This window comes from Galeopterus variegatus, unplaced genomic scaffold (genome assembly GCF_000696425.1).
Source record: "Galeopterus variegatus unplaced genomic scaffold, G_variegatus-3.0.2 Scaffold20, whole genome shotgun sequence".
NCBI classification, from domain to species: Eukaryota; Metazoa; Chordata; class Mammalia; order Dermoptera; family Cynocephalidae; genus Galeopterus; species Galeopterus variegatus.
In genome coordinates, this window is record NW_007726131.1 from 528822 (window position 1) to 673000 (window position 144179).

The 144179-nt window shown below is 45.3% G+C and overlaps 1 protein-coding gene and 1 pseudogene across 1 annotated transcript; both read right to left on the reverse strand.

Moving 5' to 3' along the window:
* Positions 1-4292: 4292 nt before the first annotated feature.
* Positions 4293-5763, reverse strand: LOC103586722 (annotated as a pseudogene).
* Positions 5764-53387: 47624 nt separating this feature from the next.
* CDHR3 (cadherin-related family member 3) lies at positions 53388-116028 on the reverse strand. Its single transcript, XM_008567900.1, is given in 20 exon segments — positions 53388-54001; positions 55483-55531; positions 57339-57370; positions 58682-58695; positions 61004-61185; positions 63000-63250; positions 64746-64917; positions 67107-67333; positions 69444-69542; positions 70413-70515; positions 71946-72117; positions 78047-78236; positions 82115-82168; positions 82171-82262; positions 86946-87050; positions 87822-87916; positions 99373-99470; positions 102637-102802; positions 107264-107466; positions 115943-116028. Coding segments are annotated over 20 exon segments (2691 nt in total). The 5' UTR covers positions 116025-116028; the 3' UTR covers positions 53388-53696.
* Positions 116029-144179: the final 28151 nt, after the last annotated feature.

A 144179-nucleotide genomic window follows, 5' to 3' on the forward strand; every position in this document is an offset into this window, starting at 1 on the left:
AGTTTTGGGTTTTAAATTTAGAGCTGTGGGTCTATTTTGAGTTAAACTTTTATATATGGTTCAAGATATTGATCAAAGTTTTTTTGTTTTTGTTTTTGTTTTTATTTTGACATATTGATAGCCAATCGTTCCAGCACCATTTGTTGAAAAGCTATCCTTTCTCCACTAAATTGCCTCTGTACTTTTGTCTTTATATATGGACAAAAAAATCAGTTGTCCATATGTATGTGGGTTGATTTTTGCACTCTAATTCTATTCCACTGACCTGTTTATCTTATGTGGCTGCCAGTACCACACTATCTTGATACTGTTGCTTTATAGTAAGTCTAAAGTTAGGTAATGTTAGCCCTGCAACTTTATTCTTTTCAAGTTGTTTTGGCTACTAGAGGTGATTTGCATTTCCATACGAATTTTGGAATCAGTTTGTCAATTTCTACAAAAAAAAGCCTACTGGGATTTTGATTGGAATTGTGCCAAATCTATAGATCAGTTTGTGAAGAACTGACATCCTAATATTGAGTCTTCCAACTCATGAACACGGTACAACTCTCTTATATAGGTCTTTAACTTCTCTCAGCAATGTTTTATAGTTTTGAGTGTAAAGGTTCTGTACATATTTTGTCATTTATCCCTAAGTAGTTAATATTTTTGATGCAATTGTGAGCAGTATTTTTATTTCAATTTCCATTGATCTTGTATACTGCAACCTTGCTAAATCTAGTAAAAATGAACTATCTCATATGTTTCCATTACACAGTATAGTTTGATTCCCTGTCACAACCTGATGGTTTAATTGGGTATTCACCATACCCCATTAGCCATGGTCATTATTCCAGGAGATGGAAATGACAAATTCAGCATGGGTCCTGCTGAATGTTCACTCCCTAGGTGGGAAGATCACATCTAAATGGGCCATGCTTTTAAGGATCACCTTTTTAAAGAGAAAAATACTTAATCTGGTTCATCTACTGACTAGCAGCCATCAGCATCACTTTGAACCAGCAGAGATGCAGGGCCTATTTCAGACCTACTGAACTAGAATCTTCATTTTAACAATTTCTCCAGGTGATTTACATGCACATTAAAAGTCCGACTAGCATTGGTTCCTATTGACAAAAAGTATCATGTAGATCCTTTAGTTCTGGACACCTTAAAAACTAGCTTTGTCTACAACTTACAGAAAGGAGTCTCAAGCCATTATCCCATATGAGGAATATAAAGACTATTCTGACCATTGCTAGATTGTTTCATGAAATAAATTGTCTTAACATCAGTTTAAGTCTTTACAGCATTTGTTGATCTATTGTCAGAACTGAGAGAGAGGCTATGTGACTCTATTAGAGATCTCAGATAGTGATTAGGGTCTTAATCACAATATCATTCTCTAGCACCTGAGGAACACTCTGCTTTTCCTCATCTCCACTGCACTTTATTCACCTACCTCTGTAACTACACCTCTTTACCTAATTGCCTCTCCTCTGAATTCCTTTTGACTACAACCAGCCCTCTTTTCAGTCCTCATTCTGATAATTCCCACCACATCTGTTCTTTGATCTTATCAAGATTGCTGGTTAATTTCTTTACTCTGGGTCTCCTCTGGTCTCCCTCTTTCACTTTCTTCTGTACCTTGATACTACAGTCTCATGCAAATAGTCTACTTACTTGTCTAGCAAAAGTCCAACTGCAGATCGTCTGTTAGATTTCTCTGTTCCTATGTTAAAGCAGTTGAATATTGCTGGGAAAAAATCATTCAGCTGTGCCAATTGATACTCCTACAAATGTCTGGGATTTTGCTGGGTCTCCTTAGCAATATTTTTTTTAGACAGCTGTCTCACCTATCTTTTATCATTTGTATGAGTTTCCTGAAACTGTTATAACAAATTAATACAAACTTGGTGGCTTAAAATGACAAAAAATGTATTCTCTCACAGTTCTGCAGGCCTGAAGTTCAAAATCTGTTTTCTTCTGCAAAATAAAGATTTCAGCAGGTCCATGCTTCCTCCAGAGGTTCTAGGGGAGAACCCATACCTTTCCTCCCTGTTTCGCTTCTGGTGGTTGCTGCCTTCCTTGGCTTATGGCCAAACCACTCCAGTCTCACATTGCTTTCTTATTTGTCTGTGTAACATCTCCCTCTCCCTCTCTAAAGGACAATTGCAACTGCATTTAGGGCCCACTGATAATCCAGAGTAATTTCCTCACCTCAAAATGCTTAATCACATCCGCAAAGACCCTTTTGCCAAATATAAGGTAATGTTTACAAATTCTAAGGATTAGGATTTGATATTTCTGGGTGGCCATTATTCAACCTACAGTACCAGTCAAAAATAATACTATTTTGAAATATAACATATATACAAAAGCATTTGAAAATGTACATGTACAGTTCTCAGACCAAGAAACAATATTATCAATGCTCCTCAAAGTCCCCTCACTACCTTTCCCTGATTGGATCCTGAGTTCTACTTATTGTGCTAATCTCTTCCTTCTCTTTATAGCTTTTACTATTTTAAATAATACATGGTTTTGATTGTTAACTTTTGAAATTTATAAAAATAAAATCATGGTTTCTTTGCTTATTTTTCTCACTCGACTTTTTTTTATTCTTTTGAAATTTGTCCGTGTTGATGGATTTAAAAGTAGTTGATTACACAGATGTAGTTTCATTGTATAAATAACATCATAATTTGTGCATGTGTTTTGTTGATTGACATTTGGATTGTTATGAAGCAATACAGTGGAATTGTTGGGTTATAGAATATATATGTGTATTCAACTTTGGTAACACCAAACCATTTCTCAAAATGGTTATATCAGTTTACACTCCTTTCAGTAGTGGATGAGGGAGACCATTGTTTCAGTGTTATCAACACTTAGCTTTGTTTCACTATTTAACTTTTGCCAATTGAGTGATTGTGAAATATTTCATACAAATTTTAATTTTTCTGATTATGAATGATCTTAAACATTTCTTAATGTTCATATTCTTCTTTATGTTACCATTTTTGTCATTTTTCTGCTTTTCCTCAATAATTTGTTGTAGTTCCATAATATTCTAGATACTGTTCCTTTGGTTATGTGTGTCACAGATATGTTCTCCCAGGCCCATACACTGAGTCAAGGTCACCCTTATTCTATAATCTGAAATAATGTGTATAAGATTGGAATTATTCGTTTCTTGAATATTTGATAGAACTCACCAGTAATACCATTAGGCCCTAGAATTCTCTTTATGGGAAGATTATTTTTAAGTTACTGATTCAGTCTTGTTTGTGATTATAGGAGTGTTCAGGTTTTCTGTTCTTCTTGAGTTAGTTACAGTGTTTCAGGAATTTTTCCATTTCATCTAAGTTTTCAAATTTATTAGCATGACATTCATAGTAGCCTATTAATTATATTTCTAATGTCGGCATCTGGAGTTATGTTTCTTCTTTCATTCCTATTATGTTTGTGCCTTTCATTTTTTGATCCACATTGCCAGAGGTTTGTCAATTTCATCCATCTTTTCAAAGGATCGTTTGACTTTATTGATGCTTTCTATTTTATGTTTGTTTTCTGTCTTTAATTTCTACTCTTATCTTCATTAGCTCTTTTCTACTTTCTTTGGGTTTGATTTGCTGTTTGCTTTTTAACTTGAGATGATACTTTGCTCATTAAATTTTCAACCTTTTACATTGTTGGGTGGGAGGGGGAGAGGGAGGAGGGAGGGAGGTTTTGGTAATGAGCCACAATAATCAACCACATTGTACATCGACAAAATAAAATTAAAAAATAAAAATAAATAAATTTTCAAACTTTCTTTTCCTCTAATGTAAACATTTGAGATTTTAAATTTTCTACTAACTGCTACTTTAGCTTTATCCCACAAGTGTTTGATATGCAGTATTTTTATCATAGTTCTAAATAGATCCAAATTTCCCATCATAATTCTTCTTTGATCCACTGGTTATTTCCAAACATATGAGTAGGGGAATATCTAATTCTTTTTTCTTATTGGCTACTACGGTAACCACATTGTGGTCTCTGCAATAATCAACCCCTTGATATTTGCTGAGACTTGCCCTTTGGCTTAGTTTATGGTCAGAATTTTTGTTTGTTTGTTTTTGTTTGAAAGTATTTATTGTTTAATAACTCTTTCTCCACCCAGCCCCATCCAGCCATTCTCTTCTTCTGCTTTTCTGATCATCTTAAAAGTTGACTACAGTCTCCTCTGTGGAGGATGAGAAGCAACACTAAAGCCAGTACCCTTGAGGCCTCCATCAGGCACTATGTCCCTGTCAGTGGAGTGCTGGTTTTTACCAAGTGAGGTTTTTGTAGGGCTCCACAAGGTAGTCCTTTCTCAAGGTCACCGGGACACTCACGGAGTTAAAATGCAACTGCTGGGCCGGCCCGGTGGCACACTGGAGAGTGCGCCGCTTGGGAGCGCGGCGGCGCTCCCGCCAAGGGTTCGGATCCCATGTGGAGACCGGTTCCTGCTCACTGGCTGAGCGCGGTGCGGGCGCAACACCGAGGGTTGCGAGTCTGTTGCCAGTCCCCAGTAAGGGCGCGACACCGAGGGTTGCGATCCCGTTACCGGTCAGTAAAAAAGACAAAAAGGAAAAAAAATAAAAATAAAAAAATAAAATGCAACTGCCCATCTAAATACATCATGGACTCTCCATATGTCCTGGGGAAAACCAAGGGCACTTCTTTTTCCAACATGAATGTAAAACGAAAGACATTGGTGGTTATATGCTCTTCATTCTGAAGAGAGGCCACTTCACTGTGTACTCTGACTTAAATGTAATTGTTCTGAGTAAAGCATACCCAGGAAGAAAGAAAGAGCAATGAGCCAGGCTCAACTGGTTTCTGAAGCGACGTCATCCACTGCTACCAGGAACGGTTGGGAACCCCGGGAGCTGCAAGCAGTAGCCCAAGCAGGTTCGTATGCTTTCCTCATAAGGAAACCGCCAAAGAGCCTACTGAAAATGATCTGCTCCTCCGGGTGGCAACTTTCTAAGCTCTTCAGTTTCAGATTCTCCATCCACCCTGCATTAGGGGGCAAAACTCGCCTCTGAAAACTTATAGTCTTTGGATGCAGTGTGCTGATAAACATGTCACATACGGTGGCCCTCTCCTCAGCCCTGGGAGCCCTTTTCAAAGGTAACATTGTGAAGCTGGAGGCAGTTCTTCTCGCCTTGTTCGATTCCTCTTGTCTAGAGAGCTTTTCTTCCTCTGGGCTTTCAAGGATGAGTGGATTTACAAATACTGGCCCTTTATTTTGAGAATCCCGAGCCCCCATTACAGACATTGCATCCGAGACAGGATAGAGCTCATCCCCGTGCAACTGGGACGTCTATGTCTTCACTCCCGTAGATGTTTTTCCACCCCAGCTCACATAGCCACTGAACTTAATTCCTGTTCTGGAATTAAGCTTTTCTTACACCTATCAGTCCTGTCCACTGGGGTTGTAACTGTCCGTAAAGGAGACATCGGCTGTTTGAATTTTGGTGTGCATGTAGCAAATAGCTCTTAAGCTTTCAAATCCTCAAAAACCCTGCCAAAACTTACGGTGTTTTGAACAGTCAAATAATTCTCTCAGAATTCAGGTTCGCTGCCCAAAGGCAAGAGAACTTCGAGGTAACCGTCCTCGGTTCTCCTAGGTGGCAGTTCTTCCTGTGACTTAGCCAAAAATGATGAAGTAACTTTCTTTCCTCCATTGCTTTCTCACGGCCTCTCCCGATCGTGGATTCTCCTACTGTCTCCCACAACACCTCGAACTTCATGAACGTGGGAGACGCTCGGCTGCCGTGCACGTGGTCGGAGAACCGGCCACACGGGCTGGCTGGAGGGACACTGAGGGGTGGCCGAGCGCGAGCGCGTCCCCAGTCTCGCTGCCCGCACCCACGCCCTCGTGGCGAATGACACCACCCATCTATCCAAATCTGCTGTGTGTTAACTGAAGCATACGTGACATAAGGGTGCAGTGAGCTGAAAATAAAACGATGGGGGGGTATCAGGTGAAACAGGCTCACCTGTTTAGGGTCTGCTCAGCTTCTTGAATCTGCAAGTTTACACCTTTTGTCAACTTTGGGGAATTGTCAGCCATTATTTTTTCCAGTACTTTCTCAGCCCCGCCCTCTTTTTCCTCTCCTAGGACTCTAATGACATGAATGTTCAAGTTTCTTGTTAGAGTCCCACAGGTCTTAAGACCTGATTTGTTTGTTCCTTTGCTTTGACAGTCCGTTTTCTCTCTAGAAATTGGGTAATTTCTATTCTGTCTTCCAATTCACTGATTTCTTTCCTGTGTCTTCTGTCCTGCGGTTGAGTCCATCCATGGAGTTTGGGGTTATTTTTCACTTCTAAAATTTTCATTTGGTTCTTTTTTTATTTACTGAGACTTTCTATTTCTTTGCTGAGACTCTGTTTTTTTCATTTGCATCAAGCATGCTTCTAATTGCTTGTGGAAGCATTTTTCATATGACTGCTTCACAAGCTTTGTCAGATAATTCTAACATCTGTCATCTCAAGAGTGTCATCTATTGTCTTTCCCTTCGATTGGAGATCTAACTGGTTCTCGGTATGAGGATTGATTTTCTATTGAGACTTGAACATTTTGAGTATTACGTTATGAGGCTCTGGATCTTAACCATGCCTTCTGTTTTAACAGGCTTCCCTTGACACCACTTCAGCAGAGGGGGAAGGGCCCCCTCCTTTCAGTTTCCATGGGTGGAGGTGTTGGTTGTTTATTTGGCCTTTGCTGGTGTGGGTGGGGCCACCGTTTTTTTCCTGTGGTATTTGGCTAGAGCAGAGCAGTTATTGTCCAAAAGTTTTCTGTCTTTCTAGGCTGCCCTTTTCCTTATCTTTTGGCTAGAGAGAGCCAGCTTTTATTGGGTTTCTCTCTCTCTCTCTCTCTCTCTCTCTCTCATATCTATCTATCTATCTGTTGCCGTTTCCAGGTTGCCAGTTTCTTCAGCTCCAAGTCTGGGATTTATGAAGTAAAAAGAAAGTCCAGATAACTCACCACCATCTTGTTCCTAGGGTATGAAGTCTCCTAGCAGATCTTCCTTCATGTCTTCACCTTTCAGGCTTTTCATGTTTGTTTTATATATAATGTGTCATGTTTTTATTTGTATTTAGTGGGAGATATAAGGAAAAGTACACTTACTCCAACTTTTGGGAAGCAGAAAACCTCCCTTTTATTTTTTTAATTGCCAAACTACATTTTTAGTCAGTGAGGTGGAGGGAAGACTTAGTAGAGAAAAGAGTAATGTTATCTCTATCTCAGTCACTGTTTTCCTCCTGCTTAGCACAATGACCGCATATTTTTCCTTTTCCAGGAATTTATGCCAAAATATTCAATGTATAGTTTCATTTTAAATTGGTGGTATGTTCATGCTCCAGATTTTACCTATGACCTGAGAAGAGATAAGTGTATATTTCAAAAATTATGGAACATCAGCATTAGAGATACAGCTCACTTTATAAATAGGATCTGAAGTGTGTAAGCTTGGGAGTGGGAGTAACATTCACTCTAGTGGGTAACTCCACTAGGGGAAGTACATCTGGATTCCCAACTCAGTTTTTCCCCGCACTGTATCATGTTGCTTCTAATAAGTTTCTTTGGTCGGGATTTTTATGTTTGTTTGTTTTTTTCCTTTTTGTCTTTTTTACTGACCGGTAACGGGATCACAACCCTCGGTGTCGCACCCGTACTGGGGATCGGCAACGGGATCGCAACCCTCGGTGTTGTGCCCGCAGTGCGCTCAGCCAGTGAGAGGGCACCGGTCTCCACATGGGATCCAAACCCTCGGCAGGAGCACCGCCACACTCCCAAGCGGCGCACTCTCCAGTGCACCACCGGGCCGGCCCTTTGGTCGGGATTTTTAAAGACTCTATAAACTTATAAATCAGCAAGGAATGCATTTGGTTGCAAATAACAAAAATCTTTTAATGGCTTAGATAGAGATTTATCTGTAATATACAGTCAGATGCTTTACCTATTTGAAAAAAATAAATAAGTATACCCCATGTATTTACACTCCCTACACACGTGCGTGTGCACACACACATGCACAATCAACTGTCAGTCGCTGCGGAGAGAGTAAGATAAGGAGTGAGAACCAACCATTGCATTGACAAGGTGGAGGTTCTTGTCCTTGATGAGGGCTATTTCAGTAGAATTCTGGGAACAACAGCTTATTTAGAGTAGTCCAACAGAGAATAATTCGAGGTGACAAGGTGAAAACTAGCAATTATGGATGATTCTTTTGAGGTGTTTTGCTATAAAGGGGAGTAGAGGATTGGAATAGCTGAAGGAAGATGTGGGATCAAGAGAGGCTTTTTTGTGTGCTTAATATTTAAGTATTTTTTTAAGCTGAGAGGGTTGATTCACTAGAGTAGAAAAAATTCCTAATGCAAGAAGGAGAGGAGGGATGATTGCAGAGCCAAGTCATTGAGAAGGTGAGAGAGGAAGGGATTTGGTGTGGAATAGGAAAGGTTGATCTTGGTGGGAGCAAGTACAGTTCATTCGTTGCAGTAGAGCATTTTAAAAGAAGATTTGTTTGTTGAATTGATAGTAATGAGATTAAGGAAGTTATCTTTGATTGCACCTGTTTTCTCAGTGAAACAAGCAAGGTCATCACCTGAGAATGAGTAGCAAGGCAGGGTAGAGGTTTGGGTGGAAAGGAAACCATATGAAATGGAATGCGTAAAAATGAAATAAATTCTATTGGGTATCCTAGCCGACACAATAGGACAAGAACAAAAATAAATATTAGAAAGCTAATATTAGAAACCAAACTGTTAATATTAACCTGTAATATGTGTCCATATAGAAAACCCAAAATGATCTGCTAACAAACCACTACAATTAGTTTAGTAAGATAGCTGGATATAACATCAATATACAAAAACTGTTTAAAAAAACTTTTTATACAAGAACAACAGTTATAAAACATAATTAAAGAAAATATATTATCTAAATAAAAAAAGATCAGGAAGCTAGAGAGAGACACTACAAAATATTCAAGATTGTTACTAAGAAAATTATAAAACTCTTCTGTCTGGTCTACAGATTCAATTGAATTTCAATCAGTATTCCAAAGTTTTTGGAAAATCTTGAAAAGCTGATTCTAAAATTGTTATGGAAGATCAAAAGCCTGCAAATAGCCAAGACTCTTGTAGGGAAGAAGGTGGTGGAGGGATTTGCCCTACTAAATAGTGACACTATAAAGCTATTGTAATTAATATAGTATGATGTTGTGAAGGAGAGACAAATTACCGATGGGAAAAGAAAAATTCAAGGAATAAACTTATGTGTACATGTAAATTTGATATATGGCATACCTTATATTGCAAATTCAATGCCTAGAAAGTGCCTAGCACATAGTAAGTGGTCAGTATGTATTTTTTGAACTAATATTTGAATAAGTGAATGCATGGGGGAAAAGTATGGGCTCTTTACTAATTGGTGCAGGGACAATTCGCTATCCATACTTAAAAAAAAAATTATATCCCTTCTTCAAGCTATAATTAAAATCAATTTCAGATAAAAACCTAAATGTGAAAAGTAAAACTTTAAAAATTTTAAAACAGACCATGGAACAATATCTTCTTGACCTTGAGTGGGGAAAGATTTCTTAGACACAAAAAGTATTCAGTGTAAGTGAGATAATTGATATGTTCAACTATATTAAAACTAGGAACTTCACTGTAGTGAAAATAAATAAATTGCATTTATATACAATACGGATATATCTCAGACAATGTTTAGTGAAAAGAGCAAATTACAGAAGACTAAATACAACGTAATACTATTCTTATTAAGCTCAAAAGAAGCAAGAGCAAGCTACATATTGTGTAGGTATACATTCATATTTGGATTTAAAAAAATTTTTTAAAGCAAGAGAATAAGAAACATAAAATACAAAACATTCTTACCTTGGGTTGGAGAAGAGGGAAGATTAGGATCTAGGAGGAGTATATGGGGCTTCAAAACTGCTGGTAATGTTCTAGTTCATGCATTGGGTGGTGGGTTTGTATGTGTTTTATTTAATATTGTACTTCATAATGAAAAATGTTGCATAAAGTCTTTAGTATGTATCAAATATTATATGATAAAAACTTTAAAGGGAAAAAATAAAAATGTATAAGGAGTCTTCAAAAAGATCATAGAAAATGTGTATTATGGAAATATTATCTATGTATTTCAAAACTTTTTTGCACCAATATAAACTCGTACTGATGTTATAACATGTCTGAACAGGACCTAATTTGAGGCACTAAGAAGGATAAGACATCAGTTTGAAAAGAGCCCCTATCAGAGCAACATGAATTCTTCTAAAATTGAAGCAAGACCAAACATTAAATTTATGGTGAAGCTTAGGTGGAAGAATGCTGAAATCACTGATGCTTTAAAAAAAATATTATGGGGGAATGCCCCAAAGAAATTGGCAGTTTAGGGCCGGCCTGGTGGCGCACTGGAGAGTGCGCCGCGTGGGAGCGCGGCGGCGCTCCCACCGAGGTTTCGGATCCCAAGTGGAGACCAGTTCCCACTCACTGGCTGAGCACGGTGCAGGCGCAACACCGAGGGTTGCAATCCCGTTGCCGGTCAGTAAAAAAAGACAAAAAGGAAAAAAAAAGAAGAAATTGGCAGTTTATGAACAGATAACTAGTTTTAAGAAGGGGCAAGTTGTTGAAGATGAAACCTGCAGCAGCAGCCTGTCTAATCAACTTGCAAGGAAAAAATTAATCTCATTTGTACCCTGATTGAAGAGGACCAATGACTAACAGCAGAAACGATAGCCAATAGCATACACATCTCAGTTGGTTCAGCTTACACAATTCTGACTGAAAGATTACAGTTGAGCAAACTTTCCACTCAATGGGAGCCAAAACTGTTGCACTCAGATCAGCTCCAGACTAGAGTAGTGCTTTCTTTTTTTTTTTTTAAAAAAAAGATGACCGGTAAGGGGATCTTAACCCTTGACTTGGTGTTGTCAGCACCATGCTCACCCAGTGACCTAACCAGCCATCCCTATATAGGGATCCGAACCCATAGCCTTGGTGTTATCAGCACCACACTCTCCCGAGTGAGCCACGGGCTGGCCCACAAGATTAGAGCTTTCAATGGAAATTTTAAACAGTAGGATCAAGATCTTGAAGCATTATTTGAAGAATTGTAACAGGAGATAAAACACGGCTTTCCCAGTACGATCCTGAAGACAAAGCACAATCAAAATAATGGCTACAAAGAGGTAGAACTGGTCCAGTCAAAACAAGACCAAACCAGTCAAGAGCAAAGGTCATGGGAACAGTTTCTTTGGATGCTCAAGGCATTTTGCTTGTTGATTTTTGGGAGGGCCAAAGAATGATAACATCTGCTTATTATGAGAGTGTTTTGAGAAAGTTAACCAAAGCTTCAGCAGAAAAATGCCCAGAAAGCTTCACCAGAGAGTACTTCTCCACCATGACAATGTTCCTATTCATTCCCTTCATCAAACAAGGGCAATTTTGCAAAAGTTTTCATGGGAAATCGTGAGGGATCCACCTTACATTCCTGATCTGGCTTCTTCTGACTTCTTTTTGTTTCCTAATCTTAAAAAAATCTTTAAAAGGCACCCATCTTTCTTCAGTTAATAATGCAAAAAAAAAAAAAAAAAAAAAAGCATTGAAGTGGTTACATTCTCCAGGACCCTCAGTTCTTCAGGGATGGAAGAATGGGATGGACTAAATGGCTTATACCATTGTTTACAAAAGTGTCAAAAAAAGTGTCAAAAAGCTTACAGTGTTGAACTTGATGAAGCCTATGTTGAGAAGTAGAGTATATATACATATACATATACATGTGTATATATATATGTATGTATATGTGTGTGTGTGTGTGTGTGTGTGTGTGTGTGTGTGTGTGTGTATATATATATATTTTGGCAGCTGGCTAGTACCAGGATCCAAACCCTTGACCTTGGCACTATCAGCTCCATGCCCTACTGAGTAAACTAACTGGCCAGCTCCTATATTTTTAGTTTTTATCTTTCAGTTCCATTTTTCCACAAACTTTTTGAAGTCCTCTTGTATGATAGCACATGTCAAATATAATTCGTAGATAACTGCTGTGAATGGAGGCAGTGCCCACCTATGACTCTTCTCAGTTTAACTCATTGTTTACCACCTAATTAATGCTGTTCAGCTTATCATGCATGCATGCTATTCTTCTCCCTTTCTATGCTTCAAGGTGGGGTACCAGCTGTGTTCCACTACCTTCCTGCCTCTATTGTCTCCATCTCCATCTCAATCTCCCCATTACTACCAAACCACTTTTGTCCCTGGCATTCGGGTTGGGTTACACTGTTATTCTCTGGCTGCCCTAGAGGTAGCAGAAACTTATTTCTGCCTTCCTCCCCTTTAAATATACAAATATTATTCCCTTCTCTACAGGTTGAATTCTGTCATTAGGAGTGAAGCATCACAATCACTCCTGCCCCCTTCCCCCAACCCCCCAAAAAACACACACTGTAATTTACTTGGTTGAAAAAAGGAATAGCTCTTACTTATATACATGGGTGAGGTTTTGGCCCTGGCACGTATCCAGGAGGAAGAAAACTAAAGCAGTTAACTATGCTACCTGGCTGGGAAGTTTAGATGCTGTGGCGGCGGAAAGGTATGATACTTTTCCTCACTCATCATAAGGGTCATGGCCCATAGTCCTATAACAAAAGATAGGTTAACAAGAGAAAAGCATAATACATTTATTTAATCCAAGGTTTATATGACACAGGAGCCTTTGGAAATGAAGACCCAAAGAAAACTTTGTTTTTATGCTTAGGTTCAATGAAGCATGCACAGCTGTGTAGAAATGTGATCAAACAAAAGGGTGTGATTTAACTGTAATAGAGTGAGGGGGGGACCCAGCAAGGCCTGTCTGTCCAGATTCTTCTTGGCCTCTCTGTGTAGCATGCCTTCCTCCTGGTATAGAGCAGGACCTCTCAGGAATGAGGGTATTCAAGGGAGAAGGGAGAGAGTGACATTTCTAGGTTTTGTGGCTGGCTTTGGAGGAGAAGGGTTCTGTTTTCTTTCTTTCTTTTGTTTGGCTGACCACCTGCACTCTATTTATTAGTGGGGACACTCTGGTCTGACACAGGGGAGGTTGAGATGGACAGGACCAGTGCCCATCTCAGAGGATTTTCCCGGACATCAAGAGTTCCTCCATTCAGGTTTAGAGAAAATGCCGTCCTGGGTGAAACCTCCAGGCCGTGGCACTGCATCAGCCGGGGAGGAGGGACAGCAGGGCTTTGATGTAGGGCTCGATGTCGCTGTAGGAACGCAGTGGCTGTACCTACGCACAGGTGCGCCATCAGAGCCCATGAGGAACTTCTCAATGTTCCAGGCAACGTCGTCGCAGCACACCCAAGACCAGGCATTGAGCTGCACATGCCTGGCTCAGGACTCAGAGAAGACAAAGGAGATCTGGCACAGCAGGAGGTGCTGGGAGCCTGGCACTGCCCCACATCACCAAAGTGAGCCAGCAGGTCAACGACAACACGCATGAGCCACAGCAGCGTCTGGCACCCTCCATGACTTTCACAGCATACTGGCTGCTGTTTCACTGCTGCTTTCCAAACCTCACACCAGGTTCTCCTGAGGCCATTGCCAAGAGCGAGAGATGGGAATTCTGGGAACTGTAGTTCAAGGTTAACTATGTTGACACACCTTAAAATCACAATTGGGAACAGCAAGGAGGCCAGTGTGGCCAGACTGAGGTAAGCATGGAGAAAGAAGTAAGGGATGAGGACTGAAAAAGTGTATTTTGAAAATATATTACATGGGCATTAACTCATTTGATTCCCTCTACATTTGTCTGGAAACAACCGACCAAGTATAGTGTCTTAGCTTCCTAGGCTGGGGAAATACCTTCAAAGTACATACAAGGAAGTAGGGGTGGTGGGGTAACAAATGGCACTGTTAATTAGAACTGGTTATAACTTCAGATTTTTGTTCTGCTGTGAAAATCTTCATGTCCGTGGTCCTGGCAATTCCACTTTGGGTATCTAACTTAAAAAGAAATGATTGGTGACATGGTTTCTACTCTTCCTTCCCTGACAAGTCGGGAGTCTTGGCTTTGGCCCAGAATGGAGCTCTGAGAACAGGAAGGAGAGAGGTTCAAACTGCAGGTTAAGGAGGTTCCCTTGCAGCTTTTTGTAATGTTATCTTCTGTTTTTGTAATTTCATGGAAAGACCTAAGATGTTTTTACATATTGCAAGATATCCACATGATACTAGCCTAATTGTCCATCCTGGTTTCTGGACAACAACCACAATGTATGGCAGAGCCTACCTCCTCGTTGCCAAGCAAGCATCATTCGTCCCTTCTGTCTCAAATACATAGAATTCCATTTGCCCATTTCCACCCAGCTAAGAGACTATATTTCCCAGCCCCCGCTTGAAGCTATGTGTGGCTTTGTGGCTAAGTTCTGGCTAGTAGAATGAAAACAATGTTGTGTGGGACTCCAAAAGTCTCATTAAATCCAATCTTTAATAAAATCTCTACAACAAAAATCATACTAAGGTGGGAAACATTGGAAGCTTTTCTTTGAAAATCATGACCAAAGTAAAGATGCCTGTCCTCATTATTTCTAGTCAAGTTTGTAGAGATCCTGTGCAGCACAAAAAGTGAAAAAAAGGAAATTAAACATAAGAATTGAAAAGAAGGAAATAAAATTGTCATTATTTGTGGGTGATATGATTGTCTACATAGAAATCCTCAAAGAATTTAAAAATAAATTATTAACCATAAGAGGAGATTTTGATAATATTAATATAAAAATTTAATTTCATTTCCATATATAAGACAAAATTTTAAAACAATTTATTTTTAAAAATAAAGTCAGTATTATTGACTTAGACTATCACAAAACTATAAAAGTTCTAAGGAAAAAATCTAACAAAAGATGTGCAAAGTTTAAACATAAAAAATGTATAAATTTTAGCAAAAAGCATTAAAGAATATCTAAATGGAGAAATATCCCATCTACATGAATAGGAAGTCTTTATTATAAACATCAATTTTCTCCAAATCAATCTACAGATTTAATGAATTAGTCAAAATTCCCAAAAGGTTTTTCATAAAACATGAGAAGTTGATTTTAACATATATGGAGGAGCAAAAGGCTAAGGATAGCCAAGATATTTCTGAAAAAGAAAAATAAAAAGAGGGGAATTATCCCAGAAGATATAATGATTTTTTTTTTCCTTTTTGTCTTTTTTCGTGACCGGCAATGGATTGCAACCCTCAGTGTCGCGCCCGCACCGGACCGGGACCGGCAACGGGATCGCAACCCTCGGTGTTGCACCCGCACCTCGCTCAGCCAGTGAGCGGGAACCGGTCTGTATGTGGGATCCGAATCCTCGGCAGGAGCGCCGCCGCGCTCCCAAGCGGCGCACTGTAGCAGTGCGCCACCGGGCCGGCCCCCTATAATGATTTTTTAATAAAGCTATAGTAATTAAGATAGTGTAGTACTGGTGCAGGAATAAATTAACTGACCAATACATAGAATAAAAAGCCCAGAATCAGACACATACACATTTGAAATTTTAAGATAAGCTAGAAGTAGAGAACTGGAGAAAAGGAAAAATGAATAGCAAATAGGACTGAAAAATTGGTTATTCATGTAGAAAAATGTAATCAGATCTTACTTCACACATATACAAAAATTATACCGAGAAGGATAAGAGCTTAAATGTCAAACACAAACTAACTTTTAGAGAAAAATATAAGTGAATATCTTTCTGATCTTAGACTAGGAAAGGATTTTCTGAACAAGTCATAAAAATATGCAACGATAAGAGACAATATTCACGGGCCGGCCCGGTGGCGCACTGAATAGTGCGCCGCTTGGGAAGCGTGGCGGCGCTCCCGCCCGAGGGTTCGGATCCCACATGCAGACCGGTTCCCGCTCGCTGGCTGAGCGAGGCGCGGGAGCGGCGCCGAGGGTTGTGGTCCCGTTGCCGGTTGCCGGTCCCCGGTCTGGTACGGGGGCGACACTGAGGGTTGCGATCCGTTGCCGGACACGGAAAAAGACAAAAAGACAAAAAAAAAAAAAAGAGACAATATTCACAAATTCAGATACATTAGAATCAGTCATCAAAATGTATCATCAGTAAACTCTTAAAGGAAAATTTTTTAAAAAATTACAACTGGGAGAAGTTATTATAGCACAAAAGATTAGCATGTAGAATATATAAGGATTCCTACAAACAAATAAGAAAAAGAAAACCAACCTAGTAGAAAACTGCAAAAGATTCACATGGGCATTTTGCAGAAGAGGAAATGCATACAGCTAATGAACATGAAGCACTGCTCACCCTCATTATCAGGCAAATGCAAATCAAAACCATGCAGAGATACTGCTTTACAGCTGTTGATATAAATTAAGTCTGACTATCAAATTTGAAGAGAAAATGAATCAATGTGATCACATTGCTGGTAGGAGTGGAAATTAATATAACCACTTTGGAAAATAATTGGTCATCATCTTGTAAAGCTGTTCATGCCTTAAGACTCAGTAACTCCGCATCTAGGTATATACCCAAGAGAAACCTTAGCACCTGTGTAATATGAAAAAGAAGAATGTTCAGAGCAGAAAAGTTTGTCTTAGAAAAAGAAATAACCCAGTAATCTATTGGCAGTGGAAAATCTAGATAAATTTTAGTAGAGTCGCACGATAGATGAAATGAAACGAGATGAAAATTAATGAACTACAGCTTTACCGACCACATGGATGTCTCAGAAACAACGCTGAGTGAAACGAACAGGCTACAGAAGATTGAATACAATGTGATACTACTTTTATTAACTGAGAAAACCCAGTTATAAATTATTTATGTGTTCAAGCATATTTGATAAAATTCATTTTTAAAAAGCAAAGAGATGACAAATACCAAATTTAAGAGAAGGGTAATTTATGTGAGAAAGGCAGGGAGCAAGGATAGAGTGGGAACCCTTGCCTTTTCCCTGGATCAAGGTCAAGTAGTAGCAATATTCTAGCTCTTGGTTGGGCATTGGTTTCACCAGGTATTAACTATTAAATAACATGAACAAAAAGTGAAATAAGGCCATGTGTGGGCCTGTGATGAGAATGTGCCAGGAATCAAGAATTTTTTTTTTTTTTTTTTTTTTTTTTTTTTTTTTTCCGTGCCCCGCAACGGAGCCCACCCCCCAGTGCCCCCCCCGCGCCGGCGCGGGGGGGGCACTGGGGGGTGGGCTCCGTTGCGGGGCACGGAAAAAAAAAAAAAAAAAGAAAAAAAGGCCCTGTGTGGGCCTTGTGTGAAAATTGGCCCGGAAAAAAAAATTTTTTTTTCCCGGCCCATTTTCTCCAAAGGCCCCCAAAAGGCCTTTTTTTCTTTTTTTTTTTTTTTTTGTCTTTTTTCCGTGTCCGGCAACGGATCGCAACCCTCAGTGTCGTCCCCGTATCGGACCGGGACCGGCAACGGGATCGCAACCCTCGGCGTTGCTCCCGCGCCTCGCTCAGCCAGTGAGCGGGAACCGGGCTGGATGTGGGATCCGAACCCTCGGCGGGAGCGCCGCCGCACTTCCCAAGCGGCGCACTAGCGCAGTGCGCCACCGGGCCGGCCCCGGAATCAAGAATTTTTAATTGCATTCTGTGCATTTGAAATCCATTCTTTGAAAAGCAACAAAACTGTGAGAACTGTAAAGGAAATTTTCCTTAAAATTTTCCTTACCCAAATGCAGCAAGTGACTCTTAAAAGTCTCAGTTAATGACCTGGAACATGCTTTTACGGCTTTCCAGTGACATGTGAAGTGTTGCCAGTCTTGTCAACCAAATGTCAAGTGAGCATTGTACCACTTCCAGCAGTTCTAAGGTCAGAAAAGGTTTTGAAAACTTGGCTGGGAACTATAGGAAAGAAGCAAAAGAGGTGTCAGCTAAGGTTCCTTAGGGACAGTATTCATTTGTTTATTTTTAAAATCTGGTTCCAAAAGGCTCATTTAAATTCTAGAGAAAAAAACAAATAAGAGTGCTGCAAAGTAAATGTTTATTCAAAGTGTCAGTGTTTGTTTAGGTCACATTTATATTCTAATGTATCTTACGCTTTTCTTCTGTGTGATTCCTTATTAAAGTTTTCTTTATATCTTTGGTATAGCCCTCAGTTTCCACACAGCAACATAGAAAGGCATTTTGATTTAGAAATAGCAGAAAAAAGTAGTTTGGGAGGCTGGAATATATGTCCATTTAAAGCATCACCCCTTAGATGCCAGACAAGCATCTAAGCTTTTATGAAGCCTCAGGCATGGCTTCATAGGTGGACACTATGGTACTGTGGAAAGTGACTGGACTTAAGGGTTGAAAGAAAACCCATTATGTAAGTCTCTGCTGTGCTTACAACTAGCTGTGACTCATGAACCTCCATTTTCTCGTCTGTTGAACTCAGGGACCAAGAACTGCCTTCCCTACCTCAGGTTTAATGTAATGATATAGTGTCAACAGTCAGAAGTCAAGCAGGACGGTCAGGGGTGTAACAGGAGACCACTAGGATGCAAACAGTATTTTATGCTCACTCTTTAGCTTGGAGCATGGCTTTACTATTTGTAATGACCGCAGAGTTTAGAGTTATTTTATTTTTGCGTTTCTGACAGAAATCGTCAAATCATATCTGATGTGTCTGATGTCAAGTCCCTAATCAGGAGCTTAACTCCAAATTTATAACCTCGATCTCATGATAAAAGATATAATCCATTTTACAGAAACCTGTTTTATGATCATCCAGTTCATGTGGTAGTTTCTAGAAAAATTTTACAGTAACAACTGAGGACTGCCAGTCACTGAAATATTAATTATGTAGTTGGTGAAGAGCAGGTGAAATATACATCTGGGCTTCACCATACACTATAGATGTTTTTCTAAAATGGTGCCTATGAAACAAATGCTTGTCCCCATTACTTCATATTATCATTTCAAAGGCACTTTATTTCTGCTTGATCACCCTTTGAGGGTGGCACTCCCAAAATGTCAGCTCAAAATCTCTCTGCCCTTCAGCTTCTCTGACAAGTAAGTTAATGATCTGTAAATAAGTCCTTAAATGTCCTCAGAAATCTGCCATTTGAAGGAATCCTATTAGAATTCTTCTGAAATGCAAACACTTGGTTTGCTATTGAGCTGGCCTGAAGTTGTGCGCTTGGCTTTCTGAAGGGTAGCAAACCCTCAGAGCAGAGCTCCAGGCTTCCCATCAGCACCCCTCATTGTCTATCGGGGATGACAGGGAAGAAGTATCCCCAAAAATCTTCATCATATTTTTTCAAGAGGAGTAGGAGGAAGATCTATAATAGTTAGGTCTGGCAGCTTAATCTGGGTTGGCTGTCCTTCCCAGCAATCTGTAAAATGTATTTTTCAAGGATAAGAAATTTGGGCCCTGGGCCAAAGCTCATGTCTGTCATCAGCAGGGAGAAAAATGAATGCTTAACCCACTGCTATGCTCTATTTAACTTTGTGCTTAAACATGAACTCCTTGCCTTCCACAGACCCAGAGCTGCTCCAAGTTTTATCCTTTCTTCTTTTCAAGCAGAACCTTCACAAGTTTGCCAGCTGGGTGAGCATGTCAGGGTCAACCTTTTGTGAGGTGTAACTCCATACCAGCATCCATTCCTGGTATTGGTATTTAGTCTTTTCATGTTGCCTAACAGGTTCGGGAAGGGGACTTAAAGTACCCTTGTTTCTTAATGCCTGCAAAGGCCATTTCCTAAGAAGTCAGAAGAATATATCATGCCTACAAGGTACCTGTGGCTGCCAACCACTGAGAGTCCCTGGGGCTCTTCAGTGGAATCTGGTGTTTATTCATTATGCAAAACTTCATTCTAGCATCTATCAGCAGGAGCTGGACTACTCCGTTTGTTCTTAAAGAGATGTCTGCTACACCATGTTTCCTGTTTCCTGTAGAGCTTACCACACTAGTGCAGAAAGTGTCAGAGCTCAGAGAGTTAAGGCCTGAAAGGGGGACAGTCTTGGCAGCATGGCAAATGGCCTGACCTCTTCCTTCTCTGCCGTCTTCTCCCTTCCCTGACTCTCTAGGAAAGCTATTTCCTCCTGAGTGGAAAGGCAGGTTGTCCTAACTCCCCCAGTGACTGTGCAAGGCAGTGCCTCACAGGAGGCTAGGCACGTGCTGGGATCACCCTCCCTCCTGGCCCCACCCACCTCAAGGCCAAGTGCACAGGCCCAGCTGAGAGAGGGAGAGGAACAGAGAGTGAATAAGTCACCAGCTCAGCCCAGCTTCCCCAAATCCTGCTTCTCAAACTGGGTAGAAGTATCCAGAGGACGGGCCTGTGTGGCTGGGGGGTGGGGTGAGAAGGATATGGGGAGCCACAGAATCAAAATAGTATAATCTCAGTTCTACTCAAAGATTTGGAAAGGAAAGATTTAGTTTTTTAATTTGTAAGTTCAAGTCAAACATATCTTTTCATACTAGGACAAATCTTTTTGTTTCCTGATGTTGAGTCCAGCTAAGCCCATATTTGTGTTTAAGAAGCAATGACCCAAAAGAGTGCTAGCCATTCCTGCCCAGGCTTATAGCATCCATCTATTTAATTGCTCATTCAACAAGCACACACTGAGCTCCCACCACGTGCCAGAGGAAAAAGACGTAGCTGCCCTCAAAGGTAGCTCACAGTCTAGCCAGGAAGAAACCAGTTAATGTAAAAGGCTGGGGCTCTGATAGGGGTCAGCAGGGGTTGTTGAGGGACCTCAGAAGAGAGACCCCCGGCCCAGCCCCGATGGAGCTAGAGACTGGGTAAGGAGAACACTTGCCACTGAGCAGCTGCACCTCCCTGGCCTGGGCCCCAGCCTTCCCCGGGCCTCCATTTCCTCACCCGCCAGAGGAAGGACTTAGAGGGGTGGCTCCAAACCCTTGCTGGCTTGATATGTCTTCGACTCCTTCACCCACATCTGTGCAGAGCTTGATGTTTTCAAAAGGCAGAGCCCAGCCTCAGGGCAGTGCGGATGGTGTGTGTCAGGGTTAGGCCCTTCCCGACTCCAGGAACCAAAGACAGCGTTGCTGGCCCCAGGGTTTCATGAATTCCTTTGCAAGCAGGGAGGAGTGTGTTGGCAGCATTGGTTCTGAAAGGCTGCAGCGGGCTGGGCTTGATGAGCAGGCCAGGTGGAATTCAGGGCATGTTCTCCCCAGAGGAACCAGAATGGATTCTGGCTGTGGCAAGGGTGCTGAAGATGTGCTCCTTCATTTGCTTCGTTCCGAGATGGTGAGCACCACAGCCAACCCCACCCTGAGAGCATTCCCCCTGCACTCCCAGCCCTGCAGCCCTCTTTTCCCATTCATTGCTTAAACAGTGCCTAATCAGGGCAGCTAGTCTGGGCTCATCCTCCTCCCCCCACCAAAAAACACAGGTCATTTTGTGTAAATGGGAAACTTAAGGGACTCCTTCCTCATGAGTCCTTTTGTGTATGCAGTGCTATTTTCAAAGCCAATATCTGAGTCCTTCCCGTGATTAATTCGTGCCCATCTGTCAAGATTTAGCCTCAATGACCTCCCCGTATGCAACCTGTGGGCTTCCATAAGCCTGTGCACACCTCTACCAGCGCTTAAGAACACAGCCTTGCAGGTTATCTACTGACGCTTCCGTCTCCCCACCAGCCTCTCGGCAGATTCTCAAGGATGGAAACGGTGCAGTGCGAGGTTTCCACCACCTAATACCAAGGCCTCTACCAATACCAAAGCTCTAAATGTTGCAGTCGGTTCCAAGTACCTTTTTCTCAACTATTTACATCTTAATTTTTATGGTCTCGGCTGGCCGGTTAGCACAGTTGTTAGAGTGTGTTGCTGATAACACCAAAGTCCAGGGCTCAATCCCTGTACTGGCTAGCTGCCAAATGTATACATATTTTTATGATCTCAGTTCCTTCCACAATAGTTTACTCTCTTATTTAGATCTCACCAAATGGTGATGTTGGATCTTCTGGGGTCAGAAAACCTGTGCAAAATGCTGATACTTTGGCTACTATTTCTGGGAACATAAACTGCCCTTCTCTGACCCGGGAGTCTCATGTTTTCTAGCAACCTCCATGAAATTGTGGCATGCTAACTTATTAACCTGCAATTAAGGTAAAGCCTCAGACCCTTCCCAGTTCTTGATGGTATGGAGCACTGCAGGTAGAGGAAGCAGTGCATGCACCGGCACAGGGGCCCGAGGGAACACAGCTTGTTTAGAACTTCCAGGAGAGCAGAAAGACTGTGGCATACACTTGGCATGTGATGAGGTCTCTTCCTTCAGGCTTCTGCTCAAGTACCAGTTCAGTACAGGGGCCTTCCCTGACCAGCCCATCTAACACAGTACCCCCATGTCACTCTCTGTCCCCTTATCTTGCTTCTCTGTCCTTCACACTTACACCACATATCATTTCATATATTTATTTGTTGTCTGTATTCTCATACAAGATTGCAAATTCCATCAGAGAAGGAATTTTGTTTTGTTCACTGCTGTAATCCTACCATTTAGGACAGTGCCCAGCACAAAGAGATGAGGCTGGCGGGACAGACAGACAACGCTCACATCAGAGGTTGGAGCATATAAGCCATTCTAGGAGTTGGGGCTAATCCTGAAAGTTATGCAGATCCTTTAAGGTATTTTAGGATTTGCATTTTAGGGCAATGATCTCTTTTGCAGTGTTAATTGGAGTATAGCAAGACTATGGGAGTCTGGAAGACCAGGTACGAGGTTGGTGCATAATCTGGAAGGACAATGTTAGTCTGGAATTAGGACATTAGGGGTGGAGAGAAGTGGATGAGTGTTAAAGCTATTAAGGAAGTAGAATTGACAGGGCTTGGTGATTGATTGTGGGGTGCAGGTGAGTTGGGGTCACAGATGGCTATTTGGGTGACTGGGGGGAATGGTTCAAGGAATTCAGGGGAAATGGGGGCAAACTTGGAGGTAGGATGTTCAATCAGGGCAAATTTTTGCCTTACTATTATCTGCAAAACTGTGGGAAAAGCCATTATCCTGTAAGCATTGTTTGACATAGAATGGCAAGTGGTCTGTTGCTGGTGCCAGCAACAGAATGGGGTCACTGGGGGTGTGTCTCAGCCCTGCCGTTCACAGACCCCAAAGGAGAAGCAGGTTACACGGCTTTCTAGTAGTCATTTCTGAGCCTGGCTCCAGGTTGGACAGCCCCATTCAACCTGACCTTTTCACACTTTTCCAATTCTTTTTCAATATTTTTATATTTTTAATTTACATGCAGTAAAATGCACATATTCTTGAGTGCACATCTCTGTGGTGTTTATCTATACACACACCCATGTAACCACCACCCAAATAAAGATCCAGAACATTCCCATCTCCCCAGGAAGTTCCCTGTGCCCTTTCTAAGTCCTCACCCCAAGGTATCCACTATTCTGGCTTCTATCATCTAGGATTATCTTTGCTGATTTCTTGAACTTCTGTAAATAGAACATACAGTATGTACTTGTTTGTATGTGTCTTTTCTCTCAACATAATGACTCTGAGATTCACATGGTGGTGTGCTTTGGAAATTTAGTGTTTTTGTAGCTGCATAATATTCCATTGTACAGATGTACCACAATGTGTTTACCATTCCCCTGTTGATGGGTATTTGGGTTGTTTGGAATAAAGCTGCAATGAACTTTCTTGTGCAAATCTTTTCTTCTTCACTCTCTTTGACAATTCCAGGGAAGCCTGTGTTTTGTGTATGTGGATGGATGTTATTAAAGGAAAACCTTCTTGACAAGGCCTGAACTTGCTGCTGGTCTCTGCCTGAGATAACCTTGAGGATTGGCAGGTCCAAGGAGCACTGCACAGGAACTCAATTCCCAGTGACCAAGGGTAATGTCACATGACCTCAATTACCTTAATTGTTTCTGTTTTATTGAAGATCAAGAAGACTTAGGAAAAACACACAAGTGATTTTGAGCAATTATTCTCATGTACTTATAAAGACCTTTACATTCTTGCCAAGGACCAGAGCTGGAGCAAGAGATGGAACCGATGTACAATGGGCCCCATAGGATGGCATTGAGCTACCTACAGCGTGTGGCCCAAAGTTAAGGAGATGGTTTTCCTACATCACAAATGGAAAATATTTTATTTCCTGAGTAATCATGCTCATACTGTAAAGCACCCTTCACCAGGATTCAAATGAAAGAGGTAATCTAATTTCTGCGAAAGAACTTCTCCCATCCTTGATTGCTTGATTCGAGCTCCCTTCCCAAATGTTTCTGATCTATCAGGCAATTCTACTAGTAAATATTCAGAGATTCCTAGTGCTTGCTAGACTCCTTCTCAGACATCCCAGGTTTTAGAAGAAAGAGAGAATTCTCATTGATTAAGAACCCGCTATATGCCTGGTACTGTGTAAGGTAGTTTACATCCATTTCCTTACTTAATCTTCACAGCAACACAGTGAGATGGGTTTTATTATTCCCTTTTGGCAGATGAGAAAACAGAAGTGCAGAGAGGTTGATTAACTTGCGCAAAATCACACAGCAGAGCCAGGATTTGATCTCAGATACATTTGGCTCTTTTGCCTACAGCACTCTGTTCCTTACAAGACTGAGTGTGTCTGACCAGGCTCATACTGTCTTTATGATCCAAAACATGTATAGCGTCTGAAAAAGTGTTGTCTCTCAAACGACTCTGTGGAATTTCACTGCCCTTTTATAACTTTATGATATGGAAAACAATCATAGTCTGGAGGCTAAATTAACATCAACCCAGAATCACACGTGGCCCAATGTGAAAAAGCTTAAGGTAACCCCAGTGTGCAGTGGTAACAAATCTGCAGAACACAGGGAAACTATGTAAAGGCGTGGAAATGTCCAGTGCTGGCTGCTTTGGTCTTACATTACTATAAGGGGCCCTGGGACAGGGGTTAGTGCCCCAGTTCATGAATGATGACAGAAGCCAGGGTCCTGAGGCCTGGGGGAACTTTGACAGAGCTGCTGCCCACTGGTAAGGTGCCAAGGAGCACAGACCCAGCTCAGGGCCAGGGCACCTGCTGCCAGGGAGTGTTTGGAATGGCAGCCTCACAGCACCTGCGCCTCCAAGAGCTGTGATTAGCCACAGTCCCTCCTCCCCGGCCCTGCCCTGGCTGCCCAACACCAAGCCCCTGCTCATTGCCCTCTGGTAGCAGAGCCAGTAAAATTTCATGCTTCCTAATTTCCGAGGATAGTGAATCAATCTCCCCTCCTGTTTGTCTAGAAGAAGAGCTTATTTAGATGAAAGCCTCCAGAGAAACAGTCATAGAAAATCACTTAAGAAAACAAGAGGCTTGTAAAGGAACGCTCTGTGTGTGTTGTGTGCAACACAGTCAGCCTGGGGCACTCCGAGGAGTCAGCAAACAGGCCACACACAATCTGGAAAGGGACCCGCTTATCCACTCATCCCAGGGCACTGGGATCCAAATAGAAACAGCAAACCCTAGAGGCAGGGTAAGGGGTCTGGGGACAAAGGTGAATGGAGGCTTCCCTCCCCTGGCTTCTGACTCAGCCTTAGACTTATCTCAGAACATCTAAGGCCAAGCTGCCTGAATCACTGTCAGACCACACCCATCTTAAAAGGGATCCAGGGCACCTTGGCTGGAAAGACTCTCTCACGGGACAGTCCACCAAAAGGTCCCCATTTCCTGGAGGTGTTGGACTGACTACAAGCTGTTGCTTAAAGGGACAAAGAGCACTGGGGGTTGGTACTGCGGGAGGGAGCCCCATGAGGAGAGCTGGACTTGGAGAGTGAGTGGGTTCCAGCCACTGCAGAAGCAGAGCAAGGCCGACATGGCCAACCCAGGGAAAAGGGGGCTCCTAAGAGGCCTTCCCTTCCCCCGGGGGCGCGGGGGGTGGCTATGCACCCCGAAGCAAGCTGCTGGCTTCTGGCAGCCTTGAGCAGTTTTCTCTTTTACAAAAAGGAAAAGGAGGGAGAAGGCTATGGATGCTGGCCTGGTTCCCAGAACAGAGGCTGCAGGGAAAATGGAAACAGCTGCTCACCCGGCCCAGTGGGCTTGGCAAGGGCAGGTCAGCGCAGATACCAGAAGAGGCGGAGCCCCCAGGCTCTGGCCCTTGGGGCCTGTCCCATAGCTGGCCAGAACCGCCCTCACCCCACCCTTCAGTGCTCAGCTCCCGCGTGGTGCGTTGGAAGTTCGAGTCCTGGCTGAGCCCCTCCGTCACTCGCGCACGGATCATGGACGCACGGCCCCCAGGGCCGGGAGGACCCTCCACCCCGCTGAGGAGTTGGGCTGGGTGGACTGCACAGTCCTCCAGCCCTGGCTGACAGCCCTCCCTGCCATCCTGAGCGGCCGCCGGTCCCGGCGCTGCTCGCACTGCGGGCGTGGAGCCTGGAGCTCCCGCAGGGACCAGCCGCCGCCCGCACTCGCCCCCGCCCGCCCCCGCTCTAGGTGTGCCGGACCCGCGGCCCTGGCCTCCCGTGCCTTGCCCCTGCCCCGCAGGTCCCCAGGACGTATGTATTGCCGCTCAGTAAGGAGCCCCGACAGGGCCTGTGATTCGGGGCGCAGTTTGCGCTGTGTCGCCCGCTGGCGGGAGGCGGAGGAGGTGCCCCGGCCTCTGCGCGCCCTGCTCGGGACAGGCTTAAACACCGTGGCATGTGGCCAGCGCCAGGGGCCCCCTAGGCGGGAGTCCCCTTTCCAAGCAACTGGAATCCGTGATGACTCCCTCTGGGGAGAGGCTGAGGAGCCCGTGGAGCCTGTCGGGGGAGGGACCTCACTGGCTTTAGGGTCAGGTCTGTCGCTGTGGAGGGCACATGGCGCATCTGCTGGGCCCCGCACTTAGCCCAGGAGAGGCCTTATGCTGCGATGTGTGCAGCAGGGCCCTGTTCACACACGGCGGGGCAAGAGCCCCGCCCTGCCACCAGCTGCCACCAAGCCCTCGGGACGTCTGCTCGGTCGCCGGCTCCTCCAGGCTTCTCACCTGTTGGTGGAGTGGAGAAAGGGGTGGGACCATCACCACGGAAACCTCTTAAGGAACACATCAGCCTTTGGTTTTCTCACAGAATGGTGCTTCTGCAACAGAGTGCAGCGTTTTTAATACACCTGACTTCTTCTGGTGATTAGGAATTTTAACTCCTGCTTATCCTAAACCTAAACAAGCCCCAAGTTGATTTCTTCTCGTGGGATTCCCATGTTTCAGTCACTGCAAGAATGGTGGTGGGTGGGCATGACACTAGGTCATTTTATGGTTTACAGAGCACATTCAGGCACATTATTTCCTGTGACCCTCACCACCAATCCAGGAGGCAGGCAGGAAAGGAGTTCATAGCCCCATTTTACAGACAAAGACATTGAGTCACAGAGAGATTGGGCAACTTGCCCAAGGCCACAGCTTATTATTGGAAGCATGGGAACTCATGCTCCCAGTACTGACCTGGTCTTCTTCCCACTACCAGCCAGGGAGGAACAAGCACCATTGTTAGGCCTCATATACTGAGGTTTGGCTTCCTGTCACTGTGGGCAGAGAAGGGACATGAAGAATACCTCTCCCCACCCATGCTATAGACTGTACTTTGGGAAAACAGTACACAGGGGCTACAGGGGGTGGCTCGTCTGGACTCTGAGACCACCTTTAGTCTCACCCCAGGCACATTCAGCTGTCCCGACATACCCAAGGGCTTACCTTAGGCCCTGCTATACTGAGGTCCTGGACAATAAGCCACTGAGGCCCCTCTGACCTTGTGCTCTATCTCAGGCAGGTGCAGCCAGGGCCTGAGCCTGGGCAGGGCAGCACTGTGCCCCTGTGAGCCACGCACCCACAGGGGCAGCAACAGGGCTAAAACGCCACTGCCGGGCAGCTGCTGCCAAGACCAGGTTAGATAGTCAGGTGCAAGGCAGGCAAGGTCTTCTGCACAGAAGGGGGACATGGTCACCTCAGACCCACCAGGAAAATCCTTTTCATCACCCGTTGTTCAGCAGCTGTGCGCCCTCCTCACCATGGTGCATGCAGTACCGGGACTGCCGAGCTGGTGTTGAGAAAGGTCAGGGCAGAAGTTGGGGGGCATATTGCACAGTGACTGAGAACAGACATCCGAGTCCCACGGTTTAGATTCACATCTGGCCTTCATACCTTAGCAGCTGGGGGATCTTGGGAAATCACTGAATCTCCCTGTCTGTGTTTCCTCATCTGTAAACTGGGGAGAATAGCACCCACCATGATGCAATTTAAATGTGTCACTGAATACAACACCTGCCTGGAGTGACTGCTCTGTCCCTGTCTGCTGTTACTAAGCAGTCAGTGAGATGGCCTATTTTTATAGCTGCTGTGCCATGCAAACGGAAGTTATTCTTGGGACTGCTTATCACTCTTAACGTGTCCTAGGTTTCACTTTTTATCTTATTTCCTGTCGCCCCAATGGGAATCTAATCCCCATGAGGGCAAGGATTTGAGACTATTTTGTTCACTGATGTATCCTCAGTGCCTACAAGACTGGTGCATAAAGACAGGTTGATTTGTTGAGTGAAAGAAAGACAGAGAGAGAGAGAGAGACAGACTGAGAAAGAAAGTAAAATGTCCTGAAATATACAGTTGACAAGGACTGTACAGGGGGAGCCATTGCAGATCAGAGACCTGCCCTGCCTGCTGTTTTTAGAAAGGCCATGAGAGAAAATGGCAACCGATGTGGCCGGTCTGGCTTACAATACAAATGGGGTGGGACACAAGGGAGGGAGAGGAGATGTGAGCCAGACTCATAAGAGAAGAATAGCAGGAAAAGTAGACCATGACCAAGGTGGTCCTTTGGTCCCACTTGACTGAAGGTTTCACCAGTTCCTAAGGGCAGCAAGTTTGGAAGTGGTTAGCATTTGTTATTTGCTGGACATAGAACGATGCAAAAGTTCACCATGCGCTAAACTGTATCTCGTTCTCATTCCAGGCATGGGTTCCGTCATTTCAGGATATGCTTTCAGCTGCCTCTTTAGGTTTTGAAGGCTAATCAGGAAAGACCTCTGACCCAGGTAAACTCCAAAGGAAACGTGCAAGCAAGATTCTGAATGAGCAGATCAGGGCAGCAGCCCATTAGGAATGGTGCCCCCACCAGCTGGCTCCAGTCTGCACGGGCTCCTTGTTACATGTGGCTGCTGCCTTGGTCAATGGCCCCACACTGCTGCACATGAGGGAGAAGGGGTAGCTTTGCACTCAGCTGAGGGAGCCCCTTTTTTCATCTGAACTTGGTCTAGAAGGTGCTAAGTGTTTACCTTTTCATAAATAGTCTGCCCTTAGGTCCTCGTGGAACTCGGCCTTGGGCTCGTGAGGTGAAGCGGACTAATTTTCTGTTTGAAAATATCCTCCTTATTGCCCAGGTGGCCAGCTGAGAGCTGGGAGGACAGCTGAGGGAGGACTTTGAGGATGGGGTGGGGAGGTACCTGCCTGGGGCAGAAGGAGCTACCACACCCACCATTGGTGGGGACAAGGAAGGGCTCAGGCTCTGGGTGGGAAGATATTTGGGGGAAGGACAAAGCAGAGGGCTCTGCAGAGCCCAGCAGGCTGGGCTTCCCAGGTAGAGGCTCGGGGTCACTAAGAGCCATCTGAGAAGAGATTCCCAGGCCCCAGGAGTTCCAGGGTGCCTAGACTAAAGGAAACGTATCTCACTGTGGTCCTGGTGACTGACCCTGTGTGTGTCCTCTCTGTAAAATGCCTGTTTTTTGCCCATTTTTCTACTGAACTATTATTAGTCTATTTCCCACTCCCTCCACCCCACCAGGAGTGCAGGACTCTTGATACATTCTTGATTCTAATCCTTTGTCACTTATGTGTTACACATGTCTTTTCCCAGTTTGTGGCTTATCTTTTGAGTTTCAAGTACCTGCAATGAACTGAAGTTCTTAAATTTAATGTAGTTGAAATTATGAATCTTATATGATTGTTGATTGTTTGGGTTAGTGTTGTTTAAGAATTCTTCCCTACACCAAGGGTAGAGAGATATTTACTTCCATTTTCCTCTAGTTGGATATCCCACTCACAAGAATGCTGCTGCTGTTCTTTAGGGACCTGTGCCCCAAGGCAGGAATAGGCAGGCTCCAAACGTGCTGTGCTATCCCCTGATGCCAGCAGGACCTCCATGTAGGGCCTTGCACACCCTCAGGGGTGCCATTCCTGCAAACCAGCACAATGGCATGCTACAGCCTGGGTTCTAGCCCCTGTGGCACTAGCTCCAGGCCAGTCACAGGGCACAAACTACTGCTCCTACTCTACTCCCAACTCCTGCTCTGGGTCTGCACAAAAGGTGCCAGTGATCCCAAGGCCATAAGGACCCATGTGGAGGAGGCCCAGAAGCCACATCCAACTCAGGGGACTCAAAATACTGTGATCAGCACTGAGCTTCCTGCTCACCACATGCCAGGATCTGCCAGGGACCATCTCACAGCAGATGACAAATCCTCCTGTCAGGGCCACAAAGCAGGGCTTTGTCACACTGTGTTAGCCCATGTCCTCCCAGGGCAGGGCTCCAGGCTGAGCTGGTCAGCCCAGGCCACTCCAGACAATGAAGCCACAGTCGGGGCTGGGTTTGCAGTGGACGTGAGCAGGGGAACAGCAATGAGAAGCAAGCTCCTGATGGCAGCCAGGTCCACACACACCTCCCAAGAGGCAGGGAAGGGCAGGGCCGGGCGAGACTCAGCAGAGTAAACTGGGCAACTTAAATCTTGCAGAGTCTGGCCAGCGCCCAAGCCAGCTGCACAGACACCCGCCTGGGCCTGATTTTCTTGTTCTCAGTCTCCCACCTGTGCCAGGAGGCACTTAATATTCAATAGCCCTGGACTCTGAGCCCACATCTCAGAGACATTCTTAGGCAGTGAACTGAAGAAAAGCTGAGACGAGGCCTTTAAAGGAACCCCGTACCTCAGCCTCTCTCTCCTTTCTGCTTGTGGTTTGGTTTTAAAGGGCCCCAGGGGAACCACCCACCTGCAAGTCTGATCACCTGAGGTTGATGCTTGGGTTTTCTGAGCCCAGCTCCCAAGGATGAAGGAGGGGAAGTTAGGCTGCTAGAGCAGCCAGGAGAGAGAAGTAACACTGGCAAATGTGGTATTTACTGGGTATTTAAAACACCAATCGTAAATAGGCATTAAGGGGCTATTTTTTTAGAAGATGCAGAATTAAAAATTTGCATCTTCCCTCCTTGGAGGAGCCAGCCCTGGTCTTCTTCTGGGTTCCAGCTGAGCAGTCCCACAGGCTCTGGTCTCACTTCTGCTTTTATGCCCCACCTGCTTCCCACCTTGGCTTCCGGCTCAGATTCACTTGTGTGTGATCAGACTTCTTCACACCATGTGGAGAACGGGTCCACCATGAACAATGGTTCTAACCATTTTGAGTATAGAGTTTCCCATTTAGCTCAAAATATTTGACAGACTCCCCACCGTGTTCACTATATTAGATTCATATAGAACATCCAGTGGGTGAGAAACTGTGTAATGATCAGAGCGACTGTGAATTCAGTAACCACATTAAGTGCGACTGTATTTTACTTATCACAGACCCATCTAGGCACCTTGAAAAACCAACAGGACATGGATGTGCAAGGTATGTTATTTGTTCCATCTAAAGACAGTGGAGAGTGTGCATGTGAGTTTGCAGGCCCCTCACAAACACCCTAGTTTCTCGAATGGGGGCCCCAGTGTCGTCAGGGTCAGGGGTTTGGGGAGTCCTCTGGGTTCCTCCGCTAAGAGAGCATAGGGCTCACAGTCCCAGGTCTCCAGGGTGCCTCGGGATAATGTGGATTTGGCCCAGGTTGCCTACCACTGAGGAAGTTCTTATGGAGTCTGGCTTAGTGGGAGGACTAGTTGGAGTAGAGGTTCTTTACTCTTTTGGGGTCATAGACACCTTTAAGTTAAAGCTTTGGAGATTTCCCCAGAAAGTGCGTTTTGCCATTCCAGGCATCCCCAGAGTCCTGGAGGTCGTGCATAGGCATCATGGGCTCCCTATGGCAATCTCCTGGATTGAGAGATCATCAAAGTTGTTCCAGTCCTAAGAGTCTGTGGTTTATGATTTGCTTTGAGCCCGTTGGACTTTGATACCCTGGCAGAGCCATTTTGGAGGGGTAGATGTGTCTTCTCTACTACCAGCATGTGGTCAACGGTGACTGTGTAGAGGTCATGGCGCCACCTCGTGCTTCTGTTCTGAAATTGCACCTTCTCTGGAGCCCGTGCTGGGGTCCACCACTGCCCACCCCCCACTCTCTGACCTCACTTCCCACCACTCTCCCACTTGCTTACTCTGCACCAGCCACACTGGGCTCCTTACATTTCTGCCTCAAGGCCTCTGCACTGCCTGTCTCCTCTGCCTGGAGGTCTGATGTTGAAGCTATATATACAAGTACACTTTGTACAGTCATATTGTGAATCAAGAAAAAGGCAAATTTTTATGAAGATGCTTTTCTTTCATTTGGCCTAAGATTGAGAAACTATCACATTAAGTACATTAAAGGGTTTTTTTAAAATGTGAGGCGGCTTTGGGTAAAGATTAATGAAGATTAGAGAGGGCATATGAGTCAGCTCTCATGAAGTTGTGCTGCAGTAACAAACAACCTAGAAGTCTTAGTGGCTAGAAGCAACCAAAGTATTTGTTGCTCAAGTTACATAGTCACTGTGGGTCAGCTTTGTTTCAAGATGGGGGAGCAAATGAACTGCCGGGAAGTCTTCTCAGGCTGAATACTGGGCTCTCTTGCCTTCCCAGAGCAGAACTAAAGAGAGGGCTTCCTGGAACTTAGAAGACTTCAGGTAAAGGCAAAAGAGGATAAGTATCATCAAGAAAGCAGAGGACAGGAGGAAAGAAGAAAGAGGAGGATGTGGCTTCTGTGTGGGTGTGACAGCCATTAACCTGGAGTTAACCCTAAACCTCTTTCCAGCCCTTCACCTGTGCCTCTTCCCACAGTAGAACAGACGTTTGCACAGCCCACCTGGAAAACTGATGGGTGATTTGTTTCCTTCTCTTGAAAGATCTCTTTTCTCAGCCACAGGAAAACAAGTTTCAAAGTTGATTGGGAAAGCGGGGCGTGGGGTTCAGCTATGGAAAGAATGAGGAGGGAACAGATGGTGCCTGCTTAAGCGACCAGATTTTTCCCCCAGTTAATCTGGGAATGACCTGATTTACATATTATTTGCATAAATTTCCATTTCAAATTAAAACTGTCTTAACTTCAAATATACTGGAGAAAATAGATGAGATCAAGCCATCTACTGTAATTGAACTCAAGCCAGTCCTGACTTCTATGAAATGCAGGTCAGGGAAGGAAGTCAACCCACTGCCCCTTAGCAGGAGAGGGGCTGGAGAAAGTATCTCAATGTCTCAAATTAGAAGAAACCATCCTAGGGTCCTGAGTAAGAAGTGCAGTGAGGGGAGGGGTTTGACCTCTGTTTAATTCTTCTAGTGAGAGACATTCTTTGGAAGACCCAGACCTCCCAATTGAAGCAGAAGTGTCGGAAGAGCTTTGAGTGGCATGGCACAAGTGGAGCAAGAGGAGAGGCTGGCATCAGTCTCATCCTCTTTTAGGCTTGGCAGATTGGGTATGGGGTATATGGCCCCCTGGGGTGTTTGCTTATGTGTGTGTGGTGGGGGGTGTTCTGTCCCACCCCAGCTCACTTCTGCCTGCCTGCATAGGTCTTCATCTTTTAGTCTCACTCTCCACCAAATGCCACATCCCACCACACAGCATCATAGTCACATAAACATACGAGAGTGCACAGGAACACACACACCCTGGGGGTTACCACTAGCCTGGCCTGCCCAGTCCCAATCTAGTAACAGGAACCATGGGAACCTAGGACGTGCTGGTCATCTTGTTCAGTAAATGTCCAACCCTTTTCTCTATTTCTTGGAATAATTCAGGTCAGGAGTGGTGAGGGCCATGAATTCATCGGGTGGATCAGATGGGGACAGAGCCGAGACTGGGATGGTGTTGTGCCCTGTAGGGAGTCACCCAGGGAGGTGCTGGCTGTGCAGAAGGAAATCCCCAGCACTGTGAAGGAAGACCAGCCAGTGGCCCTAGTTGGCACTTGCTTCAGTGAAGACTGACCAGGTTCAAGGGTGGCCTTGAACCTGCCCCTCGCGTGGTCCTCTGCTGAGATGTCCCGAGCACCAGCCTCCATTTCTTCAGGGTCGGCATCTCCTCTGCACTTAGCATCCCTGTTTCCCCAGCCCCTTCAGCCCAGAGAAGCGAGGTGGAGGAAGCCTCATTCTCTACCTGCATGTTCCCCTGAAACAGCTTCTGCTGAGTCTTCAGGTCTCTGTCCCTTCAGTTAAAGCCGGAAAGGCTCCCTGCTGTCCCTTCTCCACTGACATAACAGCACAGGACTGACGGTGCTCACTGGGTGGCAGGGAGCTTGAGGAGAGGAGCGAAAAAGAAAAAAAAAGACCAGGAAAAAAACCGATGATCTTTAATATTTCAAAAATGTACTTTGCCACACATCTTGGGAAACAATGACTCAGAGAAAAGTGTTGTTAGCAAGACAAGGGGGAAGAAGAGATTAAGTGGAGAAGTTGGGGTCCAGCGCTGGTGAATTTTTCAAGGGCTGCACTGCTGAGCCCCCACCCCAAGTCCAGGCCCCCAGGCCAGGCCATGCAGTCCCTGAGAGCGGTCCAGGTCTCTGGGCAGCTGCTGGAGGGCTGCTCACCCATCAGGTGGTTAAGGTGAGTTCACCACACACAGCAGCACTGCACAAATGCTCCTGCTGGCCAGAGAGAAGGCTCAGGAAAGCCGGCTGTTCTCATACAGCGACCCTTTAAGGCCCCACACCAGAAAACCATTTCTTTTGGAATCACCGCACCCCCCACATGAGAAATACCCCACTTTGAGCTAAGAGAGAAAGAAGGAAGAAAGGAAAGACCACAGTGGGGCGTTGGACTTGCAGCGGGAGAGAACATACCTAGGGATACAAAGTGGAGTGGAGGAGAGGGCATGGGGAGGGAGGTCAAGGATTAACTGAGTGGGAGACACGGGGTGTAATCTCAATTTGTGGTAATGGGAATGCTGCCCATATGGATCTGGCCATCACATCTTGGGCATGAGTGGTGACGATCAGCTTTGTACCCCATGAATATTCATAACCAATAAAAAAATACTCCACTTTAAAGTATTGCCAGGAATAGGCAAACTCTTACTTTTTTTTCCTTTTTTTTCTTTGGCGGTTGGAGAGTATGGGGAGCTGAACCGTTGACCTTGCTGTTGTCAGCATCGTGAGCTAACCAGCCAGCCCTCAAGTTCTTTCTCTACAGGGCCGAATAGTAAATATTTTAGGCTTTGCAGGCCATACGGTCTCCAACGCAACAGCTCGACTCTCGCTGCGCAAAAGCATCCACAGACAATATGCAAACGAATGAGTGTGGCTGTGATCCAATAAATATAGACGTTGAAATTTGGATTTCATATAATTTTCATGTGCTGTGAAATTATTCTCCTTTTGATTTTTTTTTTTTTTTTTTTTACTTTAAAATTATTCTGAGTTCACAGGCTGCACAAAAGCAGGCAGCAGGCCAGACTTGGCCAGCAGGCTGGACTTTGCTTTAAGCAAACCCAAAAGCAGGGGGTTGGGTCTTAAATGTGTATTAAGAGTAGATCAATTTGTTTTATAAAATAATTTACCTTGGTGATCTAAATAGAGTTCCCTGAATGAATTTAAAATTAGATTTGATTGTAACTTCTTCCTGCAGGGTTACTTTTCTCCCTTTCCTTTTTTAATTTTGGTCATTTTCAAAGTGACATTTGTCATCCATTAGTGAGCTGCACAATTCATGAATATCATCTGGATAGAATAGACGAGAAAGAACAGAATAGAATAAAACATACGTAAGAGTTTATCACACTTAGTAAAGGTTGGTAATGTCTCATAAAACCTCCCCAGGTGTGTGTATGTTCATGTGTAGGCACTTACATATCTATGCCTGTACTGGATTGTAACATAAAACATATTGTAGTTTGAGAGGCATTGCTCTGGTGAATACTGGGAGAGAGAGGGGCTGAGTTTCCAGCCCTCTTGAATGGCCCCTGATCTCACATTTCTCTCTCCACCTCTGTGTCTCTGTGGGCTTCTTTGCTGATCACCGCTGAGAACCATTGGTCAGATGTCCTCATCGTGATGCTCTGGCAGATGGGGCAGACGGGGTATCAGTGAGAGATGAAGATGGGACAGGCCACCTCCCCTTCATTCCCCACGCCCCCACCACCCATGTCTGTTGTTCACCTGGCACCTTGGAGGGAGAGCGCCTGGTATACAGGAGATGCTTGGAAATGTGTTGAATGAATTAATGACAGTTCCAGCCAGCAGGGTTGTAGCTACAAAGACCAGAGATATGAGGGAGGACAGAGCAATTGTGGAACTGAAAGAAACTCCATGGGCTGGCCAGTGGCCGGGAGAGTGTGGTGCTGATAACACCAAGGCCACGGGTTCGGATCCCATATAGGGATGGCCGGCTTGCTCACTGGCTGAGCATGGTGCTGACAACACCAGGTCAGGGGTTAAGATCCGCTTACTGGTCATCTTTAAAAAAAAAAAGAAAGAAAGAAACTGCATGAAAGAGACCCTTAATGCCTGTCTTCCCAACTACACCGCCCAGCCCAAGCATACCCACGATATCCACTGAGGGTCTGGTCAGGTTTCAGGCAAAACACAAGGTGGGCCTGGGCTGGGGAGGGGCTCTTGGAAGGAAGAAATGAGGACTGTCCCAGGAGCACTGACAGGAGCAGATCTAGCCCCTTTCTGTGCAGAAGTCCTCCTCCGTGGTATGTTCCTCCTTGGCTCCTTCAAGACCTCTGCCCTCCCCTTGGCTTTGTGCCTCTGGGCTTGATGGTGGCATTAAAGGTGCTGCTCACAGTCACTGGCAGTTTACTGGCCCAGAGGTGGTGATTCTAGAAGTGCCTCTGATCTTGGGTACGAGGGAGGGGATCCACCTCACTGGGCTTTTTGGTTCTAAGTGTGATGGCTGGAGGAACCTCCCGTGGACTGACTAGATACCTCACCCAGGTGTCCTGCCAGCTGGGTCCTTTCTGGGTTTTCTTTCTCCTTGAGCCAGACTTGTGGCAATTCCATAATATCACACAGCACAGGTTAAGGAATGGGCTTTGGGGAGGAGGGGAACTCACGAGGCCAAAGGAGAGCAAGAAGAATAAAGCAGGCACGTGTGCCCCATCCCGCTGTTGTTCCTGGACGGCGTGAGCTGGGCCTACAGTGTGGGTCTGCGTTCCAGGGACAGACCCTTCCCCCAGCCCATGGAGGCACATACAGGCTTCAGGCAGAGGAGGTATGTGTTGTATGGGATGGTGCGGTGCTCTCTGGGCATGAGTTGGGGGTGAGGTGGGGTGGAGAGGAAGCCTCCAGTCCCACAGGAAAGTGGACTTGGGGACAGCCCCTCCTGCTGAGACGGGATCTGGTCCCACTTGCTCCCTGTCCACGCAATGCAGAGAGCTCCTGGGTCTTGCTCAGATGCCCTCACCCCTGCCCTGCTGACCCAGGGAGAGCTGCAAACTCTAAGCATCAGGGTCTGTGTCTCTGGCATAGCTCTCTGAACAGCAGGACGATTGTCTGAAGCCCTCAAGCAAGGTCCCTGAGTTGTTCGAGATCCCAGAGAATCTGTTGTTTGTATGATAATTGCCCCAGTCACTACCAGGTAACTCCAACAATGAATCCAGACTCCAGGGCTGTCCAGAGCCCACCACCAGACCGCGGGGACCTCCCAGGGTGATGTTGGAGTGCAGCCAGAGAAAAAAAGATGGGAAACACCAAACCTTCCCACACTGCTGTCAGAAACAGAGTTTTGGGTGCAGTGTTTTGTTCTGTTTTGTTTTATTATTTTATTTTATTTAGGCGAAACAAACATCTGGTCCCAGATCTTCATACATTTTAAATGCCTCTCTAGCACCTTTCGGGTGTTGTAACCCATCCTCTCTCCCATCCTTCATGTTCATTTGAATATGAACTTAATGGACGCTAAATAAGTCAGCAAAGAAGCTGTTTTTAGTGCAGCCGAGCAGGTGTGTTTCTGAGGAAATGTGCTTGTATGGGTGACGTCACCCAAGAGGTACCTCCAGTCAGCGCCCTTCCACCCAGAGGAACCCAAACAGAGACCAAGTCACAGCCAGCCCGGCACCATGCCCTGGAGGACAGCGGGCAGCCGCCCTCTCTGGAGGAGTGTTAATGTGTAAAGCTCACCTCACCTCTCATCAGGACCCACCTTTTTTTTTCACCCTTCCTCATGGAGCACCTGCCAGGCACTGTCTGAGGACTCTGGGGTCCTTTAACAAGGAAGAGGTGGCCCTGACCTCAAGTGGCACACAGACCAGTCCAATGCTGGAGAAATAGTCTGTGCTCAGCCCTTTTACTGGATTAAACCAGAAATGAAGCTTTCCAATTTCACCCTAGCCAAGTTCCAGCACTTTAGGGCATTCCAGGTAAAGCAGGCCAGGCCAAGGAGTACTCAGCTGGACCCAGGCTGACTCATCCTCAGGGTTGGAGAATTCTTGTCTGAGGTCTGAGATTCACAGTTTGGGACTTGGAAAGACTCAAAGAGGCTCATTAGGGCAGCTAAAAGCTGGAGCAGTCACCAGGCTGGCCTTATCCCCTCTCCCTGTGCTGATGCTGCACTGGTAGTGGGACATGGCCTAAGGCACAAACAGCCTAAGTCTACATGCTGGGCTTTCAGGGCAGTTGGCTCCCAACCAAGCACAAGGCTCTCCTGCATCAGGTGCAGTGTTTGTGTGGTGGAAGAACAGTGGTCTCAGATTCTGGTTCCAGAGCTGCTCCTAATTACTAGCTGGTGACCGCGCCCCTCCTGGGCTTTCCTTTTCTTATCTGCATAACAAGGGGGTAAAGCAGATGACTCAAAGTTCTTCACAGACTGAAAACCCCTTGGGGAGTTTTCTCTTCCCTAAACTCTGCCCATCCCATGGGATTGTTAGGAGGATTACATTAGATGAAGTGTGCGAAAGCCCCTTGCAAACTGAAAAGCACTGTGCACATACAAGGACAGTGAGTCCGTGAGCCCCGGATCTGCCTGGGCCGTCCCCTCCTGGAGACTACTCTGAATGAATTTGCCAGCACCTTAGGTCAGTGATTTAGCAAAGGCCTAGTTGAGCCCAGCTCAGGTCTCCCAGGGCCTGATCGTGGGTCCTGTCCTGTTGAGCCACTTTCTCAGGGCTGGTGATGTTCACAGACCAGGGGGAATGGGCAGAGGTGGGGGCTCCTCCCCAATGCCCATCCCTTGCTCTGAAAGTCCTGTGCCCAGTGACATCCAGCAGCAACAGGCCCTAAAAGAAAGCCCCCAACTGAAGAGTGGTGGGCCGTTATGCTGTCAGCACAGTGGTCACTCTCCGCTCGGCGAGTGGCCCGAGTCCAGACTCGCACATTCCAGGCCAGCTGTTGCCTTGGCCGGCTTCTCTGGAACTAGAGGCCAGAGGAGCAGAGCTGGAAGGAGAACCCCATGGTGCCCGGCTCGGCTGTTTCTGTCACCCTCACCTGGAAGGGCTCCAAAGTGCAGGCAGCTCTAGCAGGTGTCCAGGGAAAAGGTCTGATTGCTGCCTGGGGAAATCCACCCAGCCAGAAAAAACAGTGAGTGTTTCCTGAGTGCTTACGATGTACATGATCTCATTTAGAGTACACACACCTCTGTGGGACAAATTTATTGTTGCCTTGACCCTGTTTTACACAGTAGGAAACAGAAGCTCAAAGATGTTAAGTAACTTACTCGAGGTCACACAGTCAGTCATGGCAGAGGCAGTACTTGGACACCAGTGCAAGGAATAGCAAAGCCCACACCCTTAACCACCAAGCCATGTCTTCTCCAGAGTGGGAACAGCTCACCTTGGTGTTGTTCACCTCAACTAGAGAACATTTTCTGTCTTGAGACACTCATTTGGCAGGGAAAGCCCAACAATCACCAGAACCTGGTGGATTAAATAAATCAACCCTAAACGAAGACCCCGCAACTTTGAAGAAAAGGAACTACTAAGGTTTGGGAAGTTGTATCTCCAGGATTCGAGGAGCCTTTAAATGCAAAAAGGAATTAAATTTTAGCAATAGCATTCTAGGCCTTGGCAGAAGTCAACCCAGGGGAAGATGTAGCTGCCCCAGCTTAACACTGCGACGCAAACAGGGACAATGCCAGAACATTCATGCCAGGCAAAGGGGACTTCCCACACCCCTTGCCAGATTCCCTCCTACTGCCAACCCTGGTGCTTAGGGATTTTATTTTAAGAAAGGAGGTATACTAGCATTTTTCAATTCTCTAAAAGATCGCACAAGTGGTTAAAGGCAGTGCTTCTGACACTGTATGTGGAGCTGGTCTGAACTGGTCTGAGGCCAGCCTTGCAGGTGGAATCTCCCGGTTATTTTGAAAGCACTTTGGCCAAAAGCTGGAGGTTCTAGAGTCGCCTTAGAGGGCTGGTGCGACAGTAGAGAATAAACTCAGCACAAGCCAGAAAAGCCGTAAACCAGGAACGAGATAGGAAAGTTACAGAGGAAATGTGCCCTCGTCTGGCCCAGGGAAAGGAGTTAAGACTGCTCAGCACTCAGGGCCTCTAAAGGCCACTCGACCACGGTGAGGGCTGCCGATGCGCACTCTGTATCAGGGGAAAGCAGTATTTGAATTGATGCTTAGCTGTTCTTTCCCCATAGCCCTTTAAAGATCAGGAAGCAAGTCAGCCCTTTGGCTTCCAAAAAATAAAAATTGTTAAGTTTTGCAGAGACAGCCCATAAGCGTGATGCAGGAAGAATAGAGGTGTTGATGTAGAAGCCAGTCCTCGACACTCACCTTCCCTACCCCTATCAACATCATGATTTTATTGTATTATTTATAGGACAGGAGAACGTATCAGACACATCAATCATGGTAGCTATGATACCCGCCATTCCTGACTAAGAAAAACTGCCCCCGTCATATCCCCCAAGGAGGAAAGTGTCCCCAAGCTCTTCCTCACCCTGAGTATGCTGTGTGTTCCATGTGACCCACACCCCCTCGTGGTTGGACAAAGGTGTGGCCTGGCCCAGGGCCTCCTATCTGGGCACTGGCCGATATTGTCTGATGTGATCCACCTCAACCAGCTCTGCTCAGAGGAGAATCAGCAATTAGATCAATCTGATTATCTTTGCCTCCTAGGGAATTGATTTTAGAAATAAAGAGAAAATGAGCCAACTGGTAGCAGGACAGAAATCATGATGAGGTAAGTGAAGAGTGAAGTCACTGAGTCATATTGATGTTGGAGCTCCAGGACCAGTGGTTCTGAACCCAAATGTCTGTGCACACTGCTGGCAGCATACCTTTCACAGGTGCGAAACACATTGTGCTCAAGGTGGAAAAGGTAACTTTTGTTGCAACTGAGGATGTATGTTGTTACAATAGTGTTTGTCAGACAGAATGTTGAGAGGAATATCTCATGTAGGATGCCAGCATCCCAAACATGCACACTGGAGGGAAGAGGTGGAGTATAATGACAGTGTGTGCCAACACAACCACATGTTTCCCAGGATGTGTGAAAACTTGGTCTTGTTAGTACAGAAGAGAGCACAGTTGGGGTCATAACAGTTATCCTCAAATAAAGACACGGGCTCGAAAAATAACCAAGTGAATGCAATGATAAGTAGGGATGTAATCAAATCCCTTTAAAGGCTTGCCAAAAATCCTTGTGTTTGAACCTGTGCCATTGTATTAGTCAGGACCCTTTTGGTTCCAAGTAACAGAAACTCAACTCAAATTCACTTACAAAGGAATTTGATGGTTCGCATAATTGAAAAATCTAAGGATAGAACTGACTTCAGTATGGATGGATACAAATGCTCAGTATTGTCAGGAATTAGTATCTCTCTAACTCCTATTCTGCTCTCCTCCAGTTTACATTATTCTTTGATTGGCAGGCTTTTCCCACCCTCGATAAGGAAGCCAGTATTGGCTTCAAGCTTCATGCTTACCTCCTTCCAGCTTAGCAGCCTAAACAGAAAAAGAGTAATTCCCTAGATCTATAGCACAAGTCCCAGAAACAGCTCTCGTTGGTCCACCTTGGGACATGTATCTATCTCTGAACCTGTCATCAGAGCCAAGAAGAAGCAACAATCTGATTGGCCTGGCCTGGGTCATGTGCCCAGTTTTGGATCTAGAGTGTGATATCAGTTCCACCAGAACACAGAGTCTAGCAGAAAATGGTTGAAGCTGGAGGGGTGTTGAACAGGCAGTAACAACAGTCTCAGCCCCAAACAGAATAGTTAAGTACGACCTCTCTGGAGCAAAGATTCTTGAACTCCTGACATTCAACTCTTATAGCTGCCTTTAATGCTGAATGATTTTCTGATCCCAATCTCCGTGAGGCCTAACTATGTTTTCACGGTAGATTTATAAATCAGGGTTCATATCTTATAACAATAAAATCCACTCTGGTTTTTATTTATTAAAATTTATTAAAGCATACTAATGGCTCACAGAATCTCTAGCAGGGTCAGAGAAATGGTACTTGGGGCTCTGCAGCCATGAGCAATACCCAAATCCCCACCTGTCTGGTCACAGGCTTGATCCCACTGCCTTTGGTGCATGCTACTTCGAGTATCTCTGCCCCTTCTGCCCCCTGAGTTCCACATCCCTCCGCCATGTTCCACCCCCTCACCAAGATGCAAACCCACACAGCAGCTGCTTGCTTTCTTTGCACTCTTCCAGATTGAAGTCTCATGATGCTGCATCCAGTTGGCAGAGCCTAGGTCACATGCCTGTGGCCTAGCTGCCAAGGTGTCTGAGTAACTGAGTTCTGATCTCCACATATCCTATTTCACAAATTTAGGAAGACTTTTGAAATGATATGGGGCTGGCACCCATTTGACCCATATCCATTACACCACACCTCAAATAGTCAATGGAGCCAAGGCTCTTTATTTCCACACGTGACCTTATGGTGAATCTGCAAATCTTTGTTCTTTTCAGCCAAAGGAACCCAGTTAACATAACACAACTTGGCCAACATAATTTGGATAAAATTTATCTGTGGGTAGTGGTTTCCTTCCCAGCAAGACTGGCTCACAGAAGCTCATAGTTTTTTCTTCAAAAGGAAAAGCTCCAGTGGGGCTTTTGAGGGGCTCTGTAAAGCATGACCACATGGAGCTCTCCCAGGAGTGCCAACCCACAGATATTTAATAGGCCTTATTACAGAACTCTACAAATGCCACACTGGGCTACTATTTAACCACAAATCATCCCCAGCCATTGACAAGAAGCTGGGTTGCCAGATGAGGGTAAGACCCTAGTCTGATAAATTTCCTTCAGAGTCTGCAGTCCTCTATCAGTACATCCCAGGAAGCTGAGTTATCTGACTTTCCTCCTGTGGCTGTCTACTGCTGGATCAGGAGCTGAAGGCATTCAGTTAATAAATGGTTTTTGAGTATCAACTATGTCCCAAGCATTGTGCTAACACTGGACGTACTCTGCCCCCAGGGAGCCTTCAGACAAGTAAATTAACCAGAGCTTAAGTGGAGTGAGAGGAGGCAAGGAAGAGAACAAAGATGTGAAAGCGCATTGTCTAGAAAGAGGTGCCTAGTTTTCATTTTTAAGCAGACTTATCGATCAGGGCCACTATGGAAGCTGAGGCCTATGGCCTAATATAGAAGTATAGTCACTGTATTTTCTGAACATAGAGCCTAACAAAGAAATTTCTCTGGAGAATTAACTTATGGAAAAGTCATCTAAAGGTATCACCATTAAATACATTTAGTTATATTTAATAAACAAAAATAATAAAATCAGAGGAAATAACGACCACTTCAGGAAGTCTTGAAGGTGCAGAATCAGTTGGATGTACGTACATAACACACACATAACTGGCTACTCTGGGGCTAAACGTTAGAAAGTCCAGTCTTTGTCGAGTGGCCCCTTGCCCCACGGTTGGGGATGTGTGGAACTCCCCCCAGAATAGTGACATGTTCCACAGAGGGGGAGGGTGGACACCTGTGCAAAATATGGGCTTTGACAGGGAGGTAAAATAGAAGCCCAAATCTCCTCCAGGGACAAATGTCACACCCTGTGGCCCACAGGCCTCACCCTTTCCCCGGAGGTAGCAGGTGCCCCAGGAGACCACTAGGTGTCGCTGTGAACCTATGAGAGTGAGGCCTGAAGCTGCAGGCACACATCAGCTGGGTCTGTTTTCAATCAACACGTTGTCAGTTTTTCTCCCTGAGGCCCCAGGGGTGTGCGAGGAATTTTTATTTCTTGAGAAATCCTGTGATTCAGCGGCCCTTTGTTGGCCCTGCTCGAGAGAATGAAGGCTATGCTTGCTCCTGCCAACCCCCAGGAGGGGGCTCCCCAGCAAGGGTCTTCAGGCCGCCAGCCACATCTCTTACCTCTGCCTCTCTCTTTCCCTTTCTTCCTCTCCGTTCCCCTTCTTATGTTTCTCTTCTGGTGCCCAGTGGCACCAATGAGCTGCTCAGTGCAAAGGTCCCCATCCTGGAAGCCTCCTTCAACACTTATGAATTTCAAGACCCCACACCAGCTCCCAAATAAACTAGCTTGCAAATTGCATCGTTTCCTTCCCTACTAACTCTGCTCCCAGCCTCACCCCCTTTTGAAGAAGCCCCGAGATTAAGGCAGTGTAGGGGTGGGAGCAACAAGAGGCTAAGCTATCTTACCAGGTGTATCAGACCCTAGCCTTGGCACACAGGGGCTTAAAAGGCAGACCTGCTTTCAGATCTTCCCTCCTGTCACTTACTAGCTGTAAGACCTGTGACAGGTCACTCACTCTTTCTGAGTCTCAATACTTCATATATAAACTAGGTAGTACCTACAGATACATACGTTAAGTAAAATTATAAATACAAGGGACCTCACATGATATGGCATGTAACAGGCCTTCTATAAATGCAAAATTATCTTTATTACTGCAGGAATACTTACACAGACACATCAACACACACCCAACCAAAGACGTAGAATTTGGGACCTTCATTCTTCTGAACCTGTGGCAAGATGGTGTGTCAAGGAAACAAAATTCAGGGGTGTGTATTCAGAGATGCAAAGCACCACCTCCGACTAACCCTCTCTCCTTCTGTCAGCAGTGACAAACTTGTTCCAAGCCCTGCTAGGAGCTTTCTTGGTCAATAGCCTCAGCTTGCTTATCAAAATGCCACGATAGCTGTCCTGGGGACTTCTGGGGAAAAGGCCACTTGTGGGTGGCACAGATCGCTCACCGCTTCCTCCAGGAGGTTTGGTGTGGCACTCCCTGCTTTCCAGCTACCACGCTGCTGCTGTGGTTTCTGGGGGGTGGCCACAAGGCAGAATCCTGACCTTGGGTGCCCTGTGGCTGCTCTCTGCTGGCATTGAGGCCACATACCCTGGGAAGGTTGGGGAATGATGGGAAGGAAGAGACGGTCTTTTACCAGATGGGTTGGTGGCCCGCTCACTGGAAGCTGACGGGCAGAAAGAAAGGCCGTGCCTCTGCTGCTCAACATGAGTGACTGCAGCCCCTTCAGCCTTGGGGCAGAGGCTGGTTGTGAGTGACCCGGATCTGGGCTTGGAAAGCAGTTGGATATTCATAGCCAAGATGAGACTGCTCTTGTTGAGGAGCAGATAGGTAGGGAATGCGTGTAGAAGAGAGACGAGAATAAGCTTTGCCTCTTTGCTGCCCAAAGCAGCGTGCCGGGTTTGGCAGGGCTGCGCCAGGCCAGTGGCTATTTCAGACCCTCAACCCAAGTCTTACAGGAGAGGACACTCTCAGGCAATATTGCTCATTCAGAAGCTGGTATTTTTTTTTTTTTTTAAGATGACCGGTAAGGGGTCATCTTGACTTGGTGTTGTCAGCACCACGCTCAGCCAGTGAGCGAACCGGCCATCCCTATATGGGATCCGAACCTGGGGCCTTGGTGTTATCAGCACCACACTCTCCCGAGTGAGCCACGGGCCAGCCCCAGAAGCTGGTATTGACTCCACACCTGTGGAGGTTTGATTTCTGCAGCCATGAGAAACCTTGGACTTTCAGGGCAGAGAGCTATTCGGTCAGAGGATCCATCTGGGAGTCCAATCATCTGACACCTTTTCCTATGAGAGCACAAATCAAAAGCCATAGCTGAGCCATTTCCAAATAGGCTCAGAGGAGACACACCCAGGTTGGTGTCCTGGCTCTGTGCCCTCTGAGCAAGTTGTCTAATCTCTCCAACCTTCAGTTTTCTCATCTGTAAAATGGAAATAATCCTCAAAATGCAGACCATCCTCGGAAGAGTGCCGTGAGGAATAGTGATTGCAGAGGTAGAGTGACCCGTTCATGTTAGGCACGTGCTTGCAACTCCGAGGTGTACAGAGACCTATCTGCAAACTGCTCAGTGAGGTTGACCAGCACTCCAGACCAGCCCCAGACTCCTCAGGCCAACGTGGTGGCATCTGGGAAGGGCTGAATGCCCCACACCACAACCTGGGCTGAGAGTGCCTCACCTGTCTACTTGAAAAGCTTAGGAAGCCCTCGTGCACTTCTTGTGAAAACATAAAACAGTGCAGCCATGATAGAAAACAGTCTGGCAGCTTCTCAATAAGGTAGATGTAGAGTTACCATATGACCTAGCAATTCCATTCCTGGGTGTTCACACAAGAATTTGTACGCGAATGTTCATTATAGCATTATTCATAACAGCCAAAAGATGGAAACAACCCAAATATCCATCAACTGATGAATGGACAAATAAAGTGTGATACAGTCATGCAATGGACTATTACTCAGCCTTAAAAAGGAGTGAAGTACTGATATACCTGCAATGAGGATAAATCTTGAAAACATTATGCTGACTGAAACAAGCCAGACACAAAAGGACAAATTTTTGTATGATTCCATTTATAGGAAATGTCCAGAACAGGCAAATCCATAGAGACAGAAAGCAGATTAGTGGGTGCCAGTGCCTGGGGAAGGGGAATGACCATTAATGGCTGTGAGATTTATTTTGGGGGTGATGAAATGTTCTGGAATTAGACAGTAGTGATGGTTGCACTCTGTGAATAAACTAAAAACCACTGAAATCTATAGTACGTAAATTAAATTACAATAAAACTGTTAATTTTTTTTTTTTTTTTTGTCTTTTTCGTGACTGGTAAGGGGATTGCAACCCTTGGTGTGGTGTCACCTGCACCGCGCTCAGCCAGTGAGCGCACCAGCCATTCCTACATAGGATCTGAACCTGCGGTGGGAGCGTCACTGCGCTCCCAGCGCTGCACTCTCCCGAGTGCACCACGGGGTCGGACCTAAAACTGTTAATTTAAAATTTTTTAAAAATGCGTGCCAGCTGGAGTGTTCTGTGACCATGGATGAACAAACAAGATGGGCCGTGCAGAGAGTGGAGCTCTCGTGAGCCTCACCTAGAAATCAGATTAACCAGTTTCCCTCCCTCAGCTGTGCCTGATTCTGAGGGGGCTACACAGCCACAGACTATTTCTGAATACACAGAAAGTAAAAGGCTCTGAGTAGGGGGCCTGGCGCCTGGGCAGCAGGATGCTCTCTTGGAGCCCCAGGTCAGCCCCACCTAGCAGAAACCTCACAGGAAGCAAGCAAAGCTCACGAGCATGCCTTGCCTTGGTCTCAAGACTCCCTGAGACCATGTTTTCCAAACCAAACATGAGGACTGATGACTATGATTTGTACTCCCGGGGACAGTAGGATACACCATTTCAAGTAGGGACCGTCTCCAACAATTTGGGCTAAGGCTCCGGTTTTCCAGGACACACTCGTCTCCCTTTGTTTCCCCAAAAAGACAAGTTTCCTAAGAATGTCAACTCTTTGGGGAGTCATGGAAAAGGTTAAAGAGTGCTCTATAACTCAGGTCTCCTGGCGAAAAGCATTTAATGAGAACCATACTTGCCGAGACTGACGGCCAATCTAATGCACTGTTCAGGTTGAGTGAGGCGCCTGCACCTTTTTTTCACAGCAGGGCACAGAATCCAGACCTAGAAAACTGTCCAGGCTTGTTTCCTCTGTTTCCTTGGAGTGTTGTTTGGAATCCTGACAGGAAGTTTAGTGGGGCAGGAACACTGAGAGGTTCTCTTTACTTCCCAGCACACTTATGTGCGCACATCCCCCAACAGCAACGGGTGCTGCAGACTAGATACGGTGCAGTCACACTGGGGGAGAACTGTTCAGAGTTATCTAAAATAACTGCATCTGGTAGCTTCCACTGAGGGAGTGGCCAAACCCTGCTGGGAACCTTTGTCTGATATAGGAATAGGGTCCAAGAGAATTCAGTATTCCTTTCATATCTGGGATCCTCCTTCAAAAAGTTGCTGCAAGGCTTCCATCGTCCTCCACCTTTGCCACCCTGGACCAAGGTGTGGTCACATCTCACATTTGGATTAATCTAACAGCCACCTAAGGGGTCTCTCTACTTCCAGCCCCATTCCCTAACTTTCCTAAGAGTAGTCTCAAATCAGCAATCAGAGAAATGCTTTCAAAACACAAATAAGGGGCCGGCCCCATGGGTCACTCGGGAGAGTACAGCACTGGTAGCGCTGAGGCTGCGGGTTTGGATCCTATATAGGGATGGCCGGTGCGCTCACTGGCTGAGCGTGGTGCAGACAACGCTGTGCTGAGGGTTGTGGTCCCCTTACCGGTCAAAAAAAAAAAAACCACAAATAAGTTATGTCACTTCTCTCTTCAAAGCCCTGCAGTGGCTCCCCATCACCCTCAGAGTAAAAGCCAAAGTCCTTACAATGGCCCACAAGGCCTGACAGGATGTGCAAACCCCTCTCCACATACACCCCCAAGACCACACATCCCCACCCCCACACACTCACAGACACGCCTGCTCCCCCACCTCTGACGTCACCTCCTCCCATCCTCATGCTCATTAGCTTGCCCTCGCCCTTGCCGCCTGCCTGGAAGGCTCTTCCCAGTTATCTGCATGGCTCCGTCCCACACGTCCATGCTTGATTCTCACCTTATCACGGGGTCTTCCTTGACCACCTGTTTGAAGTGGCCATCCCACCCTCCTTAATCCTGACCCTGCTTATTTTTCTGAATGGCACTTACCATCGACACATCATATATACATTAATATTTATATATGTATAAATACATTTTTATAAATCACATATTTATATATCATGTGATTGTCTATCATCCCAGCGGAAATAGATGAAGACCAGCAATACGAGAAAAGCAAAGGCTATTTATTCCAAGTTTGGGTTGACTGCCAAGCAAGGGAGTCAACCACGGGCACTCATGTTGTGGTAGAGACCCACAGGCAGGCAGAGGAGAAGGAAAGCTTCACAGTGGAAAAAAGGAAGGCATCAGGTGTGCCCTGAATAGACCCTATTGGCCTGAGGAGCCGTAGCTGGGCTAACTGGAGACCGGGCACCCTATGTGATTGGTTAGGTATGCATATTTAGCTTTCTCAGATTCGACCTAAATGGGAAGCACAGTCAAACATTAGGGAAGCTGGCAGTTATTAATCAAGTCCTGGCCATTTGCACTCATTGTTACAAGGGTCATTGTTTAGCTTCCTAGATTGTCATTAGAAATAGCAATCTGGCTTCCTACAAGTCTGACAGTAGGCTGGCTTCCTGGGTTGTTTACTGTAGATAAGGGAGCTGGTTTCCTGGGCAGGTTGCTGCAGGTTGTGGGTCGAAGTTCTGTTTTTACATATGGCCCAGTCATTGTCCAGTTGTATTTTCAGTCTCTCGTCCCTCACTAGAATATAAACACTAAGAACATTGTTTTATTTACTGCTGTATTTCCAGAGCCTGGACTAGTGCCAGGTACCTAGTAGGCACTCAGTAACTATTGTTGACTATCATAATGTTTGCCTAGATCTAGTTAGAAAACATGACTCTGCTACATGACCTCGGTAAAAATAAAGACAACCGTAAGCCTGCTTACTTCAATCTAATTCTACAAATGTTTGTTAAATTCTTGCTACATACCCAGGAGGCTCTGTACTGGGCCACTCCAGGTGACACAAGACAAGTATTGACTGAAAACTGAAAATGGATTGAAACCCAGGATTCTGAATGCTTTAGCCTTTGTTCAGAATTTCTCTCCTCTCCCACTTTGAATTTGCCCCACCTTTAAGACCCCTTTGGATTCCAGGTCTCTCATTACGCTGTCAGGGACTGCTCTGGCCCTCATCAACTTTGTCCAGCACTCACTCCATATGGCACTTGTTTAATTCTTCTCAAAAAGTGCCCATGTGACAGCTGGTTGTCTCTTTAGGAGCTGGTTACTTCTCAGTTGGATTACTCCCTTCGAGCAGGAGCCACATCTTGTCCCCAATGCAGGTGGTACATAGAAGGGTCTTAGTGATCTGAGTCTTCCCTACTCCCCGTGTTTGACCTTTTCCCTGAGCTCCATCCAGATCAGATATCCCACTGACTTCGGGATTCTTCCATCTTCCACACACAGAAGCTAAGCCTGGCTCAGAGCTGCCATCTGTATTAACAGTACACTGGCCTGATAACCTCGGGCTAGGGCTCCTATTTGGGCATTTCAACTATTTTCCCACAAGTACTCCCCATTAAGTTTTTTAAAAAATATTTAAATAGTCCTGAATTGTCTGTTCCTCTGGAAAGGAGATTCAAGGCTTGGATTAATTTATGTTTCAGACAGAACATTCAAGGAATCAAGAAACAAATAGGCCAGGATGGAACTGGAAATACTTGTAGAACGCTTTGGCACAGTTTATCAGCAGGCTGCCTTCAGCTGCAGCGGACAGAATGTAAGCTCCACCAGGGCAGGGATTTGAGGCCATTGGGTTTACTAATGAATCGACACCTGGCACACAGTGGTTGCTCCATAAATATTTACTGAATGAACGGGATGTATAAACACACATGCTGAGTTTGAAATGAGAAACACCAAGTTTCAGTAGCAATCATTTTCAGTGTTCACTTATTCTGTCGCTTTTCTCAGCCATCACAAAACACATTAAATAAAAAGGCCGACAATAGAAGCACAGACATGAACGAGGGCTCTGTGGAGCAGAAGTGTCATTTCCCAGTTTCTGGTTGTGAACCCCGCATGCTTTCCACACAGGCTGACTGAGATGCGAGCCTGCTTTCTACCGAGCACAGCCAAAGCTCCAACTTTGGAATTTACCGTGCAGTTTTAACTCCTTCAACCATTATGGGTCGCTACGTGACCTAATCTCTAAACTCATTTGCCCCGATTTTGTTTTTTTATTTTTTTTATTTTTTTAAAGATGACCGGTAAGGGGATCTTAACCCTTGACTTGGTGTTGTCAGCACCACGCTCTTCCAAGTGAGCCAACCAGCCATCCCTATATAGGGATCCGAACCCATGGCCTTGGTTGGTGTTATCAGCACCGCACTCTCCCAGGCGAGCCATGGGCCGGCCCTCCGATTTTATTACGAATCTGAATGAGGGAAGTAAACTGTGGCTACAATCAACTCATATGTGTTTCGGGTCTTGGGAGAGAAATGTGAGAAAACTTTCACAAGATCCGCACCAGTTGCTGGCTTCATTTTATTTGGATAACTTCTTTTTTCTCCAAACCCAGTAAATGTTAAAAACCAAATGGCCTCAGCCCTGGACCTCGGTCTTCTGGATTTCCATTAATCAAGTAGCCAAATATGCAAAAGGAAAGGGGGGGGGCATATTTTCTCTCTGTAGAAGCCTCCTGATGCTGTTCTTGCCCCCATTTCTCGGCTCACCTTGGGGCTTTTCCTGCCCTTCACCAGGGAGGACACCAAGCTCTTCAAAAAGACCCCAGCCTTTGGCAAGTCCCTCCCTGTGCCTAACCTACGCCTCTTCCCCTGGTCGTTAAGCACACCCCCTCTCGCCCTGTCATACCTGGAGAAGGAAGACCAGCTGCTCACTGCCCTCCTTTTAATCACCCTTAATGGGCTTATAAACAGTTATTAAATCCCCTTCAACCTTCTCGGAGCCTCGTTTTACTTACATCGAAGCTGAGAGCTTCTGAGGACGGCATTTTACTGGGGGCTCAACAGACGTGCAAAGTCTTAAATGGGTAATGAGCCACTTCACCCACTTTAACCTACACAAATGAACAGCTCTGCCTCCTTTTGCGAAACTTAAACCTATTCAAGAGAGTTCCCTGGCAACCAGCCCTTATTACTGAATCTTGCCTGATCTAGGCCAGGACAGGGCATTTTCCAAATGTTTCTTTTTCTTGAGATGTCACACTGGCAACAAGCAGCTGTTCTCTCCGAAGCTGTTCATGGGCAGGACAGATCCCACCTGTCTCCCACAGGCTGCTGTGGGCCTGGGGGTTCTCACCTGCCTCCCCAACTGAGAAGGGGGTGCTGCTCTAGTGGACTCTCACCTGGTCCTTTCTGGTGATTACAGGGCCAGGGCCACAGCAGCCAGGGAGCAGGACACAGAGCAAGACTAGCTCAGTCTCCACTAGGCACACACTGGAAAGTTTCACTTCCTTTTCCGTGGCAGTACCTGCTATTCTCAGCTCCCTGCTTGCGCCAGCAGGTGACCATCTGCATCGCATGTGGGATAGTGCTTCCCACTGCATCCCCACTCAGAGCCCTACAGTTCCCTCAATCACAGGAAGTGAGAGGAGCAGGGCAGGGAAGTTGTATGGTTGGTGTTGTTTCACCTTGAGAAAAAGAGTGATTTTACATCAACAGTAATTTTAACCAGAATGGCTAACATCAAAAGCACTGACAATCCCAAGTGCTGACAAGGATATAGAACAACTGAAACTCTCAATCTTTGCTGCTGGAGTGTAAACTGGAGCCACTGCTTTGGAATTCTTTGGCACTATCCAGCAATTGCTTCAGCAATCCCACTCCCACATATATTCTCAGAAGAAACAAGCATATATGTCCACCAAAAGACATGTATGAGAAAGTTTATAGTGCTGTAATTCATAATAGTGAAATACTTGAAGCAGTCACCCCAGTGTAGATTGAATAAATAAATTGTGGTATACTCTTACAATGGAATTAGACACAAGAAAACTGGACTAGCACTATGCATACAATGTGGATAATATCACAGACATGATGCTGAGCAAAAGCCAAACACAAAAGAGCACATTCTGTGTGATTCCATTTATAAGAAATTTTAAAAAGGCAAAACTAATCTATGATGGTAAAGATCAGGGTAGTGGTTGCCTCTGGAAGGAGTCTATGTATCACTGAGTTAACACCTTAGATCTGTGCACTTTACTGAACATAAGTTATACATCAGTAAAACAAGAATAAAAGAAGATATCTATTGTGTTTTCTTCTTCCCAGGTGAACTTATTATTTATTCATTCAGCTTTTCACTGCTTCCTTTGAAAAAGATTTGGGGGAACCTACAAAGGTGTATGGTGTTGAACTGTATACATAAGTAAAGAAATCTGGGTGATACTAAAATAAGGGCAGGAAAATAAGATGAAACCAGATGTGCGGGTGGTCTTCAATATTTATGTAAGAAAGTTCACACAGGTTGAGCTGAATAGAGCCTCCTAACAGTCAATGCAAAGAGGAAACACGACAATTCCACATCCAAAAGTTGACAGTTCAGCTGAATAGAGGTACAGGTAGTTCTGAGACCTGAGAGAAGTTTCTCCTGTGCCATCTCAGAAAAAGGCAACCATGTGAAACCCCTTTCCATTTGTTAAAAAATATGTCAAACATCCCACTTGGGACCCAGGATGTCTGAATCCCCTCAACCCACAGCTTCTCACCTGTGCCATGCCTACCCTGCCCCCACGGAATTTAGGAGGTGAGACAGCACCCACCATGGTCAGGCCCCTCTCCTGTGCTGCACTGTGGGCCTGGCAACTGGACACCACTTACTTTCCTGGGTGGGGCTTGGGGGACGCCCTGCTTGGGAGGGCTGGGTTTCTGTTCTTGGGTGTGCCTGGCTTGCTGTCCCCATGCCTGGACCCCTGGCCTGCGTCCTGAGCCTGTGCTTTGCCACCTGGCCCATCACCCTCCTTGTTGGTCCTTCTCAGGGACCCTGCTCCTTCCCCAGCAGTGACTCCGTTTGTGGCAGCTCTCTGGGGGCTGGACTCTTTCCATTTTGGCATTTGGGTTAATGGATGTTTCCACTTTCTGGCTCCAGTTTTTGAGTTGAATTTGTACATTTCCCCAGTCACTAGGGAGGAAAAAAATAAAACAATCATATAAACCAAGGATTTCAAATGATTCTCTCTTCCGCCACCTCCACCCTGCTCTGTCTGACTCACAAGGAAAGATGAAGTGTGCTAGGAGGTGTGGATCATTGAGACAGAAAGCAGGTTTGTGAAGAGTACAATCTTCCCCAGTCTGCCCTTTCCGCAAGCCACATGCCGCAGACCACACAGGCAGCAAACACCATGCCTCTCTGGAGAGAAAGGCTTAGGAGAGACCCAAGGCCACCCCATTGCAAGGTGAGAAGGCCATGTAAATCTTGACCTTCGGCTAAATTAGTAATGGGATTCCCTATTATTTCCTGATTTATTTTGTTTCTTTTAAAAGATCCTCAGATCCCTGCTATGAAAAGGAATTCACCACATAAGGAGGAAAAGACTTTGGCTTTTATTACTTTGGGTTCGCAGAGACTTGTACACACAGACACACGAATCTGGGCCCACTTGAGAGGGAGCAGGGGAGCTATTGCTACTGTGCCCACACTAACTGATGTGTTTGTTCACATAGGCCACTTGGCTTATTTCCTTTTTTCTTCTCTTAAACACACAAAAATGCAAAAGTCCCCCCTGGCTTTTGCTCTGGAAGATCAGGGTTTAAGGCAAGCCTTGCTCCTGCCTTTTCCATACAGCACAAGTGGCCTCTCAGCTCAGGATCCCACCAGCACTTATGCTAATGCGGGCACATTATGGTAACAAGTACCTAATAATAGAGGGAAATTTAATTCCAGCAGCAGCAGCCTGTCACTGGAGAGGAGCCATCCTCCTTCCGAGGGGGACTGGAGCGGCTTGCATATGAGGGTGGCAGGGAGCCAACACACTTGCCTCCTGAATTTGGTTTCCTTCCCTTTATTCCCATCTATAATTGAGCCTTTGTAAGCGGAGGGATGTGTGTAAAGGAGCTAAATTTGGAGCTGATTTCTCGAGGGTGATGAGAGCTCTGGAGGCCAGCTTTACCTTATGTTCATCTTGCCGACCAAGAAGAAATACTTGGCCCTGATCTCGGGAAAAAAGAGGCCAAACTTGCCATTTCTCCGTATCTCCCGCTACTAATAGGATGGTATTAGAAGCACTCAGGAAGGATGGGGGTAGGAAGCGAGTACTAAATGAGCAGGAAAAACATGTGGTTCTTTGAATTCACCAGTTCCCTAAACTGGCTCGTGATTTAGGAAGGGAGGCAAGAAAGAGGCGTGGTTCTTGAGGGCGAGCCTTTAGGTGGAAACCTGCTGAGGCCTCACCCATGACCGTGTGCTTGTGCGTCTGCAAGCCAGTGTGGTCAGAGCTGATCTCACACTGAACTTTAGCCTAGAAGGGTCAGCACCATGTAGGCAATGTAGCCGAACGGATTGACAAACTGAGTTAAGAGCAAGAAATTGTATAAGGTCCTCCGTGACCCTACCAGCCTTAAATAGAAAAAGCATTCTTTTGGATGGCATTACCACTTAATTACCTGGGTCTATGGCTTCTCCATCAAAGACAGTGTTCATCTGGACTGTTTCCTAAGGAGAAGAAAAGACAACTTCAAGCACAACCCTACACTTCTCCCCCCAGGCAAGGCCATTCATCCTCACAGCCCAAGTTCCTTAGCCAAAGCCTTCTTGATGTTTATTTATTCAACAGGCACTGGGCTAAATGCTGGGGACACAGTGGTGAACCAGACCGGCTTGGTTACTACCTGCACACAGCCCAATCGAGTAGGAGCTACTGACAAACAGCTGCTACAGTACAGAGAGATAAGGCTCTGACAGGAGAGATGGAGGATGTTACGGGCACAAGTGGGGATCATGGGGTCATTTAACCCATACTCCAGGGTTAAGAAAGCATCCTACATGATACCTAAGCTGCAAAGAAGGAGGAGTAGAAATGCCATGCAATACGGGCTAAGACCTGCACTGCCTCAATGGGATCACTGTCAGGCAGACTTGCAAGGCGGGCACAGGTGAGCCCCCGGGTGCTCCCACCTCTGGCCCTGGCACTCCGGCCCTCTCCCACTGCCTCCTCTTGCCTAGACCCACACAATGTTGCCTCTGGGCCTTACTTAAGCCCTGTTCTCCACATCTCTTCCCTCCCCTGATCTGTACTCTATGCCACCTTACAGGACCTGACCTCTGCTTCATGCACCTGTCCCTTGTTGCCATGGAAATGCCCCCTTCCCTCACATGATACCCTCCACAAGAACCAAAGTCAGAGTCTTTAGCACGCTAAGAGTATGGTATTTGGAGTTTAGACGGCATTTCAACCCCCAGTTTTCATCACAAAAATGATCATCTACTCACTTCCCCACAGGTCTCCACTTCTGAAGACGAGAGAGAGGAAAATGGGATTATATGACTTTCATCCACTTGACCAGCTAAGCAGCCCCACTTTTTATGATCATGAGAATTTATTCATTGAACAGATTGATTTAATATTACCTAGTTCTAAGGCAATCTCTGAGTGGCAGCCCCAAGGGTACTCGCCCTAGACAGGAAAATCCAGGAGACCAGACACTGCCTCTTCCTCCCATCTGTAGACTGACCAGAGTGCAGAGCACTTAGGTGAGGGGCCAAAGCAAAAACCCCAGTGCACTGCTTTGGCCTCCCCACTGGACATGTCACTTGCCACATTTACAGGTCTTGGATCATGACAGTCTTATTATCAGGGGTGGGGAAGAGCTGGTGGGGGGGAGTCACCTTCAAGTTCCATCACTTCCCAGTGGATAGATCATGTTCAGTAAAAGAAATGAAAAGAGGGTGAGGTGGAGAGGTGGGATACTTTGCATTTGTGTGACTCAACAATTTTCAAAATATTTCCCCTCCTGTTATCTCAGGCCAGGTGACCTCACTCCATTTCACAGGTGAGGAATCTAAAGCTCAAAGATGCTAAGGGAGTCCTCAAGGTCATACAGCTAAGCAGGCAGAACCAACCCCAGACCCAAGCAGTGCATTTTCTTTATCCCTTTTCTGCAAGGTTGTGGAAGAGCAAAGAAAAATTAAATCCCACTGAAGGCTGAAGTGCCAGTTCTGGGCTTTAAGCTCCACTACCCCAACTCAGTCTCCTGGAGAGCTGGTGCTGATAATACACACGGCTGCTCAATATTTATGAAATCCAGTTCTTCTGCAAATACATCAGCAGCCATGTTCAGTGGAGGGAACCAATTCTATCAGGAGCTCGTCACACAGCGATCAGTTCCGGCAGCCAAATGTAAGCACCTCCCTGAATGATAAACACCCCCATGAAGCTGTGGTGAGGCCTGCCTTGGGGGGAGATGGGAGCCCTCCCCCCCCAGCAGCCAAACCAGGTGCCCGTGAGGCCAGCCATACTCACCACCACAACCTCTCTGTCTGCATTCTTCATTTCTGTAGGGAAAGGAGCAGGCAGAAGTTAAGCTTCTTGGGCACTAAATTGACCTTAAAATTCCACCCCCACAATGGGATTTCCCCTAAACAGGCTTTGACATGGCAAAAAATTTTTCTCTCTGTAGACATATTTGGTGACAGCTTTCCATCTTCTCAGAAAAAATACACACATGTACACACACAATTAAATTTGTTTTTTTACTTTTTCCAGCTTATTGTTATTACTGGATCTAGGAATTTAGCTTTTAAATGGCTTTAGAGATAAGAAAGAAAGATTGGGTTGATACATTGGTTCATAATGTGGGGTTCTTTTGCATCCATTCCACATGTCCCTTTTTAAAAAGTAAACTGGGATTAAAGGCAGTTTGTGAAAATCTCATTTATTAAAGCCATCCCACTCAATATGATCAATAGCCATTATAATCAAATTTCTAACCCTGCTTAGACATGCCTTGTGAAAGTCAGACACACATGACTGTGGATGGGATGATGAAAGCAAGCATTTTTTTTTTTTTAAAGCCACTTTCCAGGGGCTGGCCGGTTAGTGAAAGCATGGTGGTTAAAGCATGGGTTCAATCCCCGTAATGGCCAGCTGCCAAGAAAAAAACAAAAACAAAAAACCAAACAAAAATCTTTCCAATTCTTTGTCCTGTCTCTCCCCTTAGTCTGGAGTCAACTTAAGGCACTAACTTTCCTGCCAGGGTCACCTCAGGACACTTCCTCAGGCCCGGGACGTTTCAGATGGACCCAGCTCAATTTACCAGCTTCCCTGAAGTTATTCATCTCTCCTAGCTCCTCTGACTGCCTCAGCCCCGCTCTCTAACTAGTCTGACCTCAATAACTTGTGAAAATGATCAAATGCATTACATCCTGAGAATAAAGTATCATTTGTTCCTTCAAAAGAGGGAAGTATCTGATACACTAGCTGTCTTCGGAAGGGACCGCGCCCCTCCGTGAGCAGCAGCCAGCAGAGGCTGTTAAACACATGGAGAATCCCTCACTCCTGTCCCACTCACTGGGGAACAGCCCCAGGGGCTTAAGTTGAGCTGATTGGAGATGACTGTGGACAGGGAACAGGCAGGACCAAAGAGAGAGATCCAAGTGGGCCAAAGGCAGCCCACACCCTACCCTGCCCTTTCTCCAGCTACATCTGACCGCTCGCTCCTTCAGTCCCCCCACAGTGATGTGGCTGAAAACCCACCAGGACACAACTGCGCCCTGCCTCTGCCGAGCTGGAGCATTTCACATAGTACAACAGAGCAAGCAAAAAACAACAAGCAAACACGCAAAGGGAGTAGGCACCGTACATACCTCTTTTCTTTATCCTGGTGAGGTAAAGAGATGGACATTAGTTAACCCGAAAATATTCTTTTTTTTTTTTTTTTTCCTTTTTGTCTCTTTTTTACTGACCGGCAATGGGATCGCAACCCTCGGTGTTGTGCCCGCACCGCGCTCAGCCAGTGAGCGGGAACCGGTCTGTATGTGGGATCCGAACCCTCGGCGGGAGCGCCGCTGCACTCCCAAGCGGCGCACTATCCATTGTGCCACCGGGCCGGCCCAACCCGAAAATATTCTGCACTGGCACCTGCATGATAATAACACTGGGTCCTGTGGCAACTGTGTTCCTTGGAATTCAGGGGTGATCAAAAGAGGGGCCAAGAATGGGGGCCGAAAAGAAAGTGAGGCTACCACCTGCTTGAAACAAAGCAGTCCCATCCTTACTGGTTTTGGACTAGGGCAGTTCTGGGATTTTGATGCGTTTGGAAACTAACACCTTGTAGAATGTCAGGGAATATGTTGTCTCTGAGGAGCACACCTGGTGAGCGCATGCCCAGCCCAGTCAGACCACCCGGCAATTCTTCCTGCCCCATTTTCCTCCCAACTCACCAGCTGAGCAGAAGGTTTGGCTTGAAGCTGGGAGGTTTGAGGGCTGGAAATTAAACTTTGGTTACTTATAACATGAAGAGCTGGACTTGGACTCTTCCCATGATAACCTTGGATTCTATAATACTGTGATTCTAATTTTATTCTTTGCTATTTGACAAACCTTGACTGTCATATGACACAACTAATTTCCAGAGAAACCAGGTCTGAGCCTGAATTTCTAGCTAGTTTTTCTTTTTTAACTCTGCCATTTCAAAATGATATTTAGAATATAAGTTAAAGCAATCAGGTTCAAGGTGCATTGTTAACATTAAGCAATAAATTGCATGTGAGTTACGGTGACTATTGGATTTCTTCAAGAACTTCTACCCAAATCCCATTGCAGAGCACCACCATGCTCACAAGCTTAAGCGTCACTCTTTTACAGCTAGTTTTGTGTGTTTTTTTCAAATCAATTTGTGAGTAGAGTCCAAACAAAAATGCCTTTTTTAATTTCAGCAGATGCTCAAAGACTTCTTACCTTGAAGTCAAGGTTGCCAATAGCAACAAGCTTCCCGAATAAATATGACAAAATGCAATGCACAACTTTATGCTAATGCCTTATACTTTTATACAGTCTTTCATCCATAGGTTTAAAATTATTTGACAGTTAATAGTTAATCTTCAAAATACTTCTAAAAGGCACATGGTTTTATCACCTCTTCTTTTTGCCATCAAGAAATCCTGAAACTCAGAGGTTTCAAAACCCTAAGATACTTGAGCATAGAGCTAAATTTGGAATCTAGTATCCTAAACTCACTGGGATTCAGCTGTGAAGAATAGTGCAAGATAAAAAAAATAATGGCTGTAGTGTATTAAGTATTTACTCTATATCAGGAACAGTGCTAAGTGCCTTATTTGCATTTGCTCATTTAATTGTTTAGTTCTACAAAGAAGGAAACTGAAGCTCACAGAGGCTGTCACTTGCCCAAAGCCATATGCCCAGAAAATGGAAGAGACAAGATTTGAACCCAGGTCTTCTCTAACTCCAAAGCCCAGGCTCGGAACCATCATGCCCTAGTTGTAAGAGTTTCTGAGAACCAAGAAACCTGGCTCTGGGAGTTCCTAATCATTTGGTGTTCTCTTCACTTCACTCCACCACTTCACTCTAGCCAGTAGAATACTTCCCACAGGTTGTCACAATAAGAGGACTATTAGTGAGCAGGCAAGAACAGGAAGGAGAGAAAACAGGTCTGTGTTCATAGCCTTTGAGGGTGAGAGATTGGGCCACATGCAAAAGAACAATGATTATTTATTCACACAATAGCCCAACTGAATCACTAGGGCCAAAAGCTTAATTTCTTTATCAGTTTTTGTACTTACTTTAATTTCATCCCATCTTTTAAATATTCTGCAAATAAGAGCACAGCATATTCTATCACCACTCACAACAGGGCTTTTCTGAAGCTTCTATCCAGGGCAAGGTCACCAAAAGGTTGACACTCCAATTTCATTGAGAGCCCATCAAAGACAGGGTGGGTTGCCAGGGAAAGCCAAAGAGATGGTTTCCTGGCCCAGCAGGTGACAAAGAGGGTACACTAGGACCCACGGGAGCTGGGATTCTTTCTCCCATAGTTCCTTTTCTTCCTGCACTCCAAGAACTCTGCCCTGTTGAGAAATCCTGATTCTCCAGCTTTCCTTCTCCTGACATCACCAGAAACAGTGTCCTAAAGGAAGTGGAAGGAAGGGCCCAGCCCACTGGCAACTTACAGAGGTTTCTTGTCCTTCTCAGTGTTGCAGGGGCAGTATCTGTGGATGGTTTTGGCCAACAGGATGGTCAGAGACACCAGGAGACCCAGAAGCAATATGGAGCCCAAAGTGATGACAAAAGGCACGTACCACGCAGATGAAGAGTAAATGTTTCTCTTCAGGACCTGGTAGGTGACCCTGGGCTTGAAGACCAGAGAGCAGGAGGGTGAGCATAGGTTGGTGGCATCTTTGACATTCAACTCTCTCTTTGTTCCTGCTCTGTCAGTTGGACATCTGTGTGCTCATAGTTCTTGCTGCTTCAACCCATTACCTTATTTGTAGTCTTTGCAGACATCCATTAGATTAAAACCCAGAAAATGTAGAGAACCACAAGGCAACTCTAAGCCTAATTTTATTCTCTGTCATTCTTCCCCTTCCTGAGATCTGAAAAGCCCATTGGCTTTTTCCTGCCATATCATGGTGCAACCCAGGGCCTAATATAGCCATTGTCTCTCACTGGGAAAGCATGAGCCACGAAAGGTGTTTTTTAACACCTTGTAGGCTTTGCAGTGTTCACTTGACTATGAGCTGCCACTGCCAGAAGAGTGGACGGATAGCACAGCGAAACCTCAAGTTCAGCATCTGCTTCCTAGAGCGGGAGACAGATAAACAAGTTATGGAGATTTCAGGATTGGAGATGTCACAATCAGGTCATGTGGTAAGCCCAGGAAAGGTGGCAGTTACTTACTCAGGGGACCCTACTAGCTCCTACCACAGCTGAAAGTCCTTAGGGTTGCCATACGTTCTCCATTCATTGGGGTCACACTGACTCAAGTGCAGGAGTGATAAACATTAACCAGCTCATGGTAAGACCTGGAGAAGCAGAAGTTGGCTTCCTCCATGTAGATTTCTACGGTTCTGATTACTCTTCCTCTGGCATGCTACAGGTATGGGGCTGCTGACCAGGGGTGTGGCTTCTACTAGAAGGAGGAGGAAAGGGGACAAAAGAGTCAGCATAAGTGTGAGCCAGAGGGCAAAGGAGAGAATCCTGTGGTCAGACTTCAAGGCTCTGCCTGACTTCTCCACACTGATCCTGTTGGCATCTGCTTATTCTCCTCCTACATTAACCATGATCTATATTTATTTTATTAACTTGTGTACTTGCTCGTAATCTGTCTCCCCCTGTAGACAGTGGCTGTCAAACTTAAGTGCACATGGATTCCCTGGAAGGCATATTAAAAGCGCAGATTGCTGGGTCCCACCTCCAGAGCTTCTGGTCCAGTAGGCCAGTGGGTAGGGTTGGGGATTCCAGGCTCCAATATCCTTCCCTGGAGTTTGTGGTGATGATCATGGATGGGTGAGATATGACTTTAATAATCTAGGGCGTGCCCAAGAGTTTGCATTTCTGACACTGCTGGCCTGGGGACCACACTTGGAGCACCACTGACCTATAAGCTCTATGAGAGCAGAGTGGCTTGTTCACTAAAGTGATTGGCACATTATAGACATCAAATCGATATTTGTAGATTGGATGAATTTTTTGGAGTAGAGGTAGGGAGTAGGGTACAGATCGGTACATGGTGACTCTTGAAAAGACATGGAAAAGAGCACGTGGCAGCCAGCTACCTGCTTTCATGGACACTTATTTGCAATGGCTCTTAAGGACAAGAAAAGAAGGGATTATGAAGGTAGCATCTGGCCATATGCCCATGAAAATTGGCTCCTGTGCCACAAGTACCACGGGTGATCAACATCTGATCTACCACAGGTCACTGCACAAATGCATACTCTTTCCCAGAACAGGAAAAGTTAATGGTCTTGAAAGTCCAAGGTCTCCCCTGGATCTTTATCCATCACCCAGTGGCTACTCCAGTCCAGCCCATGGTTACCATTTTTGGCAACATCCTAAAACCTTAGCTCTTTTCAGTCCATCCCACACTGCTACTGAGTCAAAGGGCTCCATCGACATAAATTACACAAGAATCCAACTGGGGATCCCAGGTCCCAAAGCCCTTACCCTGGGGGTTGTGGTGATGGTCGTGGTTGGGTGGGGAATGACTTTAATACTCAGTGTCACCGTCCCTGTTTCAACAAGAGCTCCAGCTTTCTTCCTGCCAGACAGCAAGTTGTCATCAGTTATATAGACAAGCAGCTTGTAGTCCCAGATCTTATCAAGCCCACCAGCATAGTTGAAGCGAGTGGCAAGCAGCAGGCGGGTGATGTTGGATCCAGCATTGGGAGAAAAGGTGAAATGACTGTTGATGTTGCCTTGATGAGATGAATTCCATATGAGGTGGTGGTAGAAGGGAGAAAGAGAGTGAGAAGTTAAGGTTTAGAAGACTGCATTTGGTCTCTTGCACAAATGTCCACACCTCAGGTGTAGACTGTGTTTCTGATGCACCAGGGCTGGGTCAGTGACATGCTATAAGCCTTAACTGCACCAGATTTCATTAGTACAAAGAAACTCTTGTTCACAACCAGCGTCCAGCATTGGCTGCAAACATGGATGAATAGAAAAGGACAAGAACATGCCGGGTCCAGGTGGTGTCGTGCTGAGCATCAGGCATAGAGATTTAGTAATCCTGGTGCAACCCCTTCTAGCTTTCCTGGTGCAACCCCTTCTGGCATTTGTTTGGTAACAACATGGGTAACTCACACTCAGACCAATAAGGGGGCTGCAAGAGGGGGGAGCAGAACACATCCCTGGCCATAGGCCAGTTCACCCCATGCCTTTCACGGATCCTGGCTGGTCAGTCACACTGGAGTCCTCCAAAGGACAGTGCCTCCTGACTTTGTAGGTCCTCCTGAACCCACCCCATCATCCCCCAAACACACCCACAGCTCTGCTGGGGCTCACAGCTCAGTTCAAGGAGCCTGGGGCAGAAAGGCTGCCAGCCCGAGCTGGATCTTGCTCATTCCTCCGGTGGCTCCAGACTCATTACTGACTGAACACCAGTAAATGGAGCAGGAGATGATGCAGTTTTTACTCCCTTAGCAGCAAAGTGCTCCATAAAGGCCTTAGGGTTCTCAGTATGGATTATTTCCATCTTGGGCGACTACAGTCTCCAGGCAGTCTCTGCCCCTAGGCTTTGTGACACTGCAGGCTCGAGAGGCTTCCTACTGTTCGAGTTCCTGCTCTGCCAAGGGCTCAGCAGGCGGCCGAGATGGATTTTTACTCTTTCACGTGGAATTGCTCTGCTTGTTTGGGTTTAAATCTCTGGCCCCAGCACTTCATTAGATGAGCTATTTTGGTCTAATTTCCATTGAGGGGTGCTCTTTTTTTTTCCCCACAGTGACATATTTTTAAAGAGACAAAATGAATAGAGCAGAAGAGAATTCCTGAGGACATATTTCAAAATGCACTTAATCTATTTAATCTTTTACTATCCAGAGAGAGGACTGGGATTCCCTGCCCCCACTACAAGCTTTCGGGAACAGAGGTGGTTGCAGAGTTGGACTAAATTTTTTTTTTAATTATGCTAATATGACTTATGACTCATACTATAGTCTGAGAATTTTAGGGTGATGGGATTCACCCTTCCTCGGGTCTTTGGGCAGCCATGGTGGGGGGGTCTGGGGAAAGTTAGGTGAGAAGGGGAGCTCTAGGACGCTCAGGAGCCATTAGACTGCCATCCCTGCTCTCCTCACCCAAAATACCCCCACACACAGATCAGTGTGTGAGCACAGCCCCCACCCGCTCTCCCTAGACAGCTGCAGAGTGCTCAAAGACAGGGCTCAGGGCTGTCAACATCAAGTACTGTACCTGAGCCAATGGAATAACGAAAAGATCTGGGGCTGGAATCAAGGTCAGTACACGTCAGCTTGAAATTTTGAATATTTGTGCCAACTTTCAGATCCACTGGGATGGCCAGGAAATGAGAGTTTGGGGTACAAATTGGCTTTTCATCATTTTCTTCAAGGATGTTCACAGTAACCTAGAGTGGCAAGAAGGTGGTCATCTTAAAAGTTAAAGTGTGGGCCGGCCCAGTGGCGCACTGGAGAGTGCACCGCTTGGGAGCGTGGCGACGCTCCCACCGAGGGTTGGGATCCCATGTGGAGACTGGTTCCCGCTCACTGGCTGAGCACGGTGTGGGCGCAACACCGAGGGTTGCAATCCCGTTACCGGTCAGTAAAAAAGACAAAAAGGAAAAAAAAAAAGTTAAAGTGTACTGAGAGCTCGCCGTGTGCCAGGCCTCTTTGGGCTAAGCACGTTTTGTGAATTAGCTCGTTTAACCTCACGTGAGATAGACAATATGATTACTCCCATTTTAAAGAGGAGGAAACAGAGGCTTAGAAAAATTAGGTAATTGACCTCAGACATTTCAGCTGGTGAGTGGCAGAGCTGTGATTTGAATTCAGGTCTGTCCTACTCCAAATCTTGTGCTATTAAGTGTGTGTGTGTGTGTGTGTGTGTGTGTGTGTGTTATATATACATTCACATATACCCCCCACACATACACACACGCGCGCGCACGCACCTAAACATATTGGCTGACCTGTAGATGATGCTGAGCTGTTTTTCCAGTAGTGGTTATGGATTTATAGTGACCCCATGTATTTCCTTGCTCCCTGCTCCTTGTGAATTGGAAGTTCAGTCTTTAACTTTGGCATATACAGCAATGTTTCTCAACCCTGGCTCCACTTTCTTGGGCCCAAATCAGACCAAATAAATTGGACTCCCTGGAGGGTGGGGCCCAGGCTCTGTCTTTAAGTTCCCCAGCTGATTCTAATATGCAGCAGGGACTGACAGCTACAGATGAAAGGAGGGGACCTGGTTAAGCTGGGCTCTCATCTGTAGCCTGAGCTATTAGCACCGCACTAAGCCCTGAAGCTAACCTGCCACAAGCAGGGGCCAGCCTAGTCTCTTTCATCGCTGTCTTTCATGCCTGGTGAATTGGAATATAGACTGGGACTCCTGCCAGCACAGAATCATAGAACGTCAGCCCTGAAAGGGACTTGTGATCATTTAGTTCATCACCCTTTTTTAAAAGCTTATGAATTTTGAGTCATATCCATTCTACCTTTGAAATTTGGGGATTTCAGGTATTTCTGAGTCCAGGAATAAATTGAAATGTTCCTTTCATTAGCTCCCAAAGTGGAGTCCATTCATTTTTCTCAAAACAAAAACAAAAAACCCAGCCTAACAAACACTGCAATTATCTCCAACTTCCCTCAGCTAGCAATGCCAAGCCTCACACGTCATTAAAAATATCATCTCATTAGTCAAAGCTAGTCAGAGGAACTGGACTGGACTCTTTGGGCATTGGGTTATCACGTGACTCTCCATTTAAGGAATAGAGTAATAGGGACACAGAGATAAGCATTGCTTGGACCCCTTTGGAAAATTTGGATCAAAGTTGAGAAATGAACTCAGAACCACTGTCTGTATCACTTCGGGCTGCATGCTGCTAAGAGTTCATTTTGCCTTCATGCTTTTCCACTTCACTAATGGGAAAGACCAAGGAATAGTTTAGTATTTGTGGCCATTGGGTTGGCCTCAGATAATTCTAACCACTGACAGCACAGACCTGTCAGATAGACCCTTGCTACTTACAATGTGGCTGTGGAGCAGCAGCATTGTACTTGGAAGCACGTTAGAAGTGCAGAGTCTCAGGCCCCAGACCTACTGATTCAGAACCTGCATTTAACAAGGTTCTCAGCATGGAAGGTTGGGAAGCATAACATCATTTTAAGATCTACCCCATCTTGTGAATGTGGGGGTGGGGTAAGAACACAGCAGAACTGCTCTTGGGGAGTAAATGCATGACTGGGAAACCACACCCGACTTCTGGGCAGTGTGGAGCTCACCACCAGCCCACCATGAAAGCAAAGCAAGGTTTAAAGGGCCACAGAGGGAACCTTGTCCCACAAAGTGGCTTTGTGGGTTCAGTGGCTATTCCAGCGTCTGGCCATCAGTCCCAGTGCTTCTCCCAGTCACCACAAACTTGGGCCTCAAATAAAGATGTGGATCTTTATTTCCTGTGCATCACCACTTGTTTCCTGTCACATTTGCAGGATGTGCCCCTGAGAAGATTCCTCACTGCCGCAGCCACGCTCTGAGGGTGCCAGAGAGACTCTAAGTCAACCAGTTGGGTTTGTGAATATACCAAACAGCCCCACTCACAGTGACTGAGCTTGCGTCCTCGCTGTTGGCGGCCTGGATTCTGAGCATATAGACAGAGGTCGTTTCATAGTCTGCTTTAGTTACTAGCTGGAGTTCTCCTGTCTTGGGATTAATCCAGAACATGCTCGGGCGCTGGAGGCTGGCCCCTCCAGTGGAGATGGAGTACGTGATGCTGCTCTGGGGGAAGTCTCTATCGGTTGCTTGCACCCGTCCAATCCGGGTCCTAGCTGGAGGAACAAAGTGCCTGCGATTAATCCTGCTGGAGAAGGGGGTGGGGAGTTGGGTGGGGAATATCCAAGAACAGATGTCCTCACTGCCATGGGCATAAAGACTTCTGGGGGCCTCCTTACTGTTCAAATTCTATATGTTTGATCTCGTCAATGTTATTAAATTCAAATAATGCTAATTAGCACCCCCTAGGTAAGTGGACCTATGATCCAAGCCGTACCGTGAGGTGTAAGAGACAAATCATGCCTTTATACAGACTCCAAGAACACCAGTTGTTTTGCTATCATAAACAACAGTGCGAAGAACATACGTCCTTACACATACGTCTTTTTTGCAACTGTGTTGTCTAAAAGTCTCTCGTATTTTTCAAATGTTCTATAATGAGCATGAATTACTCTTGTAAGGAAGGTTTTTAAAAGAATTTAGCAACTGATAATTAGAGCATAGAATTTTAAACTGTTCCATTTTGTTTATTTTACAAATAATGTTGGTGGGCCTGCTGGGTTCTGCCTTGCTTGTTTTGTAGAAGTTTTTTCTCATAAATTTCACTCCTCTAGGGCAGAAACCTTCTCTTATTCAATTCTACAGCCCCAGTATCAAGTGTGTGCCTCAAAGTAGGTGATCAAAAATAATTGTAGTAAGATTTATGAATTCATGAAAAGCCTATTCCTATTGAATTTGTTATTCATTAGGTAAGCATTTTCTTTGGACCTTCTTTTTGTGTTTTGTTTTAAAACTTAATATCAGGAAATGGAGACCAACATTAAAGAGAGAGAATAAAATGGAGAGGGGATAATTTTACAGGGAGTGTTTTTGTTTTATTTGTTTGTTTTTAATATGGAAGAAGCATCCATGATCTAAAGATTGAAAGTTTTCGGGAAGTCTACTGTCCTAGAGAGTTTACGTATCGGATGATACTAGAGAGAGGGAGAAACTGAAGTCGGAGGTGAGGAGTCTTTTCTTTAATTGGGGAAGAACCTGCAAATAGCAAAGTGTTACGGCAGAAAAGGTGGCCTCTAATGAATACTAGTAGGGGAGAAATAAAATGTCTTTATTTTGTTTTTAAATGAAGGAAATATACAAATGGGAAAACTTTTCTCTAATTTAAATTTCAATTCTTTGAGTGAGCTGGATAAAAATCATGGTGGAGACCAAAAGAAAACTTAGGCTACAAAAAAGGAGGATTAGCAGAATCAGGCAACCAGACAAGGAAGCAATCAGGGGGTTCTGAGAAATGCAGTTTAATCAACAGTTTTCAAAATCCAAGTCTCCCCTGAAGAGCTCCTCAGCCCCAAGGACAATTTTAAAAAGTAAGAAGTGCAATAAACACTAATCAGCAGTGAATCGCTGTGTAAAAGCACTTGGGGCCCTCGAAGGAAGCTTTCCCTCCCCAGAACGTGCATTTGGATGGAGCCCATCTGTTGGGAAAATAGAATACTTTGGTCAGGGCCCTCACCTAGGTCCAGTTGGGTGTGGTTTTAGCTTCTCCTTTGTAAGCAAATTGTGTGTGTGTGTGTGTGTGTGTGTGTGTGTGTGTGTGTGTGTGGTGTTAGTGCGCATGCGCGCCAATGTATCTTTTAGTTTCATTGCTATTCTTGTGTTCTGCAGGAGAGAGGGAGAGAGAGAGAGAAAGAGAGGGAGGAAAGGAGGGAGGGAGAGAGAATGTTTTAGTGAAGCAGGCGGGCGGGCATCTGCCTTGGGCGTCCACCCAGTGCAGCCATGCTTTCCAACCTACAGCTTCCAAGAACCTTTTGGCCAGTTACCTAGCTCATAGACCTGCATGAAGGAGTCTGGTGACCCAGCCTGGCATGTGAAGGGTTTGTGACCCAGTCTGTGAATAGCCTTGAGGGGCCTGGGAGCTCCAGACCCAGCCCTAGCTCAACAATTGGCCCAGTCAGTGCAAGATTGCCAGCAGGTAAAAGAACCCGACAACTGGCATGGTCACCTAGCTTTACAGTTGGCATCACGAATAGGATTAAGAGCACTGCAATTGGCATAGTCGGTAGGATTTCAGACATCAGCTTAGCCGTAGTGCCACATTGGCGTAGTCGGGCAGGATTATGCCACACCATCAAGAACACTGTGGTCTGTGTCTTGTCTGTTACTTACCTGGTCTTATTTCTGACACATCAAATATGTAGGATGGCCTGTCAAAGAGGAGAGGAAACTCGTTTTCTGGGCTTGTGAGGATATAAATATAGATGTTATCTAAAAACAGAAATAAAAACAAATTTAAATTGCAATCCTTATTCAATTGTTTAGTCAACATTTTTAAAGCATCTTCTGTGTACAGGCTCTGTGTGTAGAAGGGATATGAGGTGAATAAGACCTGGTGACTCCTGCCTTCAAGATGCTTAGGGCAGTCACCCTTTGATAAATAAGCACATGTTCAGGTCACTACAGAACCGGAGGAGGAAGTCTTCCTGGAGGAAGTGCGTGCTGAGCTTCACAAGGATGGAATTAGACAAATGGACAGGGGTGTTTAGGCATGTGCGAAAATACCAAGGTATAAAACTGCATAATTCACTCAGGAAAATTGAAATCTGTTTGTTCTAGTTGGAAAAAGGGGGGGCTTGGAGGCAAGTGACAGGAGCTAAAGCTACAGAGTTAAACAGCAGCCAGATGATGGAAGTCCTTGTATGCCAAGCCAAAGAGTATGAACTTGAACTTGACAGCTACAGGAGACACTCAAGGGCTTTAATCAAGGAAGTAATATGGTGATATTTGCATTTCCTGAAGAATCACTGACAGAAATGTGGAGGATGCATTGGAAAGGCGGAAGACAGGCAGAGAGACCCTTAAATGACTTAAGTGTTGTAATTCAGCTAAGGAGGGCCCTGTGTGAGAGCCGTACTAGTGGGTTGTGGGGTACCCAGCGCAAGTACTAGTAGTATAGGCAACCCAGCACAAGTACTAGTGGGGTGGAGGGACCCAGCACAAGTATTAGTGGGATGGGAGGGCCCAGAACAAGTGCTGGTGGGATGGGGGGACCCAGCACAATACCTAGTACTGCCTAGCACAGGTTAATCATGCTACTCAAGGAAGATGCCTCACAAAATAAATAGAAATGGTACTTGCTTTTATAGTAAGGAGGGGCAACGTCCTGCACCTGCGTTATCACAGTGTATCTATTGCCGGCTGCTAGATTACTTGGATTTTCATAATCTAGATCACCAATCAACTACATTAAAACAGAAAGATTATACAGAATAAACAATCCTATTTATTGAACTGACAAAGACATTTTCATATACTGCTAGCAGACATGTAAATTGTCAAACCCTTTCTGGAAAGCATTTTGCCCATATATATGAGAATCTTTAAAATGTTATGACCAGGGCTGGCCTGGTGGCGCACTCAGTAGAGTGCGGCGCTTGGGAGCACGGCGGCGCTCCCGCCGAGGGTTCGGATCCCATATAGAGACCAGTCCGCTCACTGGTTGAGCGGGTTACGATCCCATTACTGGTCACGAAAAAAGACAAAAAGGAAAAAAAAAAAAAGTTATGACCATAGCTTTGCTCACTGCTACAGAACTTACTAGAAAGAATTTACCACTCTATGTACAAAGATGTTCATCAAGCACCATTGACCAATAGCATAGGCTCATAACTGCAGATTACTTGGAGAAAAGCACTATATTGAATCTTAGATGCAGGGATATTTCCATTATTTAAAATACTTATGCTCCTAGGTATAAAATACAGATAAAATATATGCATAGAAAAAAAAGACAAGAAGGAAACATATCAAAATATTAAGTGATTATCAATGAATAGTAATGTTTTTCTGTGCTCTCTACATTTTGTACAGTAAACATGTATTAAGTGCCTAAACAGAAAAAAATTGAAATTATTTTTTAGATGACACTATAAATAAAGTTGGTGAGACTTTCTTGGGGATTGAGGAAGGGCTTGGGATGGGAGGTGGAGAAGGAGGAGGAGAGGGGAAGGGTGGTAGCTGGCTTGCTCTCCTCCCTAAGGCTTTATCTCTGATGCAAACAACTCCCAGGCCCTCTCTCCCTCCCTCCCTTCCATTTTTCTCTTTCCTCCCCATCCTCCAGCAGGAGGCCCATAAGTAAAGGTCTCACACAGCTCGTGGAGACCCACCTTTTATGTTCATTCTTCCAATTCTGCTTTTGCCCATGTAAAGCTGCTGGGTAGGGGGGCTGCCTACACACCTTCCACGCCTCATTCTCCTGTGGCTCTGCAGCACAGAATTTACCCAGACACACTCACGGCTGCAGCCCTGCTTTCTCTCACCTCACAGCTCCATGGGCCAGGAGTGAGCACTCAAATAAACAAAAGTGCTTGAGCGCAGAGGGCACTAAAGTGTCTATAAAGGCACACTCCAAGCAGGCGTGCACACTGCGTGCTGGCAGGAAAGAATCCAGTCTCTAGCACCCCAGGCACAGCTATGCGTAACCAACAATTCCCAGAACCTGGGTAAAATAAAAAGCAAATGGGGAACACAGAGTGGCTATTAAGTTTGTCAGTTACAGTCACTCTGAGAGGGGGTTACCTTGGAAATTTCTCTCTATGGGGCAGCAAAAGCTCTATGCATGTTGGACCACTTCCTGATGCCCTTTTAATGATGCAATGACCATTAACTGACCACAATTTTCCCAGAGCCAGCTGGATCCTGTGAAAATCTGCTGCTGCTCCCCACTCCAGATGGCGTGGTGAAGTTGAATTTGTTGTTTGGTGCTTTGCTGTCATCATCAAAGCAGAACTTGTTCAGGTCCAGAAGCAACGTCCCCCTGGCTGCTCTTTCAGGCACCGTAATGCTGGCGAAAAGACATGATTCAATATTTTCCCCAACAAATGGTGATTGAGCATTCCTTCTAACACAGGCCCCAGGCTAGATGCCTATACTTTAATTTCAATTCAAAACAAGTCCATGGTTATTGCAGTCACCTCCTAACTGCGTTCCCTGCTCTGCCCTTGCCTCCTTTCAAACATTTTTAACCCAGCAGCCAGAGGGATCCTGTTAAATTGTTGTCAGATCATGTCACTCCTCTGCTGCAAGACCCTTCACAATGTGCTCCCCCTTATGTTGCCGAACTCATACACCAACTCCTCTCCCGTTCGCTCTCCTCCTGACGCTCGCTCGCTCTGGCCTCCTTGCACTCCTTGAACACTCCACCAAGCTCGGGCCTTGGGGTCACTGCACTCACTTGCTGCAGAAGGTCAGCTCTTCCACTTTTTTTTTTTTTTTTTTTGACCGGTAAGGGGATCGCAACCCTCGGCACGGTGTGGTCAGCACCACGCTCAGCCAGTGAGTGCACCGGCCATCCCTATATGGGATCCAAACCCGCGGCCTTGGCGCTACCAGTGCCGCACTCTTCCGAGTGAGCCACGGGGCCGGCCCTTCCACTTTTGATCTCTAACCAAATGTCACCTTCTCAGCAAGACCCCCCTATCTAAAAGGTCAATAATCCCTGCCCATTTCATCCTCTCCTGTCCCCCCACCCCTTTATTTTTAATTCTCAGCACTTATTATTCAACATACTGTATATTTTACTCATTTACCCTGTTTATTGTCTATTCACCCCCTGCAGAAGGTAAGCTCCATGAAGGCAGGGATCTTTGCCTGCTTTGTTCTTGCACTCTCAAATATTTGTTGAATGAATGATAGCACACGAGACTAGCACAGTGGCAAAGAAGATTGTAAGAGAAATATAAATTCTGTCTCTGCCTGCAGGAGTTTATACTATGGCTAGGGAAAATCCCTGTACCCCTCGTCTCCCATGCTGTGAAGATTAGGAATTCTTTGACTTGTGTTCTAGTGGCTTTGGTGTGTGTCATAGAAGTACCTCCTAATACTTTAGTATCATTCATTCAAAAGAGGTCTATTAAGGGTTGAATTTGGGGGTCCCAATCTCAATTGACTCCAGGGTCTAGGCAAATACCACAAGTGAGTAAAGCCGCCCCAAACTCAGAGCCTTCTGGTTAAGCCCACTTGGTACAGGAGGCTCTGAGGAAAACTGATTAACAGTGGTAGGTTTCAATTCATTGAGGGCCTTTCTCATGTCTCCAGGTTTCAGTTTCTCCATCTATAAAATGGATATAAATCATGTCAGTTATCTTTTGTTAATATCACACCAGCCCAAAACTTAATGACTTAAAACAACAATCATTTATTATTTCCCACAATACTGTGGGTTAGCCGGTTCTTTTGGTTATAGTTCAGCTTGGCAGGGGCTGGGTGGTCTAGGATGTCCTCTCTCACACGTTTGGTGATGGGAGGTGGTTGGTCTCGGCTTATCTCTCTTCCTCCAGAAGGCCAGTCCAGGCTCTTGGCATGGAGATCTGGAGACCTCGGGGTTCCAAAAGTAGCAAAAGGGGGAAAATCCCAATGCGCAAAACCACTTTGTTGTGCCGTGTTTGTGAATGTTCCAGTGACCAGAGCAATTCATGTGGTCAAGCCCAGATTCAAGGAGTAGAAGGAGAGACTCATCTCTTGATGGGAGGGATAGTAAAATCACATTGCAAAGGTACATGCACATAGGGAAGAACATGTGGGCTTTGTTTCTGGTTTTGCTACCCACCTCAATCATATTTTGCCTTGACAGAATTTCTTACAAAAATATATTACGGCTGCCACGAGAATGTGCCTGGAAGACCTTCACCCACGGGAGCCCATTGACCACAGGCCCCAGCTGCTATGCTCTGAAATCCATCACTGTCTTTGCAGAGAGGCCATGTTCCAATGACTGGGAGTGGCAGAGGTACTAAGACAGGCTCATTCCTGTCCAGCTGACTTTGGCTCCAGGACATTTGACCCAATGCCCCATCCAAAACTCCCTTACACTGTATGGCAGTCTAGAACATTTCCAACTACCTTCCCTCCGTGTCTCCCTCACTCAGGTCTGATCCCTCCCTCAGCCTTGTGCAGCTCTCTCTCCATGTTCTCCCACAGGCGTTTTCCCTGATAAAAGCCTTACGCATTTATTCCTGTCTTGGCATCTGGTTCTTGGAGCACCCAGACTAACATGTGTGAAGTTCTTTAATCCTCTATACCTCTCTGTAACCAAATTATGCTCCTTTCTACTTAATGGCAGCTAAAACAGGCTCTGGGCTCAGCGTATGTGGAGCAATGTTTAACAGCCAGGATGGTCTTGGGCTGCTGAGCATGACTGGGCTTGCTTGCTAGAGAGGAAGCAGGTGTAACTGAGTGTCCACATGCCTCACTGGGAAGATCACCCCTGTGTTTCAGCACGGTTGGATCTGAGCATTCTCATTCCTTCCTGGATGGAACGGTGTCATGGTTTTATTCATAAGTACTTAGAATAGATACTATTTACTAAACACCAACTACATGTTGTATCATAGCAAGCACTTTAAAAACACTGTCTCTAATTCCCTCATCTCCAAGAGATTTGTATTCTTGTCCCCATTTTACAGGGAAAAAAGAGTGATTCAGAATGGTTTCAAGGACTGTCCAAGAAAGCTGGTGCATCAAGACATGCAAACTTTTCTTTAAGCTCCATCAATGAATATCCAGGCCCACAGACGGTTGGGGAATCTGATTGCGACTACTGCTCTGCAGAAGCCCGGAGATTGCATCATCCAGGGCCCTGAAGCCAGACATTTCAGCCCTCCAAAGAGGCCTCCACACTTGGCCACTCGAGCTGCCTGGCATGTTCATTCTTCCCTGACACTTGGTGTTTTTCCTCTAAACGCGTGACTAGGAAGGCCACTCCCCCTCATTCATCAATCCCTGCCTCAAAGGCGAGCTGCCCTCGCTCCCAGCCCTCCAACCACCGTTCCCTCCTCATGCAAAGGTGAATCCGACAACCTCCCCCGCCTCTTGCTCACAAACAGCTTGCAAAGCGCTTTCAGCCAAGCGCCTGACAATTTACAACCAGAGCGGGGGCTGTCACGGTGTCTTTGATGCCTCCAAGGGGCCCTGGGCTCATTCATCACCAGCCTGGGAAAGCCGCGGGGCCTCTGTGCCAAGGACCGGGAACCTGCAGGGACCCACGGGGGGCGGCAGGGGGCGCCCGCCTCCTCCCCGCCGCCCTCCGCCCCAGGCGCACAGCCCCGAGACCTGCAAAAACCCGGCCCCTCTCACCTGCTGCGGGCGCCCCCACATGCCCCGCTCACTCTTCTGTCTGCTCTCAAACCCCAAAGCAGGGACCGCGCCCAAGACCCCTGGAGAAGGCATTAATACTTTGGAACGAGTGTCAGAGACTGCGGCAGCACCGCTGACATGGTTGGAATGGAGAAGCGATCCAGGATGGGAGGACGGTGGGTGACGCCGGGGTTTCTCGGCCGATCCCCACCCCCGCCCGGTGTGCAAAAGAGCCATGGGACGCACGGGCTGGGCTTGTGGAGCGAAGACTTCCACTTCCCAAGGGCAGAGGAAGGAAGGAACCCGTGGGTCGTCCCTCCTCACAGCTTGGCGTTCATAAGATGGCTGGGAGTCACGCTTGCTGGAAAAGCCCGGAGGAGGGGCTTGAGCGTTGTCCAGAATTATCTTCAGGAATAAATACGACTAGTCCAGTTACTGGCTGAGTGTTGACCTTTGGGACTAATTTGGAGAGAAGACCATCTAGAGCAGGACTGTGTGCGGGTTTGCCTGGACAGTTCAGGACATAGGAAACGTGATTTCACCAGCTAACGTGGAACTCAGTCTGCAGGCTCCCCCCACGCCTCAGGGAACTGGGAACCCCAGGAAGCCAGAATGTGCACTTAAAGGATATGCACTGAAGGGAGAAGACAGACAAGGAAGATTTGAGACAGCACAGTCCTCTTCAGGCACTGATACCCAGAGTTCTTACTTCTTAACCCAGGACAGGGGAACCAAGAAGAGCAGGAGGGTCTAGAAGGGCAGGACCACAGGAATTCCCCAGGATGCACTGGAACCACCCAAGAGTGCTAGCAGAGATTTACATTTTCAAGAAGTGTAAGTGTGACTTCACAAATCATCTCTACTCCGTCCCCAGGACCCAGACTTTTCTCAAGAGGGTGGGTTCAGTTTATCCATGTGATGGTGTGGAGGTCACAGTCCTAACTACCCATGGCAACCATCCCCCTCTAACAGACTCTGAGGTGCATGAATGCGTGGGTTGGGATAGCACCTATTAGGTCAAGACTCTGATTTTATCTGGGTCTTAGCAGGAAGTAGAAGGCAAATGAGGATAATTCTAGGAGGACGTAGTAAAGGAATTATTACAAAGGTGAACACAAGGTATATGAACACCTCAAGGGGTGGTGCGATACCTCAGGGGTAGTAAGAATAGAGAATCATTACTACCCCAAGACCCAGAGGAGCCGGTGGAGGCAACAGTTCCCGAAACCAGCACCCAGGGCAGGGAGTCCTGTGTGCAGAGGGCTGCCTTATAGGAAGGTGAGGCCTTCAGCAGGTGGAGGGACACAAGCAGCTGACAGGTAGGGAGCGGGGGTATAAACACCCTACCCTCACTCCCCACCTCCTCAGGGCACCCCATTGGCCAACCCGAAGCTGGAAGGCAAGGGAGCAGTTGGTATCCATACAGGTCAGCCTCCCAGGACACCAAGCAAGATGGAGACTAGATCTGAAGGGACAGATCAGGGGTGTGTTCAGAACAGAGCCGAACTGTTTTGATAGCAGACTCAAGGCCACACTGAATCTCTAGCATTACACTGGGCAGGTCAATTGGGAGAACAGGGAGACATTCATAAGCATAATAAAGGTATTTATGTATCTATTGCTTACCCTAAACAGTCTTTGTCTAGGGTCCTTTGTACGGCCATACTATATATTGGGTCTCTGTCCAAAGTCACCTGGAGCAAACTTACAAAACTAGCCAAAGATAAACTCAAGAGATTCTCCCCCAGGGGGACATCTGAAACTGAGACCCACTCTGGCCTTCAGCCTTGCTCCAGAGGCAGGGCACTCTCAGGGCAAGGGTCACTGCTAAGGTGCTCCACTCCCACTGAAGAGTCCCCTTCAGATTCCCAAGAAACCAGACGCTGGTTGGCATGAAACCGCAGAGATGAAGCCAAGCAAGGGAGTTCATAATCTTGTGGCTTTTTGACAAAATCGTAGAGAGAAAATACTGTTTTCAAAAAGGCATATTAACTCAGAATCACAAGGGACTTTATTCTTAAATAACTAAATAGATTGTGAGACAAAGGGTCAAAACACACAAAATAACTCATAGCTGTGTTTTTCCTCTTTCAGTTGCCTTTTGTTTATATGCAATTAAGTTGTGTAAGGTGAATTAGAGGCTTTGTTTTACATAAGTGCTTGGATTTATTCATATTACTGTTGGTCTGTTTCTCTGGGAGTTCCTAGTTACCGATCCCGAGTCTCAAGCATCTATTCTAACTGCTAACTAACAGCACTGTCTTGAGAATAGTGGCAATAAATACAGAAAAGGCACAGTCCAGAGAGGGTCTAACAAGTCCCTGTAGTACTTTTCACCAATGGAGATGAACATGTTATAGAAGGGAGCAAAATAAAAAAAAATAATTCTTAATGGAGTTAGAAAGTGGAGAAGGGAAATAATGAAAAGGAAAGAAAATAGAGAGGGAAGAAAAAAGGATGATGAAAAGAAAACCTATGAAGAAAGTTGGACAATATGTAAAAATCTACGTATTGTAATGAGCCATTTCCCCAAACACCCATAATTCTTTAGTTCCTCCTGAGAATGTACCAGAGAAGCCAAAGGGTCAAGGACCACCAAAGAGGTCAAAGGTCAGGTGCAAGTTTTAACATGTGAATACCTGAAGGTGAACTTGGTGCACGTAGCAGGGTTGTCATTGATGTCCTCCACAATGAAGGTTATCTGGATGCGATTCTCCTGACCCCCATAGGGTCTGTCTTTTACCAGAACTTCCAGAGAAATGGTGGGATTTTGTCTTAATTGACCTGCATCACGGTCTATCCTCTGAGCCACTTGTATTGTACCAGTCACTAAGAAGGCAAAGGTTAGAACATGACCCTTCGAAGAGAAATGAAGAGTAAAGGAAACTTGGAGAAAGTTGGAAAAGACCATTCTACTGTAAGGACTGGCTTACACAGAGAATATCCTCTATACAAATATATCTTTTTTAAAAACCTGTGGAAGTTCCTGTATTAGACATTTATTGAGGTATCAGTATGGCCTGACCCTTCTAGAATTTTTCACTCCACTCTTCCGTACTGGGCTCCTGGCAGCAGCCCTTGCCCATAGTTGACTGGCTGGTAGATAACTGACTCCAGCTTGAGCTGCTGGGTTCTCTTACTGAAGACATTGTAACAAAGACACACACTGGGGAATCAGCCTGGTTAATAGAGGAGCTACTGGTAAAAGGCCAGAACTCTGACCTCCACTGAGGTCTCTGAAAAGCACTGGTTTACACCCTTTTTATGCCCTGACCATTTGACTCTTATGCAATACCCAATATCCTTTTGATAGATGTCTCTCTCTCTCTCTCTCTCTCTCTCTCTCTCTCTGTCTCTCTCACTCTCTCACTTAGTTTGGTTTGCCTTAGTTTCTGTTACTTGCAACTAAAGAGTCTTAATAAACATCAGGAATTTCAGAAAGTTTGTGGGAAATGGAATTAAAAGATAAACATTAAAAATATAAACTTTGGGGCCGGCCCGGTGGCGCACTGGATAGTGCGCCGCTTGGGAAGCGCGGCAGCGCTCCCGTCCGAGGGTTCGGATCCCACGTACTGACCGGCTCCCGCTCACTGGCTGAGCGAGGCGCGGGAGCAACGCCGAGGCTTGCGATCCCGTCGCCGGTCCCCGGTCCGGTACGGGGGCAACACTGAGGGTTGCGATCCGTTGCCGGACACGGAAAAAAGACAAAAGACAAAAAAAAAAAAAATATATATATATATATAAACTTTATTTCTTAACATAAGCTCTGTCAATTTCAAGACACTTTTATAAGCAGTGACACCAGCCATTTAGTTCATTCCTAAAGAACAGAAGTGGCTGGGAATTTAACTATGTCAATGCAGTCTTTTTTACATTATTACCTGAAGAAAAATGGGTGCCCTTTAAAGACTTTTTAAGATTAGGAAACAAAAAGAAGTCAGAAGAAGCCAAATTAGTACTGTAAGGTGGATGCCTAAAGATTTCCCATTGAAACTCTTGCAAGATGCCCTTGTTTGTTGGGAGGAATGAGCAGAAGCATTGTCGTGGTAGAGGAGGACTCTCCGGTGAAGCTTTCCTGGGCATTTTTCTGCTAAAGCTTTTGCTAACTTTCTCAAAATGCTCTCATAATATGCAGATTTTATCATTCTTTGGCCCTCTAGAGAGTCAACAGGCAAAATGCCTGAGCATCCAAAAAAAAAAAAAAAAAAAAACTGTTGCCTTGACTTTTGCTCTTGACTGGTCTGCTTTTGCTTTCACTGGACCACTTCTACTTCTTGGTAACCATGGCTTTGATTGTACTTTGTTTTCAGGATGGTACAAGGAAAGCCATGTTTCATCTGCTGTTATAACTCTTCAAAGAAATGCTTCAGAAATTTGATCCCACTTGTTGAAAATTTCCATTGACAGCTTTGCTATTGTCTGCAGCTGATCTGGGTGCAACAGTTTTGGCACCTGTCAAGCAAAAAATTTGCCCAACAGTTATTTTTCAGTCAGAATTGTGTAAACTGAACCAATTCCTCAGCTATTGTTTCTGCTATTAATCGACAGTCCTTTTCAATTAGGGCACAAACAAGATTAATTTTTTCCTCACAAATTGTTTGGATGATCTGCCACTGCAGGCTTCATCTTCAAAATCCTTTTGCCCCTTAAAACCAGTTATCCATTTGTAAACTGCTGATTTCTTTGGAGCACTGTCCCTACAAACTTTTCATACAGCATCAGAAATTTCACCATTCTTCCACCCAAGCTTCACCATAAATTTGACGTTTGTTCTTGCTTCAGTTTTAGCAGAATTCACTTTGCTCTTATAGGGGCTCTTTTCAAATTGATGCTTTATTCTTCTTAGTGTGTCAAACTAGATCCTGTTCAGATATATTTTAACAAGCTAGTATGAGTTTATTTGGGTGCAAAAAAGTTTTGAAACCCATGCATATTTTTTCATAATACACATTTTCCATGAGGTTTTTGAAGACCCCTTATATTCTCCCCCCAAAAAACACTGTACTTGTTAAAAGTTCAATTTTGCAATGCTAGAGCAAACAGAATTCTCAACCACGGTTGTTCATCCCTACACTGTCAGCTGAATGAGGTCCTCGATGACAGGGCACTAGGAAGTTTTCAGAGGTAAAGCACAATTATTGCCTTTGCCTGCCTCCTTCAGAACAGGTATCTCAAAGCCCTAAAGCCTATGGGGCCAAAAACACATTGTCTTGCTGGGATTGTCCAAGGCTGCCTGCACAAAATCATTTTGCAGAGTAACGTCCTTGCTGGTGATGTGATCAAGACTTCTGCGGGTGGTTCAGGGCAGGCTATGAGTCAGGCAGTCTAGATTGGTATCTCTGCTTCAAACTGAGGAGCTGTGAGACCTAGAACAGGTCATTTAACCTGTCTGAGTTTCTCCCTATGCCTCAGTTACTTAATCTATAAAATGTGGATTATTACAGTTCATTGGATTGTCATGCTGAGTACTTGAGATGGAATTCATGTGAACCACTCAGCATAATGCCTGTCAGATGGCTATTATAGAAGGGAGAAACTCTGTTTCTCTGCGCTGAGATAGTCAGATGAGAAAATAACTCCCAGCAGTCCAGCAGATTGATCTAGAGTGACCCTGTCCAGTAAGGCCATCACTAACCACAGGTAGCTATTTAGCACTTGAAATGGGGCTAGTCTGAACTGAGATGTGCAGTAAGTAGGAAACATACAGCAAACTTCCAAGACTTGGTACCGAAGAAAATGTAAAATATCCCATTAATAACTTTTGTATATTAATTATTGAAATGATAACATTTTGGGCATGTTGGGTTAAATAAAATGCCTTATTAAAATTAATTTTGCCTGTTTCTTTTTACTTTTTTAAAATGTGACTACTAGATACTTGGAAATTACATATGAAGCTTAATTCTATTTCTATCGAATAGTGCTAGCATAGACCCTCTCTTTAGAAGACTTCAGGGTACCCTCAGGACAGGTAACCCATCCATCCTTACATACCTATCTTCCTCAAAGATGATAGTCAGGACACTCTACCCTCAAATATGGTGTTTGGCATTTGAGAAAACAGAAGTAGGAAGGTCTCTCTGACCTTCTGCCCTTCTCCCCTTAAATAGGCCATAAAAGAATTCTCTGACCTTTGAAGCAGCCATAAGACCTTCATTCCAGAGTTACCCTACCTATACACAGAGGAAAGGAATGTCCCTATCCTGGAAGACACGGAGACGCCGAGAAGAATCTGAACAATCAGGCCTTGCTAAACTACCCCGTCTGTTGCCATTAGATCATGCCCCTCTTACCCTCCAGTAATACTTCACAATTACTCACTTCTTCATCAAACTTAGCATAAAAATACATGGTTTTCCCTGTTTTTTCAGGTCTTCATTTCTGAAGGCTCCTGTGTTAAATAAATTTGTCTGCTTTTCTCTTGTTAATCTGTCCTTTGTTATAGAGGGTCTCAGCCATGAACCTAACAATGGGTCAGAAATCTCTTCACCCCTATGAAGGTGAAGGGTGACACAGCTGTCAACCCTGGCCCTTGTCCAGTTTCCCCGACTCCCATGCCAGCTGCTTTTAGTACATTGACTACCCTGGTAACTAATGATGACCCTAGATAGAAAGGAGTGCCCCAGACCAGAATAGATCAAATATTGTATAACCACCCTAATGGCTGAATTAGAGGACGCACTTAAGGATGGATGTATTTGACTTACACTGGTTTATCATAAAATAGTTGCTGACAGTGGTAATGCTGTAGAGGAGGTGGTTGGAAAATCTTCACCATCAGGGTCCTCAGCTGTGATATTGGCCACAATGGTTCCTGGACTCAGTTCTTCTGGAATTGTATACACTCGTGTTGAGCTGGAACAGAATACAGCAGACACAGCTAATTTTCAGGAGGACGGGAGCTGGGGTCTGGGCAATGGGTATTTTGATTAGTGCTAAACATAGCACTGAGCTGTTTCAGTTGCATCAACATGCTCAGAAGAACACAGCAGTTGAAAGGAGGGGCGACTGGCTTTTGTATTTACTGTGGATGTGAAAAAAGTGACAGACTGTTACTGCAACAATTTACATGGGCCACAGTATCTGACTCTATGCACACCTGCCTGATGCCATTTCACATCAGCCATAGCATTAACACATTTTAAAATAAGAATAGTTATCCTATCCAGTTATCTTCTCTGGCTCTCCCATTTTGTGTGCAAAACTTCCCTAAATTCTCTTTTAAATACACTTGGATGTAATGTCCATAATTACAGGTTTCCTCCCTTGTTTCTGACTCCCATCCCACGGTTACCTCCAGAAGCTGGAAAAAATGTAGAGCTTCTCTGTTCTAGTGCTTTTGCTCACTTTTATTTCTTCCTTTTTTTTTTTTTTTTTTTTTTTTCACCTTTTCAAGCTGCATTAATCATGAAGTCAGCTCTCTGAACTGAGAAATAAGCCTCCCTAGCAGAAGACAATGTCAGAGCACTGTCCTCCAAGGATAACGCCAAATCACCAACTCACCCAACTTCCTCAGATCGCCAATGTCTTTGGGAAAGACCAGTACTAAGATCAATAGGTTGGAAGTTTTAACTATACAATTTGGGTAAACTGAGTAATTCTGAATTCACCAAAGGAAGCTTATTGTTTAAAATAACTCTACAAGAAGCCCTTTTGCTGAGGGAAGGTCTTTTCAGTGGGACAAAGGGTCACCTCTGATTTCCTCGTTTCCTAAATTTTCCCACACGGGATCTTCTTTAAGTGGAGCATGCCATACTTCAGATCTAAGTGATTGCATTCATTTTGTGAGCTCAGAATGTTCCCACAGTTCTGTCTCACCATTCCTATAAGGTAGGTAGGACTGGAGGAAGGAGAAAGGAGAGGAAACTTCTAGCTAGCGTCATGGGCAGGCAGAGAAACGCTGGAACCAGGCCTTCACCCTCCCTCCCCACAGGATCTCCTCCCTAGATGCTGGGCTCCTGCCCCCATTTGTGAGGTGGTATCCTGTAGGCACACTCCACAGTTGGGGAAGAATAATCTTGTTCAGCCCTAGAAGTCACTCCAGTGCTTTGGGCCTCTGCCCACCCAGTATCCACCAAAGTAGGCTCATTAATCCTTTTACTTACCAGACACACGCCCTCCTCAGCAAGTCTGCAATGCTGCCCCTGCTGGGTCCAGGAAAAGGCAAAGTGGGTTGCAGCTAAAGAGGCAGGGTGACAAGAACCAAAACCAGAGCCAGAGGAGAGAGCGAGGCGCCTCTCAAGGCTAGTCTAAGCCCTGCTGTCCATTCTGTGGGACCCCCTGTTTCTAATGAAGCATGTTCTTTCTTTGGTTACTGTGAGTGGATCCCGTTAACTTCCAACAAAGAGATCACTATGACACTGGTGCTCTTACAGCCTTGCCCTTGCTACTCCAGGTGTGCTCACAGGACAAGCAGAACTGGCATCTCCAAGAAGTTGCTAGAAATGCAGATATCAGGTCCAGCACCCTGGACCACTGAATCCACAGCTGCATCTTCACAAGATGCCCAGTGGCTCTGTATACATTTTAAAATCTGAGAAGACTATAATAAGGCAGTGCCAGAGGTGATCACAACAGACCCCCAGCCTCCCACAGGACAGCAAGTGGACACCTGGAGAGGAAAATCCCCTTCTCCGTCCTTCTCTCCTTTCTAAGACATAGTTCTCAGCTGGGGGCGATTATGTATGGACACATTTTTGGTTGTCACATCTAGGGAAGGAAGCTGCTGTTGGCCTCTAGGGGGTAGAAGCTAGAGATGCTGTTAAACATCCTGCAATGCACAGGATAGCCCCAACCACAAAGAAATAGCTGGCTCAACGTCAGAAGTGCCACTGTTTAAGAAATGTTGTTCTGAAGCCTCATTTAATCCACGCTGTATGCTCCAGGAAATCAGGTCCCCATGAAGCGGACTGGTCAGGCTACTGGTGATGGCACAGCTCCTCCAGTAAAAATATTCTCTCCTTGGCTGTCCTGATATTAGGTCTGGCAGAAGATAAAATCTTTGGTCTATTTGATTTGGGGATCCAAGATACAGGCATGTATAAAATACCATTCAACAAAAAATTTGACCATGGTTAAGATCTATTCAATGCACAGTGAAGCCAGGGGCTACCCTGAAAGGGAACTCTGATGCCACTCACATGCCTACACCCCTCTGCCCCATCACCCCTGATCACCAGAGCCTGGGCGAAGGGTAGGTAAGGGCCGATGGTCACACTCATGAGACAGGGTATGAATTCTGGATGACTGGATGGCTTCATTGCTAGGAATGAGTATTCAGTAAGTGACTAACATGTGCTTGACACTGCCAGGCACCAAGTGGAAAAGGACTGTGAGTAAATGCAAAAGAAATGGGCAGAAAGAGAGAAAAACCTACCTGCCCAACTCTAAACTAAAGCGCTCTGTGAAACAGCAAGCACTATGCATGTGTAAAGAGTAAATATAAGGCAGGTACTTTTATAATAAAGAGCTCAGCCTTAATAATAGCAGAATCCTGGAGTGCACATCATGAGTCCATAAAGCAGTCAGGCATCTGTAGCCACCCAGGGATAAAATGGTGAGACATTTTCAGCAATGGGAATAGTACTTGCTCCGGTTGTATTCATTGCAAGAGCTTAGCCAGTAGCAAAGACAGAAGGGCTGTTTCTACATTTTATGTTTCTGTTTCACACACAAACTCAGTATACTTGAGTCAGGTTGAGGATTTGATTGTGTTAATCCTGAGTCAAATAATTATGGTTAGTGCTAGCACTGATTTTGAGGAAAAGGAGGATCAGATGTTCAAGGGGAACATGAAAGCCCTCCAAGCCAGCACCTAGTTTGAAACCAAGCAAATCATCTCAAGTTGTGTGGAAGGCTGAGAATGAGGCCAACCAAGCAGTCTAGCAAAGCCAGGACCGCCACCTGCCCCGATTCTCCTCTGGAAGTTCAAGGTCTCCATCCTCACCACCATCCGTGGAATTCTGTCAGGAGTAAAATCAACCAGTTAAAAAAAATGTTAGATGCACACACAGGTCACACCCTGTGCCTGGGGCTGAGCCTGATAGGGTTACCTCTCAAACCAAGAGTGAGAACCGGAGAGCCCCAGGCTGACCTCCAGGTGCCCCCCAAACCAGCCAGGGGATCTTCTCTCTCTGCTAAGGTCAATCACTGTGTTTTGGAAGATGTAGTCCAAACAAGATGGTTTACAAGTTCTGCCCCCAGGGAGAGCTTATTATTTTCCCCTTTGCAAGCCCAGTAACGTGCTTCCCCACCTCACAAGCTGGGCATGTGGTGGGGAGTGGTCTGAGAGGGACGCATAGGCTCCAGCCACACAGCCATCACCTTCCCTGGGGTGACTGATGAATCTGCACATCTGTGCAGGCCAATACCTGAGCCTGAGTCAGGGCTGGGATGTCACAACTATTTATAAACTGCCTGGACTATGCTCCTGGAGCAACCGTCAGCAGCAATGCACTGTGCTCTCTGAGCCTATGGCAACAGGCACTGACGGGAAGCAGTACGCGGGGGTTCATCTGCTGCTCTTCCTCCGTACTGACACCAGCAATGGGCTGTAGACCATGCGAACATCCAGAAGTTTCACAAGTGCGATGTGTTTGCAAAGTGGCACCAGGTTAGCCAGAGAATGGGGGGCCTTAATATCTCCCAGTCTGAGAATATTTTTGCAAGCACTCTTACTAGTTCTGGGGCCTGCTGGCTTGTTTTTTTATATATTATTTTTAATTGACAAATAATAATTGATACAATGGCTTTTGGTTGGTGGAATATCTTATGCTGAATCTGTTCTCAGCCGTTCATGCAGGTAATCCCCAGGCAGGCGATTTTGCCATTTCCCTTGTGGTAGGTTCCCATGCCCATCTCAGGGACTGGGACGGGAAGAGACTCTATAACCAGTAAGCCAGGCTGCCTTACAGGAGGGCCATTTGCTAGCTCAGAATCCTCTCTTCCCCTCCTAAATCCGCATCAACAACAGTATCGAGTCTCCCCTTCGTGCCTGTGATGGTGCCAAGCATGTTCCCACAGCTGGCTCCCCACCTGCTGACCTTCCTCACCTCGGCTGCCCATATGAGCTGCCAGACTGAGCCAGTTCTCTTTTCTGGATCCCCATGGCAGGAAGACACTTAGTGCACCCCGCAGCAGGCAGGCACCTCTGGCACCATTAACAGAGACCCCTGCTCGGTGGGAGGACGACACTCAAGAGCGGGCTTTGTGGAGTCTTGACAGTGATGTGTGCTCTAGGATTCTGCTATTGTTAACATGGAGCATTTTATTATAAAAAGGACCTGCTTTGTACTGACTTCTACGTGTGCATGGTGGCAACTCCACCCCTCTCCTACCACATCCATAATCGCACAGTGTGTGTGAATGGGGGTGCAGAAGGCATGGGGGCAAAGGTGGAAAGCAGAAGTCCAGAGGCCCAGATACAGAACCCTGAAGCACTCATGCCTCCTCCCTCTGCTCTAGGGCAGAGCAAAGGTCATCACTCTGGCCTGTCTTGAATATGTCAGAAGAGGGAGTCCTGCATGCCCTCGGGCCTACCTGGTAAAGCGAGGGACTTCATCGTTGACATTCACAGTGTTCACCCGCAGCGCCGTGGAGGCTTTGAGGCCGCTGCTATCCCTCACTTCCACAATGAGAGGGAAACTGTCAGGGAAACATTCCAAAGGAGAGAATCAAGTTTTGCTGACACCACCTCAAAATGGGAAGGGGAAAAATTGGGATGGGAGGAGTGAGGGGGGAGTCTGGCCCCTCTCTGGCCACCCTTTCCCTCTGTATGCTCCTGCCATAGTGAGACCTGCTAGGTCCACCCTTCACTCCCCATCTCTGAACCCCACATCCCCCCACTCCATCAGTTCTTATCCACAGTTCTTATCCACAGCCCTCCTCTCCCTGGGGGGTGTCTGCTGCAGCCACGATGCACGTGTGCCCTGCAAGGTACGCACCACACCCATGTGAAGAAGGATGCTCCTGGGACTTAAGTAACTAGCGCTAGTCCTCACACGTGGGCAGACGCAGGAACCTCACCCAGTGACCCCCAGACCCATGTGTGTTCATGCACAAAGCCTGGTCTTTCCTGAGAGTCCTACTGTCCCCACCCAGCTGCTTTCATGCTCACCAGCCCCTTTTCTCAGGTGCCTGGCTCTCCCAAACTAGATGGTGCACCTGAATAATCCTCCTGACCTGTGGGCACCCTTTCCCACATGTCCTTCTATCATCTGGAGGTGAAGGCTCAGGACAGGAAAGGGGCTCCCAGACAATTGTCTTATTCCCTTCTCCTCTCTGGGGCTCACTGTCCTCTAAACTCACAGTGAGGGGCCCCAGCTGCCCTCAGATAGCACTATGGCTGCCCCCTTGGGGTTTTTTTTTTAACCCTCAGATAAATGATACTTCAGGCAAGGTCATTGGCAAAGCTACCTTCTGTGTCCTGCTTCAAAGTCCAATTCTATCGTAGAGAAGAGGGTACCATTAGCAGACATTCTGAAGCTCTTTGAGGGTGAAATCAGAAAATACTAAAAAAACAAGGAAAATGTAATTAAGTCAGCACCCCTGTACACTTTTCCCCAGGAGATGTGTTTGTTTAGTTGCTATTTTATATTCTTGGCCCATGGCCCATTCTTGATGGGTCAGGCTGAGGTCCAAATGAGCAGTTCTGGACTTAATGGCTCCTGAATCAAGAGACTGGATCTGCCGGCCTGAGCCTCTGGCCCTAATTGGCCACACTCTGAGAAGCTGGTCACTGGATCCTGCTTCAATGACAGGACACATATAAAAGGCCCCTGTCCAGGCAGGCTGTGCTTCTGAGTCCAGTCTCCTTCTGCCTGTCTCCGTGTTCTCACTTCTGCTTCTGGACAAGTTCTGGCTTTGATTCTATGTCTCAGCTTAAACCAGCAGTGTTCAAACACACCTACCACGCATTAAGTATGAGGACTATACCATAGTGAATAAGATCTGGTCTCTTCCCTTAAAAGAGCTCACAATATAATGGGGTATAAAAACACACACACGCATCACTCATCAAGAAGATGGAAAGGACGAGGGAAGAGACAACGCTGAGCTGAGAGTGAAATGTAGCAGCTGAAAATCAGATTAGAACCTGCTCTGGAGATACAGAAGAGCCATTTTTAAATCTAATCCCAGGTATGTAGCCACTGGTAAAGCCCCTCCCACGTCTTTGGGTAGTTGAGAGTCTGTCATCCTCGGCTCCCACTGCCCAGACCAGCTGTCTTGATGAGGCCTACCCAGAAGCACGTGGCCTGACAGGAACTTGCAGGCTTATCTATACAGCCCGCTACGGGCCAGCCCATGGGAGGGCCCGGCCTGTCATGCCCATGGTTGCTCACTGAGGTTGCTTCCTTGCTCCCACGATGGAACCAAAGAAGCAGGGGAAGAGCCTGGGTCCAAGTTCTGGTCCTTGCCACAAGATCTGGGTCAAGTCCCTTCCTTGTCTATAACTTAGGGATGATACCACCAGTGGCTCCTCCATGCTATCGTGAGGATTAAATGAGAATGCACACTGTAAAACGCAAAGGGCCACAGTAACACCCGAGACTTAACGTGTTTATATCCATTTGTTCCAAAGGGCTTTAAGGTTAAACAGTTTTATTATTTCCTGCTAGGATGAGGGATGATCTAACCTTAAGGCCCTAGATCTCTGAATCAGATAATCAGTAGAGGTTTTGCAACCAGAACTACAGCCCCTGAAGTCTAGAATCAAAGGAAACACTGGCCAAGGTTTCCAACCTGGCAATTTGCTGTGTTGTGATTTCTGCTGAGCTCCCACTACAAGAAAAAAAGAGTGCACAGACAATAGATTAAAGGTTTCCTTTGGGGCCAATATAAGGTTTTTAAACCATTTTTTAAAGTGTTTACTTTGTTTATTACTTAATGTTTTTCTAGCTGTAATGAACATATTTTTTATAAAAAGAGTGGGAAAGACAAGAACCTAAAATTGTCACCTGTAAAATCTCATCATTTTGATGAATAGCCTTCTGTTCTTCTCTGTGCAACATACACCCTCCAAAAAATTGAGATGATGTTCTAATCAAAATATTATCTTGTTCTTTTCATTTATTTCTTGAGCATTTCCTCATATTCTTAAATCTTATTTTATAGTCTGGTTAATTAATGATGACACGACATTTCTACTGTAGGGGTTTATTTTACCAAATCTTTCTTGCTGGTCATTTAGGTGTTTTCTACTCATTTTTAAGAGGAAATATTTGGGCCATGCCAAGGAGCACCCTTTTCCCAGCCCCCAAATTGTAGAAGTACCTTGGCAGCCCTCCAAGTTGTGATGTGTAAATCCCAAGCCAAGTCTACAGTTCACTGCCTGGGCAGTAATTGCCTAGGCCTGCAGCTACCCACACACAGAGTATCCTGTGTCTTTGAGCAGAGCCTTCCCTGCAGAGAATCCTCACATACTCATAAATAAGAAGCCCAAGCTGGATGTGATGGAATGACAGGGTTTTAGAGACCCATGGGGGGCATTTACTATATGCACCTGAATCAGAATGTCTTTCCACCTGTGTTTTGAAATGCTCTAGCAGATGGGTCCCTAGTTCTGGTTGGTCCCAAGCAGTGTTAGGCCTTGAGATACGGAGATGACAAACAGGCCTTGCTCTCCAAAAACTTATGGTCAACTGGGGGAACAAAGAAGATGTGGGAGATGTGCTCCAAAAGGGATAAATACAGGATATAATGGGACAGAGAAGGAGGACTCTCATACCTGCCTAGAATGTGAGTCAAGAATTCTGGTAGTAAATTAAGTTCGATGACTCTGGAGCCTGACGTCTAGATTTGAATCCTGGTTTCATCATTTTCTAACTGTGAGAGTTTGTGGAAAGAGCAGTAACAATAAGTCATGCCCCGTAGGGTTTCACGTAAATTGCTAGAAAACTGGCAAACCCTAAATAAATGTTAACTACCAGTGTCCCGTTAGAATATAAGATCCATGAGGCGATGGGCTTCATTGTCCCCAGTATATAAGAGGGGCTGGCACACAATAGATGCTCAATAAATATTTGTTAAATGTTAAATATTGGGGTTTTCTTCTTGCTCATTTCCCATCTAAGTGAGACCAATGTTCCCACCTTAGAGAACTAAAAAAAAAAAAAAGAAAAAAGGCAACGATAAAAAGCCATCATGCCAAACATTTTTTAAAAATCTGTTTGAGCATGATAATGCTAGGTTTGGCTATGAAATCTTCAGTTCCATCTACATTTTCAACTTATTCAGAAAAGGAAAGACAAAAAAAAAAAAAAAGAAAGAAAAAGAAACAGCAGCAGATAGAAAGGGTGTGGAAAACTCTAGTACTAGGGACATGAGAATTTTCTTTTTAATTTCAATTAAGAGGCTAATTTCCTGGAATCTTGATTTTTTTTTCCTCTAGTGCCAGGCTAATTTCTTTTTTCCCTGAACCTACGAGCTGCGTTAATAGGAATAGCAGTTTTGTACTTAGAAAGGAGATAATATCCATAGACTAAAAATATTGTGTCATGTGGCCATTTGCCAAGCGACTCAGTAAGGCTTTCTGTAAAACCTGGCATTTTCTCCCCCTTTTTAAAGGCTTGTTTAATCAAAGCTGCTCCCTTGATATTCATTCTTGGAAAACAGAAATTAAACAGAATGAAAAGCAACCGCAGCCCCTCTCTGCCCCAGTACTGGCTAAGAAAAGTCCTGAGTAATCAGATCAATTCAGTTAACAAATGCTTGTCTGACAAGCGCTCTGGTTTCCCTGCTGGGAATATTCCTTTTCTACCGCCCCAGGTTTCTCTATTTGCAGCCATTCTGCAGCCAGGGTTTGCTCCTAGATACAAAAGCTTCAGTTTGGAAGACAAGGAGCCATCCTTCCTGCTCCATTCACCCTTTACTGTGCGGTTGGTGTAGGGAGAAAGGAAAGTGAGAAGGAGCTGGCCCAATTTCCTGAAATGTCAGGCTCCCCAGGGGAGCATGCCACCTCCGGCGCTCCCCTGTGCAGTCGAGACACAGGCAATGATTCAACCTGTGCCAGTTTCGCAGCCATCAGTTGCTCTCAGGCCTGCAGTGGAAACAAGCAACAAGAATCCAGCCTTTCCCTTAAAGAACAGAGCAGTCACCTTCCAGACTATCCTAGACCAAGTTCCCAGATTCTTCCCAAGTCCAGGGAGTGGCAGTGACTCTACAAGCCACCAGTACATGGCCCCAAACCCACCCAGAGGGCCAAGAGCACATGGCATAATCTTCTAACTGAGCCACAGTAAGTTACAAATATGAAGCCATATTTCTATTATATCTTTCCATTTAAGCTGAATATTTTGTAAAAGCCTCAATTCCTCTCCCTCTTTTCCCCTCTTCCACCCCCATCCCAGCTCAGAGGTGGGAGACAAGAGAGGAGAGTGGAAAGGGTGCCCAGGAAGACAAAAAACTACTGTTAAAAAAACTACCCACTGCAAGCCCTGAAGGTGGCCCCTGCTTGTGTTGTATTATGAAGATGAGCTAAGTGGGTTATAGGCAAGTGATAATCAAAACACTGCTCTGACTAGGTCAGCTAAATTGTAGTGCCTCGGGAGATCTGGGGTAAGTCAGTGGTCAAGTCCACCTGTCCTGAAAAAATGTCATCATAAGACCATTTTTACTTAAAAGCAGACTTAATGGCACCAGAAAGCCATAAAAAAAATTTTTTTAAAAACCCGAGTTCTGGTCAAGACAGCAGAATAGACGGCCCCCAGCGTCACTCTCTCCCCAAAACCAACCAATTTACAACTATAAAAATGTAACATCAGCCAAGCTGGGGCTGCTGGAGCTCAGGTGAAAAGGAGGAGAGACCTATGGAGTTCATGAAGATGGGTGAAACCATGATGAGAGAAAGAAAAAACTGCTCTCAGAGTTTTGGGCCACAGCTGCTTTAAGGAGCGCATGGGGCAGGAGCCAGCAGAAGCCGCAGCTGTGCCCTTTAGATGGAGTTACTTAGAGGTGGAAGGGGAGAAAAGGACTTTGGTGGCCCCCAGGATAGCAAGATCACTAATAGGGTTCCCATGGACCCACACAAGAGTGAGGAGCCAGAACAGCTGAAAAAAGGGGAGCCATTCAGAGGCCGGTGATTCAACGCAAGGGACCAGCCCAGGGCCCGTCCCAGGGGAAGTGTTTGGAGCATGGGCGGTGGGGGAGACAGGCCCACTGGGAGAACACCGGGACACAGCAAGGACAGCTGATCCACCCCCCAATCAGCACAGGACCACTCAGAGGAGACTGGTCAGGAATGCAGAATTGCATGGGGTGCAGTTTGATGTAAAAACTCAGGCCCAGATGAGAGTTTTTACACAACCCAGGTGCATGGGGTCTCTGGAGAGGCGGAAGTACCTATAAGGTCAACCATTAAACTCTGAGCTGCACAAAAAGCCTTCCCTAGGGAAACAGCAAAAAAGAAGCAATTTAGCTCAACAACACAGCTCAAGTACTGGTTCCCACAGGAAGTTTCCCTGTGTTAGAAGTAAGCAAAGGACAAAAAATTTGTTCTGGCCCAGGCACACCACCAATGCCTTGGGGCCCACCAGGTGACATGAGGCATAAGTCTAGGAACAGGACCTCACCCACAACCACTCACACCACCACTGCCTCTGGGACCCCTCCAGGAACCCAAGGATTGGAGCTGGGGACTGGACACCACTCCCACATCCAGGCACACCACTAATGCCTGGGGGCCCACCCAGGGACCTGGGGCTAGCAGCCAGGGACCAGACCCCTTTCCACAACCAGGTACACCATGACAGTGCCTCAGGGACCTGCCCAGGGACCTGAGGCATGGAGAAGGGGACCGGACCCCCCTCCCACAGCCAGGCTCACCATGCCAGAGTCTTGGGGCCCACCTGGGGACCAAGGGCATAGAGAAAGGGACCAGACCCACCTCCCACAGCCAGGTACACTGCGCCAGCACCTCAGGGCCCGCCCAGGGATCCAGGGCATGGAGAAGGGGACCAGACCTACCTCCCAACCAGGCACACTGTCCAGCACCTTGGGACCTGCCTGGGGACCCGAGGCATGGAGAAGGGGACAAGACCCCCCTCCCACAACCAGGCATACCATGCCAGTGCCTTGGGACCCACTTGGGGACCCAGGGCATGGAGCCAGGGATCAGACACTCTCCACAACCAGGCACACCGCCAGCACCAAGGAGCATGCCAAAAACATCTTCTCCATGTGGGTGGCCCACCACAGCCACTATGATAACCATGGCTGCTGCGAAGGCAGCTAGATGCCACAACCACCACGCAGATGGTCCACCAATCACTGGAGTGAGTTGACACAAGGAGAGTCACCAGCAGAGATAAAGAAAGGAGGAGGATGTCTCTCTCCATAGAGCCCATTTCAGAGTGATGGACGAGGCATCTGCTCTATGAAAGTATTGGGGGACCTGATCACGCCTCTTGGCATTGGACAGATCATTTGGGCAGCAAATGAACAGAGTAACCATTATTCTTTCAGAGGTAGAGAAAAAATCTAGGGTGATTAGAGGGGGGAGTGGGGAGGGGGGGAGGGAAAGGGGGATGGGGAGGGACTGGACAAGGGGCATAAAGAATAATTATGATTTGTAACAATATATATGCTAGTAATATTGATTTGATCAATGTATCTCAATGTTGAACCCCAAAAATGTGTATAATCAATTTTGATTCAATAAAAATTTTTTTAAAAACCTAGAATACTTCTCGTAACCCTTATGTAACCTAGTAACAATCCCAAATCTCTCTCTATATATACATACATCATATACAACCAATAGAAACCCTAATCAATTAATTAGATGGGGCTATTCCCTCTCTTTCCTTTAATCCTTCCACCTTCTTATCATCATAAAATGCTAAGCTCTGCTGGCCCTGTTCAGAATGCATTTCTCAGGGCGACCTGACTACGTATCTCCCCAGTTGCAATCATCATATTGGCTCAATAAATCCTTGCCATGTATATTTGGCCTCGGTTTCTTTTTAGGTCAACAGTAGTATTTGAATGTTTTCAAGAAGAGACACGTTAATAAATGCAAGATGCTATTAATAATGTAATCCTTTACTGATAAAACTATGAATCCTATCCCCTCACATTCTGTCACTCTTTTTCCATAATCAGCCCAGGTCCTATGCTGCAATATTTAGGCTTCACTAATCTTAGGGACAGTGATCCCTGTCTATTTGACAGTGTTTCCCCCAACAAATGAATAGCCAGCAGCAGCCACATGTTTAGAGTAGGAATTGTCTGATACCACCGTTTTTTCCTTTTTATGAGCATTTCAACAAGAACCCGTTTTTTCCTTTTTATGAGCATTTCAACAAGAACCTGGAGCGGAATGCCTTTTGCTAAAACTTCTGATTGTGACTCCTGAGTTAGCAGACAGATGCCAGGGGAGCTGAATGATTCGGGTGTGTGGGTGTGAGGGGTGGGGGTGCTGTCACTCAGGAAGGAAAGGGGTGGGACTCCAATGACTGAACTTGCCAGAACAGGGGAGAAGGGGATGAGCAGGAGTTGGATCAGAAGACGTCAGTTCTCACTGGATTTACCTGGCCCAGGCCAAGGACTCAGTTCCCCACCCCACCCCCACTTGGAAATAAGGAGCTGCTCAATGGACCTGTAAAGTCCCACCCAGCTAGAACCTTGCTAGAGCCAGGTTCAGCATATAATGATCACCTTATTCCCAGGGGTTGCCTCTTCTCAGAGCCGTGAGCAAGATGCAGGCAGAGAGAGCATCAGTCTGCCTGTTGCCCTCCCAGTAGCCCAGCTAGTAGCGAGGTTATTGCTCTTTTAATTTAATCCTTTGTCTGCCCTGGTGAAGACAAAGCACATTTCATTTCATGCAAAAACCCTTCCTTAATGGAAGGACCAAGAGAAAGCCCTTTAATGTAGGAATTGCTGCATTAGATCACTTTGCCTCCAGCTGCGAAACTGATTAACGTCCTCAGAGTCTCCAAGGAGGCTCTACTGCAGTCACAGTGGCCATTTCCAAGCAGAGGGGGAAGGAGGGGGTGTGAAGGTGGATCAGGAGGTGGAGAAGGGGTTGGGGGAGGGAGGTGCCCAGAGAAGAAATGCCACTAAATATAAATATTCACATGCAGATCTTCCTTCTGTTCTTAATGTTCTGAGCCCCCTATTGAGGCATACATATGAGCCCCTGCTTTACCTGCATCCCCATCACAACACTGAAGGTACAGTGTGGGGGGAACTAATGCTAGATCTAAGCTTGTGCCCATTCAGTACAGCAGCCACTAGCCTCATGTACATGCGACTGTTGAGCATTTGAAATGTGGCTGCACCAAATGGAGATGAGCTGTAAGTGTAAAATCCATATTGAGTTTGAAGACTTAGTATGAAAAAAAAGAATGTAAAATATCTCATTAATCATTTTTATGTTGATTATGTGTTAAAATGATTATATTTCAGATATACTTACTAAGTTAAACTATAAGGGTAGTTCAAAAAGTTCATGGAAAAATGGAATTAAAAGATAATACTCTTTCTATAAAGTGTTGGATGACCCCTGTATATTAAAACTAATTTCAGCTTTTTTATCTTACTGGTTTTTGTGGGGGGTTTTTGGCAGCTGGCCAGTCCAGGGATCCAAACCCTTGACCTTGATGTTATAACACCACACTCTAACCAACTGAGCTAACCAGCCAGCTCTGTTTTACTTTTCATGTGACTACTAGAACATTTAAAGTTACAAATGCAGCACTCATTTCTGGCTCACTTTATAGCTCTATTGGACACTGCTGGTCCAATATTGAACAGTGTTGGTCCAAACAATGTTCAACCACATGCTTTCTAAATTTCTTTGAAAAGGAGGGAGCAAATATCAGTGGCTTCTGGATTAGCCCCTACTCTACATTATCTGTGACACAGTTTCACTTCATTTTGCTGGCATGAACTGAGCCTAGGTCGCTTCAGGCATGTGCTTTGTTGTTTTATTAAAGTCCATCCTTATTTGTTCGGTTCAGTGGTTCTCAAAGTGTAGTGTACATCGGGATCACTTGGGAGTTTGTGTTCCAACTCAGCATTCTCATGTAGACTCCAGGAATCTGCATTTTTTAAAGTGGTGTAAGTATGTTCTCATGCCTGAACACACTCTGAGAAACACTCACAAACCAGTGTTCCCAGCCATGCTAACCAGAACAATTGCCAGGGGGATTTGGCAAAATACAGATTCTCAGACTCAACCCAGACCCACAGAATCCAAAACTCCAAGAGAGGGACTTGGTAAATTTGGGAGACTGTCTTAAAGCAACGGTTCTCAACCCTGGCTAAACATCAGATCACCTAGGGGCTTTAAAATCCTGATGCCGGGGTCACATCCCAGATCAATCACATCAGATTCTCAGAGGGTAGGACCCACACATCTGTGTTGTTTAAAGTTCACCCAGTGGATTCAATTTACAGTCAAGGTGGAGGAGCACAGGTTTGGCCAATAGCAAATTAACTCATCACCTTTCTACTTTTACAGAGCAAAATATGTCATTTAGTATCCCCAACCACCTAGAATGAAATGTCTAAGTTCAAAGGCCACAATATGTTACTTCCTAAAGTGTTATCACCTTTTTCTAGTCTGAGAAAAGTCCCTTCCAGATTATGTTTACTGCTCCTGCAGGCTAGCTGTTGACTTTCTGTGCAGCTGTTAGCTCCAGCACAGGTGTTAAATACTTCATTAACACTTTCTACTGCGACTCTGATACCTCCTCCCCAAACAACTCCTAAACTCACTGCAGAAGCCACAGTTCCAGCCACCGAGTTCCAAGCCCCTGCAGCTGCTCTCAGAACCATTTTGATGGCATGATATTTTTTTAAAGGGAGCGACACCTGCTGCAGTTGTTTCCCACCTGGGCTGCTTCCCTTCATCTGAAAGGGTAATGACCCCGTCTATGCAGTGTTTTTAAAGGGGCCATGACCTTATTCTGTCTGCGTTATTTGGAAAGTCATTAAGAATGGAGATTTAAAAAAATAAATATTTGTCTTCACAACTGAGATTCTTTCCACTTTACCCCACTGCATCTTGTACAAAATTTACAGTAATTATCATATTAGAATGCCTGACACATAGTGGATTTTCATAAATGTTGAAATAAACTAAATATGTAAGTAAGGTACTATACCTTGGGTTGCTGACCTAATTTTTACTCAGAATCTCTTTTTTCCTGGTCACCACGAAGCAACAGTGGCCATAGGACAGAGTTCTGGCCAGTGAGAAGTAGCAGAAGTTCTCTGAATAGGGCTTCCAAGGGGATTATTATTATTTTTTTTTCCCTACCAAAAAAGGGACAGACTGAGCTGGCCTCCCTCTTTACCCTGTACACAATTCTGCTTCCTTCTTTCTTCCTGCATGGAATTCAGAGGTAAAGCTTGGAGGTACAGCAGCCATCTTGCAATCATGAAGTGAGAAAAAGAGGACACAGCTCACAAACATGCTTTGGATGGAAGAGCAGAAACATAGAAGAGCCCAGTCCCCTGACTGTAGCAGCTGCACCAGCCCTGGACTGCCTGCCTGCCTCTAGCCTTGTTACAGGAGGGAAAAAATCCCATATCTGCCACTGTGCTTAAGTTTTCTGTTGTCTGCAGACAAACACATTCCTGATGTAACAAGTATGTTATTAATAAAAATGCATTTGAAGCACCTAATATTGCTCTTAGCACACAGTAGACACTCATTGTGTTTGCATAGTCATTCATTTATTCATGCAAATATTGGCATAAGTGAATCTTGAATGAATGAGTGAACAAATAAGTGAATGAATGATTTTTTTTGAACAGAAGGATCATCTTCTAATAAAAACAGACTATTCCCTAACTTTAAGATGTGTCCAATACAAATGGGTACAAAACTATGCTATCTACCCTAAGTAAATCATTGTGCAGTATATGCATGTATTGAAACAACACACTGTACCCCACAAATGTTTACAAGTAAATGTTAAAATAAAAATTTTTAAAAATAAGATGTGTTCAATAATCATATAATAGCTTTGTTTTCAACTCTGTAGACTGTATATGTTGGTCCTAGAGTTTATTCCCAAGGCTCACTTCCCCCTGGTGGAAAAATCAGCCCTGCTGAAGCTGCAAATCATGCAGCAAACAGCAGAAACAGCATCCTGGTGTTACCAACTCCCGAGTATAGTATTTCAAGTATTCTCCTCTCTGTAAGGAGGGATTGGCGGGCATGTTGCCTGCTCCAAGGTTGGTCAGGCGGGATTAACTTTGTTTTTTTCTCTCCAGCCTGGACCGCCCAGCTGCAGTGTGTGCACAGGGCACCTTGGTGGGCAGAGCTAGGAGCTGAGGCATCCATGCCCAGGAACATGCTAAGAGGCTTTGCCTGAGGGGTTGATGGTTACAAGAGCCCTGCTGGTAGCAGCATTAACGGAGCTGACTGAAAGCGAGAGAAGGGAGATCAGCTGCTGTCTCAGATGGAATCTGATGCAGTCTCCTGCTCTACAACCTAGAATTTCTGGGACTCTTTAAATTTTTTTAAAACTTGGCTCCAACCAGCTTGGCTGCATCTGTTGAAAAAGTATATGTTAATGCCTGGCTTTCGGGTGTACATTTAATGTTTACTTTAAAAATAATATGTGGATTTTTACCAGCTTAGATTTTTAAAACACTGAGCAGCTCCAATATGCCAGGCACTATGCTAAGGGGCTTTGCATGCATTATCTATTTAATACTCACAGCTCCCTACTGTGGGAGGGGCTATCATTCTTCCCATTTTACAGATGAAGAAATTGAAGCTCAGAGAGATTAAGACCTTGTCTGAGATCACCCAGAGCCACACATCTAATCTGGGGTGTCTGTCTGCAGAGCCCTCTTACCCGTTCCAACCATGCCCTATACTCTATGCTTTGGAAATGGAACAGCATATTCCCCCCATTGTCACTGTCCAAACCCACTGCACCGAGTCACCAGGCTCCTGTGTCAAAGCCAGCATAGACAAGCACCTCTCCAGTTTGATGAGGAGACTTACACTGAGGGGTGTGTTTCGTCTTGTGTCTTCCGGATCGAAGGCCTCAACCTGGTAAATGAATCCAGGGTTTGCTCCTTCGACTATGTAGAGGTCTAGACCTACATTAGTGTCCAAAGTGGAATAAGAAACACTTATTAGATAAAATAAAAGGGGATTTTTAACACCAGGCAGCTGTACACAACCAAAGGGAACCTAGTGCACTGGCACCACGGGAGGAGGGAAGCAGTAATCAAGGCGTAAGGAGGACCACTGGCAGCTTCCGTGAGTGGACCCATTTATGGGAATTAATGTCGTGCTAGGGTGGTCCAAGCTGGTGTCAAGTCTTCACTTATTTCCTCCATTGAAAGGTGGCCTAGGGTGCTGTTATTTGTGGGGGAAGACGGAGATGATAAGGGCAGAGAGTTGGGAAGCAGCTATAGGTAGAAACCTTTAGAGTGAGGCTGTCCATGTTCCAGATCCACCTTGATGTGCAAATTCCTCCAAAACTGCGTTAAGGTAACCCTCTGAAGTGCACTTAGCATCTCGGCAGAAATGAGTGGCTGAAAAAGGGGGCCTCACAGTGGAACAGAGAAGAGATGGAATCGGCTGGGGGAGGTTACAGAGGCTCAGGGAAGGGGCCCAGATCGATTTCATCCACTTCAGAGTCCTTCTTGGCGAGGTGGGGAGGAGCAGGCGGTGCCACCTGGCATGGCCAGCCTGCCTGAGGGACTGCATGCTCTTGCTCCAGCATCTCTTTCTGAGAGATGACTGAGAGTGTTAAAAGTAAGTCACTCTTTTAGGGGCACTGTGCTGAGGACTTAACGTACATTTTCTCCTTTAATCTTCATAACAGCCCTATAAAGTAGGTATTGTAACTATTCTTTTTGAGTAATTAGCACTTTACAAGTGGGCAAACCGAGGCTCAGAAAAGTTACAAAGTTGTCTCAGAGAGTAAATGGTAGAATGAAAATTCAAACCCAGGTAGTCTTACATCCAAGCTTGTGCTTTCATTCACTTTGTATCCCTGCTCATGCTTTCATTCAAAAAAACCTTTACCGAGTGTGCACCACGTCCCAGACACTGATCTACACATTGGGAGTACGGCAGTTCCCAAAACAGACAAAACCCTGCTCTCATGGAGATTTTATGCTAGTGGGATGATATAGACAATAAAATAAGTAAGTAAAATTTGTGTGTGTTCATGAGAAACATTATCACTCTGTTGTCGATTAACAACATGGTTGTGAGTAGAGTTACAATTTTAAGTAGAGTGGCTCTAGAGGACATTATGCTAAGGGAAATCAGCCAGACACAGAAAGAAAAATATTGCATGATCTCACTAATATGTGGAATCTAAAAAAAAAAAAGAAATCAAACATGCAGAGATAGAGGACAGTGGCAGGGAGTTAGCAGTTGCCGGGTGGGAGGGAGGAAATGTGGAGATAGATGCAGGTCAGAGGATACAAAGTAACAGATGTGCAGGATGAACGAGTCTAGAGAGCTAATGGACAACATGAGGACGACAGGTAACAAAATTGTACTGTCTATGGGATTCGTGCTAAATCAATAGATTTTAGCTGCTCTTGCCACAAAAAAAAAAAAATTGGGTAACTGCAAGATGGTGGATATGTTAATTTGGTTCACTATAGTAACCTTTTTACCATCTATATGTATTTCACAACATTGTGTTGTATCCTTTAAATATACACAATAAAATTCATTAAAAAAAAATAGTGACGGGCCGGCCTGGTGGTGCACTCAGTAGAGTGCGAAGCTTGGGAGCGTGGCGGTGCTCCCGCCGAGGGTTCGGATCCCATATAGAGACCGGTCCGCTCACTGGTTGAGCGCAATGCGGGCGCGACACCAAGGGTTGCGATTCTGTTGCCAGTCCCGGTATGGGCGCGGCACCGAGGGTTGCGATCCGGTTACCGGTCACAAAAAAAAAGACAAAAAGGGAAAAAAAAAAATAGTGACAATGGAAGGTTCACCAAGGAGGTGACATTTGAGTCACGATTCCTAAAGAAATGAGGAAGAGCTGTGGAGATGGGGGAGGAGAGGACAGAAAAGAGGCATCAGAAACACAAATGCGAAGACACCAGGTGGGATCGTGCCTGGGGCATTCACAGATCAGCAAGGAGGCCAGTGCTGCTGGGCAGGGGAGAGGGGAGAAGGGAGAGAGAGGAGGAGAGGGGGGATATGGGAGGGTGAGGGTGTCGGGGAGCATTCCAGATTCATGGAGCCTAAGGAGACTCTGGCTCTCCTGCAAGTGAGATGGGACGTTGTCATGGGGTTTTAAGCAGAGGAGTGCCTTGATGGAACTGAAGTTTTAGTCGGGTCCCTCTGCCTGCTGTATGGAGAGCAGACCAGAGGGGGTGAGGGCAGATGCTGGGAGGCCAGCTAGCCGTCCATGGTGATAATCCCCGGGGGGGGGCATGACCAGTGGCTGGGACAATGGTGGTAGTGGTGAGATGCTAGGGAGGAGTCAGATTCTGGGTATATTTAGAAGCTGGCAAGATCTCCTAATGGGCTTGATGTTGGGCACAAAAGACAGTAGAGTCAAGGATGACTCGAAGTTTTGGCCCAAGCAACTGGAAAGATGAAGTTGCCAGTAACTAAAATGGGAAAGATGCCAGAGAAGTAGATTGAGTGGGGGTGGGGGGAGGATGGGAGTCAAGAATTTGGTTTGGGTAAACCTTAAGTCTGTTGTGTCTATTAGCCATCTAAGTGGAGATGTTGGGTAAGACGGATGGATATTCCAGCTGGAGGTTCAGGGGAAAACCTGGACTGGAACACTAGACACGGGAGTTGTCAGCATATGGATGGTGTTCAAAGCCATGAGCTTGGGCCCGATCATGTAGGAAGTTACCCTGTGCTCCTGTCCCTTATATTGTCTCTACTCTAACAGCCCCTGGACACGTGCTGCCCCCAAGGAGTCGGAGTCCTTGGGGAGAACGAACAAGTCGGTCAATGACGACAGTGCACAGTGATGACCCTTTGATGGGAAAAGCCCAAGTTCCTCCAGAATGATCCCCAAGCCTCACTTTCCTCCCTTGGACTGGGAGGGGACCAAGAGAAATCATGGACGTGAAGGGCTTTGTAAGCCATTGGACATCATTATCAGGAATGCTGAGCTGGAGGACATTCATTTGTTTCCTGCTCATTAAGCAGCTGCCTTTTCCAGGGAAACAGCTGCTTGTTTGTTTACTTTTTCTGTTTTTCTCTGTCCCCCAGGGTTCTCCCGGATGCCACCATCTGGGCTGCTTTGCACACCCCAATGTATCTTACCTTTCGCCAAGTTGCCTTGAAATTGAGGCGGCTCATTCACATCTGTTACCTGGACGGTCAGGACCTGCAGGTCTGTGACGCCAACCTCATCCTTAACATAAATCTGCAAATCAAATATGTTTGGTCCTGTTTCAAAATCTAGCTGTTCCTTCCCAGTGGTGACAACCTAAAACAAAATGCAAAATTCTTAGTAACCATGTGAAAGAAATCTGTTTTGTGTGCATGCATTTTGCAAGAGATATTACTAGGAAGGAAGCAACCAGCATCCTGGGGATCATCTTTCACTCACTGTCAGAGGAACCAGTTGTTTTGCTTTAGTCCTTCCGACATAAGTCCCATGCAACTTCACTAAAGGAATTCCTATGTTTGATGCAGCTTTTCATGAGAAAGAAAAATATTGAGGAGACATCGTGGTACAATTGACTGAAGTTGGAAAGCCTGAAGATTAAAAAGCCTACCACTACTTGGGGGTAGACTCCTAGACAAGTTCCTTGCCTACCCTGAGCATAGTTGGATTTCCTCATCATTAAGAAAGGATGCTGCACTTCTCTGGGACTGCTGTTATGTCTTGGCTCATCACTTCATTCTAATTTTCCCCAGGCCACATCCAAGAATAAAGAAGAGAAGAAGGATGCATCTGCAGTTTATCGTTATTATTATTTAAAGGAATGATATTTACTCACTGAACAGACTGGTTTTTTGTGTGCCTTTCCACACATTCTTCCATTGTCAGGAGCTTTTGTCCTCTGCACTATAAGTATTTTGAGATGTGGGAGGGACACCAATAACCAGGGCCAAAGAGACATCACCAGGATCTAGAGATGTTGCCAGAAGGAACCTTGGTGGTCTATGGTAGGAGGGTCCCTATGGTAGGGAGGCCAGCCTGTGACCTCTCATGTCTACAGGCACATCCCACTACCATCTTAACCCCTGGAACGCCCAGAAGGCTCAGAGCCTTTGGGGTCATCAAAAACTAAATTTCATTTCCTTAATTATGCTACAAGAAAATTTTGGTGATTAATACACCTGGGGACGGGGGTGAGACATTCAGCATCCTGTTGTGAAGAGAGCACTTGGCTCCAATCCCATTTTCACCATTGAACTTCCGTATGACCTTGGGAAAGTCCCCTTACCTTTCCCTAATTTTATGTCCTTGTGATTGTAGTTAGGGAAATAATTCTTGTTAAACCATCCAAGTACAATACAAGGTATTCTAAGCAACAGCTAGGCTAAGGTACCATGCAAAATCGGGGAAGAAAAGTTCATTGTGAGCTGTGTTTAGTGAGGAAAGGCTTCATGGAGGAGGTGGTGGGTATTGTGTCTGACTTTGCAAGCTCTAGATTGGTTGAGAAAAGAGAAGACAGCCACTGATATGAATGAGCGCATTCAGTGGAGAGAGAACGAATGGTGGAAGATTAAGAGGGAAAAGAGGTAGTCTTGTGTCTACAGTGAACAGGACCAGCCTGGGAGCCACGTAAGTAGAGATGATCTGATCTCTGTGGTTGGCACGTGGTAGGTGAGAGGCAACACAACACCAAGATCAAGAGCATAGACTGTGGGGCCAGACTGACTTCAAATCCCAGCCTTCTCATTACTTAACTTTCTGTGCCTCAGATTCCCCATGTGTAAAATGAAGATAATAGCCCCTACTTTGTAGGGTCGTTGTGAGGATTGAATGAGCTAATCCACAGGAAGTACTTAGAACACTGGCGCTGAGAAGCACTCTACAAATGGTGACTTTTATTATCACCATATAGTCAAAAACTGTTTAAGGAATGTGTGTCCACGAGAGCAGGCCCTTCTGTCGAGATGGTCCTCTCTATTTCCTGACTTATACGCTAGCCTCCTGCTAAGCCTGGAGCACTCTCCTGACCCCCAAGCTTGGATAGATCCTTTATCTCAATATCGCCTGTTGTCAGTTCCTTCTCCTTGGCAACTAGCTCCAACACCCTAGAGGAGGAAATAGAACACTCAAAAAAGGGTCCAAAAATGTTATATCTCGGAACCAAAATAATTGAGTTGCTATCAACACAAATGGAAAATTGTTTTTGTTTTTGTTCTTACCAGCACTTATTAAATGTTTATGTGCCAGGCTCTTGCCAAGCCATGTTGTGGAGTATTTCATTTAATCATCACAACAACCATAGGTTGGTAGAACTTCCTTCCATCTCACATATAGGGAGACTAGGACAGGGAGGGGAAGGTCACAGCTGGAAGTGGTGGAGCCTCAATTTGGTTGCAGACTATCTGGCTGCAGAGTCTGGGTGAAAGACAGTAAGTATGGCTTCAGGCATGTTAAGTTTGAAGTCATTCTGGACAAGGCTGAGCAAATTTGCAGGTCAACAGTGCTCATGACAGAAGATGGGAAAAGAGGGGAGTCAGGCTCAGAGAGGGGCAGATCAAAGAGAGGCAGGTCCCACCTATGCAGGACCTCAGAGATCTCCTGTCTTTACTCCTCCCTGGCCTCTCAGAGATATCCTTCTTCGTGCTTCTCCAGGAGAAAACCCCTTGACCCGTAATGAGCCTCATGGGGCCGAATGAGGCTCTGACATCTCTCTTGCTGGGCAATAGGGAACCAGTAAAGCATAGGGGTACTCTGAACGAGGATTCTTGGGGCCAGCCTGCCTGAAGGCAAGTCTCAAGGCTATGTGAATTGGGGCAAGTTACTCAACCTCTCTATGCCTCAGTTTTCCCACCTTTAACATGCAAAAAAATGAGTAGACCACCTCACAGAATTGTTATGAGGGTTAAAGGAATGAACTCACCAAATGTTTAGGGGAATTCCTGGCATATGGTGAGTGCTCTGTAAATGTGAATTGTTACCATCATCATCATTGTCATCATTATTATTAATCCTCCTCACCACCACCACCAGAAGTTCCAGCAGCTGTATCCCAAAGCAGGAAGTCCTGGCCTCTTGCACAATTTGGAGTTCACCCTCAGAGAGCACAACTGAGTCCCAAGGCCAACAGTGACCTGAGCTCTGGTCCAGAGACCCAATAACCTCATCGCTAGGCTTGTCATCCTCCAGAGTGTCAAGGCTACCCAAGGAGGAGCCAGGTTCTGCCACAGAGATGGCATTGTCAAATTTGGAAGGCAGAAGGAGTGGCTCTTGTGAGCAGTTTGGGTTGGAAGATAGGATCTTCTTGGAGGGATGGTTGGTGATATTGGGTAGTTTCTGGGGAGAAGCAAATGATTCTTAAAAGGAGCTTTAGGACTTGTGAAACTGGCCCATCCTAGTACCAAGAAACAGTCCTGGGCAGCTGTAGAAGTGGTACCAGGAGGGCACAGGAGTGGGAAATACACTGAACGCACGAGCCTAGATTAGTTGAGGAACTAAGAAATTTGGCATTTCTAGAGGTCAGGAACAGGATGGAATTCTTCCTTGACTGGCAGCCCTGCTTGAACCACATGGAATGTGGGTCCCATGAAGAAGGGTTTGGGAGCTCATCAAATGGCAATAGATGTGAGTGACAATATAGGAGAAAGAGCCTGGGACTGGAAATCAGAAGACCTGAGTTCTTATTTCATCTTTTACAACTGTGTGATCTTGGAAAAGTCATTTAACCTTGCTGTCTCTCTGTTCTCTTATATCTATAAATAGGAATAAAAAAGGTGAGTGATGATGATGTTCATGTTATGTGTAACAACCAAGAGATCAGATATGTGGATGTGCTCTGGAACCTCTAGGCAATTTGAAGGAGCAGAGCCATCGTGGTGAAAGGCGGTAGACCATCAAGGCTCAGAATGACAGCTCTCAAGTGGAAACAACCCAAATGTCTGTCACTTGATGAATGGGTAAACAAAAGGTGGGACATCATACAACGGGATATTATTCAGCCATATAAAGGAATGGGCTACTGACACATGCTACAACATGGGTGGCCCTTGAAACTTTATTCTAAGTAAAAGAAGCCAGTCATTAAAAACCACATACTATATGATTTCATTCATATAAAATGTCCAGAATAAGAAAATCTATTAAAATGGAAAGCAAATACAGGAGAATAGGAAGTGACTGCTGATGGGTCAAGGGTTTTCTTTCAGAGTGATAAAAATATTAGACTGTGGTAATGGTTGCACAACTCTGTAAATATTTCAAAAAACACTGAATTGTACAGTTTAAATGGGTGGATTATATGTTCTGTGACATACCTCCAATAAAGCAAGCTATTTTTTAAAATGAGAGCTTTAGAGCCAGACTGCCTGGGTTCCAATCTCTGCTCAGCTACCTACTAGCTGTGCAATCCAGGGCAAATTAGTTAACCTCTCTGTGCTTCATTTTCCCCATCTGAGAAAAGGGAGTAATAATACAAATACAATCCTCATGTTTTGAGGGACTACAAGACAACAACCACATGCAAAGCGCTTTCAACAACCTCCCATTTGTAACAAATTGAGCACAATGTTCATGTGGGCTGTATTAAGTGGAGGTGGTCTGGAGGCCATAGGGGATCTAGCACAGACAGCTCTGGGACGCCCCACATAGGACCTCTGGATCCCACACAAGGGAAGATTAAACCAGGGAAAGCGGAGGAAATGATCACTGAATCTAGAGTCCCATCCACGCCCGTCATCAGGACCACCTCTCTGCAGACAACTCCAGGGGGAGTAAGATTCTGCTCACCTCGAAGTCGGTGCCTGACAACCGATTCACTCTGAAGGCTTCAGTGAGGGGACTTGAGTTGATTATCAGGGGAAACCCTGAAATCACAGGTGACAGGGATGCTGATAATTTCACAGAGAACTTGTGCACCAAAGTCTCGGGTGGAGAATTCTCTGTCACGTTGCCTGTAGCAGGTAAGTGGATTAGGTGCAGTGCCTCTCCGCCTGTGGATTTAAAAAGGATGCAAAATGACATGAACACGAAGCCTTTGGCTGAGAATAGGAACTTAATAGTTAGGTCTGTGGCTTCATGGCTCAGGCAATGATGGGACCTAGTTACTTCCCAAAAATGAATGCTCTTGCCAAGTGCTAGAAAAGGAAATGTGAGATCTTCTGGGAGGCGAGAAAACAACCACCACCAAACAACCAGGAAAGCTGCTTCTGTCATTCAGTAAATAAAGCTGCTGCTTTTCTCTTGTCTCCCTGATTCCCTTCTCTGTTCTGCCATCCTTTTTGAAGAGCTAGGGAAAGAGGAATGTGATGCCTTAGGAGATACACATGCACTTGGAGGACCTAAACTGGTAATCCTCTCTTGCAAGGGCCTGGGAATTTACAAGAGTTGATCTTCCTTCTCTGTGTCAATGTTTGATCCATGAGGTCATCTGAGAATTGAGTGTGCAGGACTGGAGAACTCCAAAATCGTGGAGATCTCCCCACGTCTATTAGTAATCTCAAGGACAATTATTTGTTATTGGATGCTACAGGCACCATGTGGAGGGTCGACCAGTACTTCTTGACTGATAGATTAATTCTGGTTTCACAGAGAAGGAAATGAGACAGTCAGGGAGGGCATGTGAATTGGGGTTGGCTGCATCACAGATGGGGAATTTTACAATTTCAGAAAAAGTGCGCTTTTTTCAGAAAAAAAAAAAAAGGAAAGCCTTGGGACCATTCTAAGGTCTCCATGACACTCTGCAAGACTGCCAGTACAGTGGAGAGGAACAGGCCATGTTCTTACCTGCTTCCATAACAATAGTTACCGTAGTGGGCTGAATAGTATCCCCCAAAGATTCATGTCCAGAACCTCAGAATGTTCCTTATTTGGAAACAGAGTCTTTACAGGTGTAATTAGTTAAGTCAAGAGGAGGTCATCCTGGATTAGCGTAGGCCCTAACTTCAGTGACCAGTGTCCTTATAAGGAGAAGCCAGGACACAGAGACACACACAGAGGGAAGAAGACCATGAAATAATGGAGGCAGAGATTGAAGTGATGCAGCTACAGGCCAAGAAATGGAAAGCACCTGCCAGAAGCTAGGCGGTAGGCACAGAACTGATTTTTCCTCAGAGCCTCCAGAAGGAATCAATCCCCTGCAGACACCTTAATTTCAGACTTCTGATCTCCTGAACTGAGTTCTGCTGTTTTAAGCCACCCAATTTGTGGTAAATTGTTACATAAGCCCTAGCAAACTAATGCAATGACCTTCTATCTAATGTTCCAAATAAGTGCATAATGTAAAATCCTTTATTTCATCTACTCCTTAAAGTAACCCTCTTGGATAGGTATTAATGTCATCGTTTTACAGATGAGGAAACTGAGCTGGAAGGCACACAGCAAATAATAAATAGCAAAGCCAAGATTTATACTGAGGTCCTACTTTCTGGCCACCTTCCTGATCTTGGCCACAATCAGCCACTGGGGACAAAAACCTGGAAAGGTTGGGGGCACAGAGGTGGGGAAGGATAGTAGAAAGATCTTTCCTACTGAAAGGTGTAAAAATTTCTAGAAACAAGCCATTGAAAAATGTTAAGTTTTGTCAGAGGATGTTTTTATTTCAGTTGCGGTGCAGTGCAAGACAGTAAATGGAAATGTAGGAAAACTTAAAATATAAGCACATTCATGGACACAAGCTTTCATAAATTTAAATCATCTTATTTAGTTTAGAGACTGAAATGGATAATGCAGAAGTTATTGTTGCCTGCAGAATTACGAAGTTTTATAGACAAGGACTGTGCAAGGACTCAGAAATACCAAAACGGCTGAAGTTTAGGGTGATGTGAACATGAATAGGTTTTTTTAATCTATTAAAATTGACTTTAATATTATATCATTCTGGTGATAAAAAACCAGGAGCAAAATAGTATGTTGGAGTACTTAGAGACAAAAAGTTCCCACAAAAATAGGTTTTCAAAATGAGCAAAACAGTCAACTGCTTTGGTGTGCTGAGTTTTTTAAGGCATAATTCCCTCATATTCTCTTTCTCCACAAATGAAAGTCACCAGGGCACCCCCCCGTGCTGTTCATGAGAGTGTTTCCTCACTGTTCAGCGACACGAGGACAGCCACAGCAAAATGAAAGGTTGGCAACTTGTCTCGTAGGCCCCCGCCTTCTCACCCCTTCCCCAGTGATGGTGCTCCTCCAGTCAAGAAGCAAAAGTATAACTTGCTATGTTTTTCTCAAGAACAGACTGGGTAAGGAAGTGCCCAGGCCAAATGAATAGACTAGAGTAAGTAACCAATTGCATTCACCAAGCTCCTCCTCTGCAGGCACTGTGCTAGCTGCCCTGCTGCCTGACCTCATCCTCGCCCAACACAATCCTGCTATGTAGGTATTGCTGTCACCATTTCACACACCTGAGATTCCACACTCAGTAAGTGGCCATGGTGGGCCCTGGTTCTCTGCCTATAGATCCTGTAGATAACAGACGGCACATACCTACTACCCACAGCTGGTTGCTCCATGCCTGTCACATGACCATGCACATGTAATGCTTTGTGGTTATTCTATGACCTGGGAACACTGCAGCAACATGGCTTTGGGGGCTGGTAAAAAATTGGACTTTAGACCCAGATATTAGATCTGGATGATGTTCTTTAAGAGGCTGTTTTTGGAACATGAAGAACTGTGCTGCAGTATGAGTTGCATGTGAGCTCAGGTATGGGAGGCTTGCTAAGCTCCACTAGGGTTTTGCACAGCCTCATCCTGGGTGGGCAGATCACTTTCTGTGGCCACCAACCTCAGTGCATCTACTTTGGAGAACTGAGGAGCCCAGAGAAGCCGTGCTCCCCAAATATTGCCTGCCAACAGCTCATGGTTTGCTTTGCTGGGAGTGTATCCATTGATTTTGTTGCATTGATCATAACTTTGCTAAGACCTGGATCTCAGAGACTAAATGCATGAAGGATTCAGCATTCCAATCCAAGGCATCTGACTCCAAGGACAGCTCCATGCTGCCTCCTGAATTTATAGAGCTCCTCACAGACATCCTGGCATGCTCATCTTTTGAGTGGCAATGAGGAAGATATTTTGGAAGAAGGATATACCCAGCGTTCTTCAAGCAATTTCTACTGAGAACTGTCTGTTCCATGTAGAGCTAAAGCCTGACACTGTCCTTTGGTAAGCACTTTCTGCTGATATTCTTGCTGGAAATGTTTTACTCTTCTCCTGGTGGCCTCTCTTACCAGAGCAAGGCCATGTGTGCTAGTGTTGTACAATTGAATCCTAAAACCTTTAAGACAGACACCCTGGGAACACTGTTAAGAAAGGTAGCCAAGCTGGGAACTCCAACTCTTGGTTCGATACCCAGTTCCTCCAGCTTCCTTGCTACTAAAAAGTAGTAATAGCAATAGCAATAATAATAATAAGACAGAGACCACACCCTAAAAATAGAGGAATTAGTAAGATACAGTATACACAAAATGTTTAACCCATTCATTATGAAGATAAGTTTAAGTTTCATGCCCACAGGCACCCGGCTGCTCTGTGACAGAAGGAAGGTCAGAGGCTGGAGGTGGCTCTGCATAAGACACTTTCCTTCCAAGGCCAGTCTTCCAGGCTTTCTTTGGTGGTCTGAGTGCTGGAGAGTAAGAAGGTGGCTTTAATGGAATTTGACTTACACATGCATCTTAATTAAGAATCAAATTAGAAATGCTTGAAGCGTACACTTTGAGAGAGAAAAAGCACACAAAAGATTTATTATCAGTCGCTGAGCCCACTGAAACATCTCGCTTGTGGTTGAAATCCAGATGCATGATGTGCTCCTTGTTTCCCTTGAATCACTGCCTTTCCAGAAAGGAACCAAGGGGCCTCATCCTGGGAGCCCATGTTGGGATAATCAAGGCCTCCATAGCCTTAGTAACAGTGAGGAAGCTGGCCACCCTGGGCCCCTGACACTGAAAGCGGGTCAAGGATGTGGAGTGACATCACCTTCTTCTCCTTCGGAGGATGCAGCTGCTCTAACTTATAGCTCTGCATTCAATGCACAAGCAGGACTTGCTTGAGACCGTCATTCAATAAATACCTCTTCATGTTCTCTAGTACCTGATCAAAACAGTAGTGAAGAATCAGAGTGCTGTGAAAAAGCAAGGGATTTGGAATCAGAGCCCTTGCTTCAAGCTTTAGCTTTGCCACTTCTTGACTGTGTGACCTTGGGCTGGTCCTTTAACTTCTCTGGGGATCCCTGTCAATTCTATCTCTCAGGGCTGTGGTTCTACCCTAACAGTGGCTATTAAACAGGGTTGTATTGCTAAAGAAGACTCACAGGACCCAAATGACATTGCTTACCAGTCCACAGTTTTATAGCAGAAAAAAGATACAGTATAGCAACAACATTAAAGTAAGACTATGTATCACAGCTGAAGGCTGCCTCAGCAAGAGAGACAAAGAGGCCAGGTGCAGGTTCCCGTTGTCTTCTTTTCTCTAAGGGATGGCAGGATGCACTTTCTCGGATCAGGAACCTCCGTATGCACAAATACCTTGGAATCACGGAGCTCAAAATGGAGTCTCTGCTGGATTTTTTTCTATTTTGCTTTAGGCACATTCTTGCTACATAACCAGCCTCAACAGCAGAGCCCCCCCCCAAGGCCCTCATCAAGACCAGGTGCAAATCATCAATCTCACTGTTACCAGTAAGCAATGCCTACAAGCTGGTACAAACCATACAGAAACTCCTAGGATCCATGGTTACAAAGCAACGCTATTAATCAGTGTGCGTCATTCCTTGACCAGAGGTCAGTGCAGTGCAGGAACTTCCCCAAACAGCTCAGGCTAGTACCAGGCCTGCTACCGTAGTAGGTAGTATACGTAGTAGGTACCGTATAAGAAAATGCATATACAGTATTTGATAAACTATAAAGCATTACAGAATGTGTTGTTTCAGTACATGCAACTTCTTCCTATTTCTTTAATTTCCACAATTTGTTCCTTCCTGAATGGGATGCTCACCCTCCCCCTTTTGGGGGTGCCGACCCATGCCAGGCTAATAGAAGGGAGTCCTTAATAGGACACAGGAGAAAAGAAGGTGACTCTACTAGTGATTCTGTACATGACACAAGGTCATAGTCATCAAGAGAAAGATGTGTTTGTCTTGGAGCATCACTCTGGGGCTGGCCTGAGAAGGGCTGGTTTCTTTCAAACCTCTTCCAACTTTGCAGAGGTGAAAAGCAGGTGGATTCCAGTGACTGAGTGCTTGGGCAGGGCGGAGAGGAAGACAACCAGGTTGCCATGGGCAGGGAAGAGAGAGGGGAAACCGAGAGGAGGGGCTGCCCTTTGTTCTTCTGAGGTCGACGCTGAACAGGAATGCGACATGATAGAAAAAGTAAAAAACTTTCACCACATTTTTTGGGCCCCATATATAGCATTGATTGGCTGACAGAGAGACTTTCTGGAAATGGACTATATCTTCCTGTGTTTCCAAATGGTGAGAGCATAGAGTTCTTCAAGGAGCATAAGACACTGAGTCTTGGGCCTCTTTTTGATTTCCTGACACTGCCGAGCAGAGGACCAGGCCCAGATGACAGGCTTGGGGGACTTTCTAGAGAGACCATGACAGCTTCTTGCCTGATGCTTATGAACAAAACTCAGATCAGTGGACTTGGTGCCTTTTCATGTTCATGTGGATCTTCCAGTTCCTAAGGAATCTTTCTTTTATTAAACATCCTGGCATTTTCATTTCCATGAGAGTAATTTAAAAGCTAGTTCTCTGGAGGCTTTTTCAAAATGTGGACAGCTTCCACATGTAGTGGATTTGAATATTCCAAGAATCCTTTCCTAGTTCCCTTACCTTCTAAGAAGGACACATGACCCTTTGGTACTGATAGATCCAGAAGACTGTCTCAACTCTTTTCCACTGGTACAAGTGAGAATTTTGTCCAGTGTACATACTTGTGGAGCCTTCCTTTATAAGCCATTGCTGGAATGGGACACTATTGCTTTACAAAGGGAAACTTTCACTTCCCTCATCTTAATAGGAGGTGGAAAGCACCAATGCTAATTTAAATGTCCGTATTAAGCAGGCAGAAGATCTAAAGCTGTGCATTGTGGGGTATCAGTAAATGTGAAGGAAAAAAATGCCAGACTCAAAGAGCAGTGATGATAAACAAAAACAAATATTCCTTGGATACCGTCTGTGTTTGTGGCACTCAGGACCCACAGAGCAATAAGAGATATGAAAGCTGTTATTGCGGGGCTGACCTTCCAGGTGAGAGGACAGGACAGACACATAACAGATGAGTTACAGTGTGATAGCTCATGCTACCTCAGTTGAGTACTTATTCTGTGTTACTAAGCTCTTGGCATGTAGTCCGTGTGCAGGCAAGAGCAGCTCCAGGAGCAGCAGAGGGCTCACCAAGAGCTAGGGTAGCCTGGGAAGGCTCCAGGGGGCAGGCAGGGCTTGAGTTGGGCCTTGAAAGAAGCACAGGGGTTAGACCAAATGAAAGGAAAGAGGATAGTGTGAGTATATTACTTTATTTGAGAGTATGATGCCTGAAGGCAAGTGCTGGCCTCTCCCCGCCACCCCACTCCCAGCCCCAAACCTCTGTAACCTGGTGTTCCGGCAGGTTAGTAATGCTCAGGTTCTCAGACACAGAAAAAAAAGTCGGAGGGAAACAGTCTGCATCACAGCAGCTCTTCCAAAAACTAGGATTTAAGCTGTAGAAACAGAAGCATGGCGCAGTGCATGGTCTTTTGGGAAGGGAGGGATCTGAATCCATTTTTTTATAAGAAATTGCAAATATTTCTTGCAAACCTATGTAATCTGTTCCTCTCACACATCTGGTGATAAATATCCCAATGACAGTGTTCACTATGAGACATTGGGTTCTCCTTAACCTCACTCTTCTTCCAATGACAATAAATGTCACCTCTTAACTCAAATGATTATGGCCTTAAGAGCCTCTATGTCTGAGAAAATCTCAAATGTTTACTTCGAGTGAGTGTCTGAAGTGCTCAGAGCTTGCTTCACAGTTGCAGTTCCTCCTACCCTCTGCCGAGTCTAGAAGCCCAGGATGAAAGAAGGCTCAATGTTAGGAAACCCACTTACTTAGTTATCTTATTCACACATCAAAGGGGGAAATTAAATGGTCATTTCTGCAGATCTTGAAAAAGCATTTGATTTGATTTAAAAATCCATTTCGATATAGACATAAATACCCTAAAAATAATAAAAATAAAGCTATCTCAACACAAAAATCAAGTCTATGTCACACCAAAAGCTGCATCACGCTTAATGGGGAACAAGACGAGAGTGTATGCTCTTGTGATTTCACAAAGATCTGAAGGTACAGGCCCGGCAATTAGATAAAAAAAAAAAATAGGAGATATAAAAATAGAAGAAGAGCATAAATGTTCATTATTTTCAAACCTGGAAATTGCATGAAAATCATGTGAAAAACCATAGCAAACAATAGGGTAATTTATTAATAGACTCCTATACGTTATCCAACTATCAATTAAAGATATAAGGGAAGAAATTTACAAAATTGTGAAAGATTTCATTTACAAACGTAAGAAAAAGTAAAAGTAAAAGAAAAAAACTAGAAATAACCATAGTCAGGATGTGCAAGACCTGTATGAAGGAAACCTTAAAATACTTCTGAGGAAACCAAATGAGCACTCGGACAAGAATCTAGAACCCTGTTTCTGGGTTTGGAAGACTCAACATCATAAATAACAATCACTCACATTTGCTTAGCATTTACTATGTACCAGATATTCCTGTAAGCAGTATTTTACTACAGACTCATCAAGATGTAAATTATCCCTAAATTAATCTGCAAATTTAACATGATTGAATTCCATACATTATGCATAAACTACCTATTCAAAAATAAGATTTAATTTAAAAAGCTCAATTTCAATAATGCAAGCCAACAACATTAAAAGGATCATCCAAGATTCTCAAAGCTCCTGAAAGAGGATGAAGGATCATAAAAGCCCTAGGTTGAATCTTTGGCCTTTCTGCCAGAATGCATTTTCTGGCTCAAGATGAAGACAATAGAATAGCCCCTCGGTGCCTTGGTTTCCCCACTAAATGACTTGCCAAACTCAAATTGCACTGCAAGGTTCAAGAGAGGGGCCGGAGGCTCCACAAAGACTGACTTGACATGCACACAAAGTTCTGCTGTGAAAATTATTTTCCCAACCTCAGATCTAGGAAAGACTTAGGACTGGCCAGCTAACACCAGAGGGAAAGTGAAGTCTATATGGAGATTGGATTGTGGCTTTTTAAGCATCCTATTCTCCAGGGCACCCCTGCCCCTGCCCCCAAGGCTCCCTGGAGCTGCGTTGTCCCATTGATCATTGCAGATAAGCTGCAGTTGGACAAGGCCTTCCAGAGGCAATTTCCTCCTTGGGGACATTATCATACAGTAGTAACATGCACACTGGGTAGGCCAAGCAAGGTTCCACAGCAAATGGAATTCCTACCTGACATGGCACCCAGGAGAACCAGGAGAAAGACTGCCTCCTGCATATCTGACGGTTCACCTCTGTGTGTACTTCCACACATTATCCAAGCCCTGAATCCACTTCACACCCAAAGTTTATTCCAGAAGCCACCCAGCTTCCCCTCCTGGTTCTGTTGTCATGTGAGAAATCAAACAGAAGCTTTGGTGGTAACTAAGGGAAACTCTAAACACTGCAGGACTGTTTGTTCCTTGATTACCTGCTTCTGTGACTACATGGTACCCAAGAGACCAATCCACAAGCCTTGGTCAGCTTAAAGTCCATCTTAGACGTTTTCTCCACCCTGTGTCTCAATAGAGAGCTCCAAAAGACAAGTCAAAAGAGCAAAGAGCCAAGACACTGAGACGACTGTAAAAGCAGACATACACGTAGTATGCCCATAATGGTCTCAATCGCCCTGTAACCAGGCATGTTGTCATTCCCAGTAGCAGGGGCGGGTGGTGGGAATTGTTCTGCTGTCCTGAATTGATCAGTAGGACTCAGACTTGGGAACTAACTGATGCTTGTTGCAAAGAGAGGAGCCAAGAGCTGGGACCAGACCCCTCCTCCAGGGAGACTCGATCCTTCATCACAGCCCATCCAGCCTTCAGAGCAGGCTGTGCAGGAAGATGATTGGAGTTGTGAGGCTTCTGCCCACTGGGGAGTGATTCAGCCTGCCCCTCAGGTGCAGGTGTTGCCTTTACGATGCTTTTATGCCTCGTGCAGCCCTGTGCCAGTGCACAAGGCATGGTGGGGGAACGACCACAGCCTGGGTTCCAGCCTCCACTCAGAGAAGGGGCCATGGCAGGGCAGAGGGAGGATGGCAGTGGAGCAGCCTGTCCCCTCTTCGTGGTGCAGGAAACATACTAGAGGACACAATGGGAGAAGCTAGACTTGGATCAACTCTCCCATTCCTCACAAGTGATAACTGCCTGCGGTGGGAGGGGAACCCAGTGACCCAAGGCTGGTGTTAGGAATGGAGGGGGAGGCCATGGAGCCAAAACCTCCCCATCAGGGAGACCCCACAGGCATTCTGAAGAACCACACATGTGCCCCACAAGCAAACCAGCCTGTGGCATTCACCTGCTACGCGGAGGTCACCAGTTGCCAGTCAGCATGAGCCAGAGGAGCCACGAGGAGCAATAGAGAGAGACAGCCACAAGGGCAGCTCACCCCTTTCTGTTCCCTCCCTTCCTCTTCCGACCCCTAGGCAAAGAGGAGGAGGCAGCTGGAGCCGGAGCCGGACCCACCCCAGTGCTCCCAGCTCTCTAGCTTTTAGCTGTCCTAGACTGTGAATAACTGAAGGTGAGCAGAAGGCAAGATGTTAAGGGAAGAAAGGGAAATTTAACAGTGAATGGAGGAGAAACAGAGCCATTCCAGTTTATATGTCACTGAATTGAGTCTGCTAAATAAACAGGTTATAGCCCCCTACAAGGAAACTAAGGCTCATGGAGAGTGACTAGTCTCAGGTCAAGCCACCAGACTGTGTCCCCTGCTTCCCAAATCTAGGGCAGCAAGGCCATCCCCCTTATCTCTCACTATATCCAAACACCAGTCAAGCCCCTCCAGGCTCCAAGGTGCCACCTGCCATCTCCTTTCCTGGCTTAAGTCCTTGCCTCTGACCCAGATGGTCTGTGTAGCCTCCAATGCATACTACAGAGAACTGTCAGCTTAATTTCCCACAAGTACAATTTTGGTCATTCGCTTTCCTGCTTAAAATAGCAAACAACCTTTCCCTTAGGAAGAGCTATAGGTTTCTGTCTGAAGTAGCTAGATGGCAAAAAAAAAAAAAAAAAACAACCATAGGTGTGACCTTAGGCAAATTACCTAACCTTTCAGAATCCTAGGTCCACTCACTTGTATAAACCAAGGAAAGTGACACCTGCCATGCAGTATTATAGCAAGCAGTATGTGAGATAAGGAAGTGAAGGAAACTGGCCCACAGTATGTGCTCTAACAACACAGTACTATTTTTTTCTTAATAGGACATCCATAGTACTGTGGCAAGGCTGGAACACAGTAGATATTCGATATACATTAGTTGAATAAAATAAGGAATAAACAATAGTTGCCAAGTTACCAATTCTCATCTCACAGTTTTTCCTGTCATATTAGTTACTGTAAAAAATCCATTTCATTATGCACAATTAAAGCTGAAGTGATGGTTCAGATTAAGTTATGGAAAACGTCAGAATAATTAAGCCTTTGAATTAAAGAAACTCACATCTGTTTAATTTTCAGCCTGACTGCACCGTGTTTTTCACGTTGCCCTGTTTTCACCAGATAGCACGAGTCTCCCCTCTCCTCCCCCATCCCAGGGCGTATAAGGGTCATTTTTGGAATTTGTTGTGAGTGTTTTCACCTGTAATTTCAGCTTCTGTTTCCAGCCCTGAGGTTGTTTCTGCCATCACGATGGGCTGTTGCCATTTGTGAGTTCCCATCTCCTTTTGAAATCACAAAGTCCTGCTGGGCCAGACTCACAGAGGCAAACGGGACCCTGAGCCCTTTGCTCTCTTGTCCCCTGACTTCCAGACTGCTGGGCCATCCTGGTTCTGAGTCTTTCAGGCAGGCACCCAGCTTCATGTGAAAGACCTGGGGAGTCTTCTACATCATGTCTAGCCCAGCAGTGATTCAGGCCCTTAAAGGACTTCAAGGGACATTCCCGGAAACCAGCTACTGCAAGTGTGTAAATCCATAGGAGTTGGGTTCCAAACATGTGTTGCCTTGGAAGTTGGAACACACTTCCTATGGATGGATTGTTAGTAGCCTACATCCATCAGCTGAAATGTCCTTGAAGCCTATAGACTCGAGACGAGGAGCAGAAGCCTTGCTGTGAACGTGCAGGAGTTCGGCTCCTACAGCAGTTCCACGGTGTTGGTAGACTGGCCTTGTACCTGTGAGCCAGTCTGTCCGTGGTTCCCACGCGTGCAGCACTGGTACTCTGGGCTCCAGGATTGCAGACCCTAGGACAGGACCCCCAGGCTCCACAGTTCAGCCCCCCACCCCTACCCCCAGACCCCCGTCAGGGGGAGCACACTCCAGGCAGGGCATAGAGCTTCTTGCAGGAATGGCAATGTGCCCCTCTCCCGGGTCATCTTGGGGGGACTACCGTCCAGCATGAGCACTGCTTTAGCACTGCACTCCACAGTTCTCTTATGCGTCTGTCTGCGGCATGTCTCGGAGGCTTTCCAAGCCGGGGAAGCTCCTGTACTTCACAGCACCCCAATTACTTCACATATAACTCTGCGCCCATACATGGCTAGTGCTCAAAAAGTGTAGAATTACTGAATTTGTTTAATACTCTCTTGCCTGTGCCAGTCTCTCCTGCCACCCCCACCCCTAACACCCACCTGGTGAGAGCCCCTCAGCTTTTGCAGGGAAGAAATAAAGGAGTCCCAGGTACTCCTTACTTCCTGACCTCAGGAGCAGCATTCCCCGACTGGCCCTGAGGACTGTGGGAAGGGACCCTCTGAAGCCAAGGCCCCTAGGACCCACTGGCAGGACCCATGCCCTGGCTTCAAAGGTAGAAGAGTTCATGAAAATGACTTCCCTGGGCTAGCCCACCAGGGGACAGGGCTCTGGAGGCCCAGGTGCTGGTCAGTGTGGGCCTGGGCTGCCTAGCCCCTGGGTTCACGTCTCCAGAAAACCCCAGATCATTCTTATTTTTTTTATAGCAGCTTGATTGAGATATAATTTACATACCATAAAATGCATCCATTTAAAGTGCACAATTCAGTGGTTTTTGGTATATTCACAGAGTTGTACAGCCATCACCACCATCAATTTTAGAATATTTTCATCATCCCAAAAAGAAACCCTTTACCCCTTAGCAGTCACTCTCAGTTTTCCTCCAGCTCCCTCTCCCAAGCCCCGGAAACCACTAATCTGCTTTCTGTCTCTATAAATTTCCTTGTTGTGGACATCTCATATGAATGAAATTACATAATATGTGGCCTTTTGTGTCTGGCTTCTTTCACCTAGTATAATTTGTTCATCCATGTTGTGGCGTGTGTGTCTCTTCCTTTTTATTGCTGAAGAATATTATTCCATTCTGTGGATAAACCATATTTAATTCGTTTATGCATTAGTTGATGTACATTTGGGTTATTTCTGCTTTTTGGCTCCTATGAGTCATGCTTCTAGAACATTGATGTGCAAGTTTTTGCATCGACATGTTTTCATTTCTCATGGGTAAATACCTAGCAGTGTAATTGCCAGGTGATATGATTACTCTACCAGATCATTCTTGTGGACAAATACGTAACTTTGCTTTGAAGCCAGGTCCTTCTCCAATGTCCTTAGCTGGTTTTCCTGGAATCCCTGCCCCAAATTGTGGGTCTCCTCCTATTGAACCTCTCTGCCACCTTATTCAGACACCTTTATGCCAGCCAATCCCTTCTTTCTCCTTCTCTCTCTCTAGGTGGCATTTGTTTATTCATTCCACAAATATCGATACCTACTGGGTGCCAAGCCCTGTTGTGCATGCTAAGGTTACATCAGAGAACAAAACAGACAAAAATCCCTGGCCACAAGCACGGATTCTCTAGAGGCACCACTCCTTCCATCCATCCAGTCAGCCAGCCATGGCTCCTGTTGAAGCCTACTAAGTGCCAGTGCCATGCTGGGCACCAGGACCATAAGGTCTACTATGACACAGTCCTCCCATCAAGGAACTCAAACACAGTCCAGAAACAAACCTGTAAGTACACAATTACAATAAAGTGGGCCAAGTACTGCTCGAGGCACGCACAGGGCTGTGGAGATGTGGTAGAGTGTGAGGGACAGAATCAGATGCAGACTGGGCATGGGGCTGTTGGAGAAGGTTTCCAAGGGCACAAGTGAGCTGGAGAAGAGAGGGGTAAATGTCGTTCTAGCCGAAGGGGATAAACAGAGTAAAGGGATGAAATAGCGTGACCCACCCCATGGTATCCTGCCAATTGACTTATCCCTGGGGGAACTCAATTCATAAGAAAAAGAATTGTATTTGAATAGGTATAAAGGAGTTAAGGATGATCCACCCCAAATTATGCCAATTTGATATATTGATTATTTCAAGCTAAAAGCACTTGAGAAACTGTAGTTGCAAAAAGGGCTATCTGGCCTGTCTTTTCCTACACATCGCGAGCCATAAAAATTCCTTTGAGGTGGATGCCTCCCCCGTACCAGGATGAGAAAATTGTCCTTATCACCAGAGACTGGGAATTGTTGCAGAGAAACACGTGTACAAATAAACTTACTGAGGAAACCCTTATTTTCAATGAGCTTTACATTCCTGTCTATCTCCTAGTGACTTCTCTAGAATTTGCTGCCCCTAGCCCAGATCCCTTTGTCCTGTCATTTCTTCACAAATTTATCATTCTTTGTCTAAAGAGTACAAAAGATTTCTGCTTTGGCCACTTCTTTGGGTCTTCACGACCTTGTGAGAGTTTCCATGTACATGTAAAAATTAATAAAACTTGTGTGCTTTTCTCCTTGCTTTTCTCCTGTTTGATTCCTAGACCCAGCTGAAGATTCCACTTAAGAACTAAAATGGGTAGAGGGATCTTTAAACTCCCCTGCAGATGATACATGCACACAGTACAAAATCCCAAGTGTTGAAAAGACTGAACAATGAAAAATAAGTCTTTGTGTCTACCCCTTTCCCCCAGAAGTTGCTTCCCTCCTAGAGGAAATCATTACTGCCAGAGTCTTGTGATCCTTCTAGAAACAGTCTGTGCATATGCAAAAATACACTCACCTGCATGGTCTCCACTTTAGTACTAATGCAAGCACATTATGTACTGTGTAGTTTACCTGGGGTTTTTGGTCCTAATATGTCTTGGAAATTCTAAGATAGTGCATACAGAGCAGCCTCAATCTTTTTAATGTTTATATAATAGTGCACTGTATGGATGTGCCACATATTATTTATCTAGTTCCCTATTGACATTTGCTTTGTTTCCAATCATTATTACAAAAAAAATGCTGCAAAAATATCTTTGAACATATGTAATATCATACCTGTCAAATATGTTTGTAGATTAAATTTCTAAAAATACAATTATTGAATAAAAGGAAATGTGTATTTGATAGATGTTGCCAAAATATCCCTCAAAAAGGTTGTTCCAATTTATACTCCTACTAATGACATACGACAGTGTGGGAGAATCTCCCAAACTTTCACCAATATGGTCCTACAGAACATTTTACTTTTTGCCAATTTGTTTGGTTAAAAAAAACCAGCATCTCATTTCAATTTACATTTCCCATCTCATGAATGAAATTGAGTGTTGTTTTTCAATATTTAAGAACCATTAGCATTTCCTTTTCTATAATTTGTCTGTTCATTTCTACCACTTTTCTACTGGGTTGTTGGTTATTCCTACTGGTTTGTAGGAAATCTTGATATATTAAGGAAATTAGCACTCTGTAATATGCATTGCAAATATTTTTCCCAGTTTACTGTTTGATTTTTGACTTTGTTTCTAGGGAATTTTGCCATGTAAAAATTTTTAATTGTTATATAGTCAAATTTATCATCTTGTGTCCTATGGCTCTGGGTTTGGTTTTGTGTGCTATTTAGAAAGGCCTTCTCTCTGAGATAATAAAAAATATTTTCAAGTTTTCTTCTAGTACTTCTATGATTTTATTCTCAAATGTAGGCCTCTGATTTCTACGGACTAGTTCCTTCAGGTGTGAGGAAGGATCCAGTGGAAACTTCTCTTTCCGAAAACCATCTCTGAGTTCTCTTTAACCAACTTAGCCAGAGCCCTCCTGATCTGCTCAAAGAGTTGGGGACATTGGAATGCTTTTTTCTTCATATCTGAAGTGTGATTAGGCTTAGGATAGAACTATTAACATGAGGAAATGTGCCTGTAGCCTGTTCCACACTGTACCTGGGAGAAAAGAGGAGAAAATTTCTCCTAGTCCAGAGCAGGCCATTTAAGAGAGTGTTGGGACTTCTCCCCTCATGGAAGAATAGAGCCAAGACTTGCTTTTCCTGGCCCCAATCCCCTCATTTTCATGGACACGCATGACTGGACATTCTGTGTATGTCAGTCCTCTGCTTTGTATATAGTAATCCCATCCTGCATAAAGCATCAAACTGAATAGATGGAGAACCATGACATCAGTGCCACACTATCTCCTGTGCAGGTGCCAAAAGTGAGTCTGATTATTCAGGAAAAATGCATAGTGGTCTCCCTCCCTCCCTGCCTTTTCCTGAACAGGAAGTTATGTTTTCACCTGACCTCATGAAACAAGACCAGAGAGAGCCTGATGACAAGCTGTGGGTCCTTTTGACACCCACAGTCTTCTAGTTGGCAATTCTGACTGCTTTTATTTTTTTATTTTTATTTATTTATTTATTTATTTTTCTCATCCCAAAGCAAGGACCTTAGCCAGTTTTTAATTCCCCTCTGAAACTCCTCCTGCCATTTTCTGTTTTCTATGTTATTTAGAACTAAGTACCTCCTTATTTTTATGGACAAACGATGTGTTTTTTTAACCATCAGTATTCCCAGTAATTATATTTATCAAGATACCTTACAGATTTCCTTGCACAAATTTGCTTCTTTTATCTCAGTCCTTTTTTCTAAATTCATTTTTCTTCTTCCCTGCATAGTTTAGTAGTTCTTTTCAGCCAGTTTGTAGGAATATGTACTTTCTGTCTATGTGTGTCTGAAAATACCTTTACTTCATCTTCACTTGTAAATAATAGTTTAGCTGGGTATAGAAGTCTAGGGTGACAGTTATTTTCCCTTTATACCTTGAAGATATTTTCTCCCTGTCTTCTGGGATCTATTCCTACCCATGAGTAGTTTTCCATTAGTCTGACATTGTTTTTGGTTTTTGGTTTGAGAAATATTTCTTTTCTTTCTGGTAGCTATTAAGGTTTTCATTTGTCATTAATGTCCTAAATCACAAAATTCTAATTTTGCTTTGAGACTACAAGATCAGTTGTTCTCGAAGACCTATTGTAATTTCTTGTTTTTGAAGGCATAACAAGTTGATAACTATTTTTAAAGCACAAATGTATTATCACCAAGTGAAAAACATATTTATTGAGTAGATGCTGGTCTTATGAAAGTTTTGTATGTTGTATTTTCAAAGCTGTAAGAATACATAATTTTGATAGCAGTGCCTATAAATCAGGACTTTTGCTGAGTAGTGTCAGATAACCACAGACTTACTGTACATGAAATGTAACTTTAAAATAATAAACACCTTTCATAAAAAGCATGTGGAAATCATTTTTATTATTTCATTATAATTCTTTATTGGTATGTTTTATTTTTTAAAAATCTCCAGAGGAAAAAAATCTTAATTTTCAAAGTAAATAAACAATAATGAGTTCTTAAAGGACAAAAATTTAGAGTTGTATTTATTTGGTTTGATTTTGTTTAATTTGAGGACTCAAGATTTTCTTCCCTTTTCAAAAAAACTAGTATACTCCCTTTGTGCAATCAAATATTTCAATTTGCAAAAATTTAACTTGCTCTGCATATTTTCAAAAGCATATTATCCCAAATATGAGAATCTTCTCTTTGTATATGTGTGTACGTGTGTGTGTGTTTGCAAATTTGTCTGTTAGGTAAACCCACATCCAAAAATAAGTTCCAACTCAAGCAGATAGGCTTTTATTTTTTATTTATTTATTTTTTCCTTTTCGTCTTTTTTCGTGTCCGGCAACGGACCGCAACCCTCAGTGTCGTGCCCGTACCGGACTGGGACCGGCAACGGGATCGCAACCCTCGTGCTGCGCCCGCCCCTCGCTCTGAGCGGGAACCGGTCTGTATGTGGGATCCGAACCCTCGGCGGGAGTGCCACCGTGCTCCCAAGCGGCACACTGTAGCAGTGCGCCACCGGGCCGGCCCCAAGCAGATAGGCTTTTAAACAGTGCTTTGTGTTCCTGTGGGCCGTCTACAACTTGCATTTAAATTATCTACTATGTTAAAAGCAAGAAAACTCTTTGCCTTCTGGGCTCCTAATAGATCTACCCCTCATTAAAAGTTTTCTGGAAAACTAGTTCATTATACTCATGGGGTTTCCTCAAGCAACTAGAAAGTGTAAAAATGATGTACAGCCATATAATTTTAGGCCCTTGAAAGGACCATAGAGATCTTCTAGTTGAGTACTGTACAAGCTTTTTACTTTCTAGATAAGAAAACAGTGTAAATGACTATAAAGTTACACAACTATGCCAGTTGTCAGGTTGAGGCAATAGCTATGCTAATTGTATGGCTAGGCATTTCATAACTAAAACCAAAACATTTCATTATTTTAATTATACTAAGTTTCCATTTGTATTGTCAGGGCTAGGGCTCAGACCCTTCAAACCCATTGTACAGACTGGATCACAGACTCCTCACATGCAAGGCTGGGTCACCAGACCCCTCACAAGCAGGTCCATGCTAGGTAATTGGGAAAGATCCCGGGAGCCATTGGCAGATGACATGAGCTCAGTCCTCAGCAGTAGTAGCAGCAGAAGCAGCGGCAGTCACCTTTTAGGGCATCCCGGGGGCACTGGCAACAACAGCTTGAGGCAACAGCCTCCAGCAGCAGTAACAGCCTTCTCATGGCCCCCCTGGGGGCATCCCAAAGGCAGAGGGCCCCATGGAGCAGAGCCACTCATCCTTTATATTTAAGTCCATAACCCAGGACACCTGGGTGCCCACGCACATCTACATCAGACAATAGCCAAGTAAAACTTGGGTGCACGTGCATATTTATGTCAAATGTTTGGCAAGATTCTGAACATCTGAGGGGCACTGACCGTTTTCCTATATTTTCCTTACAAGGACTTGCTCCAATTCACAAAGCCAGTTAGTAGAGGTCCTAGAATGGGTGCCAAGCCTCTGGATTTGCAGCCCTGCTATCTTTCTCCTACTCTAAAAATGTTGTTAATAATATATAGACAGAGCAGCAGCAGTAAATGACTAATATGTGTATGCTGCTTTATAGAAAGCACTTCCACATGCAGAGAATGCCTTCTGCTATGATTACTACATTGACCATCCCTTAGAACTTGCCAGCTAATCTTTCAAGCTGCCACTTCTGTCCCTCAACCAATAATGTGAGACTATAGATATTCTGTGACAAAAATCTAGCTGTGGAGGACAGTGGCTGCTTAACAGACAAATTAAGCATGTCCATGACTGGACAGAGTCCCAAGGAAGGGCCTGAGGAGTGGGAGTAATGGTCACCAGCTATGTGGACATAATCATCATTGTCATCACAGTACTTCCCAGGGCACAGCATATGGAGTGGCTTTCCTGAAGTCCCCAGATATGGGGAGTTCTGGTCTGGAAGATGATGGTCAGGAAGAAAGAGAAAGCTCTGCCAACAGTGTTTAAAGTGGCCCCTCAAATGTGTCTATGCATGAATCTGCACATGTGTGACAGTATTACCACCAAATGAGCCTGGTTTTTAAATGTGCACATCTCTTTGAGTGCTATTCTTCCACAGAGGAGATGCCCGATACACGATTTTTAACTTGCAGATACAGTTGAAAGTTGTGGTATCCCCTTGGAAAGGTGAGATGATGGGGAAAGAGAAGTACTGATTTGCAGTTAAATGGACCCAAGTTTGAATCCTGACTCCGTAAATTACCAGCTGTGTGCCTATATGAATGTTATTTAGCCTCTTCCCACTAAAAATAAAAGGGAAATAGAGCCAACTCCTACCTTACCCATGGTCCAAGATGCATCGTGTCCAAGAACAGGAGGGAAAATTGACCTATGGTTATAAGAGAAAATTAATCTTGACTGGGGGGAATCAGTTCACACTTGTTTTAAAGTTTAGTATTTTCCAAAACCTATTGCTCTTCTTGTAAAATTAACTAATGGAGCACAGCAGGAAAGGATGAATGAGGCAGGTAGATATTTTGACCCAGAGAGGATAACAGTATAAAAGAAACTGGAAAGGCCAGGTTGCTGCATTCCCAGACGAGGTTCAGCTGCACGTCAGCCTTCTCCTCCGAGAAAAATATCTTCCAGCCAGAGAGAGCAGAACAAACTGATGAAGAAGAAATTGAAGCCAAGATTATAGAAATGACAGTGAGAAAGCGAAGTGAGGACACAAACACTGTCCAGGATAGCTGGAGAAGGGATAACCCGGGCAGGTGTCCTGAGTCCAGCTTCTGCAGGAAGCCCAATGCTGGTCTCCCATCATATGGTTTAAAATGCATAGGTATAAATGCTATACAAGGCAAATGGTTCCCTTTGATCCCAAGAATGTGTGTTTTAGAGTCATATACAAATGGCACAGATACAAATGCTGGCTGCACTGATGATTAGGGTGACCTTGGGAAGGTAATTTAATCTCTCTGATTTTACGTATTGGGAATAGTAATATATGCATCATAAAGTCTTATTGATTAAATGAGACGGTATATATAAAGTTCTTCATTTAAAGTTCGCATTCAATAAGTAATAGCTAATGTAACAAGTATTAATTTCACAAAACACATAGTGGGCAATAAATAACTTTATTTTTTCACATTTCTGGCCATATTTTCCATCTTGAACTTTCATTTGAACTGATGCAGACAACTTAATCTAGCTATTTGCAGACAAACCCAGTCAAATTCAGTGACTTCCCAGGAATTCTGGTTTTATAACCGAGTTACAGTGAAGATTTTCCTTGCCCACTTTTTCCGTGTCTCTGAGATTGACACTGATGTCCAGCTAAATTCCCATTTGCCAATGTCGTGTTGAAGGCTGGGAGTGGGTGGGGGAGAAGGCACCTTCCTCTTGTGCTCTGCAGGCCTGCAGCTTCAGACACACTCCTGGTCCCCAAGACATTCTCCCAGGCTTCCCGCAGTCCTGGCCATGGGCTTCTGATGGACCCCTGCCGTGTGGGGTCCCCTTGTTCTGGTCTTAAGGCCCCACAGACTTACTCTCTCCAAGAAATCTTTTGTGTCTCACTCAGGAGCCTTGGGTATTTGGGGATGGCTGCCCACACCCCTTTAGGAATACAGGAAACTCCCATAGCCTCTGGCCCTGTTCTGCTGGCGTTTCTGCCCCATTGTTGATGCATAGCAATGGGTCAGCCTTAGTCTCCCTGGAGTTCATTCAGGAAGCAAAGCACAGGTCCTGTCTGTTCCCACGTCCTCACATTTGAAGGGGTTCCCTTGTGTACCCTCACCAGACACACCCCCATCGGTGAGTTGGCTAGTGTGTGTGTGTGTGGGGGGGGGGGTGACTGGAAGGATGCACACCTTCCGTACTGCATCTGACTCTTATTCCCTCATCAACTCTCCTTTCTCTACCCAGGGTGAGGCTTTATCTGTTGGCCTGGAAGTGAGAGAAGGTGTGGATGGAGGGAGGGCAGGAAGAAAGGGTTGCTGCCTCTTCACATCTTCCAGAGATTTCCCTGTCTGCGCCTGGTTAGTGCTTCTGAAGTCAAGGCGTTTGTGTCTTTGCTCTCTGTTCTGCTTGTTTGGATCATGGGAAGCTGCGTTAGTTTGCTAGGTCTGTTGTAACAAAGTACCACAGACAGTGTGGCTTAAACAGCAGAAACTGATCATCTACAGTTCTTGAGGCTCAAGTCTGGGATCGCAGTGTTGGCAGGAAAGGTTCCTTTTCAGAGCTGGGCTGTGAGGAGACTGTTCCATGCTGCTCTCCTAACTTCCAGTGGTTAGTTGGCATCACTCTGATCTCTGCTTTCACCTTCACGTGGCACTCTCCCTGCATATATGTCTGTCTCTGTGTCCAAATTTCCCCTTTCATAAGGACACCAGCCAGAGTGGATTAGTGCCCATTCTAATGACTGCATTTTACTTAACTAATTACATGTGAAAATAAGGTCACCGCAATGGTTAATTTTATGTCTCAACTTGACTTGGCCACAGTACCCAGATATTTGGTCAAACATTATTCAATGTTTCTGTGAAGGTATTTTTTTACTTGACATCAATATTTAAATCGTGGGCTTTAAGTAAAGCAGAATCCCCTCCATAATGTGGGTGGGTCTCATCCAATCACTTGGAGGCCTTCATAGAACAAAGACTGCCCTCCCCCGAGCCAGAAGGAACCCTGCCAGCAGGCTGTCTTTGCACTCAAACTGCAACATCGCACCCTGCAGGTTTTGGACTTACCGAGCCTTGACAGTCGCATGAGCCAATTCCTTAAAATAAATCTCTATCTCTCTCTCTCTCCTGTTGGTACTGTTTCTCTGGTGAACATTGACTAATACAGTCATATTCTGAGGTGAGGTGCTGGAGGTTAGGACTTCGACTTATCTTTTGGGGGGACGGAATTCAATCCATAACAGAAAGCATTCAGGGTATAAGTAACTGATGTGTGTGGAGATGGGAGACGGGAGTGGGAGGATATCCATTAACACAGCACAGCTGTCCGACATTCCAGGATTGCTATCACTGCCAATAAGCACCATTTACAATCCCACCAGCAATGTATGAGGGCTCTGTACGTTTTTCCACATCCTTAGTATGGCTTCTTAATTCTCTTAATTTATAGGTTGCCCCTCTACCTTGTTTTCCCTTGTAAATTATTTATTTGTTGTTAAACCGGTCCAATTTTTTAGTGGATATTCCTACAGTCTGTATTTTAATAATCATATTCCAATGCATTGTTTAATATTGTCAAAGCAAACACTTCAGTCTGTAAGGAAATGTAAATGAGGCTCATATTAGATTTGCAGCTCAGGGAGACCACCTCTCAGCGTGAGAAGCAAGTCTGCCCAATAAGCAGAAAAGGCAAGGAGGTTTTATAGTGCAAGTTCAGGAAAGTCTAAGCAGTAAACAAAGTCCAAACACTGTATGAAGATGGAATGGATAACTAACTATGACATACTGAATAATGGTTTCTCGGGCCTTTTAAAATATTTATGGCTAATCTAATCTAGATGACTCAACTTGTAATTCCCATGTGTTTAAAATACAACAGGTTAACAACCATCCCGTTTCCCCAGGATCTCTCTAAACAGTGTCATCTATGTTTATCTAAGTAATGGGTATCTTGGTGATAACAAATTCCCTGTAAAGAGTTTGTTTGTCAAGCGATAAATTCTAATGGAAGGTGGCCTTGGGCTAGAAGAGAACAAGTCAATTAAGTTTTTTAAAGTGGAGTCACTGTGGTTCTTTTTATTCTCCTTTCCATGCCTCTTTTCTTTTTCATCAACATGTTTCTATTTTTTCAGTATTTGCTGTTAACTACCCCATCCCAAGCAACTCACGCCCACCTTCACTCACTGCGGCCACACTGGCCTGTGTCTCCTCAGGGATACCAAGCCCTTCTCGTCCCAGGACCTTTGCACATGCTGTTTCCTCTGTCAGGAACATCCTTCCCCTACCCCCCACCTCCCCATGACTTGCTCCTTTTTAATTTGCAGATCCTTCTTCAGAGAGACCTTCCTTGACCAGCCACTCCTGGTCAGTCTCCCTCCAAGCACCTTCCTTCCCTCCATTCATGGTTCTTTCCACACTGTATTTTCACTGTATTTCATATGTATTTCTTCAGGAGGTGATTTGTTTACAGCTCATCAGACTGTGAGCTCCACGAAGGCAGAACCATGTCTGTTTTGTTCATGGCTGTAGCCCAGTGTGAGCCATTGCACAGCTAACTTATTAAATAAGTGAATGAATCAATAAAGGAATGTTGGCTCTGAACTCAAACCAGTGGCAGAGACTCTGCAGAGCAACCCAGTCCCTAGATCCCAGATGGAGGCTATTACAGAGAAGACAATAATAAACGAACCACCAGTTGTAAGCGCATGAATCAGTTAAAGCCGTGTTTACATCTCTTTGTCAAACATAATCACTTAGTATTTGAATTAAGGTCAGGCTCATTGTTTACAGGCTCTAATGCTTGTCAAAAATGGATATGAATTCCATGAGCTTAACTGGCTCGATATCTAGGTTAAATTGCTTGATATCTGGGCAAAGGCTCTATCCTTCCTTATCTAGATGTGAAGAGCCAGAAGGTACCAGTTACTCTCATTTTTCCTCTGCAGGTCCTGAGGCTCAGGTGGTCCAGAGTCTCATCCAATCCCCAGGTAGGTGGTGGCAGAGCAGGAAGCACCTGGACTTTGGCATTGAACTTAGCCTTAAGCCCTGCTCCAGGCACCTGCTTTGTGACTCTGAGCAGTTACTCAAACTTCCTGATCCTACTTTCTCATCTGAAAAGTAGGAATAACAGTGGCTGTACATCGCAGAACTGATTGTGAGGATCAAAGGGGATCATCTGGGGCTGAGCCCGTGGCGCACTCGGGAGAGTGCAGCGCTGGGAGCACAGTAGCGCTCCCGCCGTGGGTTCGGATCCTATATAGGGATGACCGGTGCGCTCACAGCGCTCACTGGCTGAGCGCTATGCGGCCGGTCTCAAAAAAAAGGACAAAAAAAAAGGGGGGGGGGATCATCTGTGTAAATTATCTAGTCCTGGCTCAGTGGATGCTCAAAATGGTTTTCTTGCAATCCACAACGAGTGACTGAGCACCTACAGCATTACCATTATTACAATCAAGGTCTCCCTGTTCATGGGTTAGAATGCGTTCTACTATACCACAGGTGTAAACAAGCAGAAAAAACGGCAGTTTTTCTCTGGAGTTAAAAATTATTACTCTTTGTAAAAGAACTACAAACAAGACCCTAATTCATCAGTTTTCCAGTTACTGACATTGTTCAGCCACTTTAAATCTTTTTTGGAAGTAGCTAAGTATTCATCATAAATAAATTATGAATTAGACTTGCTCCCCACTTGTAAGCTGTGATAACCAAGTATATAGTGACAGAAACAGAAATATTATACCATGGCTACCTATAATAATAAGAGCAAGCATTTATATGGTATTTTCTATGGGCCAGACACTGTTCTACATGCTTAAAATAGATTAATCCTCATAACAACACTCTGAGACTGTTGTACTAGTATCTATATCCCCCATTTTACAGATGGGGAAACTGAGGCACAGAGCCATTAAGTAATTTGCCCAAGGATACCACTCTAGGAAGTGACAGAGACAAGATTCAAACCCAGGCAATTTGGCTCCAGAGTCTAGGTTCTGATCCACTACCCTGGCAGCCCCTCTGTCCCCAAGTACGGCACACTACAGAGCACCGACATACATCAATAGCACATTTGTCCTCTTAAATAGAATAGCGACCCCATTTCCTACCATCTCTTCTCTTTTATTCCTACTCCCATATTCACCGGACAGAAAAGTAACTGGAAAAGGTGTTTGTGTGTGGCAGGGGTGTGGGGAAGAACCCTCAGAACTGACTTAAGTCTGCTTCTGTTGTGTTCTTTCTTGTTTGCTCATTTGTTTGCTGCTGTGACAGGAAGTCACATGTTAATCACTGCACAGGTGGGGCGGGGAGGACTTTGGTCTTTCTGGGGTCTGGGTGCTCTTGGCTATCAGAGATAGGAAAGGCTCTGTGGTGTTTGAAGCTCAGGGATCTCCCTCATGGGCCACTCAGCCCTTGCAGGTGAGCCATCCAGTTCGATGTGGGAAAGGGGGCAGAATGAATGGGCTCTTCATTGCTAAGGAAAATGGCTGGTGATGGGGAGTGAGGGAGGCGGGCAGTGAGAGTGAATGTCGCAGCAGTCTTGGAAGGGTTTGTCTCAAGCCAGTTCCAGGTGACATTATTGCACCCTAAGTGTCATGGAGATAGTCACACCTGGAACACAGGTGGCCCCACTTACTGGCTCTCCTACACTCGCTCAGTAGAAGGGCCAAATCAAGAACCCACTTCAGTCCCACCATGCTTGCCCCCTCACTGAGGCCTGCCTCCAATGTCCCCACAGAGTGTGTCAGGTCAAGGGGCCTGAACATGGGCTGCCCAAAACCAGGGCTGCCTGTTGTCTGCCCCTGTGAAAAACAAGTCAGCAACATTTCATTTTCCTGGCCTTCCTGACCAAGAGGAGGTTAAGCAGCAGCACTGTGGGATGCTCATTTCAGAGCATCCGGCTCTGCACCTGGGGTGCTATGTGGAGACAAGAAGATAAACTGCCTGCAGCACTTGCTGGAGCTCCTCTTCTCTACACGGTGCAGCGTGGTTCCCACTCCAGGGTGCTTTTCTGTGTTTTAGAGGCTCCCACATTATAAAGATCTCTCTCTCTCCTGATCTGTGGGTCCATGGGAGACTTTGGGGGCTTTGCCAGCAAGTCCTGTCTCAGGATATGGTCTCCAGGAGCAAGGCAGGAGTGGGGAGCTGGGGAGCACATGAGCAAAAGGGAGAGTGTGGGTCCCAGTGAAGGAGAAAGGGCAGAGCTGAGAGGCCGGCGGATTGGATGCAGGTAGTGAGGCTGTAAGTACCGGGGAGCTGGGCCCGCACCCAGGAAAGTAGAAAAGGAGAGGGAGGTGAGAGCAAGGGTCTGGTACAGCCGGGAACAGAACCTGTGCCTGCGGCTCAGCTGTCGAGGGGCCAGCTGTGCTGTGAGGGGAAGAACACGGCATCTGCCAGGGCAGTTACACGCAGGTAAACTGAGAAGAAGAAAGTGCTTGTTCAGTGCCCTCAGTTTTGGACATTTCTCCAACAGGCTTTCAGGAGGCAATATTGCAGCAAACACATTATCATTGTTGACTGAAGTCAGCGAGTTCTCTAGGCACACGAACCTGAGGGGAGGGGAAGGTATGGGGTAAATACAGGCTTTTGCTCAGGTCTCTCCTAGTCCTACTCCTCACAAGGGGGTCTGGGAAGAAACAACAAGCCTTTTCTCTTTAAGCATTTCTGAGGTTTTTTATTTAGCAAGTCTTCTCTGCTTGAGTCATCTCTACTTTCTGCATTTCCTCAGGGTAAAGGAGGCAAGGGGGAGAGGACTCTGGGGACCAGAGAAACTCCCTGGGCCTGGGCACAGGCTACCCTGTGTGTGCCCTAGGCGGAAGTGACCAGCAAACTGGACACGGGGCTCTGTTTGCTTCATTGTCATGCCTGCTTAAGGATGCCTGGCTGATAGATTAGTTGACATACCATTGTCCCCCGGGAAATTCCAAGTGATGCAAGCAGGCTTGAAAGGAAACACTGAGAACAATGTGGGGTTTCTACGTACTCAGGCTGGAGGACAGCTTTGCTTTCATGAATCAAATCCCTGGGCTGATAGACTACTCTGAGGTCTAGTTGTTTCAGTTGGGACAGAGGCCAGAGTTTCCTTGGAGAGTTCACTGTAGAGTAGGTTCAGTTGTGAGCTGGACTCACAGCCTCTGTAATGTGTGGTCTGTGAGGGTGAGACTGCTCCATTCTAGCCATGGCCACTGGGTGGGACCCAGATTGGTGGACGCTGCCATCACTGAGGAAGTCAATTCAGACCCGCTTGAGTTACAACCAAAAAGGTGGTATTTGTAGCAGATGAAGTCTCAGTGAAAGATAACAGGAAGACGTTTCTTTATGAGCTGAATCAAGGAAGCAGCATTATGTGTACATTTGAATGTCAAAATTTGCATGTTTCATACTTTAAATATACAGCCTTTGGCAGTAACTCTTGGATTGGCTTAATCGACTACACATGGTGTGCACGCATGTATCTGTGCACACACACACACAATTGTGTGTGTATCAGGAAATTTTCTGGAAAGATACTATACGACTAATAAATATGACTGGCGTGTGATGCTGGTCAGAGCCTCCTCATCTTCACCCCCTTCCTGGGAACTTGTCCTTCCACAGCCCCTAGAAGGAGGAGCCTCATTTCCCTACTCACAGCTGACTGACCATGCGTCCACCTAACCCAAGGGACCCCAGGCCATGGGCAGGGCCATACCAGTTGTATTTTTTCTTTATTTTTTACTCTCTTAAGACATTGACCAAAGAGACATGAGATGTTCAAATGATGGCGGGTGCTTCAGCTTAACAGTGATGTAGAGTCAGGACTGGGGAATTGTGCTGATGAGGGAGTGGAAAAGGCAGAGCGAAGAGACAGGAGCAGACACAGAGCAGGAGAGAGAGCCTGAGGCCCCACCAGAGGAAGGGAAATTTGAGACCCCAACACCCGGTTCCTTTTTGAGTGGCCCAAAGAGCCTTCATTGTCAACTTCGGTGTCTGGAGGTTGCCTGTGGAATCCTTGTATCTGTACAGCAATTCCCCATTAACTCGAACTAGTTTGGGTAGGTTTCTGTTCCTTGCATCCAAATAATCCCTAAGACAGTAGGATTGGACAAGATCAGAGAGTAAGCTTCTAAGATCCTAAAGACAAGCCTATCCAAATGAGGGCTGTTTAGATGCCTGTGATTTACTTTAAAACACTTAAGCAAAGTAGAGACAGTGTGTGCTAGTTCATTTAAGCTTTTACTCTAAGGACAGTCAATTGCTCTAATGGAATATTCTACTGCAGGGTAGTGAGTTAGTATTTTATCAGAAAGGCCCCACTCCAGAGGCAGCCACCTCATGTGCTTCTTTGATCGATGTCTCACTGAATACCTGAGGCTTTGTTAAATTAGCATAGTGAATTCAGAAATGGATTTTTATTGTTTAAATTAGTTCGTTGTTAATAAGTACGATGAACATTAGAAATGGACTCTCGTTGGTGAAATTAAAGGGATTCAGGATGTGTGGATTGGCTGAAATAGATGTCTTACATTCGTCACTGCTACATGAGCAGTACAGTAGCCACACAAACGCGTGGCCCAGATTTCCCCTTCAAGGAAGGCTTTGCTGCCCAGCTGTGGAGACTGCCTGCTGCTTTGGGGTCTGTGCTTCAGTTGCAGAGAGTCTCACCCACAGCACTTATCCAGTGACTGAGCCAGGTGGGGGATAAAGTTCCAGCCACTCTGACCATGTGCAAGACAACCCTTCTGGGTAATATTCAACCCACAGCTCAACACTGGGTTTGTTGAGGCTTCATGGAACACACATTTATAGTTATAGTTCAACTTTCCGCTCTATCCAATCTGGATTTCTTCCCTGTCCTTTTTTTTTTTTTTGTAATTTACCTTAAATTTTATTGAATTTGAATTCTTCCAAAGGAAGTGGATTCAAATAGAGCAGTTATTCATGATTAATAATTCCCTTCAATTTGTAGATTATAAAGCTCCATCAATATGGAAATAGCTAACCTCCTAATCACATTGTGCTCTTGATAAACTGGTAAGGGAAGACAAGTGTAATGAATATAAATGAAATTTTAAAATCATCTATACTCTTAGTGATATTCAATTATTTTGAGCTTTTTTCTTTTAAAGCAGAACTAGCTGGCCACATATGTTAACTGGTTTCATATCATTTGCATCTGTTTCTGATAATGGCTCTTTCCCCTTCCTTTTACAGGAATGGTAAATATTTTGCACTCCAAACTCTGTCTCAGCACCTGCTTCCAGAGACCCGGACTGGCTGGGAAGTCCAGGAGGAAGGCACCAGCAGATTCCGGGTCTGGTGAGGGCTGCTGTCTGTTTCCGAGACGGCACCTCTTGTGGCACCCACACATGGTGGAACGGATGGAAGGGTCAGGCAGCTCTCTGAAGCCTCTTTTGTAAGGGCACTAATCCCATTCACCTGGGTGGAGCCCTGGTGGTTTAATCAATTCCCAAAAGGCCCCACCTCTTAATACCATCACCTTGAGGTTTAACTTCTAATATATGAATTTTGGAGGGACACATACATTCAAACCACAGCACTTATTTATCTCAATCTTTGTTCAGTAACTATTGTCAACTTAAAGGAACTGAAGAGTTGTGCATCACGACCAAATTGACTTAGGTTTGTTTACAATAATGGTGATATGTGATTTTAGAATGATTTGTATTTGCACATAAATTCTAATAACCATTCTAATCTATTCATTAGAGCAATTCTCCTAAGTTTCTATACCAGACAGCAGTTTGTTAACATACTTGTAGTATATATGAGGGGTCTTCAAAAGTTCATAGAAAGATTTGTACTATCTTTTAATTAAATTTTTCCATGAACTTTTTGAAGTACCCTTTTTGTATAAAGATAAATTCCAGATATATTTTAAAGTAAGTGGTCAAAACAAAACAACAACACAAATTGAAAAGATATGTATCTTTAACTAGATCTCTCCTCCCAGAATTAGTCTGAATGAAATTTTAATTTTCAGCACCAACAAAAACAATACCAACATGGGTGACTCGAACGGTAGTGGGGATGGTAATAGTGGTGGTGTTTGTAGTGGTAATAGTGGTGGTGGTGGAGGTGGTAATGGTGGTGGTGGCGGTGGTGGTGGTAATGATAGTGGTGGTGGTGGTGGTAATGGTGGTGGAGGAGGTGATAGTGGTGGTGCAGGAGGTGATAGTGGTGGAGGAGGTGATGGTGGTGGTGGAGGAGGTGATGGTGGTGGTGGAGGAGCTGATAGTGGTGGTGGAGGAGGTGATAGTGGTGATGGAGGAGGTGATAGTGATAGTGGTAGAGGGGGTGATAGTGGTGGTGGTGGAGGAGGTGATAGCAGTGATGGAGGAGGTGATAGTGGTGGTGGAGGAGATGATACTGGTGGTGGAGGTGATGGTGGTGGTGGAGGAGATGATACTGGTGGTGGAGGAGGTGATAGTGGTGGTGGAGGAGGTGATAGTGGTGGTGGAGGAGGTGATACTGGTGGTGGAGGAGGTGATACTGGTGGTGGAGGAGGTGATAGTGGTGGTGGAGGAGGTAATAGTGGTGGTGATGGTGATAATAGCTAACATCAATAAGCCCTTGCTATGGGCAGGCCCTGAGAGATGAACTATTAGGATCCCCCTTACACCAGATCTAGCTTCAGTCTTCTCGTCTCGCTAGCTTGGGTTTCATAGACTGTATTGTGATTAGCAGCTGTGCGTGGTTGACCTTCTGTCCTCAGGTCCTTGCTGAGTTTAGATTTGGGGAAATGTTGCCACCTAGTGCCCCACAGGAGTCTTAACTCTTTAAGCAAGTGAGCCCGTCTCCCTCTGCCTAGTTCCCCACCTCCCTCCCAGGTGAGAGGCCAGGCACACCACAGGCCTACAGTAGGAACCATGGTAATTTCTTCAGAAGGTGTTTTTCTTTTAATTCCTTCTCTCTTTACAAAAGGTACAAAGAAAAAGAACTAGATAGAGGCAAAGAAATAGCAGTAGAATTAAGATTTAGTAATGAATTAACATTTACTGTGTATTACACATTAAACGCAGTGAGGAATGGGGAAAAGAAATTAAGCAGAGCTTTAGATACAGGAGTGACATAAATAAAGAGAGTCATTGATGTGGCTTCACATACACTGAGATTCACCTCCTTTCTGCATTTCTCAGCCCCTCCGGGTGATCTACCTGGATTTACGCCTCAACCCATTGAGCTGTAAATTTTCCCACACTCACCCATCTTAAGCCTCCAATCTGTTCTCTCAAGTTCATCTTCTTTGCTTTCTGCAGTAACAGCTAGATAAACCCATCAGCTAATTTGTGGTCTGGGTGTCATGACCCTCCCCTGTCAGGTAAAAGAAGTATGTTTCTAATGGAACCTTCAAAGACTTAACAGTGATTAGCTATTCAATAGAGTAGCAGGTGGCAAGCCAGCCTGGTGGGGGAGGTGCTTTTGGACAGGAAGCATTCTGTGGTATCGCTCAGACCCCAGTGCTTCATCATGATCTTGTCTTTCATGGTGTATACACGAGGGGTCTTCAAAAGTTGATGGAAAAATTTATCATATCTTTCAATTCCATTTTTCCATGAACGACTTGGACTTACACAATCATTTGTTTAATGCCAAGCTTCCCAACTGGTCTATTAGCTCCATGGGAGCAGGGACCATGTCTGTTTTGCTCACTGCCACATGCCCAGTGCTTAGCAGAGTGCCTGGCACAGAGAAGCACTCTGATGAACGCCAGAGAGAAAAATTGGTGCCCATCTTTGGGGATATTTGGTTTAGTGAGTGGAGACTGAGAAGTGAGGCAGACAACACTGGCACTGTACAGTCAGGACGGACATGAGATTTCGTCCAGACTCACGGTTTTTGGATTATCTCACCCCAGAGCCCTTGGTTCACTTGAAATCTTCTGCGGAGCCCTTCCTGCTTTTGGAAGAGCACCCTTCTCACCCTCTCCCACCCCTTCCACTGGGCCTGCCAGGCCCTCCAAAGGCTCCAGGTAGTGCAGTTTGAAAACAACTGATCCAACCCCTTCATTTTACAGAAAAAGAAACCCACAGAAGGCAGAGAAATGTGGGAAGGTGACAAAGGTGAGAGACAAAAGAGGAAAAAGTGGACATCAGAGAAGGAGACTGCTTTGTCGTTTTTGCCTGTTATAGCTCTCCACTGTAATTCAAGAACACACATGAAGATTTGTTCTCCCTCATGCACAGTGAGAAACACACACTCTGGCCTGGAAACAAAAGAGTCTGGGGAGAATGTCGTGGGCCTGGTGTAGAAGATGCACTGAGCTGGCCAGGCACGGGAGCCGTAAGGACCCTGATGGCTGAGAGGGTGTGCAGAGTAAAGAGCCCATCTGGGAAACAGCAGCCATGCTGAGAAAGTGAGGACAAAGGCTTTTTTGTCCTTTGCCGCCCGTAAGGCAGTGCTCTTCTGAACAGCTCTAATTATAAATCCCTGTCCTGCTAAGATGGGTAAACTTGGCAGCATTCGAGATCTGCCTTGTGTCTTAACTATTTCTCAGTTGGTTTAGGCTTGGCAAAACCCCAAATGCATTCTGCCAAGCACTCTTTCCCTTAATTTCTAATCCCCTGAGTGGCTTAAGGGAAATTTCATCCATATGTTTCTGAGTCATTTACTGTGAACTCATATTTGGTAAAAGAAATATGTTCTCAAGCCAGCACAGTCCGGAGAAGAGCACATATTTAGGCTGAAATGGGTCATGCTTTCTTTGGAAAGAATTTCCTGAATTCTCTGAGTATAAGGAGAGAAGAGGAGTAACATTTCCCGTTCCCATGTCCCTTCCATTTTCTAAATGTGCTTCTATAAGCTTTGCTTGAAAATCTTCTCTATTGTTTATGAAGCTGGCGAATGCTGTTTTGTGTTTGGATTTAAACAAACTGGATTTGTGATTTTTTGACAATTCCCATTTTCAACCTAAGCTGGAAAAGAAACAAGCAATTATTGAACACATATGAAATGGCAATTGCATTTCAGCAGCCTGTTAAGAAAACCATTGTCCTCACATTTAAGGAATCTGAGACCTAAAGATATTTAGTAACTAGAAAACGGGTGTACTTAATAAATAGTAAAGTCAGCATTCAAATCTAGGGCTGTCTGACTCCCACGTTCATGTCCTTTCCACCTGGCCATGCCCATCCCCATGCACAGAGGGGAGGCCCAACACTTCCAGTGACAGTCATCGTGAGGCTGATGATGGGTAGACACTTTTTTAAAGTGAACAGAGACTATAATTGGCATCACGGCAAAAGAGTTATCCTCTTTTTTGTTGCCTCAGAAGTTTGGGACCCTGCATCACACATCATGGTAAGATGTCATATACAGAAATTCTCAGTCTTGGGCCGGCCCGGTGGCGCACTGCTACAGTGCACCGCTTGGAAGCGCAGTGGCGCTCCCGCCGAGGGTTCGGATCCCACATACAGACCAGTTCCCGCTCACTGGCTGAGCGAGGTGCGGGGGCAACACCAAGGGTTGCGATCCCGTTGCCGGTCCCGGTCCGGTATGGGCGTGACACTGAGGGTTGCGATCCGTTGCCGGTCACAAAAAAAGAGACAAAAAGGAAAAAAATTAAAAAAAAGAAATTCTCAGTCTTGGAAGTGAAAACTTTGATATTACTAATAATGAGAACAAGCCTCCAGGTATAACTATCAGCTAACAGAATCCACAGGGAGTAGAGGAACATGTCAAACAAAACCATAAGAATGCAATCAGCAAGATCCAGAATGTCAAAAATTCTGTGAGACAAATAGCCCAGTTTCTTCAATAAATAAATGGCAAGAAGAAGAAAAAAAAAAAAAGAAAGAAAGAAAGAAAGAAAGGAAGCCTATAGATTATAAAAGACAGGAGCATTTCAACTGAATGCAACATGTGGATCTTATTTGGATCCTGATTTGAACAAATTGAGAATAAAAAGAAATTGTGAGATAATCAGGGAAATTTGAGCACTGACTGAATATTTTATAATATTAACAAATTATTGTTATTTTTTAGATGTGATGATGGTATTATAATTATGGTAAAAAAGAGACAGATCTTATCTCTTAGAAATACTACTTAAAAAAGAAATATAGACTTTATCTCTTAGAAATACTACTGAATTATTTATAGATGAAACAATATGATGCCTTGGACTTGTTTTAAAGTAATCTAGGGTGGGGTGAGGAAGAGGGCGGAAATGGGGTCCGGGGGACAGATGCAAGGAGATTGGCCACGTGTGAAGATCTATTGAGGCCGGGTGATTGGTACAAGGGGTTCATTATATTAGTCAGATGTTTATATGTCTGAAGGTGTCCATAGTAAAAAAAAAAATGTTTTATTATGATGATCTGGATTATTCTAATTCGTTTAAATTTCTTTCTCCCATACTTGTACCTTAATCTTTACAACAACATGAGGTTGTGACATGAACGTGCTGTGGGTTTTTGTAGTAGTGGTGGTGGTGGTGGTGGTGGTGATTTAAAAGAAAGCGGAAGAAAGGAGGGAAGGGAGGGAGGGAGGAAAAGGAGGAAGAAGAAAGAAAGGAGGAAAAGGAAGAGAAGAAAAGCAGAGCCGATGGAGAAGGGAAATAATTTCTCATCAAAGAGCACCATGTTGCTGAAGATTCGAGTCCCAAAATACAGAGTTTCACGTGGGCACAAACTTGGCCTCTTACTTCCCTGACATCCAGATTGTAGAGCTGCTCTGTGGATATGGGCCTGGGTGCCAGGACTCTTCAAAAGCAAAGCAGCACTTCACCTGGGCTCTGTCCCTGACTCCCTGGAGTTGCCCTCAGTGTTGACACTTCAAAGCTGCTGTAAATAATTCACAATATTGGGCAGCAAGAGGCAAACGTACTTGTGAGATTCGTCTGTGTGTGTGTGTGTGTGTGTGTGTGGCTGGCCAGTACAGGGATCAAACCCTGGACCTTATTCTCTTATTCTGTTTAAATAAATAATTCCCAGATACTCTGTTTCCTGGATGAAGCTATGGAGGAAACAATATTGAGTGCTCTTAGGCTAATGGCAAAGTGAAGGTACACTCACCAGCATCCCATGAAAATGAGAGTAAGAACGTTAAATTAGGTTGTATGACATCACACATTTTCTTTGTAACTTTTTATATGGACATGTTCTAACATACTCAAAGAGTGCACATGATATGGTACGCTCCCATGACACTGTCACCCAGCTCTGACAGTTGTCAACAGCCGTCTGGTTTCATCTATGCCTTTCTTTCCTCCACCCCCAGCTGGATTATTTTAAAACAAGTTCCAAACATTCTCAGTTCATCTGTGGAACTTCTGTATGCATAGCTTTTTATTTCAGATTCATGGGATTAAGGGACGAGCCTCCAATGGACTTGTAGAATGAAGAGTCTGCCCAGAGACAACCAGACTTTTGGATTTGGAGGCACAGGAGGAGACAGGGAATGGCAGCTGGCAGAGGCCGTGAGGAAGAAAGGCAGCCAGTGCGGAGTAAACACAGAATGGCAGGGTGGAGGCCAAAGCTGTGCACGGACGGCTGTAATGACCAGGAGGCACTTCCCTATCCAGAAGGGGCAAGGGCTGGTTATGGAGGAGAGAAGAGGTCTGATCCTGCCTCTACAACTGTCACCTGGGCAGTGGCACATCATCAGCCCAGAGCTGTCATCAAGATCACCATGCCAGGACAGTCAAGGTTTGACACACTGCAACTCTCTCACTTGAACTGTCAAAACTTTTATTTCCACCCGATTTGATAGAAACCTTTCTAAACCTTATTATACACTTCTCTGCCTCCTTAAGGAGAGTTGCACATGGAACATTCAGCCTTTTCTTGAAGACTTAAAGGCATTACCATCAATGACAGTTTTGCATTGACCTCAAATGTGGTCATGCCTCTAGAGATTATTGAGAATGATTTTACAGGTGTGCTCCTGAAACAAATGGTCACTAGATTTTTCTATTTATTTTTCATTTTAGTAGGATAAGTGAAGTTGGAAGGGGTTGTCCCTTCTCTCCTGTCAGTGGCCCCTTCTTATGGCTATCAATATACCTGACTATAAGAGCCACCTCTGTTCTGTCTTCTAACTTGATGCTTCTAGCCAGGCTTTAAAGATGTTACACCTGTGTCCCAGCTAAGAGTAAACTGTCTACGAGTGAGAATTCAAGGGGTTCACCTCTGAGTAATTAAAGTGCATCGGTTTTATGACATTTATTATGTGATCTCAGAGTCTCTTTGTGGCTTACTTTTCACTTATTAGGTGAGTCCTAGACAGTTAAGGCTGCTGATTTTGGTATTGCTTATAGGTATGTGACAGGCTCTTCCAAAAAGAAGCCAGATCAGGCCGGCCCGGTGGCGCACTGCTACAGTGCGCCGCTTGGGAGCATGGTGGCGCTCCCGCCGAGGGTTCGGATCCCACATACAGACCGGTTCCCGCTCACTGGCTGAGCGAGGTGTGGGAGCAACATGGAGGGTTGCGATCCCGTTGCCGGTCCTGGTCCGGTACAGGCGCGACACTGAGGGTTGTGATCCATTGCTGGACACGAAAAAAGACAAAAAAAAAAGAAGCCAGATCAGGCCGGCCCGGTGGCGCACTGCTACAGTGCGCCGCTTGGGAGCATGGTGGCGCTCCCGCCGAGGGTTCGGATCCCACATACAGACCGGTTCCCGCTCACTGGCTGAGCGAGGTGTGGGAGCAACATGGAGGGTTGCGATCCCGTTGCCGGTCCTGGTCCGGTACAGGCGCGACACTGAGGGTTGTGATCCATTGCTGGACACGAAAAAAGACAAAAAAAAAAGAAGCCAGATCAAAACTCAGCATTTCCCACACTTAAGAAAATATGGCAAGGCATAGGCGATAGGTAATAAGTAATCTGAAAATACAGACACACAGTAAAAACATTCTCCCTGGGTCTTATCAAGAGAGAATTTACAATGAAAATAGTATGTTTTATTCAAAAGAAGTACATCTAACAAAAAGAGACACTTTAAATAGAACACACTCAACTACATCAAAATCAGTAAGTCTAAAATCAAAAAGATGCTCATCTGATGAAGGGATTGAAAGATGCTCTTTCAAAACACAAGATGAAAACATCACCCTTTGCAGACACATAAGAGAGCAAGGCCACAGGGCCTCAACGCCTAAACATCTAACTACACATTTCATTTTCCTACAAGAAGAGCAGGTGGCCATTTTTCCAGTTATCTTTCTGACACCTCACGTGCTCAGAAAGGAGACCTGGTATTTCAGAATTCA